Genomic DNA, 144179 nt, shown 5'->3' on the forward strand with positions numbered 1-144179 from the left:
AGTTGAAGCCTTTTATTTACCTATGCCCACAGTATACGATTTTTTTCAGTCTTTTTTGCACCTTCACTTCCATTAAACTGTGGTCTCAATTAATCCTCCTTAATTTTAGGCTGTCAATCAAGTGAATTAAGAACTAATGTCTTGAGATGCTCTGAGGCCACTGCAACTGCCCTCTAGACATGTCTTTTTCCCCGTGAGGCCATGGAGGGGAACTCAGATGCCTCAGACACAAGCCCAAGCAAAGCTGGATGACCGGTTTAGTGTTGAAGTTACAAGGGAGGAAGGGCTGGGGGTTGGGGTTTATTTCCATTTTCTACAACAAAACTTTTCCTTTGACACTGTTGATTAACTCTGTAGTTGACAGCAGACAGCATTTTCCTTCTTTAGACAATCAAAGTAATGAATTTCATGTGATCACTGATACCTAACTATTTGTTTTCCTTCATTACCTCTCTGAAATTCGGACTCCTGATTTCTGCTGGAAAGGAAAAGGAAATGGTGAAGAAGGGGGAAAATTTAAATGGACAGATGACTCTAAAGACTTTTTATATTCATTTTAACTTGACTCTTCCCAGATTAAATAAAAGGCTACAAGGTAGTGTTGACTGTGTCTGCATACCAGCCTGCAAACTTGCAACTTTCATTCAAGCTATGAATCAGATTGTGAAAGCTTATGTTCACATAACTAAACGTTCTCCAAGCCAAATGCCATCTGTGTCTGTTGCCTGCCTCAGCTTGCTGTGCTGGAGGGGATATTCATAGCACTGACCCCAGGAGGGGCTTGGGGGAAGACACTCCCCAGCAGCTGAGGAATAGCAATAAGAGAATTTCATGGCATGAACAGCAATGTTGATGCCTTAGACCTCTGAAAGGAGGGAATGACGGTGAATTTCTGTAATATTGGGTCCATTATCTTCTTTCTTTGTGACCTGCATTTCCTCCCACTTACAAAAATGATCTGAGAATGGAATAGCAGTAAAGCATTGCCATAGCTTGCCTTCTGGGATGGGTAGATTTGGGTCTCATTGCCCAGAACCTCACATTCTGGATGCGGTGTTAGCAGTGCCTACAGTGCCCTCTGTGCTCAGGAGCTGTTGGCAAAGCATCACCAAAAATACATAGGATTCAAGCATGTGATACAAGTTCTCAGAAGTGGTCGTGATGCTTTGGTGTTCCTCTGTGCCTGTGGTTCCTGAATACTCTCAAATGTCAGGATTCTCTTTGTTAACATTCCTTGTTCTTGTTGAGGGGACAGGAGGCAGGAATTCGGGGTGCAGCCAAATGCCTGAACTATGCTTTAAACTAAGGTCATCTGAGTTAGAGCTAGGTAAATAAACTGTCTGAGGCTGCTAATACATCCTTTGAATTTTGTTTATTTACCGCATTCCGGTGGTATGGCTTACACACTATCAAATCTACTTTTGTCAAATGCAGGAAGAAAAGAAAACCATTCTCCTCTGCACCAAGAGTCTGGAAGCCAAGTTTCTGTCTGGAACAATCTTAAAGGGCTGATTTATATAGACATCCAGAAATACAGGTTTATAAAGAAGAGGCAGAATGTCCCAGTGCTGTGCGTGAAAGTGGGGATTGCTACATTGCCTTAAAAAGCAGAAACATACACAAACCAAAATCCTCTAGAAGATGATAATAATAATTTTTTAATCTGTTCTCTTTGAAGTAGTTCTTTTCCTTAAGTGAAAACATGTGTGGGAGATCCAATATCTTACTAGGTATCAAGCTTACCTGTCTGAAGAGTATTTTAATAAAATTTGTGTTAGGGTTTACATATCCTTACAAGTGTAACTACTTTTCTCCCCAAAGTGCAGTCTTTGGTAGCAGTCTCACACAATTCCATGAGATGGTGTACGTGAACATAAATTCAGAATTTAATTTTCCCATGTTGAGAAATTTCTACTCCTAAAATGAAGTGGCTCATCACTTTTCAAGGGGAAGATTTGGTAGAAAATGGGGAGAGCTGACTTATGGTTGTGAACATTACTGTATAGAAGATGGCAGACAGTCTTAAATAGTTCACCACAGTTCAGCCAGAGGAATCAGATGATCCCAGAACACTGAGAGAACTGGCACACAGAGCTGGAAGTCTGGTAGAAACTGTTATAAATATACCCATCACACTGACTGTGGTAGCTTTTGACTAGAGAATAATAAACTCACTAGCTATATTTAATGAAAGAAAAACATAAACCAGGCATCTACAGATCCATTTGTCAGTATTCGTAATTTCAGAACAATTTTGAAGAAAAAAAGTAAAGATGTGGAAGAACTGCAACAATACTTACCAAATAAGGGTTATGCAAGGCTTATCTGGCAGCTTTTGCGATAAGCTATTCCTGGGTAAGGGTGATGAACCAGAGCCAAACTATCCAGACCTGTCTAAAACACTTGCTATAGCCTTTGATCATATCCTACGTGAGAACTGAACTGAAATGAAGAAGATGAGGAAAACGGAAAGTGATCCTCAGGATGGAGATACTTAACAGGGAACAAGGGAGGGGTTTCTTCAAGCACATATATCCGGAGCTGAAAAGGGCGCTTTTTTGACAGAGATCGGTCATGAGATGGGGCTCATTTAATATTTTATTGATGGCCTTCCCACACAAGGTCTTACAGACTTTGCTAAAAAGCAGAGCACTAAGAAGCATTACAAGCTCACAGGGGGGTCAAGATCTGGACAGTCTTGAGACCTGAATTTATAGAAATAGGGTGAGAGTTAACAGCACAGAGTAGAAGTTAGAGCACCGGGGGATTATGAATTAGCTTCAGAAGTAATGTCTTCTACAAATTAAGCAGTGGAAGGCCCCCAGTGTTCTGATGACAAAGTGTAAACTGACTTTAAAAAGTCCAAAGGCGTGTTTTCTTTCTTGCCCAAACTCTTCTCAAAAATGTGGTTTTGCTGAATGAGACTGCATTTCACGATGCATTTACCTGCTATCCTACTTTCTTTCTTCAGCAGTGGGTTGTTCTGTTTCTCAGCTTCTGAGTGTTTGCAAGCTATTCTCATGGCAATCACTGGGAAGGAAAATGAAACCCACAAAGAAATAAGAGGAAGAGCTTTTGTGTTTCAAGACAGCAGCAAAAATTAGTAACCTGCTCACTGAATTTTCCTTTGCCTTTTGGCAGGATTATGCAAAAGGAAGAAGAGAGGGATATTTTTAAGAGGTAAGGCAGATGTTTGCTAGAAAAGTTATCTCCTACACGGGGTTTCAGACAGCTCAACAGGGTTGTGCATTTTGTCTGATGCACCAAAAGAAAACCTCCGCAGGTATCAGTAACAGAGTTACTGAAGGATGAGGGCGCCAGCGATCACTGCTGCATGCATTTGGCTTGCAGCTGGGCTTCAGCAGCAGCCTGTGCAGGGTGAGAGTGAGGAGGGGGGATGCTCTGGCCGCATTGTCCAGCTCTTGTGTAACACAGTTCCTGGACCTCACTTGTGGGAAAACTAATTTTTGGGGGTACCCACAGGCAGTCAGGAGGATTACACTAATCAGTGCAGGTGCAGGGGACAAGGTCTGAGTAGTTTATTGAAGAACAGGCTGGGGAAGAACCAAGGGGGTGTGTTTTCTTCTGGTGGAGATTTTTTAAGGGCAGCCTGCCAAGCATTTCAGCAGCTAATTATATCAGGAGTTTATTTTTTGAAGTGTTTATAAGTGATCCAAAAAGAGGGAGGTTTGATTCTTCCACTTGACATGTGCCAAATATAATTGGAATGATCACACACTGGTCAATCTGTGAACAAATTGGATTTGCAATTTTGGCAATCACCCGGCTTTTGAAAGGCCCTCTGGAAATCAGGATGGTTTGTTTCATACAACGCTGACAGTTTGTGCACAAAAAAAGAACAGAAAAATAAGCACTTTCCTGATAGGCAAATAAGACCTAGGATGAAATCTTATTCTTTTGAAGTTGATGGCAAAATTCCCATTGGCCATGATTTCACCTCAAACTTTTCAGCAGTGAACCTACTAGTTCCTAGTAGATCTGCAGAAAAAACACTATGAAAAGCGATCAGATAAAGTTATCTTTTCTTCTTGCAAACATTCCCAACTGTAAACACTGTGTATGATCAAGCTGACATTATCCTACCTGTAAAAAACCCATCATTTATAGAAATTAGGAAGTGAGGGAAGTCATTATTTTCTTTAGGTCAATAATATGATGGCAGGGGAATTTCTAAAGATGCTTAAAACAAAGGCTGAGGACTTTTCCACTCCTATCTTCAATATCCTTTTCTTGTCCATCTGGTCCCTTGACTTTATCAGCCTGTTATTCTGAAAGACTGGCTCAAGGTCAGTTGCTTCTACTAATTTGTTTGTACTTCTTATGTATTCTTCTAAATTGTTTTCATCTTTCCTGTTTTCAAAGTCTGTGGGGCTTACTTTTTAAAAGCCTAGAAGGAGAAATGGAAAATAAGTAAGAATTTCTTGCTTTGAATTTTGCCATTTCATCTTTTCTCCCAATTTATCTCTTTTTTTAATTATTAAATTTTAGAACTTTCCCAATATTTTAATTAGAGATGAAAAAACTAAAAGAGAACCTTTTTAAATTTAAATTTAAAACTGCTTCATTTAGGCCCTAATTCAGTAAAGAAACTTAATTCCCTGTTAAATTTAAGCATTTCCTGAAGTTCAGTGTGACTTCAGCATGTTAAATGTATTTCTCAAGAGAAACAGAATATATCTATATATATCTTTCACCTACACAGCATGAGACCGTGTATTTGAGATTGCCACTATCACTGTCCAGTAACCTTCACTTCAGGTTCTCCTACTACCAGCTCAGCTATTTTGACTCCTGTGGGAGCAAGATACATTTCTTTCGTTGTTTCTCTCCGTGTTGGGTGTTAGTTGTTAGAACTTGTAAACCTTTCTCATTGATACATATTCGTGTTTGAGACAAAGAGCAAAACCTCAACAATTACTTATCCTTCCTAAAAAATGTCATTTATACATGGTATGTTCAAAACCAAAGAAAAATTACAAGAGTTTGTTCACAGAAATAAAAGGATTCCAAACCAAAATGCACTGTTGTAGATGCTGTGTATGCGGATGCAAAATTCCTTTCTAAATCAGACTTTCAGTTTCAGTGATCGTAAGCTTTGGGCAATGTAACAATGGATAAAATAATGCTTTCCAAACTGTTTATTAACTCAACTGACTACCAAGAATCTCTATCTATCAAAATCCAAGTTAGCTATTGCTCTGCTGGCTGCCACTGATGACAAAGTTTAGACTGCCTGAGAGCAAGACTCCCACTGAAACGAACTAAGCCATCAGAATTCTGCATTTTTGAAAGGCAGCCAAAATATACTTAAAATTTGCTTCTGTCATGAAGACTTTATCCATTCTATATACTATTTCCTTGGTAAATTTTATCCCATAATGTGAAGTACAGATACTCAATTAATGACCAGGTAAATGTAAAATTTTAAAAGCATATTAAAGTCTATGGAGCTCATACTAATGTTAGCATTTTAACATGACATAGATTTGCAAAAAGGACTATCAGGTCATGTAAATTAAAGTACTGTGTCAATTTTTTGTAGTTACAGAATCACCTGAAATGTCAAGCTATTCCTTGTGTTTCTGGGTAGCTAGGTGTGGCCCATGTAATCACATTAGTGTATCTATGAAGAAAAGTAACAGTAACTGTGGTTTTCCCCCTCTCCCGTGCTAAATTTTGTATTGAGCTTAAAAGCATATTTTTCTTTGATTCTGCAAGGAACTGAGTTGATGTACCAAAAAGGGGGGTGGGGGTGGGAGTGGCAAATTCCAGGACAGTGAATGTGAAGGAATAATTTTTGTACTTAGTTTTGATGGGTTTTGGAAATCACACGCATTAGGGACAGATGCGCTAAGGCCAAAAGGAGAACTGCTTCATTGAGATTTGCACAGTCCATTGCTTACAGATCTGCTCACAGCTGAACGCTTTCTACTTACTGCTCACGCCATTGCCGCGGCAGGCTCAGCCTGACCAGCGCTTGGGGCGGCTATTAATAATCCGCAGGAGGGAAAGTTTTGCTAATAAAAATTACAAACAGCTTAGCTTGCAACATGATGTTTCTTGAGAGGGCTTCCAAGTTTTAGCTGTATTTCTGGCTTCGCAGAACACAGATTTTTGTGTAATCCTTGGGTGGAGGCCTTGCTAATATTTGTGTTGTGCCAATTTTATGCTTTTGGCTTCATGGGAAGAGGACAAGTAGAAATAAAAAGATATTTAATATCATTGGGAACTCGATAGAACAACAGGCATCTCTTCCATTTATCGTTAGTTTACAGGAGCAAATGGACTGTTCAGTTCTGCCTTCCTCCTCAGGCCTTAAAGAGGACTCTCAAAATAAAAGGGGGCTGACACACCAAACACAAAACATTTGGATGAATTAATTGGTGGTGGAAGTCTTCTGATACAATTCTTTTTCACTCTTTCTATTCTACAGCTTCTTCCCAAGTTCATGCCTTCCCTTCTTATCTTGCCCAGCCTCTCATTTTCTCGCCAATTCCAGTGTTGTTAGCTGGTTAGATAGTTATTTATCCTCTCTGTTTATCCCCTCTATTTATCTGGAATTACAAGATCTTCTTCCAGGAGTGACATATCCCTTGCTCCTTTCCCTTTGCTCCACATGACTTGGGCTTTGACTCTTCCTGCTCATTGTACATGAAGAAACTGATACCTGGGCAGTAGTGTCTTGTATGTCGCACAAACGCTTAGCAAGAAGCCTTGATCCGCTTCTCATGTTTTCCCAATTATAGTAATTTGATTTAGAACATTTAAAGGATTAGGAAAAATACCCCAGAAGATAAGAAAATGGTAAACATGGGTACTCTTGAGCTAATATAGAGCCCACCATTGTTCTTGCTGACATTGATCGCAGAATCATAGAATCACACAATGGACAGGGTTGGAAAGCACCTCTGAAGATCACCTAGTCCAACTCACCCTGCAGGTTCAACTACAGCAGGTTGCACAGGGTCACATCCAGGCACATTGTGAATGCCTGCAGAGAAGGAGACTCCACAGCCCCTCTGGGCAGCCTGTGCCAGGGCTCTGGCACCCTCAAAGGAAAGTTCTTCCTCATATTCAGATGGAACTCCCTGTGTTGCAGTTTGTGCCCATTGCCCCTTGTCCTGTCGCTGGGCACCACTGAAAAGAGCCCGGCCCCATCCTCTTGGCACCGACTCTTAAGATATTTGTAGACATTTGTTATCTCCCCTCTTAGTCTTCTCTCCAGGCTAAACAGGCCCAGCTCTCTCAGCCTCCCCTCACAAGGGAGATGCTCCAGTACCATAATCATGTTCATAGCCCTCTGCTGTGTCCTCTCCAGTAGTTCCCAGTCTCTCTTGAACTGGGGAGCCCAGAACTGGACACAGCACCCCAGATGCAGCCTCACCAGGGCAGAGCAGAGGGGCAGGATCACCTCCCTCCATCTCCTGGCCACACTCCTCCTGATGCACCCCAGGGTCCTACTGATAGCATCTTTTAATCTGTGATCTGCCTGGGGCTATGTCCACTGTAATTCTATGGATGTTGACACACTAGCTAACAGCTCTATAAATTAAATGCCCTTTACCTCAGACTCTTCAAATATGTTCAGTGAGGCAGCTCATTTCTTAAAAGAATATCCTTAGGCATTCAATATAAAACTCTCTGAAGTTAATTCCTAATGATTTCAAAAGCAATTGGATCAAACCTTTTTAGCATATAAGCTATTTTGATCTAGTTTCCTGTGGGTTTGGTTTGATTGTTTGGGGTTTGTTTTGGGTTGGGTTTTGGTTTTGTTTTTTGGGTTTTTTTGGTTGGTTGCTTGGGGTTTTTTTTGCATTTCAGCATTTACTAAAGGACTTGGACCACAATGGGAAAGCAGTAAAAATGACCCTTTTCTTTCTTACATTCTTTTTAATTGCAGTGAGAGCCTCCTATTGTGTATTCATCATTCATGCAATACTTCTACTTTTCACAGCTGTTTCAAGTCAGATAAGATATATAGCATCTGTATACTCCCACCAGCAAACAGCCAGCACCCAAACTTGCCAAACTAGAAGGTGCATTTTCTTGGCCTGGTCTCCTGTTGGCTTTGGACCTAGTGAGCACAAACTATGGCCACTTTTAGTGTCTCTGAGACAGACCCACTTGCTGTCTGTTTGCTTTAGGGTAAGCCAGGCAGGTGTTCAGGTGACAGTGCCTTTCTAAACAAAAAGGACATGTATGCAACAGAACCTTGCACAGACTTCCACCCTGCTGCGAAAGAGAGCTGCTGTCTTCACCACTCTTCCCCCACCGTGTTCCCACAGTACAGATGCTTATTTTAAACTTTTTTTTTCCTTTTCCCACATTCTCAGTTCTTTTTGATAACATACATATAATTGTGAAAATATAAAGGGGCCAAAGGTTTGCTTTTGGAGCAATAGATGCCCAGGACAACCAGGGTTTACCCAAGATTGCAAGTCTTCTCTGGGATACAGCTTCAATTATTTTCTGGGTGCATAGCAACATTACAACTAATTTGCTTTCACTTTCTTTAACACCATGGAGACCACAGGGAGTTCAGCATATTACTGTGCTGTCCGCTATAAGTGACTAGTCCAAAACGACTGCACACAGGCAGTAAGTTGAACAGAGCTGCAAAGGTTTCAAGATGGAGAATCTAACAGAAGTGGCTTAGAAATATACTTCCATCTTTCAAATGTAGCTGTGCTCCATTCCTGCTGTATAATAGTCCTGGAATTGTTTTAAACACAGGATATTCTTCACATTGCACATGGAAAAGAGAAGTGGGAAAGGCTGGCTCAACCAAGAGATTGCATCAAGCAAGTGGCAGATGAGTGAGCTGGATGGACACACACAACCAGCTTTGTCTCTGCCTGCTGCTTTGCCATTTTCCTGGCCTGGCAGTCGGGTCCTTGATCACCTCTGTTTCCAAAAAAAGTGTGACCAAAACTTTATCTTCTAGTTTAAAGAGATGATACTTTATCTTATGCCACTGTCTCTGATGTGAAAGCTGTCTGTAACACTTAAATTCAGGAGTATAAAAGACAAAGTTGTCAGACTTTGAGAACAAACTTACATACATTTGCCCAGAGAAGACATCATTTTAACAGGGGTTACTTACGTGTCTACGCTGACCTTAGGAAATCACTTTATTCTTACTCAAAGGGAAAATTTTTCTGTGCCAGTTCACTCCTTGGCCTCCTTGCTGAGTGTGCTAACCTGGAAGTTTGTTTCATCTATGAGTACAAAATATACTTTTTTAATGATAGGAAGCAATATTATTTGGTTTGGTCCTGTTTTGGATTCATGGGGTAACATCGGTGAAGGAATCATACCCAGGCACTCAAATTAAAATCAGGCCTATATCGTATCTGCACCCCCCGAGTTATATTTGGCAGTGTACAAGTATTTTGAAAGTCATGGGAAGTGAGCAGACCTTGAAAAAATACGGATACTCCAAATGTTGATATCATTGCTGTAAACTGTTTCATGGCTTTGGTATTTGGAGTACTCTACACTGTTTAATTTGGGCTATTAACATTCCAAATGAAAGTAGCAAGAACTCTACCAGAAGTTTATCTTTCTTTGGCTAATCTTAACATGCACCCAAGTCTCTGTCTAGCTTTCCAAGAACCACATGGTATGGTTATATTTCAGAAGCACATTATCTATGCTGCCTGCCTTAGCTGTTTCGCTGATACTGCCGCAGTGCCCCCCCCGGAAGCACTCACCTCTCTCCAGTGACTATGTAGGGAGTCTGCTCTTCTAGTTTTTCTTTCCTGAAACTAAACAAAATTAGATCTTACAGTAGACTAAATCAAAGAATGCCTATAAGTCCACCAGTGTCAAGTTAAGAGTTTTGATCCTTTAAATCTTATTCAGGCAAGTAAATCAGCAGTGCTGCTTGTGGAGTGGAAGAGAAGCAAAGCTATGTTATTAATGGTCACAGACCAGGGCTTCAGAACATCTACGGCTTTTGCTCCACTCAGCCTTAAAATTCCCATGCTCAGATCCCTCCCTCCATTGCTGTATTTCAGCCAATTTCTAAGTAATATTCCCAGCACAATATAATCCTGAACTTCAAAGCAGACTCTTAGTTTTTTACAGATATAGTAAAAGCATAGTTATGAAAATAAACATTAGCTAATAATATAAGGATGGAAGGAGCAAGACACAATATAATCCAATCAAAGAGGTTCAGTCCAGCATTATTCCATCAAATACTACATATAGATATGCACACATGAAGAGGCACTCATAAAATCTGCTGCACAGGATCTACCTTTAGCTTACCCAGACCCTCCACTTTATTACCTACTGATGCAGTAAAGCCTATTGGAATTAACTTAATAAGCGCAATGAACAGATACCAAAGAACAGGATTTGTAAGAATCTTCTTTCTCTGCAACCACAGTTTCAGCTGGCTTCAAGTGTATTTTCCTTTAACATTCAAATCTGACACATCAATAGGGGAAAGTTTGCATTTGCTTTACTACAGACAATTACTAGACTGTTGTACTGTTAGTGCAAGAAAAATAAGGCCAGGTGAAGAAAAAAGGAAGGAAAGGATTATAATTATACACTGCATATTTAAGGTTTTCTCTCTCTGATGAACACATTCTACTGCAGAGATTCCAATCTCCTTTTCTTTCAGTAGTTTCTTTGCTCTGAAAGGCCATGAAATGCATAAACACAAATGTAAGGCAATATGTAGGAAAACTACTGAAACACTGTAGGATGACATAACTACTGGGAAAGTAGAAGAAAAGTCTCAGGGGGCTGGAACACCTGAAACACACTTGAAGAAAATTTTATTTTTCCTGATTTTTATTGAAATTATCCTTCAACACTCCCACCCCCCACCCCCCGGTTTGGGATGAAAAAAATAAATCTAAACATTTTCTATTTCAAACAGTTTAAAAATTGGACAGTTCTTGTGAAAGGGAGTATTTCATAGATAATTCCATTCTACTGAAAGAATTAATTTTGTCAAACCCCGCCCCCCCCCCAGCTGTGATTCAAAGAATTAGAGAAGACCACATACTAGGAGGAACACATTGCCCTTTCAGCACCAGAAACTGGGACAATGGCCTCCATACACTTCTCGATCCTGATGCAAGGATAATCCCTTGCTGCCATCATTTCAGTTATGCAGGTCTGTACGTGGCACGTGGATAGCTGTACGTGCTTAGGTGCTTAGGTAAAATGTAATGTAGGGAAAGAAAATTCTTAGGAAAGCTGTGGTGCTTAGGTAAAATGTAATGTAGGGAAAGAAAATTCTGTGGATAGTTAGTGTAAGCGCTTATAGGATGATGGATTTGTAATTGTATAGTCTTTATTCTGAAGGAACTAAAATTTGTGAGCTGGAAAAAATAGATCTGAATAAACATTAATTAATGTACCCACCTTTCCCACATAAATAGAGGAAACTCATACTAACATACTTGTTTCACGAAGCATAGATACCATTGCCATCCTTATGTGTGCAATGCTTCACTTATGGTTATCTTGTTCCACTACCAAGTCCTGTAAGAGATTCTGCATAATCTTTTTATTTAAGTTTGGCATTGTTTGAGTGGTACTTGGGCAAGTTTCATCCTGTTTCAATAAAGGCTAGCTGTTTTGTACCTCCTGAAGCACGTATAGGAAGAAGATACTTCCAGCTTCCTTGCATTCAAGAGTATCTGCTGACCTCCTCTGCTGCACTAAAGACCTATTTAAAATATATTGTCACTTGGATTAAAGCTAATTCTGACACAAAAGAAAATTATGCAATATCCCCATACTATTTTAGGTTTATCGAATTCATTGATCTTACTAGGAGCTGGCCATCAAATACCTTTCAGCAGTAGAAAGCAGTGGGATGCCCACAGCGTTACTCTACACAGTAGGCAAATGCAAAGGTTTTGTAGTGAGGAAAAGATAAAGACAAGTATAGACAGTTTAAGAGAGTTAAGTGCATTTGGTAGATTTAAAAGGGCAGATGCTGTTTCAGAATGCCAGACATGTTATCCAGCTGTTTTTACAAGACAGGAACGCAACAGTCGAAAGGATGATACAAAATCCCCTGGGGAAAGCAAGGTGAAGTGAATGCTTGGGAGCAAGCGGGAAGCACACTGAAAGAGCAGGGGGAAGGAAAAACCGCGGCCAGGCAGCCTGCCAAGCACAGAGGCAACACTACACAGACTCTGCAGAACATACAAGCACAGAATAGAGATATAGTTGAGAGATGAATAATGATTTCTTGACTTTTTAACCCTTTCCTGCATGTATTTCTGAATAATAAGAGACTGAAGAAAGCCAATTCCGCATCACTGTTGACAGTTTTCTTAGATGAAGGGATTATTCTTGTGGTGTCAAATACAGTTGAGTTTATCTTGTGCTGTCTGGAAGCAAAGAAGTGCAACCATGAAATTCAGTTTAAGATTAAAAGAACTGGGATGATATTGCTGGCTACAAAAGGATGACAGTGCAGACCCATTGTGGAGCCCTGACAATTTTCAAAAGCTTCCCACCATTTTCATTTATCACATTAAAAGGTTCATTGTTTCCTTAGACTTTCAGGTTTCAGGTCATGCTCCAGAAGAAGAATTCCCTTTTCCTTCCTTATTCCAAAAATTACTAAGGGACGTTATATATATTCAGAAGCCAAGGCACCAGGAGAGACTAACCACATTGTTAATGCTTTCGGTTGATTCTACTCACCTTTCACTGCACCATGTAAGCAAATATAAATACAGGTTGCAAAGGATGGACTCTATGATGGAAGGCAGACCCTATAGGCAGTTCCTCAGCCTCAAAGAAAACAGCTGCATAGGAAGAAGATATCTTTGTGGTTCAGTAAAGCATTAAGTTCTCAAATTTTTGAGCAGTGCACAGAACAACTACAGAAAGGACATATAGACCTCTGACAACCCATTTCCAGGAGGAAAGGTCTTGAGAAGAACCTGAAAATTTTATTTTCTTCCAGGAAATCAGTTGGAAATGTCTTCAACAATTTTTGAAATAAACTTTGATGTGTTCCACTGCCCCAAATCACATTTCCACTGAAGCCAATGGCAATATTCCTGCAGATTTCAGTGGCTATAAAATCAAGACGATGCTGTTGATACAGAAAATAGTGCCTCATAATTCATTTCATGCTTAGATGTCAGAACAGATTTGTTAAGATGTTTTAATTCCTCAGCTGTCATTGAACTAAGTAGAGGCAGGCACTATAGTAATACTCTTCTATAATATTTGAATCAGAGGACTTAAAGCTATTGCATAAATCCATACAATCAACTAATACTTCAGATCACTTAAACTGATCATGTTCATATTTTTAATTCAAGCAGTAGCCTCAAATGTACAAAGATTTTTTTTCATCTTAAGTTATTATGTTTGCTATCAATTGGTATCTGGTTTCTTGGTTTAGCTTTTGCTACCTGCAGAAAACTCTGAAAAGGAAACACAGCAAATCTGTGGAAATTATGCATTTTAGACATGTCAGAATTTTAAGGCTTATTACTCTGCTAACTCCATTACCCTTTACTTATCTCCTAGTCTACATTGTTCAGACACCTATTCTGGTTTTCACAGCAGCTTGTAAGACACTTTCACTAGAACTGAGAAAGGAACTCTCCATCTATCATGGAGGTGTACAACTTTCTTTAAAAACAACAGCCCAGGCTTTTCTAGGGCAGAATGACTTTTTATCTGTGTGACAGAAATCCCAGCTGACAGCCCTGTTTATGCTACAGAAAATAATGACTGCTGACAGTCTCAAGGACCACCCGGTGCGTTATTTACATTTGAAACATTTGAAATCAGCTCTGTTTAGATAATGCTTCAGTTTTGCATCTGGCTTGCCTGCACATGTTGCTTGTATGCTGTTTTAAAGTTAGTACATCTCATTTGAACGGTAATCAATAATGTCCAAGTTTCATACTGTCAGCCAGGATCTTTTAACGTGAAACTGCTGAGTTTCATGTTAAACACTTTATTCATTTGGATTTTGGAGCCCAGCTGTTAACAGAAGACTGTCCATGTTTAAGAAAACTGGCATTTTAAAAATGTGGTGATTAATGTTTAGGCTTTTTATTCTGACATCACCAGCAGGAGAAGTACATTAATATAATTATTTAATATTATAACATGTAAAAGATAGATATTCCAGGCTACCTGAGGTTCTTAGGCTTGGTATGTACACTGTTTTTAGATATAATCAACAATCAGTGTTGTTATATTAAGAGCCCTAGATTAAGATGTATGATTTGAACAGTTTTAAAAAATAACAGCCTTTCATAAGATCTGTGTTTTCTTCAGTTCAGGAAGTTCTCTTTTCAGCTCACTATTTTTCATCTCTGTTTTGCCGAGAATATTTCTAAACTGATCAAAAGAAGAATAACTCGAAGGGTGTTCTGTTAATCTAAAACAATTCTCTGAATATGAAGTTGAATAGATATATATTTTTGTCCAGCATTTGTCTTAGTACCAAAAAAGGCAATGATGAAATAAGCAGATAGCTTGAGTGTGTCAAAAATAGCAGCTAAGATTAATAACCCTTATTAATTCCTACTACCGAAGTAAATATGAACTTATATTGCTGCTAACTGTATCTTTCCCTTGCTTAGATTTTCCATTCTTCATTCACAGTGTCAGTGATCCATAGTTTCAGTTCATGTTCCAGTTTGGAAACTTTTGTTAATAGGATCTGAAATTGTGTCTTCTTGCTTAATTTAGTAGGTCATAGAGAAATAATCATACTTATTTCTGAAATGCAAGAATAAAGAATTTATATACAAAGAGCATCCTGAAGGATTGCCAACAAAATGACATCAGGATGACAGTTTCAAGGAACAAGCTTATCTTCTCTACTACAGACTCTAGCAAGTACCCTGGAAGGCATCTCATGCAAGCTACCTTTCTTGACTGCTTTGGAAAATGCAGACATCTAGCTTGGGAGGATTCCTAAACTTACCTGAACAGGTACATGAAAGTAGATGGCACAAATCTAGGTATATTTTAAAAACTAAAAAAGCTCTTTGGATGATGTGTCGTTGATGCTGAATATCCTTCCCCTCCACTTTTGGTTGTTTTTTTGCATTTATCAGCAGCGTGGTAATGGGTGCTACTCTACAGAAGGGGACTTCTGTGTATCACAAGAAAAAGCCTTGCTACAAAAGGAAAGTTCTTGACATCATGAAATACCCTAACTTAAGCTAAGGTGATGTTCCAAACCTTGATAAAGCAAAACAAGGAAATAGCTAGAGGATTTTACCTTTTCTATAGCAAATTGTTCTTTATGCTATCCAAAGAGCAATTGTGATCTGGGATCTTCAGAAAGACAGGCTCTTTCCTTTGGCTGCCATGTGCATGACCAGACTCCAAGGCATCTACAGGAAAAGATGCTGGCAACCCACACAGGAATCTGCAAAGAAGGTCAGGGCTGCTTCAGAGCTTCACTTGTAATTGGCTTAAAAAACATGAGATGTATGCGGTGGCTGTTTAAATACAGAAGTAACTGACCAGAAGAACACACAGATGGTAATATAGGAAAAAAAATACTTAGCATGGACTGATGCAAAGTCAGTATCCTTTCTGCTAGGAATGTGAGCTACTGGAAAACTACACTAAGAGTATGTATTGCTTGAGTGTGATGCCCATGAAGAAAATACTGACTGAATTGTTTTCAGAGGCATATAAATACATCCATAATCTCTGTCTTAACACTGTAATGTAAGCTCAGCCTGGCTCCTAGTCAAGTCAGCAGAGTAACGCAGTTTTTAAGTAAATGTAGCACCATTTAACATTTAAAGTCTACCTCAAGCTACCAAAAGAATCCCACTGATGTAAAATCAGCTGGAACAGGCCCAAGCATTTTCAGCATTGCCAGAAGGGAACAAGGGGTTAGTCTGAAAAGCATGAAATCAGATATGCAAAAGAAGTGATCCAAAACACATCAAATACAATCTTCGGCTGTGAAATCTTAAAGCAGCTTGTCCTGGCTCATGTTTGTAAGAATCTGATGGCTGACAAGAAACCAATTACAATAAAAGACTGCTGTTTTGAGTTTCTGGCTTAACTGTGGCCTTAACTTTGACATCAAATATGACAGAAGAAAACCGGGAACATTAAAATACAAGACACGTTAAAGAGAATAGCAGGTTGAGAGCAAGTAATAGCCTGAGGCAGGTTTTAAAAGGTAATGGGCGGATCTAGTTTCCAGAAAAAAAGACCACCACAGAATGTATAATTGAAATTAAACCCATTATTTTAACAGACATCACCTCTGCTTAAAAAATGTTCATTTTGTCCCAATTTTCTGCAGTTGATAAAATATTACAGAACAGCACCTATTTAAGTGGCTTGATGCTGTAGTAATCAAAACGGTCTCACAAGCAGCTGGGACTGCTGATCAGCAACAACACTTTTGCATCCAGTTGCTTTATTCATTTCCCTCAACAGCATTCTCTAAATTTACTGCTAGGCATAACTCACATTTAATTGTGTGAGTATAAAATGATTTAAAACCCTTGGAGAAAAAGGATTTGACTAGCATTTGCATTTGGAAAATAAAATTGATATGTCTGAAAGCATAAAAGGCACTGCAAATACGGTGAAAACAGAGGTTCAGAAACCCAGAATTTTAATGAAGTTTGTTGTGACACCATGTATCTGATCTGACAGAATAACAACTTTCATTTACAGGAGTGACGTGAGAATTTAGGCTGCCAAAGCCAGTTACCTAGTCTCTTCTCTTTTTTTGCACATAAATCCCCCTGCCTCCCCCCCGGCCCCAACTCACTCTTTGGAACAGTAGTTAGCATTACTCAGATGTTTGAAGGCAGGCCACAGGAAGGTTAGGTTTAATTGCTCTGGATGTTGTCAAATACAGTCCTCGAGCATTGCGTTTACCAAGTCAGATACTTAAAGGCTGTGCATAGCACAGGAATAGTGCAAGACTTGAGAGGGATACACAGGTGGAAGAGAAGAAGAGCAGAGGGGAAATTATTTGCTTCAAAAATTCTTGAGCAATAAAATCACTTTGACTATGATTATTGCTTTTGTGAATGGAATCAGTTGTATTCAGGTAGCTTATAGAAACACTTCACATACTTAAAATGACCTTCAGGCTCATTATTACCACTACAGACAGTGTTCCCAGGTTCAACAAGCAAGCAGCTCCTAGACAGCTACGTTTAGCTCCTCTAGGCACTGCCCAGCCTGTTTCTCTGCCTCTCATATAGACTTTTATATAAAACAAATTCTCAAGCTGAAGGCTAGGAATACACATGCTAGGAGTATTTGCCTTTTCCATGTTAAATGGATTTGAAGTTTGCCAGGTAAAAGGTTTGAAAAATGTTGAAGAGAACTCCAAAGCTGGTACTACCTATAAGCTTTATAAAGGCAGGTGCAAAGACTCATCTGAACGATGTAGATGGTAGAATTCCTCTGTAGTCTACAGTTACCGGAATTTTTATTTCTACTGTTAAAAAAACAGATGTAGGTAAAGAATTACAGGATGGACTGCAGATATAGAAGAACACATGGATATCAACCGAGTGTTAAGAGTTAGCATGCATTACTTCATACGCTCCTGACATTTAAGGAACTATTTGCACTTAATTTTAGATGAAGTTAACTAAAAACTTTTCCAAAGAATGAAGCTTGCTATTTCTTTTTATTTATTTTTCTTACATTAGTTATGGCATGGGAAAGACCCAAAAGGTTTTCTTTGCAGTATTTCTAATTCAATTAAGAGCAAGAACCAATTAAAAACTCACAAATGGTTTCCCATGAACTTTTAGACTGAAGTGTTGGATATATTTAGATTCTCAATACAACATAATACAACCATCTGATTTCAAAATATTCTGGCCAAATTTTTAGAAATAGATGCCTATAGGTAGGACGCTGTGTTTATATTTAGGTAACACAGAAGAAAGGTCTGCATTTCAAAAGGTCTATGCATCTAAATACCCACAATAAATCAACATAAATAGTTGCAGGTCAGCTTGCTTTAGATCAAACGATTCTTTTAAAGATCTACTGCAAAGGCTATGTAAACGACTTTTTGTCTTCCTTATGATCCTATAGGCATAAACTACGCACAGAATTAGTAGAAATACATGCAATGTGGATTTGAGAATGTAAAGTTTGACACAATTTGTAAAAATCTGGTTTCAAAATTTGTGCAAGCATGATTAAAGCTACTCTAGAAATGTATTGAGCTTTTCAAGGGGAAACTCAGTCATTTTTCAAGGAGATGCCAGTACTCAATCCTAAGGAATTTCTGCCTGCCATCCTACTCCCACTTTATTACAGCAAATAGAACAAAACATCACTGAGGAAGACATTCAGTCAGACTGTGCTCGTCTTTATCCAAACATGGATCCAAAATAACCACTACCGCGTGCGTGCGTGCACACACCATAAGAGCGAAACATAACAGTTAATCAGGAAAGATCAGCCTGAAACATTTTGGTGGAAGGTTCAATAAATGGGAATGTTTGGCCTGATAGAAGGGAGAGTGGGATTACATGTTTACTTGTTGCTGAAGAGCTGGAGATACTAGCCACTATGGAAATTTACATCTACACCTACCAGAAATATTCTTTTGGTCAGCAATGGCCTGCAAGGGAAAAAAAAGAATGAAGGAAAATGTCAGATCAAAAGTTTTGCAGTTATATTTATTACAACAGTTATTCCTAAAATTATGAGATTAGGTTAAACTACTAGTAAATTAAAAGATTTTTGCAAACCAGATATTACAAAGAACAGAATCCGAACACACTCTAATTGTGGTTTTGGTCATGTACTTAAAAATATTGCAAACATACATAAACGGAAAAAATTATGTAAGCTGTCAAAGAGATGCTAGGAATAAACTGAATAAGGTTTACAAAACTTTTAAATTTCTGAAAGCATAGATACCATTTTAAATAGTTAATTAAAGTGGAGACTAATTAAAATGGATGTGGAAGAAAGATTTGCTAATTACAGTTGCACACTGTCTCTGTCTTAACAACTAGCTGATAAAACAGCTGTAAGAAAGCAAAAAACCTTTCCCCCCCCCCCCCCCTGCATTTGGTAACTTTGGCTGGAATCAGGATAAAATGAGTACTTTGGTTTTAAGCTTATCTTAATGGTTTAAAGATAAACTTTAAAATGTACCATTATCAAAAGCTGAACACTTTTCTTATTTACATAACTTGTTGACAGATGATTGCCTAAATATTCTGAATATTCAAAATTGTGGAGCGTGGAACTGTCATATAGTATCGTTCCACCATTAAAAACATTGTGTAAAACTTAGTGTATTGAATAATTATGGGGTTTTTTTTTCCCTGAGTTTTTTTAAATGGATCCTCCTTGCAAAACTAAAAGATCCTGTAGTCAACTAATGTAAATTTTGATAAATACCACTATAAAACAGGTAGCAAGCCTTTTGAAGAAACTAAACTGTCACGTGACTTTTAACCACATAAAACACAGGAGGAAAGAGAGTCTCGATCCAAAAGCTGATGAGAAGATTCCTGTGGAATTCCACCAGGATCTTCCTGTGAGCTGAACTCCTGCTGGATAGACTTGGTAGATCGTCTTGTTACCACCAATATATATTCTCCAGTAAGCTTTTATTGTGGAAAAACAGAATTAACTAGATGACAGTGGATTGGGCAGTGACCAGCTTCACGAGGAAAAGCTTGCATGCACTGAACAAACTTGAGGCCACTGGAGAAGCTACATCACCTTAACATGTCTAAGGCTCCCGAATTACCTTCCTATGGGTGATGGACAGAGCTTAGGAACTAATTCAAAATCAGGTTTGAAAATAAGGGTAGAGGAAAATACAGCTTAGAGAGACTATGGAAACTGTTAAACGAGGAACAAGACTAACTTCTTCCCTTTATCTTTCTCCAGTTTTAAGCAATGAAAGCTATCATAAATGGATATAGATAGTAAGGCTTTAACCATCTTGGATTTACCTTGAAAAAACTTTAGTCCTCTAAACTGTTATGAGGAGTATCTTTGAGTCAACTAGAAACTAAGCAAGACCCAAACTCACACTGAGGGTGAGAAAAAAGTAAGATTTAGTTCTTTTTGTCTTTCAACTCTGACATTTATGCAAGCATCTCAGTTTCTGAAAGGGTGAATAGACACTGACAGCATGGAAGATGCATTCAAATGCTTGCAACGAATAAATCTTTTGATATTTTATAAAAGGCCAGAGACGTGGGGTTTTCTTGAAAGAAAACTCTCTTGCAAACCTGCCATCAGTATGTGTACATGTTAGTGAATGCACACCAGCTCGACAGGTCAGAAGAAGATTCTTTATAGGGCACCTTGCAATATTGATCTGCCACTCCAGTGACCCATCACGAATCATATCCTGAGAAAAATGCTTAGGCATACAACAGAAAAAACTATTTCTGGGCACCATGAAATTCAAAATTTGAAGCCTATAATACAGTAAGACATATTTCCTCCAAAACATAATTCTACCTTGACTATTCAGGATGGTGAAACATTTAATGTGAAGATGAATTATGATTACGTTACCTGATGATGTTGAAAACAGAGCACACAGTCCTAACTATTACCCTTCGGGAATTACTTCGCTCAAAACAGAGCTTATGAAGACTTCCAGGAAATTGGGCTGCCATATATAAAATATAGTCATGAAATAAATACATAAAGTACCTGTGTTATATATATCAAAATCACCGTTGTCTGATTAACTATGCTTCAGCAATAAAAAATAGTTCTTTTATATGCTGAAGATAACTGCTTGTAAGAGCAAGATGATGAGCAGAACCTTCTGAACACCACAGCAGAAGTCCTTTGCCCATAATCTGTACCTTTTACTAAGTACCCCCTTGAGGGCACCCTATGGCTCTATACCTCATTTTTTTCTCTTGCAGTATAGATACCCAGTGATTTGGCCCTACAGACATCTATTCTGGCAACCCCCCACTAACACCTGGATGCCAGGCACATCATAACTGGTCTACAAACACATTTAATACTTTCTGCTAAAGGCACCATCTTCAATATCTTTGCTTTCTTCTGGATCTGGGCCAGGCACCCTGTAGCAAAGGAACATGTACATGGACTTTCACGAAAACCTCCCTTACCAGTACATAAGCGTCTCTTGGGTGGGCTCTGTGTATCTCTAGGTTTTTTTGCTTGTAGACACACTGCAGAGAACTTGCTGTATAACTGCCTGTTGCTTACAGACCTCTTCGTTTACAGATTTGTGCAGACTGCCTTACACTGTAAGGCAGTAATAAGTTTGGAATTAGCCTAAGCCCACTGACATGAGTTGATTCAGCCTGCATCAAAGGGATGTAGAATCAGGCAGCAGAGTTCTGCAGGGCTTCAGGAAGGTTTGTTTTTGACAGCCAATGGCTTTTCTTGCACTAGGCTAATCCACTGAATATTTTCATGAAGAAAGAAATGTTCCAGGTACGAGATATACTTCCCATTTAATATTTCTCCCTCAAAATGCAGCTTGGATTTAGTAATTAATCAGCGCTATCCTGCAGAGTCTAAAGACTATCATGAACACTTCGATTAGACAACTCTCATTTTCCCCCAAACTCAACTAAGACAATCCAAGAAATTTACATAAACACTAAAAAGATTTTACTGTACAAGTTCATAAATTCTGACGTTTTCATGGAAGAAGACACTTGAGATGAGTTAAGAAGCTTTAACAACCGTACATAAAGCCAAGTACACTAGCAGAAAAAGCAGCCAGCATTCTGAGAATGACTAATGAAGTACTACAGCACAATTCTGCCAGTGGACGCTTCAGCTTGCACTGCGTAACTGCTGTGGTTTAACCCCAGCTGGCAACTAAGTACCACGCAGCTGCTCACTTACTCCTCCCCCCACCAGTGGGATGGGGAGGAGAATCAGGGGAAAAAGGTAAAACTCTTGAGTTAAGAAAAATATAATAATTGAAATAAAATAATGATAATAGCAATAACAACAACAACAACAGTAATGAAAAGGAGGGAGAGGGAGAGAAGAATAAAATCCAAAAGGGAAAAAAACCCCAATAAGTGATGCACAATACAAATGCTCACCACCTGCTGACTAATGCCCAGCCAGCCCCTGAGCAGCGACTGACAGGTCTCGGTCAACACCCCCCACCTTCCCCCAGTTTATATATGGAACATGATGTTCTATGGTATGGAATATCCCTTTGGCTAGTTCAGATCAGCTGTCCTGGCTGTGTCCCCTCTCAATTTCCCGTGCCCCTCAGGCCCTCCCACTGGCAAGGTCTCAGAAACTGCTAAGTCCTTGGCTTAGTATAAACATTACCCAGTAACAACCAGCCATGTGCTACCAACGTTATTCTCGTACCAAATCCGAAACACAGCACTGTACCAGCTTCTAAGAAGAAAATTAACTCTATCCCAGCTGAAACCAGGACAATAACTAAAGTGCAGCAACAGGGTGTAATAAATGCAGGAGTGACTCTTTGTGAATATGCGGCATATCTAGCTTCTGGGTGTATTATTATTAATCCTGTTCACTGAGTCTTGATATTGGATGATTAAGTGTTTTCTTGCTTAATAAGTTATAGCTGCAGTTTATGAAAGATAGGTAAATGCAGGTTTTGCTTTCTCATTTCAAACTGGCAGATGCTACAACAGTCCATCTTAAGGCATATATTAACACTTCCACTGCAGCTACATAAGGTTATACAAGTCTTTCCAACTTGCGGGAAAATACCTTCTAAAAAAAGGTAACTCCTCTATACTAGGCTTAACCTTGCCATTCAGATGGGATAACTTAAACAGCATCTGGCAGACTAGTAGATCATAACAGCAGATGAACTGCAACTTTGTTGCTGGAAAGATCATCCATACTGATTTTCCATCTGATACTCAAGGCACTGTTGTAAGAAACAAGGACTTAACAACATACATTTTCAAGTGTGGGAAAGCTGAAACTGAAGAAGCATAATTATCACCTTGGCATTAACTCCATGTTAAGAGGCAAATTCAGCACACCCAGCAACGAGAAGGAAGCTAAACTGGTTCTCAAGAATGCCAAGTGTCATTCTCACCTCTGCTCTGATTTTTCACATCAACTTTCATAGCATAAGCATATGTATCATAAGCATCTGTAAAATTAAGTTGATTTACAAAACACTCAAAAATTAAGTTGAAATCTGAGAATGCTAGTACTATACATTATTACTACATATATCCCACAAGTATCTTCCCTATCTTACCATTAATAATTTACTCTAATTACTCTGTAATTCACTCTACATTGCTCTTTTCTTAAAGAGTAAACATTAAAAAAATCTTACATGGGAAGAAGCATGAAGATTTGTGCAAGCTCACTTGTGAACCAGGCAGAGATTTCTCTATATTGCTTTCCATCTATGGAACAAGTTCCTACAGGAGCATCATAAGCCTACATATTTTCTGGGAGGGACTATTCATGCATTTTATTAAATATTAAATATTAAACTTCCACAAATGCCCTCAAAGATGAGGGCAATATAAGACAAGCTATCAGAGAAGCTGAACTGCTTAACTATTAAACAGTTGTTTATGAAAAGGTCTTTGTACACCTAAACAAGGACAAACATCGGGGACCAGACCTGAAGTAGTTACTAAGAAAAACTGCAATGCCTGAAGTGATTTTTAAAACCAAGTATAAAAGTAATTTCTTCTGCCATACCTGCAAAAAAATTCTGTATTTAGTAAAAGTAAAGAACTCCAACTCAGAGATGGTTTGAAGCAAGTCTGAGAGCATTTATTATAGAAAGAGACCATAATTTATAATTTAATAGAAAACAGTATTTTTTCAGTATGTCTAGTTTTAAATTGTTTGTAATCTGTCCCTCATGTAAAAAATAAACCCATATAAGCAAGACAGAAGTGAAACTAGATACAAACTGGAGTACTTTTTATATGGGAACTTGCTCAGAAATAAAACCTCACCATAAACTATCACCTACTGTTTATTTAAGAAATAAGTTTAAGGGAAACTTAAACTCATTTAATGCATTTTAATTTTGTGTTACAATAGTCTTGATCAAGAATCTCATCTTAAAATCTGAAAAGTTAAAATATATTTTTCAATGTAAATATATTACTGCTTCAACATCTTCTATACAAATTTAGTTGTTACTTATGGCAACGTAATTGGCTGGAAAGATGCCAGTTTGTCCTCCTATTCTTCCTTCCCACCAATCAAACTGGCAATCTGTTTTGCTTGTGACTGTGATTTTGTCTCCAGCTTTGAAAGTCAAGTCACCTGGCTGTTGTCCTTCAAATGAATAAAGTGCTGTGACTTCTACTGGATTACTCCAAGAGTTACCTGAAGTGAAAGAAATTAAAGAAAAGGGAAGTTATTAAACTGCATATACAGTAAATCCTTAAATACAATATTCTTAAATGACAGCAGAAAACAGTAACAGAGACACGAAAATAATTTATCTGAGCATATAAAATGCTGATGAAAAACAACCTTCCATTTCCACTACATTCTTAAGAAAGTGAAATATGAATTCTACCCTATCAGCAGAGCCTATGTAATAAAGTAGTAGTGTATACACAACCAAAGATCAGCATTTTTTTCTGGATGCATAACATGGTCACAGACAGTGGGAACAAAAGCAGTGTGTTGAGGAAAGCGCAAGTGCTCCCTAAAAGACTGCTTAACAGAACCACTTTTGGGTTTTAGTTTTGATATGTGTTCTCTGTGACAGTTTCTTTATAGAAACTGGAAAACTTAAAGCAGGGATTGAATTTTTTTATCAATACTCAGGATATAGGGTGGTAAAATACATAATATCCACAGCACTTCAGTTTCCATAGGGTTTGCAGCACGTAGGATTTTGCTGTATCTTGCGTTTTAAACAAAGCACACAAAACATGCTAGTGCAAAGAATTGATTATGCTTTGATGTAGTGGAAGTGACTTGGCTTGTGCAGTTGTATTTCAGACCACATAGACAAATGGCTTTTATTCTTTTTCTGCCAGTCTCTTACATAACTCTTTCAGTCCTTAGCTGAGGTTGGAATCATGCCGTGAATCTTCTGATCTAGTTTCAAAAACATCTGAAGTCTGAGGCACCATTATCCAGTCTCCATTCCTGTTGACACTTTCTTAGCCAATGTTTATTACTACTGAACTTTTAATCCAAGTGAGTATTTTCAATTTGCTAACAACTATGTTTGCTCTCAGTTTCTTTAACTGTCTGAACTATGCGAGGTAGTTGCATTTGTTTAATGTTGATTTACAAAACAAATCTATTGCATGAATGAATCTAAAAGCGAGAAATGGAAGGTGCAATGGAAGACTGCTTAAAAGGAAATAATGAAGATGCTTACACAGTCAGGTGGAGAAGTTTCAGCATGTATGGCTCATACGGACATGATGGCTGCACAAATGTTCAAGCATGTAAGATTAAAGGCTTTTAGCATTAGCTGTGCCTGCTTGCTGCCAAAACTGTGTTGCAAAAGGGGAAACCCAAGCTCTCGTTAGTCTACATGTTGCAAGTACGGAGCTAGAAAGGATGGTGAGACAAGCATTGATAGAACCCGCAGACTTTTCTTCTAGTTGCTTTTATCACTTTAAAAGAAAGAGGAAAAGATCGTCGTCCCTCAAGCCTCTCAAATACAAATTGTAGCCAAAACAGGACAGACAGAGAATAATGGACTACAAAAGTACGCATAAACAGCACAGATTTTTTCCCCAGTATCTGTCAATATATATGTTCATTCCATAGGCCTCTTCGTTCCCTTCATGATCTGCATTTGTAGCAATCATCAAAGATTAATACAAAATTATTTGGCCACGTGCTGGGAGAGTGCTGGTTGCAAAGAAGTCAAATGCTGTCTTCCTTGATCACACAGTTTCTATCTACTGATATCTATATACATGATCTAAAGTCACACACCACTATTTCTTTGATGTGAAAAAAAAAAAAAACCCAGACAAGAATACCCACGTTTATCAGGTCTTACCTCCACCAGTTACTCCTACCAAAAAAAGGTAGCAATACAGCTTTTCAAAATATCTTTTGTACTTTGACACCTGACAGAGTATTCAGCAATTACATGATCTTCCCCCAAGAATTCAAGCATTTGATGCAGTTTGGGTGATACAATGAGTGCCTATGGAAAGTGTGGTTTGAAGCTAGGTATTTTGATTGAGGAAATCATAGCAAAAACCACAAAAGTAAAAGATGCTTTGACTTTTTACTCCTAGTATTAATTGAAGAACAGTAAGAAAACACTGTGGCTCAGGACTCTTTCCGTGCTGAGGCATGAAAACACGACTCAGCTGCATATAAAAAGGACGAGGAAGTGTGGTTTATTCCTGTACCACATTCAGGCAGCATGTATGGTTAAAAGTGCATTTTTTAAGTTACGATGATTGCTACAAATTCGTATACCTTGAGTTCTTAACTATATGTGTTTCCATCACCTAAATGTTCAAATGGGTAATCAACCAAGGAGAATTAGTTACCATATATATATATTACTGCCCAAACTATGTTAATATACTTGAAAAATTAGATAATTGACAGCACAAAAGAAGAGACTGGAAGTGCTAAAAGTGACGGTGAGAGCTTCTTTTCATTACATTCATGTCACCGTCACTTTAATATGCTGGACTCATAGTAATGGCAGCAAGTAATAGTTACCTCCTCCATGGCTGAACATGGATTAAGCGTAAGACTTAATTCCTCTTACACACACTCACTGGGTCAGTAAAAGTAGGAAAAAAACCAAAGGGAAACTAGATACAAATTAAAGCAGGAAAAGATGGAACAAAAGAAGTGCACAAGAGATAATAAAGTGTAGGAGTGCATTTGATGCATGTCAATCAAGCCTCCAATTTTTTGCTGTCATATGAACAAGACTGTTTTATGCATTTCCCTTCCTACTTTTTGCCCCTGTGCATATGTATCTTTCCAAACATACAGAAACCTCAAAGTAAAACTGATTGTGAACATTGAGTTCTGTGTCCTTGTCCCATTTGCTACCTGCTATCATTTAAAAGTGTTTTCCAGTTTTATTCCTGCCAGCTATTTCATAACAATTCCTACTTAATTTTCCCTAGCAGCACTTTCCCATACTATAGTTTCATTTTATTTCTTACAAAGATTCTAATCTCTGTACTTTAATTCTGTATTTTTGTAGCATAAACCAGATAAAATGTATATTTATTGCCTCCAGATTGCAGCATCCCACGTCTCATATTTATACAGATCATCCTCACAAATACATAAATTAATGCAGTTATGAAATCTACCACATATATTATAAGGGGGAGCTATTTCATCTTCTTGTTTCCTGATTTCAGTTTTAAATAAAAGGGTTTTAAATAAAATTGTTATAGTCAAGGTGAAGATTGCTGAATGCATATACTGAAACTACATTTGCAGCTCACACAAGATGGTGCTACAGTGCTACATACAGCATAGGATACTGAAATCATCGAGATTTATGAGTATGCACACTGGAATAAAAACAAATTACATTGTGGAAAATCCTTAATTATTGGTATCTGAATACACACAGCACACTTCTACAAACACAGTGGTCAAAGCAGAAATACAGAAATTTTGGCTGAAGATCAATTAGTGCATCAGCCAGCATACATATTCAACGTTTTAGAATACCTGGGTATGGCGTATGCTTGATAACAAACTGCTCTGACCACAATATTCTTTCATTTTTATTCATCTTTACGTACCATAATGATACGAACAACTTTTTGCTAAGGACTACTGCTATGGATTAAGGACTTGATGAGGTGTAAACTAGAATGAATTTATGGCCTCTTGGGCGTGCTGAAGTACCAGCCAGAGAGTGAATGGAAGAGTGATAAAACCATCTTTAATTACAGCACATTTACCATAGAATGAAAGCACGCTGTAGAAAGTTGCTACAGAACAGATACACAAGCTACATTTCTATTAATCAATTGAAGAGTGTCAAGGCCTTTCCTTGCCTTTGAGGCCAACTGGCATAGACTGGCCACATACATACTAGTAAACACCATCCAGAGAGGAGAGCACATCCGAACTACCTACTGGTTTCTATACTGGAGTAACTCCTAAACCACATCTATGAAATATCTGGGAAAGTGCTAGGCAAGAATGACACCAAGGAGCTTTCTAACAACACAACCACATAGGTGACTGAGTTCTAGTGCTTGGGCCCATACCTTCACACTGTTTGATTTACTAGTAGATATAACTACTAGTTTCACAGTTTTATGTGAACCTATACAATAAAAGTAAACCCATAGGCTGATTCTAAGACTGGTTTTTAGAGAACAGGCATTTTACATCATTTTGTGTTCAGCTTTTTATGCTTTCAAAAACTATAACTGAGCCAGAAGACGGAATAGTAGAGTCCAGCTGTGGGTCCCAAATTTAATTTTACTGGCATAGATAACTCTCTCCCTCCCTAGCCACTGAGCGTCTGATGCCGAGAAGCTTGCAGAAGAATTCTATAAAAATGGTAAAGTGCTGCTTTTGGCCTTTGACACAGCAGTAAACCTGAAATAAGTTTCATGTGCTTGAGGTTAGTGGTGAGACTGCTAAACATCCACTTTGCAGAATTTGCTGACTGTGATTAGAGAGCTAGCATGATTTTGTGGGACACGTGCACCTATGTCATAGTTTAAGCCCAGACGACAACAGAGAATCACACTATAGAAATAAAAAACAGTCTCTTGCCACCAGTTGACTGACGCCCAGCCTGTACCTGAGGAATGGACTCCCAGTCAGCTTTTCCCCTAAGTTTATACGCTGAACATGGCATCATATGGTATGGAATATCCCTTTGGCTGGTTTGGGTCAGCTGTCCTGGATGTGTCCCCTCCCAGCTTCTTGTGCATCCCCAGCCCACTAGCTGGCAGGGCAGCATGAGAAGCTGAAAAGTCATTGCTCAGCAACAACTAAAACATCAGTGTGTTCTCAACACTGCTCTCATCCTAAATCCAAAACACAGGACTATACTAGCTACTAGGAAGAAAAACCCTATCCCAGCCAAAATCAGGATGATGCACGATAGAAACTATAAGTGAACTAACACAAACTATACTGCTGGTTTGGGGTTCATCTAAACCATGTTAAAGTTTGCAAAAAATGAGCCCTGTGACTCAACTGTCACCGCCAATGAGCCATCTGATCAAGGGTACTGATGACTGACAGGGTAATCCTGTTTTTCACTGTCCATACATTATGCACTTTCTGCTAAATCTTTCCTTTGGTAAACGGGCTGTGGGTCTGGTTTCTTTCGAAGTTGAAAGGTTATAACATTGCTTCTACTGGGACACAGCACACCATATGAAAATGTGATTGTCTAGGTAGATATATTTTTCCTTGAAACCAAACAGTCTATCTTACTCAAATTTTTGTGCAACCTTTAGAATGCATGCTACAGTTTTTTTTTATTTAAAAATCAATCTGAATGAGCAGCACATTCAACGTAACATTACGAAAGTAACTTCTACTTTCTCTGTATTCTGTAAAGAAACAGAGAGAAGTGACTGGAACTGCCACACAAAGTGTTAAAAGTCATATGAGTTTCCAGCATTAGAGATGACAGAAGTTGTATAATGCTGGCATAAAAGCTCCACAAAAAGTGTAAGCTTACATGAAAGCTGTAATAGAATTCTCACTGGTTAAATAAAACCTAGAAAACTAAGCAACAACAGGAACCCTGTTTGTGCAGCAGAAGTAAGAGAAAACCGATAAACAGACCAAATGATGGAAAACTACTAATGAATCTAGGCAGATGCAAACATCTATGCTTTTAAAAACAAATATATCAAGTATCAAAAAGGTTTACTAGTACATTGTGCAGAGGCATTGAAAGCCTCAGGTATTGCTCATAGGTTTAGGATGAGAGCTGTAATTAACAGTGAACAGACAGAAATCTTAGTTATTTAGCCATTACGGGACACTAGACTTTTGTTTGGAAAGGATTAGTATTGAGTTTATAATTAAAGTTCACAAAACAATCTAAAGTAGGTTAAAGAACTAGGTTAATTGCTGGGTCCTGCAAATCTCTGAGTGAAAAATTATAGTTGGTGTCAGCAACAATAAAGAGTTTATAGGAGATTTTAAAGGCCACCCTTAGCAAATGGTCTGGACAACACCACCTGCTAAGATATGATTGTGAGTGTAAATACCATATGTGGATACATATATTTATATATTATTTATATTTATGTACATAAACTGCCTGAAGGATGTTTGCCCCAAATTATCATATTAAAAAGGAAGACTATTGAGGAAGACAACCATTAGCTTGATTCAACAGCTTTACGTGAGCCAGCAACATGCCATGCAGCAAGAGCAGGCAAACAGTATCCTGGGATGTGTTAGGAAAAGTACTGCCAAGCTCAAGGGGGGTGATCCTTCCCCTTTAGTCAGCACTGGTGAGGCCACACCTGGAGTGCTGGGTCCAGTTCTGAGCTCTTCAGTACGAGAGAGACACAGACATGCTGGAGAGAGTCCATGAAAGGGCCATGGGGATGATGAAGAGATTAGTGCATCTCTCCTATGAGCTGTCCTAAGAGCTGGGACTGTTCGAGTCTAGGGAAAAAAGGCTCATCAGCGTCTACAAATACTTGAAGGGAGGGAGGAAAGAGGACAGAGCCAGGTGCTTTTCAGTGGCACCCAGTGGCAGCAGCATAGGCAATTGGCACAAACACAGGCAGTTACCTCTGAACATCAGGAAACTTCTTTACCATGAAAGTGACTGAGCACTGGAACAGCTTGCCCGGAAAGGCAGTGGAGTCCCCATCCTTAGAGGTATTCAAAAGTCATCTGGACATGGACCTGGGCAACTGGCTTTCTGTAGCCCTGCCTGAGCCTGAGGATTGAACCGGGTGATGTCTACAGGCCCTTTCTAACCTCAATCACTTTGTGATTCGGTGGAAAACTTCAAAGAGACTTTTGAAACAAAGTTACCTTGAATCATAAAAGCACCACCGAAATTCATAACCGGGAGCTGCAGGGTGGACTGGAAGAGCAGTCATCAAAACCCAATTTGATACAAATGGAAGTCACCTTGCCAGCCTCACCTCCTGTCTAGGCTAGGCAGAGCAGCCTCCCCGTCAGACACTGGGGACTGCCAGCACTGGGTGCACCTAACAGGGTGTCATGGTTTAACCCTGGCCGGTAACTAAGCGCCACGCAGCTGCCTGCCTGCTCCCCCCTCACCCAGAGGGATGGGGAGGAGACTCGGAAAGGAATGTAAAACTCAAGGTTTGAGATAAGAACAATTTAATAACTGAAATAAAATAAAATGAACAACAATAAGTTATAGTGAAAAAGAGGGAGAAGGGGAGAGGAGCAAAATCCAAAGGGAAGGGAGAAAAGAAAACAAGTGATACATAATACAACTGCTCACCGCCTGCTAACCAATGCCCAGCCAGTCCCCAAGTAATGATAGGCAGGCCCTGGCCAACACCCCCTCCCCCAGTTTACATATGGAACATGATGCCCCATGGTATAGGATACCTCTTTGGCCCGTTCGGGTCAGCTGTCCTGGCTGTGTCCCCTTCCCCTTCCCTGTGCCCCTCCAGCCCTCTTGCTGGCAGGGCCTGAGAAACTATAAACATCACCCAGCAACAACCAAAACCATCTGTGTGCTGTCAACACTGTTCTCACACCAAACCCAAAACACAGCACTGCACCAGCTACTACGAAGAAAATTAATTCTGTCCAGCTGAAACCGGGACAAGGGACCCACATCTCTGCGCATATGCGACTTTGTGGTGGGGCTTTAAACATATGGACTAGTGTGTTGTATGTGTGCTTGTGCAGCTCCCTAGCGCTGCAGTACCCACACCTCCTAACAAAAGGTTTGTGCAAGCAGGAGAACCTGCACTGCCAGAATAGACAGCATGTGCTCATAACCCATACTACCCACGAGAGGGGACCGGCATGAATGTTAAGCTTTGTCCACACAACACTTTATGTGCATGCATGCCTGGAAGTGCAATTGAAACTTTGGAGGTTGCATTTAGAAACTTCAGGTGTTTATTAACTTTTTGCAATTGTCATATAGTGAATTATTTGCTGTAATGCTGATACTGAAACTGAACGTATACTTCATAGATTCCTAGCTAACTATCTGTCACTAATGATTTAATAAAGCACTTAGATCTGATTTTGTTCTAAGCTACATGAACTGAGCAGTCCTTCCCTGTGACAGTTCTTGCAAAAGTGTCTTCTCCCCACAGGAAAGATCTGGGTTCAGGCTGAATGGCTCATGGCCATTGATGAGCTTTAACCAATAATTATAATGAAAGAACTTCTTTAACTTCTGGTCTAATAAGGAGGACAACTATGTGTTGTGATGACAAAGCTAGGCTGAGAGCAGGATTTCAAATATGTAATAAAAAGTTATGCTCACTAGCAGTCCCATAAGAAGCTAGGATAACTTCATTTTTTTTGCAAAAATGAATCAGTTTAGTCTATGACTGGCAGAGCAACTAGGTTACTGTTAGGGTTCAGACTAGGATCAGAGTTTAATAAGGGGCTGAAGAGAAAGATTCATTGGTGCAAAAGCAGTATTACTAATGAGATGAGGCATTAAATGGGAAGAGTAAATATCTTGCTGTGCTCATCAACTGATAGAGCTAGATCTGGAAACTAAAAGATAACACTAGATTCTTGCAGGACATGTGAAGGATAGAATAAGAGCAACAAATGACTTATGGTTCATTCTGAGGTAGACACCAGTTACCGCATCACAGTCAAAGTCAGCTTTAAGGGTAGAACCAGAATTTGAGCACAGATCCAGTCAGCAACAGTTGACTTCTACATACACTGTTAATAGGAGTTTGAACTGGTCCAGTTCCTACAGTGATAACTGCTGCCCCTCCTCCTTCATATTTTCAGACTCGAGGCTTATTGAGCTATATTTTGGGTAGGAACTGCAAACAGCAGAGACACCTTTTCTGCTGGATCCACCACACTGCATCAGAATGTGGAAGGCAAGGAGTGGGCAAAGGAAATAGCACATAGTAAATTCTGAGGGCATCAGGGTAACTATATCTATATATATGATGCCCATATATATGTATGAGAGCATCAGGGTAACTATATATGACAGGGATATCTTCTGAATTAGTGCTAGGGCTCACAATAGTAGGAACTAAAGATGTAAAATTTTGACTTGAGGAATGCGGCAGCACCTGGCCATGATGATGCCTAAAGGCAGGCAGAGAAATGGCTTAAGCTTAACTTTGAAGTAGGTACGTGAACCACTGAATCCAGTCTGTAGTACTCATGAGAACAGGATGAAAGCTGGATCTGGCAGGGAGGCTTTTGGTTCTGTTTGAGCTCAAAAGATGTATTTAACCTGAGAGTCAGTGGAGGAATGTAAAAGATGGGCAAAGTGATAGGTCAGGAAATTAAATCTGAAGCAAGAACTAAATCTAGATGAGAAGAAAGGAATATTGAATTTGCAAAGGTCAGAGAAGGATGCTGCAACAATTGAATCAAAACAAGAAAAAAGCCTGGACAGAAGTAGAGACAGAAAGAAAAGGCTGCATCTGTGAAATGGTATTCAGAGAACAAGCTATAGGACTTACTTCTCAGAAAGTGAGAACTTTCAGATCTTGAGAATCACAGGTGTTCAACACTCATCATCAGCAAACAGTTCCATATTCCATTTGATCATTTTTAGCTTGAATTCATGATTAGTTAACGAAGGACTACAAGAGTAAGGGAGGAAGAGATGGATCTGGAACAAACGTAGCTGTGAGTTGCCTGTAGAAAACATTACATAGCAAATGAAAAGGGACAAACAATAGCTAGCTGGGAAATCTGAACAGAAAAATAAGAGGGCTGATAAGAATGCCTTCTCAGTGACACACTGCAAATACAGAACTAAAGGCAACTACAGACAGCCCAGCAAAGGAATTCAGGGAGCACAAACATTATCAAAGAAAACAGATGACAATTAATCTGTCGTGTTAAGGGATGATGGAATACAATTCCTAATATGTGCTTATAAAAAGGTCACTAGAAACTTGGAAGTAACATTTACACCAGTGAATGAAGCAGTACCAAGACCAGCTGCCAGTCTGGCCCTGTCCAGTTAGCACACGCTAACCTCCAAACTGCTGAGGACATCCCACTAACTTTCCCAGATCAAAATCATACCAGGAATCCAGTAACAATTTAATGGAATAAATGACAAAGTTTCAGTGCTCAAGCACATTCCCTGGCAATGTTTAATTTATCAGCATAGACAGAGCCAATGGCTTGAACTGGGTGCAAGAGAAACTGCTTTGAAGAGGGTCCAGCATAGTACTGAAGAACTCCAAAACAAGATAAAAGAAGACTGGGTAACAGCAATATGATCAGCTATGGTCTTTATAAGATGAAAGAGGACGAGATGCTAACAGTGGGAAGAGACGTTGCTGGATGAGACTGAGGGTCAAAAAGAAGCGACAAGATAGAATTAATACCTGGGAGAAACAGAGACAGACGATAAAACAATGAGAAACTTCTGCAACTGTGAAAGCTATAAATTTTACAGAAGATATGAGCTGAGGGCAAGCAGAACCATGATATCTGTATTAGGATCCTCCTGAAAGGTACCCGGTACGGACTGATAAAAGGGGACCGACACTGGCTAGGATCTGAAGAATGATCTAGTAATGCAAGACCTCCATACAGGTGAGACTGGGAGCATGTAACTAAATAAAGCACATTCTCTGAGACTTGGGTGGGTATTTGGTGTGTTGCCAGACATTAAACCATCTTCTTGGCCACTCCTCTTTTTTCCCCCCATTAGTCATCTGGGAAGACTATTTCAGAGCTGCACTACCCCAGCTGGTAAGATGGTTTTCTTAATGTCCACCTTCAAGTAATTCACTACTAGTTTACATTTATTTTTTTGTTTGTCGATATTGGGCTTTGGCTGAAACCTTTCTTGCTTGGCATTTACCTTCCCTTATGCTTTTTATAGTCAAAAAAACATTTTTTTTAAACTTTCAGACTTACACTAAAAATAACTTAGCTACCTCATATCAGTGGCTCCTTGCTCAGCTTATTGTACTTATTCTTCTCCACAGCTATTCAATTTAACCTAATTTCTCTTGAAAAAGAGTAAACAGAATATTACCATTAGGTAAGAGGTCTGTAGATAACTGACTTCTCACACTCTACCATTAAGCATAGAGCTGTTTAAATAGAAGGATGACAGAACTGAAGGAACAGAGAATTAATTTTGTGGAAATCATGGATTTATTTCTGAATGTGAAAATAAAAAAGAAAAATATTTGGGATGAATCACCACAGGAAACTATCAGAACAGATTTTTTTGATGAGGAGATAGCCATGAATGAAGAAATTAGCAAAGAAAAAATGGAAGGGGAAGGAGAACTGAGAACACTGGAGGAACTGGAAGCCACAGAAAGTTGAGGTACAGGAACAGGAGAGGTATTAGTGACATAACAGAGTCACTCTTTTAGCTGAAGTCTGAGCTGAACCAAAGCTGCAGAACTGGTGATAAAGTTAGAAAACACAGAGCTAAGGGGTCAAATGCATTTAGAAGGATGATAATGAAATTACAAAAACTAGAAAAGAAGATTAAGAGAAATAAAAATAAAGGGGATGTATACATAAAAAAACTTGAATATAGAAAGATACAGATTTTGATTATGAATGGGTGTATTCCAAATCACAGAAATTTAAACTCACAGCCATATTAGAATTCAACATAACACAATATTGAACACACGTTAATTATTAGTCTAACATCAATCTAACAAAAAGTCATTACATCTATAAACTGTTTAAATATTACTAGCTTTTGAAAGGCTAGAAATCTCTGTGTTACAACACCACCACCACAACCTTTAGAATAGGTTCCCAAAGACAAAAAAAAGGAAGCTAGCAAACAGAAGACGAGAGGATGCAAAGTTAGGAAGGAAAATAAAGATTTGTGATTAGTGTCTTTATCTGTTTCATGACCATAAGAAGAAATACCAGCATGTGAATTAAATGGTGCAGCTATTTCAAACAGACTGAAGAAACATGCCTAAAATTGACCTGTTGATATTAATTTAGAAAACAGTTAAGAACAGCATTAATCAGGTTCAAGGCAAAGCACTGTGTGTTGGACTACCAATATGGAGAAAGAAACTGCATGGTGTGTTCAATATAATACTAATTCTTCAGTTCTTTTTTTCTCCAAAGAATTATGAAGCTGAAACTAATAGTCTCAGTGACACAGCACCTTTTTCAAGAAAGAGGCAAACCCTATGTCTTGGTTAGGTATGATCAGTTGTACTGGGGAACATCTACCTTTTACTACATCTAAACTTACGCTCTTGGTTTCAATTACATTTTACATCTACTTGTGAACTAATATGTAAAACAGCAGCTATGAAGATAACTGATGAACATGAAGTTATGCCCCACAGAGATTTGATTTTTAGGTGAATTGTGTCAGGGATAGTCAAAACAGCATTGGAAGGGAACTGAGAGGGAGTGTGTGGAAAACGTAAGGCTTAGTTCTGGATTTTTGAGGAAATCACAAATTATTCCTACATACCCTTTCCTACAAGCTGTTCAGTCCTTTAAAATTAAGCATCTTATGTCTTATGTCATTACTAAATTTTAAACTTTTAAACAAGAGTTTTAAACCAAGAATGGCTAGCTTTAAATTCAAGATATGTGAATTAACAGTGGGTTTGATCATAATAATTCTAAGGGGTTAGAAAAAAGAAACAACTGAAGACACACTTTGTTGATATTCTAAAACACAATCTTAGAAATAGTTCAGTTGTCTGAAAGCACGTGTGCATGTGACTAAACTTGTCTCCTTAGAAACAAAACAATGGAAACTATTACATCTATGTTATGATAACAGTAAAAAATGCACAGAATACCTCTGAAAACACAGAAAAACACATACTCTAAGATGTAAAAAAATAAAGCTACAAAAGTACGTAATTTTATGATTATTAACTACATGCACACATACAACAAAAAAAATATCTTTTGTTACCATTAATTTTTCCACTTGGAGTTTAGAAAGCAATCAAAAATATTGAAAACTGCAACAGAAATCAGCATTCTGTTATTGAAATAGAAAATCTGTGGCTTGCAACGGATATGACTACCAGTTTGAATATTTCTTCAAGTTTAAAAACCTCTTGCATGTATTACATAATTCCTTTATTAAAAAATGACTGGCTCATTTACTTGCTAGAATGCAAACAACGAAAAAAAATTTCCACAGTGATGTTACAAAATATTGCCTCAAAATACCCACTTTATGGCCACATGCAATAATAAAAACATGACAGATACAGTGTCTTATTCCATGTGACTTTTGGAAAACTGGTATAAAAATTGGAGGTTAAGACTTCATTAGGTATAGTTCACTGGATACTGAATACTTATCTTTGTAATGCTTCATGGATATAAAAGTTTAATGCAATTAACAGTCCATGCTTTGATGACATTTGAAGTCTGAGGCTTTACTATTTGTAAGTACTTTTTAACGAATATTGTTTGGCTCAAAGTTGGGACTCAGACCCACAAAGGTGATGTTGAGTTCACGTTCATGGCTAGGTTGCAAAAAAATTAAGTCAGATCACTGAATTTCCTAGGTTACATCATCATGATAAGGAGAAACAAAAAACTTCATAATGTTAAGATTCACTTACTGGGCACTTATTGGGCAATGTCCATTCTCAGGTTTTATCATTCCCTATGCCTGTCAAAAGGCCTAAAGCAGCAGCATTTTTAGAAAGTGGCAACTGGTCTGTGTTTAAAGACTTAAGATGGAAGTGAAGTAAGGAGAGTCAGGATGAAAGGAAGTGCCATATGAGTTATTAAACAAAGAAGGCGGCAGTATACTAAAGATGTCATGTCTGTCTTCTCTCAGAGAACACGAAACATCAGCCAGTGGGGGTGAGGAAAAGGGGAATAAAGCAGCAGTGTATCGTACTATGTTACACACTAAGAATCTCTGAAGATACTAACTTTTCAGGTCCTGTATGGCAACAAGATACTACATGTGTTAATGCCCACTTCGGAAAAATGTCTCCATGCAACTCTCATTCAGAAAGAAAAATAGTAGACCAAGTGTATCCTAAATACTACTACAAGCCATGAAAATAATTTCAGTTCTTGAGTCACACCACTATACATATCAGTTCTTTTTTCAAACTAACGTGCTTCATCTTCCATATTCTTAGATCACACCTCTCAGCCTTTAACCTAAGAAGAAAGGATTTTATCTCAGCTTCTAGAGGGGAACAGCTACTTACAAATTTTATTTTAGTTGTTTCTGGACAAATTACAAACCAAGTGTTTCTTCAGTCTTACAAGTGAAATCTCAAATGTCCCATCCACGTTAAACTACTAATTTCCTTAATGACCTTTTAGATTCTGTTTTTCAAAAGTAGACTCACCTCAGAAAACCCTCAGTATACACAAAACAACAATCTCAGATCTCACTAACAGATGTCTGGGGAGGCCTACATATGCACACTAGATTTGACATTTTATATCTACAGGTATTAATCTGCTATAACCAGATATAAGCAAAAATCTTTCTGTACAGATACTTGAAGTATGTCATATGCCACCGCTGATCCAATTAATCTCCAATAATGTTAATCTGATCAAAGGCCAGGAGACACGATATTGAGCAAACCATGCTCAGAACAAATAATCTCTTGCTTTAGCTGTTGTTTTGCCTCTAACTATGGCTTGTTTTCGGTAGGTAAACAAAACCACTTGTCTTTCTCTACTTTATGAAAAAAGTTTCTTAAAATTTTCAAAGTATTTAAATTCAACATTGAAATCTGAAAACAATTCCTTCTTCATAATTAAGAAAATGAGGATGGACTTTTTGGGGTAACTGAGCTCCACTGACACTGCAGTAAAGCAGTGCTCATTAAATGCCCCCACAAATGCTGCTTTGTGCAATCAGTTACACAAACCTGCTCTGAACAGGGAGGGCAGGCACCAGTTGCTTTGCTCTATTCTACAATCACTTACAGGCAAAGTAGTGTCCCGCATTGAGAAGATCCGATGTCTATTTTGTTAGAGCAGCTGTAGATTTAAGGCAATTTCAAAATGTTCAAGGTACCTTGGATAACATCAAGGAACACCTGTATCATTCCAGGAACTACACTCTTCAATACCTCTCGGTATTACACATACACCCCAGTCCTAGAAAGGAGTGCAAACCCAAATGTTAAGCCCTCTTCCACTTCCATGGGAACCATCTCAGCAAAGCCCATTTTCTGAATTAGTTGCAGAGCTAGACATTATGTATTAGTTTAACTAGGTACATTGTCCAGGTTTCCAGAGTCACAAAGCCCTCTGGCTGATTTCCGCAATAACTTAATAACTAAGTTCTCCATTAACAAAAAATGGTGGCTGGAAAAAAACTATTTCATGTTTAATACTTGTTGTTAAACGACAGTACAAAGCAGAGTCAGCTACAGACATTCTGTACAACATATGCTACCCTTAATTTTGCTCCAGAGCTCCAACAGACAGTAATAATCTGCTACAAATGTGTGTGCATGGAATGAAGGTGGTATACACATATCTAGAATAGACTCACAAAACCCAGAAAAAGGCTCAAGTATTTTTGACCTCTTCCACACAGACTGGAAATGGACCATTTCAGAGCAGCTTCCATGTCACCAACTTGTGTCACTACTGAACAGTGTCATGTCTAGCAAACAAAACTGGTGGGTTTATTGGTGGTTGAAACAGAGCAGACTATATTTAAAGTTTAAGTTACTATGCAAATTAAGCTCATTCAGTATGAAATGTATTTCACTGGGTTTGAGTTTCTGGCCTACCAGGGAACATGCTGGCTCATCATCTTCATCTGCTGATGGAATGCTTTCTATCTTTGTTTCAGCACACTCAGCTTTTGCATTAAAGAAGTGCCTTTTTAGTCAAGCATCTGTGGATGTATTTGATATTTAGGATATAAAAAACCCACCTCCTGCTTGCAAGACTCAATTCCATAACAGTACTTTTGCTGATTACTTTTTGCATTTTTCTGCCTTTAAAAAAAATATTTAAATTTTCATTCAAACTGAAATGGTCCAATAAACTATATCAATGTCAAGGGCTTTATTATGTTCAAGACTACATCAATGCAAATAATGCCAGTGCTGAAATCATACTGCAAAAGCTGAGATGCAATGCCAAGCATAACTTTCATACTCTGAAAAATACAGTACAGTAATGAGAACCAAGCACTGCTTTATTTAGGTAAAACTGATGATTTGCGGACTTTTTATTATGTTGATAAGCTTCTCTGTGTTTCTTCTACACATACTGCGTTAACACCTCAACCTGAAAATGCCGTCTCTGCCTTTCGCTTCTCAAATCTCTGTACTGTGACATTCAAAAGTTCTACTAATGTGTTACTGGCACATGAGCTAGTTCACGTGATAGAAGTCTTAGCTTTTAGCCCAGTCTGGAAAACAATCTACAGCCTCAAAAAAAAAAAAAAAAAAGAAAAAAAAAGAAAAAAAAAAGCAGTAAACCCAACTTAATTCTATAAAGTTTCTGCCAGGTTCTTAGCATAATGTTTTGTGAAATACTAATTGAAAATTTATTTCAGCCTTGCAAGGAGAAAAACTTCTCTGCACTGTTTAGAAAAAACAGTTTAAAAGAAAAAAACCTATAGGAGACGAAGAGGTATCTCATATGGAAACAGACAAAATAACATTAGGCACAAGGCCTCATTTGAAGTGTTGTTGGCAAGTCTCGTCACTGATGTTTAAAACTGGATGACCAGGAATAGAAAGCCTTTTTTCAAAGGGAAATGAAAATGAGTTTCACAGAATAAAACTCAGGTGAAAGAGGTTACTACTACCAGACAAAGGAGTAAGACAGAAAAGTATTTTAGCTAAAGAATAGGAAAGCATGAGACAAAACCAATTTAATCTTGCTAAGAATAAATTCAGATGAAAATAAGAAAGAAGTTTCAAGTCACTAAGAAAGATTCAGAAACTGCTTTGTGTTAAAAAAAACTGGTATCTCCTAAATATTTTAATACAAAGTCTAGCACTTTCATGATAACATATTTATGCTATGTGAACATCTGCAACATATAGAAAATTCTTGTTAACTTTAGATGGATTAAAGGGCTCAGGGGCTGTTGGAATCTATGCTAGGATTTATTCTTGCCACAATTACTTATTCTCATTGCCGTTATGTTGCTCTGCTACCCATACAGCCACTATTAGCTCGACCTATACCACAGGCTCCATCAGCTTGTAACTTCAAAAGGTATTCAGCAGATGTTCCTTTCCTCTGCCAAATGGTGACCCAAGCAATTGCACTTTCACTTACAGTATCACAGGGCACACGCCTGTGTCATCTGATCACAGTGTAAACTGGTAGGAGAAAGGTAGATACCCCTAATTCATCACTGAACAGCTTCAGTAAGAGCTAGAAACAGCACAGATCCATGAACTAGAGCCTAAACTGGTCAGTGAAAATCTGCAACTTGCAACAACCGCCCTCATAAGGATGAAGTAACTTAGACTGCCACCATCACCACACCATATTCATGTTATGCTTCCCAGGCTAGCACAGCCAGCCTTCACTGAATACTCATTACAGCACCCCGGCCAAAAAGTAGACAGTTATGATAAAGTCCATGAAATGAAACAGTAAACATTCTGTAACTCTCAGTTACAATTTAAGAACAGTATTGACAGTAATCTTCATAATTTTATGAACATGATGCAAATGCTATGTATGCTTTTAGGTCAAGTGAAATACTGGATGTGTAGATGCTCCTTCACAATAAAAAGCTGATAGTAACTACATTTATGACAAAAAATATGCCTTAGTTCCAGTATGAGGAAATTCTGGCTTGCAGATGGGATTTGGCCACTAACTCTATTTTGTCCAATGTGCAACAAACATGAAGGCGGATATTTTCCCCCCACAACAGTACCTCCAGACTCTCTCTGCTGCCCCAAACTCAGCTGTACCACTGATCTCAAATCCTTCCTCATCCTTCAGTAGTAGTTGACAAATGGCAGAACTGGTGGAAGAAGTAGCAAAGAGACAGTCTGAATCTCATGACAGGGACCAAACCATGAAATTGTGTAATAGAACAACTTCTTCCCTTCTATTTTTTCCTTACAGAAGAGTTTTCTTTTTTCTTATTTTTTTTAATCTTTTTTTGACACCTTCCTTGCCAAATACTGAAGAATTTGCTAAGAACACAGACATGTACCACTGAGAGGAAAGGGAGAAGAGGGGTGCAACTCTCACAGTGTATGAACAATTAATAATACCTCACTTCCAGAAGAGTAGAGTTGAGATTCTTAGAGAAACAAACAACTGGAAAAAAAGAGGGTGTGAAGGTTGCCTAATATATAATAAAATTGTTAATGAGAAAGAGAGACCCAATGGAATATAACCAGAGATGCCTCAACAAAATCCTTGCCAGACCTTTCCATGAACAGGTAAGAAGTTTCTTGAAACCATATATTTTCATAAAAGTAAGCATCATTACACCATTTCTAGAACAGCTATTTGTCATGCTAATTCAGTTTATATTGGCATTTGCTTTGTTGATTTATTTTTGCAAGGCCTCGTCTTTCTTACTCAGGAACTAACAGTTTTTCCACAAAATGCGAATGACCTTGGTTCAAATCAACAATATCCAGCTGGCTGATCTGCACGATGTAAAACTGAACTAGCAGAGCCAAGATACATGCAGGTCCCCAGGTCCCTCCATGACAGAGAAGACATTGCTTTTTGGGGAAACCATAGCACTTAATTTTACTGCTCGTGGAAAATGCGGTTGTTCCATCAGGGTAAATAAATAAATAAATATATATCCCAAGAAAGGAAAGTATTATCGGTCTTCTTTTAGCACATAGTATAAAGTAGATGTTCAGTATCTTTCCAGGAACAGACATGCAGCATTTCTTCCCATCTCTTTCCTGTCCCTCACCAGAGATAAGGGGAATGCTGGGGACAGGATGTAGTGAAGTTTCTAGTCCCTAACTATCAAGACAGATATGTAAAGCACCAGCCTATTGTTACTGCAAAACAATCTCAATTTCTTAGACCAGTGTTAACTTTCATCTCAAGTCAATCAAGCACAGGGTATTTTGCCGCAGTCTGGATAGAAATCCTGTATATCTATCACTTCCTTGAGGTACTTCAATGTTCTGTTTGGCTTCTATTAGTATTAATGAAGCAGAATCTCCCATACTCCCAAAGGCTTTTCTAGATAAAAGATAGGAAAGCAATTTAAACTTGCCTTTGTCCTACTATTTAAACAATACAGAAAGAAAATACTATCTCAAGCAGTTCACAGCTTTGAAACAACTTTTGAAGCATATATTTCATAAATATGCTAAAACATTGAGCTGCATGCTTTACAAGGGCCTCAGAGAAAAGACTTTTAACCTATACTATTTAACAATTTTATATTTACATGAACAATTTCACATTTTTACTGATGCCAATCAGAATTATCATCTTAATAGTGCTTTACACTTAAAAAAATAACTAGAGATTGCATGGAGATTTTTCCTATGATTTAGCTCTAATTTCCTAATTTTTATTCTAAGCCATTAAAAAATGCCAAGAAAAAAATATTGTTCCCTGCATCAGTATATTTGGTTCATACTTAGAATAACAGCTCTCTGCCACTGCACGCAACACATCAGAAAGACCCCAATTTCATTCTAGCACGTCTGACCTCAATCTCTCTGTGCGGCGTTGTATTTTGAGTTAGCTGATTATATGCAGTAAGTTATTTGTTTCAGTGTGACCAGTGAAGTCCTGCATGCTACATATTTTCCTCTCAGCTTGCCACAACATAAGCCATAAGCAGCTTGATTATCTGACTTATTACATTCACAATAGTAACAGTACGATCCTAGTAAAAGTGAATCATGGATAAAAACAGTCTCAAAAATAATTTCCTGGGATTTCCTGGGTTTGGTTAGTATTAAGAAAGAGCTCATAATAGCAAGAAAATTAATACTGTGGGGGACCACCAGATGGATGTTTTATTTTTCTGGTAACTAAATATAAACATGTCACAAGCCTTGCCACGAAAAACACAAAAATAGACCAAGCTTAGATAAAACTCTTAAAAAAAAATACACACAAAAAGGCACTTTACTTTCCAGGGGGTTAACTTCTTCACGTTTACTGAAGTAGTAGACAATGTAATGAAGGATTATGACAGATACATCATATATCTCACTTTGTAAAAATTTTCTAAAACAAATATCTATTAGTCACACTGGGCTGTCTTACTGATTCTACAGTTCATAATCTGCTGGAGTTCCTCCTCAAATTATAGTATAGAAGGAACAGATTACTGCACAGCTTGACAAGGCTTCTTGCTTACAATGTGAAATAGTTCTACTTGATCCTATAGCAAATCTTTGCCTTTCTTGGAAAGGATTCATGAACTTAAGAATGAAAGGTGGCTTTTTTTCAGTTCCAAATACATGGCACAGCACATCCACAGCACCTAAAGGAATATGCACACATGTGATTTTATTGGAGCTTGTTATTTTAACTATTTTATCCAGTTTTCAGTTATTTATTGAAATCAGTATTTTTTATTCACGATAAAAAATGTCTACTCCACTTCCCCATGAAGGCACACAATGGGAAAACAATTTCATTAACCAGGTAACTTTCTTACCTACAAGGAGTAACACCTCAGAAATATCCCAGGAAAATACAGGAAATTCAATTGAAAGAAGGGCTTCCTTTATCAGCACTCCATCAGGTGGAGCAGACTATTCCATTTATCTCCAAGTTCTCATATTCCCATTAACGAACACACTTTTAAAAGTGTACACTCTACTGCCTATGAAAATGACTCACGGCCAATGTTTCTGAAATATCAGCTAGTCTCAGTGACAGAAATAAATCATGTTTCCATGGATGCTTTCATTTGCAGTTCAAAAGCAAAACACATTTTCCCCCTCATTGTTAAACATGGAGTCTTCCTCCGCTCTTAAAAACAACAGGTTTTGGATCCCTTCTCCCTTCCAGGGTCTATGCAGATAGTGTGGTACAAAAAACATTTTATAATCTTATGGAACTAAAAGTTAAAAGCTTTTGATTAATTTTTGCTACAATTCAAGCTGCCAAATAAATCTTCAGAATGATGACACCATTTAAAATCATCTTGATCCAGAACAGACAGAAGCAACAACTGCAATATTGACAATATTCTAGGAAGACAGACATTACACATGTTTTCTGACAACAAAGAAAAAGCAAAAATTCAGGTATTACACTGGGGAAAAAGTTAGCCTGAGACCACAGAGATACCTGAATTTTATTGGCTCCAAAACTGATGAAGTACTTTTACTCTACTATTGTGGCTTTTAGTCTTAATTACAATAAAAATGCCCAATTCAAAAGACACTTATCAAAAGGAGATCTGGGCACACTTACATTTCTCTTACTGTGCAGTTCTTAGTATTTATTTTTGTCAAGGGTATTTCTCAATGTGGAACTGCATAGCTGATATAAATACCTGTATGTTAGATTTCTAGTTAATTTTGAATTGTTCCAAGTAATACTAGTTTGTTAAAATTAAGTCGAGAAGCATATCAGAAAAATAAAGTGATTGTTGCAATACACATTTAGCCAAGCAAGCCTATTTAAATTTGCATGCACATAGGGTAATGCTCTCTTTCAGCAGCTCTATCTAAAATTTCTATTGTTTCACTACATTGTGTTTAAACAAGTTCAGCTGTACACTTAGAAGTACAGAGGTATTAATTAATGCACAGACAGCTAGAATCACGTTCACGTTCCAGGTTATATTTTGTCTTTTCCCTGAAATTGATCAATATCTTACAGGGTAGCAGCTCTATAAATAACAAGATCATAAGTCAGATGGGAACTGAGCTGCAGAACAGGCATGCAAGTAAAATAAGTGAAACAGGAGGTGGAGTCACAAGTAAGATTATGCTATTGCCCTCAGAGAGCTGCAAGATACATTTTTATTTTTTTTAAAGCTTTTTACTTCAGAAGCATTCTATGAATTCTTAGTTCATGTAATTGTTTTGGCTTAGTTAACATGTTTGTAACTGGCCACAAAAAAACCCAAACCCAGCCACGCACACCATACTGTACTAACAAAAAGAAATTCACACACAGACCCTCAAGTTTCCTTGACAAAAATACACTTAGGGAGGCATGAAAACCTGTCTTGAAATTCTCACTGCAAACATATTTTCATCGATTACTGAACCATCTGGCATTCATAGGTTACCGAAAGAAACATTGAAATCATCTCTGAAATTATAGAGAATTGGGCAAGACCTGACCCCTGGAGAACTGTAACCATGAAAGGCAGCAGCTCTGAGAGGGATTTAGTCAACACAATTAAGTCTACCACAACCTCATGGTACCACCTAATCAAAAAGGGTTGACAGTATCTCAACTGTTTTAACATAGAGTAGCAATATGTAAGGTTAATAAATGAATAAATAAATAATATAAATGGTAAGGACTGGAGTTTAGTCCAAATTCATTATAGCTTTTAGGAGCCCAAACCTTATTGATCTCAGTGAGCTCACATCTAAGTATTCACTATTTGTAGCGCTACTTAAAATCTGAGAGGAAAGAGAAAATGACATATGACAAAGAGCTCATCAATCTGTTTAGCAATCAAAAGAAAGATCAAGGAAGATCAAAAGGTGATTTGATTACAGCACAAGTGTCTCAAAGGGAACAAGAGGTGAACAAAAAAAACCCCTCTGGGTAGGAAAGGGCTCTTTAATACAGTGAAGAAAGCCACAAACATCACTGTCTGAAAGCTGCAGACAAATTCATATGGGAAGGCATGAATTTTTAATAACGAGTTGACAAATCATTCAAACCATCATTGAAGGAAGGAGGGGTTTTTTGGCTTCTTAAAAACAGTGACAAATTTCTCATCTGCCTCCGTCTTCATCAGTAGGCTTGACATAGCACTTCTTTCAGTATGTAAGAATACAAATATATGCCTAATGGGGCAGTAACAATCTGTTAATATTTTAATATAATTTTCAAAGTGAAAAGTTTCTGCTGAAAAAAATAGTTACAATTCATATTTCATTTGGTTTTTTGATAAACATTTACTGCAATCAAGTTTGGGTGTGATGATTTTATGCACAATAGTCCTAAGAGTTCAATGTCTGCAGACAGATAATTTATTCAGTTCAAAAAGTCAAAAGAAAAGGGCTCACATTTTCCCCCAAGATAAAATTTAAAAACATTTGCTTTGAGTACTTGTGGAAGGTAAGAAAACCAGTGTTTCTGAGAGAAATATAAAAATCTCCATTCCTGCCTCAATCTGTTTCCTGATTGTTTCAGCATCTTAGCAGTTTTAAGTGATTCTTTTCCAAACACGTGAACCAGTCCTTTTCTGATTAGCTGAGCTGAAGAAAAAGTGAAAACAATATCTGACTTCTGATTCTGAACAAATTGCCTGTTAATGATTCAGTTCCTGCCACTCTACCTCAGCTCCTACATTTACCAGCAGATCGCTACTCCTGCTACCAGTTCAACTGGCAAATTGCATCACTGCAACGTTTCCAGAATTGTACAGTATTCAGCAGTTAGGAGGACAGACAGGTAAGTCAAGTAACAATTTATCGACATTTTTGATTACTTGCTGCTCCATGGCAGAATCCCAAGCAGAAATAACTAGAAATCATGACACTAATGAAAACCTAAGTATTTAGGATTAGATATTCTAGTGTGACAAACTATCAACCTCATGTATCTAAAAAAATTGTCCTAATAAACTTCTTTTGACTCTACAGTGCCCAAGTAGTCCACTAAAGAACCACAAGTCATTGATGTTACCAAAGTAGTACAGAACTCCACAGAAACCTTCTATCCTGATAAAGCTAGATTGTGGTAATAAAGTTTGGAAGGACATTTTACTAGCTTGTACAACATGGAGGGGACAAGTAGAAAAATGAAGCCAAAAGTCCCTAATTCTAGTAAGGGAGGAGGCATGAACTTTCATACTCATAAGCAAATTTAATTTGTCTGAACGGTCTCCAGAAAAATCTCAACTACTGTAGAAACTTCATACTTCACTGAATCACAATAACTGTATCAGCTATTAGTTATTGTTGTTGGTTTTTTTTTAATTGTAAAAAGTGTCTACATATTATTTTTTTTCATTTTTTTTACAAATATTTGTGGTATTTCCAAGGTTCTGGAAACATTTTAAAGCATTACTGAACCTGATTTTACAACTAAGTGAATTACCTTAAGTATTATTCAGTTATATGAAAAACATCTACTTGCATTTGAGTTCAAGTATCATACTATCAATTTAGAAAAACATGTTTTTCATTTAACATCCTTCTTGCATTTGACATAGGTTATATTACATTACCTATCTAGATAATTCAGGTCCACATAAAATAATTAAAAATGTTTCATCCACAAGTCTAGCTCTTCTTCCAACTAATGAGAAGAATTAATTATTTCAGCCTTTCTACTACTTTTGTTACTGTTGCAAAACCAAAGCCTCATAACACAATGCCAAACAGCCCCCTCTCTGCTCAAAAGCAAGTCTAAGCTAAGACAGTAAGCTACTGGCAACCCAGACAGGCTTGTTACTCAACATCAAGATCTATCCCTGCAGCAGCCACTACACACCAAATGTAGCTTCCTAAAGATTAGTTCCAAGCAGTCTTTTATTAGTTATCTAAAAACTTTTTTTAAAAACTAGAAAGACACAAAAAAATGTTGAACTTTTTTTTTTTTTTTTTTCAAATTACTGCAGAACATCCGTTGCAGCAACTAATCCTGCAATAAAGATTGGCTAGTACGAGTAACAGCTTCTGTTGAAATCATCTGGACTATAAGCAGGCAGGAAGAGATTATTGACAGGAGGTATGGCCTTAAGGCTCCTTGTAGTCTATCACCCAGCATTAATACACCCTTTGTTACTGATGTGAGAGGGACTGCAACCCTCTTCCAGCCCCCCACCAACATGCATGTAGGCTACAGTATTGAGACACTCAGGGGAACTGACTTCAACTTTGATTTTTTCCCTCTGATAGACCAATTCCTCAGCCTTCAGAAACATATACCACTTCTGTGGATTCAGACAGCATTTGAACTGTTACCTATGGAAATAGAGTCTGCCACAGAAAGCAAAATATACCATGCCAAGCTTGTAAGGTCAACAGAAATTTACAAAACAAGATTTCTTGCAGAAAGTGTCATTTACACAAGATCCTACTGCCTCTTACACTGCTGAAAGATAAACTTGTGTATTTCTAGAAATCATTAGGAATCCTCAGTAGCAGACTGACTGAGTCTACGTTTTGACTTCAATGAATCTTGAAAGCCATCAACAAATGACACTAGAAGATTTTTACCTTTTTACTTGCACCTGAATGGAAGAACACTCTTTTTAGTATAGCAAATGTGTGTGCAAGTTTTTCCTGCTGCTTTAGAAACAACTTCTCAGTTGGTCAGGTTTTTTTTAAGACTGGGAAAATTTAGTTTTAATGACCAGAAGACCAATTTTTCTTTGTTTTTGGATGACAGCTACTGAGTACAGATCACTAGAATCATCACACTTTTCATGGTAAAAGTGCTACAGCACAACAGCAAATTTTGATTCTCAGGAAGTCTCTGATCTGCAGAAGTCACATCAACAGCTCAGCTTAAGATCCTCCTATGCTGGTGCCCTCAACAGACACACACATCAATGCCACACATAGAGAGAAGATATGAAGGAGAATATAAAGACAATGACACATATAACGTCTTAATTTTTAGTGAAAATCTCTATTTACATGAACCAAGAAATAAAAACTGCGTTCATGATTTTGGCCTTCAGACAACAGTGTTTAAATACTGTGTTAAATCACAGTACTCTGCCTGAAATACTCTTCACTGTGATCTATTATCAAGCTTGATTTTAGCTACATTTTCAACAGTAAAAGAAGAGAGGTTTTATTTAATTTTATTTCCAAGTAGTGCATGCAATGTATGAAAATGTGTGTACATATTCACATACATATAAACATATATATAAGTGTAAAATATGGAAGGCCTTGGTCATAGTAGAGACCACTTAGAAGAGACCACTAAAGCATTTATTTATCAAATTGAGAATATATTTCATGGGTGAATAATTTATTTCACCAAATTTGAAACAGCTAACAGTCTTTTACCTGTGAAAGATGAGACTCCTGGTAGGAGAGAACACTACAGCAGCCAAATGAACATAACCACTTTTATTATAAAATTTTCCCTAACAGGTCACAAGTTTGCAGATGATGGGTCTCACAGTTCAAGAGTTACATTACAAATACTACAGAGTAAGATTCTCCTATTAGAGCTGAAACTGCTTTAAGCTTAAGAGAATCAGAACTGAACAATGAACAAGTAGTATCTTTGTAGTATAATGCAGTTACCTCAACTCAATACAAAAACTTCAAGGAGTGTAACTGCAATGGAAATCTATGTTTATGCCAGCATAATCAGATATGACCTGTGGAAGCACTTTTAATTAGAAGAGGAGTCATAGTACCTTGCATAAGGACTTGGACACAAGCTTGTTACATCAGCTTTCTTTTTCACTTCAATTAGGTGGTAACATAAACCAGCATTTTTCAAGCTCACCGAATCAAGCAAAAGAACTTTGCTGTTCAGAAAAAGAACATGGTTGTTGGAATATAAAGCCTGGGAGTAAGATTCACAGTTACGAATATTTTCAGGAAAGCATACAAGGCATGCATCTTATTTTAACACATGGACAATAAAGAAAAACACACATGGCCAGCTACTGTTAGATGTCTTCTACAGTACTTCTACGTCTTCTCAGATTCCACACTGCATTAATAAAGTATGTGTACGCTTAGTACTCACTCAGAGAGGCATAATCATTTGGAAGTTCAGGATACAGTTTGTTTGTATTCTTTTTAGCTGAAAAAGAAAATAAAGTAGCAAGTTATATGATATACTAACATATTGCTTATTTCATATACTACTTTTCTAATACATGTTCAATAGTTACAAAATTATTGCAGTTATCTAAGGAGCAGTACAGAAGAAACAAATAAGGGCCTTGCCTTATATCCTTGTCCACAGAAATAAATCAAGTTAACAACAAAAGCTGCACAGTAAAGCCTCACTTTCAATGAGAGCACTTAGGTAGACAAGTAACAAACCGTTACAGAGCCAAAACTCTGCCGCCTCTGCTCTACTGGAAGACCTCTACCTATTGAAAGGTAACGACAACCTAAAAGAGAAACTAAGTTTCCTAGAAGCCAGATGTTTCTAGAAATAAGACTAGCAGTTTCTAGTAGGACTACTGTTTTTACTAAGAAGTTTCATTGAACCATGGGGCTTTTACATATTCAATAAACATGAATGCTTCCTTTGAACTATTACATGCTTCTGTAACTATACATACACTGTATCTATAGCAAATCTGTCAGTGAGAAAGTTTGTTAATATGAAACAAACAAAACCTTTACCCTTTATCATTCATGGCACTATTCCAACATGCTTCCCAAGGAAGAGTATTAGCAAAATATTTTTAGAGTTAGATACTACTATAATAATTGTGTAACATTCCTTATCTTTAATGCTTTATTTTTATATAGGGAATAAATTAATTATTATCAAAATGTTTTTAACCTGGTGGTGTTGGTCTAACAGCAGGTTTAGGTGGCTCTGGTCTTGATGATGGCCTAGCAGGTGGGTCATTTACCTAAAATATACAAATTTTTTTACAAAAAGTCGTATCAGACCTGGAAGTAGATTGCAACTTCAGAGACTAGAGGTATGTCAAGTTACACTGAAAAAACCAAAATAAAATCACTTTCTCTACTGAAACTGTACGAACTTGAGAAACATACTAAAGAACTAGTGACATATGCATGACTGTGAAGTAACTCACTACAGGTTTAACAAAGATAAAGGTAAATGACTGCCTGTAAGTAACATCAGCATCTACAAGAAAACATGTTCTACAGTCTTAGTATTGTATTGTAAATGTGATTGAGTGAAAGACAGAAAAAGTAGGAAAATTAAAATATCCACGTCAAACCTAGTATGCTTATTATTTGCGGATTATCTTGATTAGGAATAGTCAAACAAACTTTTCTAATCATCACCTCAGATTTTATTATGCACTATTATAAAAACAAGGGTATACTTTGTTATTCTGGAGGATGCAAAGCAAAATCAATATCATTCATGTCCAGAAGAGCCTACAAGGGCAATACTTGAACGAATGTATTACTCCCATGCAGCATTTGCAATGTGTTCTGCCTTTAAGCATCCAATAGAGATGTTAAGAATGCCACATGAACATCAACATTACTCCTAGCAAGGAACAGTTCAGTAATAGAAAAAGCCTATGTGAAAAAGAGGTGCACAAACCCGTCTTTGTTCCCTTACAGCTTTTCCTGGATTATTTTTTTGCTCTTCATTTTCATATACTTCAGTGAAGGATGCTAGAGTTTCATAAAGATCTTCTGCTTGAGCAGGAAAAGGCACATCACCAAGTAAGATTGCACTAGCACGAATATCCTGTCCATAAAACCTGAAACAAAAGAAAAGTATTTGATTATCATTACATTTCAATGTCTAGGTAAATTCATCTCGTGCCAATGTTTCCCCCAGGTCCCTGGCCCTGCATTTTCCTACTGATCTTCTATTGAGAAAAGACAGAACAAGTTCAATGCTGTACATTTGTAACAATAAATAATTGTAGCAAACTTGAATGCCTACCTACCACCTTATTTCAAAATGTTCTTTACGAGTAGTATTTTGCTCCTGGTCATGCAAGTATGCATCAACTAGACCATTTGAAAGCCAATCACAAAGCAAACTGAAGAAACACAGACCACTTTTCAAAACACTGTAATATATTCCTTAATGACATAGCAAAATGCCTTAATGGAAACACTGGAGCCTTAATTTTATGAATGGAGATAGCTAAAAGTTATTAACATGCTGTCATGAAGATCAGTGTTAGTCTTTGCTGCTATTAGCAAAATCAAAGTTTTCATAAACACAGAACACCGAGTGCCAGATGCTCAGAGACTCCTTATATTTTAAACTTACCAGGCTGCACCAAGGAAGCAGCATTCCATAAGCTGGCTATTTTCTCCAGTTCAGTGGCACTCTACACCAATTCTTTTTTTGTTGTTTGTTTGAAAACAGTATTTCTTATTATGCAGTGCATACCTCAATACCTGTCTTCTACAGTACTGTGTTGGGTTTAGATGGCACAGTGTTAGTAAGGGGTAGGAACTGGTAGGGATGAGTAAGAATATGTGAGTGAGACAACTCTGTCAGTGCAAAAGGAAGGGGAGGAGGCACTCCAGGTGCTGGAGCAGAGATTCCCCTGCAGCCCATGGTGAAGACCATGGTGAGGCAGGCTGTCCCCTGCAGCCCATTGAGGTTAACGGTGGAGCAGTTATCCACCTGCAGCCCATGGAGCACCCCATGTCAGAGCAGGTGGATGACCAAAGGAGGCTGTGACCCCATGGGAAGCCTATGCTGGAGCAGGCTCCTGGCAGGACCTGTGGAGAGGAGCCCACACAACAGCAGGTTTTCTGTGAGGACCTGTAACGCTGTGGGAGACCCATGCTGGAGCAGTCTGTTCCTGGAGGACTGTACCCTGTGGAAAGGACCCACACTGGAATAATTCATGAAGAACTGCAGGCTATGGAAAGGACCCATGCTGGAGAATTTCACAAAGGACTTTCTCCCGTGAAAGGGACGCCATGCTGGAGCAGGGAAAGAGCATGAGGAGGAAGGAGCAGCAGAGACGTGTGATGAACTGATCGCAACCCCTATTCCCAGTCCCCCTGTGCTGCTCAGTGGGAGGAAACAGAAGCTGGGAGTGAAGTTGAGCCCAGGAAGATGAGAAGGGTGAGGAGAAGGTGGTGGGTTTTTTTTTTTTTGTTTGTTCTTATTTCTCATTATCCTACTCTCATATTAACTGGCAATAAATTAAATCAATTTCCCCAAGTTGAAGGTTTTTTTGCTCAAGACAGTAATCGGTAAGTGATCTCCCTGCCTTTACTTCAACCCATTGTCATCCTATTTTGTTTCCTCCCATCCTGTTTGGAGGAGTGACAGAGCAGTTTGTTTGGTATCTGCTGAGTAGCCAAGGTCAACCCACCAACATACCATGTCTAAACATTCAGTGTCATCTCAATACCCACTGCAAGATGTCTAAATTGAAGAAAACTTTGTCCCTCAAGAAACTCTAAACTCAGCACAGTATGTTCTGACATCAAACTTTTTCCAAAGTGAATGTGTTCTAGTTAATTTTGCCATTATGCCTTCAATGAATGTTGTAGATTTGAAGAGAACTTACTTGCGATTTGTTTCTTTCCTTTCAATTAAACATGTTCCTTCCAGAGATACACCTGCAAACAGTCCTCGAGATTTGCAGTATGTATAGACAGCAGCAGAGCTTCTCAGGGCAACATCCCCTTCTAAGTTTCTAGAAGGAAAAACATTTTGATTGACATTCTTCAATATGGCTTTGCAACATGAACAGCAATTATCTTTTTATGTTAATCCTACCAAAAGTCAGCAAGAGCTTTACTTCCCTCTGTTCTTACAAACTCTACAGAATATATTCAAGTGGGCCAGACCTGAAATCTATTTTCAGTTCTTGTTTCAGACAGGACCCAGTTCAAGGTAATTTAAATTGTTTGGTAAGGTTTCCTCTGAAGCACAAAACAATGTTGCCTCATGTGAACACTTCACGTTAGAATTTCTCTTGCATTCAGTAGTCTAAAAATGGTTAACCTATGTTTTAATAATTTTTTAAAATGTTCTGATTATGTTTGTGGTGACTTGGAACTCTACTCAATATATCCAAATCCTCCTTGAGTTTATGGTGCCCAAAACAGCAAGTAAGGCCTTATCAGACCTCAACAGAATTGGAAGGTTACAAGTTTTGTCCTACATATGATCAGAAAATGTTTTCGGTCTGAAAATACCTCAGGCAGGCAGCCAGTCCAACCTCCTGCTCAAAATGGATACATCAAACTGATATCAGGTTGCTCTGGCCAGTTTTTGAAGACTTCCAAGGACATAGATTTCAGACATTCTGAGCAACCTGTGTCAGTGCTCAATTATACTAATGTTGAAATTTTTTTTCTCTCATATACAGTCAGAACCTTCCTTGTTTCAATTTATGACTACCATCTCTCACTGTCTTGCCCTGAACGTCAGTAAAGAATCGGTGTCTATCTTCTTGGTGATCCCCTGTTGGGAATGCAGTTCTCTTAGAAGACCTAAAGGTCTTCTCTCCTCCCAGGTTAAATAAGTCTCATTGTTCACGTGCTCTGTGTCGCTGGCCACCTTGATAGCCATTCACTGCATGCAATCAAGTTTATAAACACCTTTCTTGTACTGCAGGGACAGGACTGAGCACAATATTCTAGGCACAGTCTATGAAGTGCCAAGCAGAGGAAAAATCACTTGCCTTATCTCCTGGTTACAGCTCTGTTGATGCAGTTCCTTACACTGTTCACTGCCTTTCCTGTTAGGATGCACTGCTGGCTCAGCTTACTGTCACCAGGACCCCAGCAACTTCCCAACAGGGCAGCCACCCAGCCTGGCAGGCTCTGCCTATGTAACTGCAGAGGGTTCATCCAACCAAGGGTGCAGAACTCTGCATTTGTCCTTGTTTAATTTCATGAGGTTTCCTGTTAGATCTCTCCTCTACACTCTCTAGATCCATAGCTCTGAAGGATGGCCATACCCTGCAGTGTATTAGCTGCAACCCCCTGATTCAGTGTCATCCACAAACTTAGAATATTTTGCATCTGCTCCTCCAGATCACCGATAAAAATATCAAGCAGAGAGGTACAACATGAATCATTTACCACTACTCTTCAGGCCTGATGGTCTGGTTTTTCACGTGTTCGCTAGTCTGCCCCACCCTGACACTGCGGCCACAACGTCCCAGCTTGGACACAGAGATGTTGCAGAACAGCATACTGAACACCTTTGAAAGGCAGATGACATTCACTGCTCTCCCTGATCCACAGCTCTCTCTCTCATCTGTGGAATAGGTATCATCTTATCCTTTTATTTTGTCAGGAAAGGTGAAAAACTGCCAGTAAAAACTTAATCATTAAAAAAATAAAAGGCATAAGGAAGCACATGTCCCATGAGCACAGCCTGAGGCAACTGGGCTTGGTCAGCCTGGAGAAGAAAACACTTAGGGGGAATCTAACAGCAGCCTTCAAGTAGCTATGAAGAGGCAACCAAGAATATAAAGCCAGGCTCTGTACAGCAGTGTACAGTAGAAAGATAAAAAGCTGGACATGAATTGAAATGAGAAATGTTTTGACTGGATTTAAGGCAAAACTTTTCACCATGAGGACAGATGAACAGTAGAGCAGGTTGCCCAGAGAGCCTAAGCAGTCTCCATCTCTGGAGGTTTTTAAGACTCACTGAAATAAAGGCCTGAGCAACTTGATCTTCAAGTCGCAACAGACCTTACTTTGAGCAGGAGGCTGGAGTAGAAATCTGATAAGGTCCCTTCCAACTTAAATTATCCTATGATTATATCATCTCATCCTACAAAGCAAGCTAACTTTACTGCTTAAGGTTTAAAAGTAATTATTTGGTGTATTTTATTTACTATCAGGCAGACCTGCACAGACCCATAGGTTAATGGGAATAATAGGTTAGTCAGGCACAGTAGCACCCGTGCTCTTTATTGAGCCTGGCCAAGCAGTCTCCTGTCTCCCGAAAAAAAAAAAGACAACCTCAGAACACTTTCCTTCTTCTAATAAATGCCTTTATCAGGAAAGTGGAAAAAAAAACAAAAAAAAAGGCCACAAGTGACTGAAAAGGTGTAAACTACAGAAACAGTATGGTCCAGTCAACATACAGGTTGCCCAGGTTGTTTTGTAACATATCCAAAAAAGCCACATCAATACCTATGTATAGCTTTAAAAGCTATCTTCCATATTTAATTCTACCACATATATATATCTACCCTATATTAGGAAGCATTTTACTCACCTCCCCAGAGGTCCAATTGCCACAGTAAGATTTCCTCCAAGTGTAAGATTCCCTCCTTTGGCAAAAGCTTCTACTGCTCTTTCATGATTCAATATTATCACTAAGTCTGAAACCTATAAAATATCAAATAAAAATACTACGCTTTTTAAAGACGACCGTGAGAATGGCACAGGATTTTGCAGGAAAACAGGTGGGAGTATCGAAGATATTCCTTTCAGCAGATGAAAACTAGCTCCAGATTTATCAAGGGTTTAGTTCAAAGAGAATCTCTCATTCTCTCAGACAATTACTTCATTTCTTGTAAAAGTTTCTTTTGAAACAGTTTGATTCTTTTTCTGCAAGGTATTTTGAAACATTTTAAATCAAATTTGACTGAATTTTTTTTCAAGTGCTGATATGGTCAGTATGTGATAAACAACAGCTGCAACAGAAACCCTATTTTAATTCAAAATTTCCTAATTAATTGATTTTTATATTCTACACCTTTTTCAAACAGTTACAAAGGCATTTTCAGATGTGAAGAGGGATCACAGAAAATAATTTTGATCCTTCCATAATTGAATTAATAACAGCAAGACAAAACTTAGTAAACAGAAATTAGAAACAGTAATAAAACTCTCCTAATACTCTTTTCCCAAACTAGGAAGCATTTCAAAGACTGGAAAAGTCTTTCAAAAACAGGCATGATCCTCTAAAGATCACTCTGTCTTACCTGAAAGCTCAGTAAACACACTACACATATTAAACAAAATAAAAATACTGCATCAGTACCAGCCTGTTCGACAGAGTAGATTACACTTCTGTAGCTTACTGTGATAGATTATCTTTTCAACAATATCTTGACTACCCAAGGACTATTGTGCTTATCTTTCATCTGAAGGACTTGAACGGAAAGCCAGGTTCAGAAAAAACTTTCAACTTACCCCAAATTCCAAACAGTGATAGCAGGGAATAGAAGAAGAAATACCAGATTATTTGCAAATCAAGGCTGGCCCAAAAGTATTACACATAGTGTAAGAGAGGCCGTTGTTATCATCCCCCTAGTAACCTCCACCCCATCCCAAACAAAACATGGTTGACGAGCACTTTCTAAATCATCCAGGGATGGAGAGAAAATTTCATTCAGGATGCTGCTACCTCCCCTTACCCACAGCTAAAGCTAAATAAATCCATAGTAGGAAAACCTTCAAGGAAAGCATTTAGATAAAATTAGAGACCAATTTTAAAATTCAATTACCAAGTTGTTTACTATGACTTCTGAAATCTGTGATTTCCTTCTTGTTGTGTAAAACCACCCATAAGTACTGCTACAACTATGCCAACTATAACCTCTCCTACAGGAATAAAATTCAGCCTGTTTCTAGAAGGTTTAAGTTTATATATGACTAAAAGAATGCTGATATTGGACTCTTGGCTCCCAAGCCACTTAGTTATTTCTGAACAGCATCTCTTGTCTAGAACTAAGTAAGATTGTATTATAATAGTGCCAGCAAGGAAACAGTATTTTGTAAGCTGACTAAAATTTCCAGTGAAGGGCACAACATTGCTCAGAAAAAACCACCCTCTCAGCAATAGCTTCTGTATTGAAATTATTGAAGTATCAATAGTAAGTGCTTACATTATCTAAAATATCAGATAGAGATGACTAAAGTTTAATAATCAGAGCATGTGAAGAGTCTGTTTCATTGTCATAAAAGCAAAAGAAACCCAAACAAACCCTGGGCCTCAAACCCAATGTTTTGTAATGCATTCAGATTCTGTAGTCAGGAAAACCAAAGAAAAACCCTTACAAAAATTAATATTTTTGCATTCACAGCATCCTCCAAAAAGCGCATAGCAATAATGCCTGAGCTCACACAGTGAGCAATAAGAAGACAATAAAATACTGATCCGTTGCTCATTATGTGAGTGCCGCCTGACTGGCTGTCAGGACAGGGATAGCTGGTTAGTGGTAGGAGACACACTGGGAACTGGTGTGGACCACCCCGATCAGCTATGCATGGATTCTGCTGAAGAGCTGAACACCCACAGCAAGAGAACTTGATGGCAGCATACTGTTACTTTGATTTTCTCTGGGAATCAGAACAGAAGCTGAACAGAAAGAAAAAAGGACAGGACTGAAGGCTAGGTGGGAAACAGGAGAAGCAAACAAGGGTGAAGGAGCTGTGAGGAAGAAGAGACGAGAAACAGAGGAAAAACACTGTCAGGGCTCAGATCAATAGTATTTCTCCGAACAGGCTGAGAATCCCATACTTAAACCATTTCGGCTGGCTGAAGAATGGCTTATTTTCTGTAGCATTCCTTCAGAGGAGGCACCATCAGTTTTGGTGCTTCCAGACAGAAGGGTGAAGTCACAAGTTTGAGTGGGAAATGCAAGGGGTACAATAACATTAGCTAGGCTTCATTCTACTCCACCTTCAATTCTTTCACTGTTTTTTTGCAAGATGGAGTCCTCTTTAACAAAGCATTTGATACAGTATGAAGCACAGGATATTTTTAATTAGCTCCAGTTGGATTTTATGTGAACAACTACAGGAAGCTTTCCATCAGGGAAAAACTCAGTCTGCTAGAAGTGAGAAATTGAGGAAATAGCTGTTATGTCACTTCATTTAAATCTTTCCAAGCAATTAGACTGATAGTATCAAACCCCTTATTTTGTTTGTCTTGTATAAATGATTTCTACAACAGCTTTTTTTACACAAATATTCTGCTACTTCCCCAACTTTTAGATCTTTGTCAATGCATTTTAAATTCTTGCAAAAAAGTTACCAACAAGTATTTCAAACGCAAAATTGTACCTCAATTCCAATTTCAAATCCACCACCAAGGCCAGCAATTCCTATCGCAGAAGGAGCAGACCAGGCTGTCACACAAAACAAGACAAATACACATACTTTTTACCATGTTACAAGAAATACTAATTTTATTATTACAGTAGAAAAGTGCTAACAAATTCTCTATTTAAAACTATGTTCAAACCCACTACAATGGAATCACGTAACTATACTGGTTTATCCCACAAGAAGGAATTAAGGAGTACAAGCTTTCATGATCGAAACAAGTCTTTGTTACAAATAATTTATCATAGTTGTCCACATTGGATATAATTCATTCTTCTAATGAGTTTTAAACTATATGCTTTTAGATTTTGTCTTTTTCTGCAAAGATACTGAAAGCATTTATATCTGGTCAAAAGTAGGTATAAAATTTTGAAAATAGCTTTCAAGCCAAACATTGTCATCTACTGACTTGATTCCTGACACAACTCATTTTATGCTATGAAAATAAACTATAAAGAAATTTTCTTTTCATTCTCCCATGAAGTACGAAAGGAAAACATCCACTTACTTCCATTAGGAAGACGAGCTAATACAATTCCACTTCCACCTCGAGCTGTCACCAAAAATCCAGCTTTGATAACGGACAAAACTGCAAGGCCTTTGGCTTTTGCTATCACATGAGCTGAAACAGCAAAAGCATTTATTCAAGATCTTGCAAGAGAAGTTCTAAGAGAAGGGAAAATAAAACTCTACATTTAACAATCTTGAACATATGAGTCAAATAACTGAAGCAAAAGCTTAAAGAAAACTGCAAAAAACCTGAACTGATTATGATGACTACTCCACAGTCAATCACAAAGCTAATCACAAGTCACATCAGCCTGCACTGATCTCCACATCATCACAACTGCTTCACCTATTCCGGTTAGCTCATACTGAATTAGTTTGCTTATTGCCACGAACACTGTATGTGAGTACCTTTAACAAGATAAACAGGCAGTGAATAGTTGACATCCACGTCTCTACAGTTTTTTGCAGGAGGGGATTCTGAATTTAAATCACAGTGACACATAGCAGCCTAATCAGCTTATACCATTAGACAATGTTTGTGGCAAATAGTGTCATCATCCTGCAAGTCTCATTACAAACCTTCTGGTACATAATAGTTATAAATGCAAAGCCACAAACGGCAACACCAGATGAAGGAAGTTACTAGGAGAAACACAGTACAACAATTGCAAAAATAAAGATGACAGCAGCAAATGAGAGTACTTAATTACTATCATAGGAGAAATATACCCTCATCTCTTTCTTTCAACTTATTTTCATCTAGCCAATTCTAATAAACACAGATATTCAAGAATTAGAGCTACAATTCCAGGTTTTCTCTTAAGAACAGATATTCACAGGGTGAGCATGTCCATCCACCGCTCAGGGAAGCCTTTCTGTGCAGATACCCTGTGGCTGTTAACATGCAAAAGATCTCTCCCAGTAAGTAATGTCTGCCTAGAGCATGGCAAACTGAACCCCTTCCAAAATGTTTTCACAAGTTATGGCACCCCAGATCTTCATTCCTCTCTATGTTATGGTCAGTGAAAACAGAGGGAATTGGTAGAGAGACCATGAGTGCAACACAGGGGAGTGCCGGAGGTTTTAGCTGAATAAAAACATTTTCTTTACTCACGAGGTATGATTTTATCAGGTCCATTTCTGGAAGTTATTTCTGTAAATTCTCGTAATATTTTGGCTGCCTTTTTAGCTTCTGACTTCAGGTTGGAAGGTATAGGGTTATTCACTGTAAAACACAAAAGAAATAAGAAATTGTATCTATGGTCAGTTCAGGATAGCTTACATAAAAATAAAACAGTGTAATTTAGATGGGAAAAGTGATTTTTTACAAATAGAGAGTAACCCAAACGAACGGCAAAACAGCAAATGTAAGTAATGATCTTCTGCATCAGATCCACATTTTGTCTCTGATTGCTGTAACAGAAGACACCACTAAGGAAGAGCACACAAGCCCGGTTCTGTTCTGCAATCTGTTCCTGTTGTACTTCCTAAGAACCCACACTGGTTAACAGCAAGGATATTGGAGATACATCCTCAGTTGTTCCTGTCACTATTTATTTATTGGCTTATTGCATATGAATTTGTCTAATAACTTCTCAAACCTGCTGATACTCTTTGCCTCCAGAATTCCTGCAGCAGTGGTTCACTTCCTGCTACTTAAAGAATACTTGATCTATTCAAAATTAATCTAGTAGTTACAGCGAATGCCTGCTTGTTCAAATCTCATGAATTCTGGTGAACAGCTACTGCATTCAACTTATCCACTACCTTCATGCTCTTACAAATATCCACAGCCCTGCACAGCCTTATCTACTTCTTCAGGAGTCCCAGCTTTCTTATCTCAAGGTAGGCTCCATCACTCTGATCACTCTAATTGCTCTTCTCTGTACCACCACAAACTCTGCTGTCCTTCAAAATGGTAACTGTTGACCAATGAACACCAAAAGGCTACCATCTCTTCAGACTTCTCTTACAGAGCTAAACTTGCAGCATGTTCTGAAAGTGAATAAAATTCTGTTTCAGACCAAGAAGTTTCCTTTAGAAATCTGCTTCCTGCTGAAGGGCTTATAATTTTTTTTCTCTCCAGTGTGATGCAGCGTAATCACCTCTGTAGATTTTGACTGAAGAAAAAGCAGGTATTAGGGACAGATTATATTTGCTTTATAAAGTTGTAAACTACAGTAGAAAACACAAAAAAAAATCTTGAAATTTACCCTCCAAATCCACAAGATCATAAATTCTACAGAAGACTGCTGTCACTAATCAACTACTGAACAGAATATAAGATATTCATGTTCTGCAACAGTAGAAGTATCACTTTATGTATGTATAGTAATGTTTCACCTCTAGATTTGCAAAAAGAGGCCTTAGTGTAGATAAAAAGATATGAGTTAGCCTTAATTTCTACATCTACTAAACCCCCTCAAAGCTATCACTTAAATTATTCTTGTTTTCCTGTCTGGACATATCAACACCCACCATTTCCAAGTTTATCAGCAACAAATCGTCCCAGTAACACATGAATATATTGTCAGACCAAAGAGGCATCTAGCCTCATGCCGTGTCCCTGAAAAGAATTAGCAACAGCATATTCATAAAATTCCACTGTTCTTAAAATCACAAAAAACATAGAAAAGACCATGCAATGAGAAAAAACTCAGTTAAAAGTGGCCTCATTTTTAAAATTGGTGTTCCCTGAATATTCATTCACCTCTTCACTCTGGGCAACATTCCCACCCATAACCAAGAAGGTGCGATTAAATAAATGAAGCTTGGACAGTAATTCAGCTCAGAGTAAGTGAAATGTTCAGCGGCAAGTCAGCCAAGTTTCTGTCCAGGCTCCACTGACTAGAATAAGAATTACACCTCTACTTTTCACAGTGAAGTATATTCTTTTAGTATGTTCTCCAAGCAAGAAGGAAGATTCCCAGAATATGAGATTTTGACAGCTGAGTCTCTGAACTAATTTCCCTGTGAAAGCTTCCAGCAACATTCAGCTTTAGTGAAAATGCGGCAGGTTTAACATTGGAGAGTTTGAAGTGACAGCAGGCATCACAAGGTTGTGCAGAAATACCAGTCTCTCTGGGAACAGGAGAAAACAGACGCAAAATGCAAAAAGAAAAAAATGCAAAAGTGTCTAAACTCTATTGCAGGAACAGAGAGACGACACACTAATTCTATCTCTTAATTATCCCTTCTGTTTTCAGAAAGCTAAGATGATGGCCAAGTCCCTGTGTGTGAAAGCGCAGGGGAAGGTGAAGCTCTAAGACCTCAGGACCTTCTGAAAAAGCTATTGGCATGTGCATTGTCTCTGACTGTTATGGCACTAAAACTGTAAGCGCGGCCGCTCCCGCCGCCCCGGCCATGGCCAGGGACTACGATCACCTCTTCAAGCTGCTCATCATCGGCGACAGCGGTGAGGGCGGGCGGCGCCGCCCGGGGGCGGGGGTAGGCCTCTGGCAGGGTGGCCGCCCCTCGCCAGCTTGCAGGAGTTTTGAACGTGTGTTTCTTCCTTGGTTGGTCGGGCGGGAACCTGGCTACGCAGTCACAGCAAGATGAAGAGACCAGTGTAACTCAAACAAAACATGAACAGACAATTGCTTTTGGTAGATCAACAAACCAGGCTGGAGTAAATGTCTCCATTACTTCTGTGGTTTGTACTTGACATTTCATTTTCAAGGTCAGGGGGGAAACATTACGAGCATGTTGTAAGAGAAAAACAGGAAGATTTTTGCTTTTGTGTGGAGATATATTGTGGTAGTCACAAAAAGCATGTTGCAACACCATTCTTCTCAAAAAGGCATGAATAGTATGCTTTTAGCATGTTATAACTTACAATTAACATTGTAACACACAGTGCATGTCCATTTGCATATCAAGTGAACACTTTTGTATGAAGGTTTTCACTTAAACTATTTTCTATGTCTAGAGGTCTTGATTTTGTGGAGGGTCACCTACCCAGTCTACCCAAGACACACATTTCTTGGTACTTAATTATTCTTATGGTTCAACATGATTTAAAGTGGAAGATAAGCTTCATTTTAACGGTGGTAATATAGACAGTTACATGCCTGACCTTGCAGGACTCCTGGCAAAGTGATCAAGACAATGAAAATAAGACATGTGTACAGCAGAGATAAAAAACATTGAGAAGATAAAAACTTTACGTAGCAAAAGCAAGCATTATCCAGGTTCTAGATTAGAGAGAAATAAAAATCTTCTCCTCTCATTATCCTCTTCCTCATCTTTGTATGCATTCCTTCCTCCCCTTTGCTTCTCTTTGGCCAATCTCAGAATTTGGAGGAAAACCTCCAATTCATACTTCTTATTACTAAAAAGGGGGAAAAAACCACAAGTTCTATTTCAAGCAGATAAGAAGATAAATCCCTTAGCAAAGTCCATTGAAAAAACATGGGATGCTTTCAGACCTAAAAGTCTGCAAACAAAAAGAGATTAGTAAAAACACTGGGAAAAAAATAATTGCTTTACAGTTTTCATATGCATTTTCAGATTCAGAATTGCTTCAGAAAGATTTGATGGTTACCAGAAGACAGTGTGTGCATGTTTATGTGCGTGCAGGAGTTCCCGTTTCATTGAAGACAATTCAAAGCTGAACTTCATGAGCCAGTAAAAGTAATAGTTACCACCTCACTGTTCCTTCAACTCTCAATACATAACTGGTTTCAAAATCAGGTTTTGGTTGCAGCTTAGGGCAGGAGGAAGAAAGTAACCCTTTTTGGTGTTTACTTCGAAAGTTTCACAAGATACCTAGGAAGACTCAATGACTTCCCTACCTCACTTATTTTTATCCTGTTGTTGCTATTTAGGATGAAATTAAGAAATTTTTTTGGCTGGGTTGGTTTTTTTGGGTTTTTTTTTTGTTTTGTTTTTTGTTTGTTCGGTTGGGTTTTTTTGGTTACAATGAGGATGGTGTTATTATGAACAGGTTGCCCAGGTAAACGGCACATGACCCATCCCTGGAAACATTCAAGGTCATGTTGGACAGGGCTCTGAACAACCTGATCTAGCTGAAGATGTTCCTGTTCATTGCAGGGGGGTTGGATTAGATGACCTTTAAAGGTCCCTTCCAACCCAAACTATTCTATGATTTATCTGCACTAGAACTCGAAACATGGTATTCCCAAATGCAAATTTTGCACAGAAAAATGGTGTTACTCAAGCAAACTGAAAATTATGTATTTCCCCTCCAATCCCTCTAAAAGGGTATATTTTTTTGTGCCAAAGGGGGGTTCCTTTATCAGTATTGATTAGGAGAGATGGAGAGAGATCCCTCATCCAACTGTACACTGCAACAGTATGCACAAGAATAACCTAACTTCCCATCCTCAAAATCACGGCAGAAACTTCACTTTCTCTCTGTATTATTTGTTTCCTACATCAATATTGTTTCTGCATTCCCTGGGTATCTACATACATTCACACTTCCATTGTCCCTTGCTTCTTCCCTTCCTGCCACAGACTGAAGCAATGCAGGATTATTTTGCCGGACTAAAAGAGCAGGAGGGATTTGACAACAACATTCTGCCAGTTACTTTGCCTGGAGCCAGATTTGTGTGCTTTCAGAAGTGGGCTAAGAAATGGGTGGTATTTCTAAAGCACAGTAGAAATACATAGGGGAAAAGAGAGAAGGAAAAAGGGAAGAGGTTGAACACACTGCCACCTGAAGAGCTCAAAGCTACACCTCATAAAGAAGGGTTACAAAGTAAGATGACTTGCATCCAGACTTTAATTTAGACAGCAACAGGTATGGAAATTAAAGTGACCTTAATTGGCAAGCAAGCATGGCACAGAAGAGGTTTAGTAACAATGGACAGTATCAACAAGCCAACTGATTAACACTTCAGTTGCTGAAAACCACCACAGTTACTCAAAGTGGCTACCATATGATTCTTTCCAGAGTGGCTCATTTTGAGTTCCTTTACTTACTTCTATAATGTTACACAGTTACTAAGGAACTGGCAGGATGCCTACAGGGGTCTGGAGGAACTGATGACAAAACAAGTCCACACCCTAATCTTAATTATGTATAATATGATGCTTGGTGAAGCTCAGCTAGACTCCCATTTTGCTAATATTACTAGAGCCATAGCAAAAGAAATGTAGTATTTTTGTCACTGAGGAACGGGAGAGATTTGGCTCTCCCTCTTTGGCTATGCCACATGAGAATTTGTTGACAGAATCCAAGTTCAAATAAGGACACAGACAACAATCAACACTAAAAATGCCAAGTTTAATGGTTAGCTATGTAGCATGGGTGAGGCCTCACTCTTACTATTAAATTTTAGATCAATCTGCTCCGTAAAACTTTGTCCAAAGGCAAAGCACATAATGCTTTTTCAGTAAAAACCTAGTAAGTAGAAAATTGCACAAAAATGCCAAAGAATTAATAGCTAGCTATTTACATTTTTAAGGAGAAAAAAAAGGGAAGTACAGGGAGGTGTGCACTATAAAATGGTGGTATCTGTCTCAAAATACGATAGAAATAAAATTGCTAAAGATTATAGTTAAGGTTAGGGACAAAGTTGTGTTTGTATGTACTTTAATCAGACCAATTTTAAAACAGACAACCAGAAGTAGAATTTCTGTGACATCAAAAATGGTTTAAACTTCTGTTCACCTATCAAATTGTCCTCCCTCTCCCTCAAGCTTACTTTAGGATTTGAACTGTAAAATTATTTTCCTAAAAACCGATTTAATATTGCAAGTCTATTGAACAGATGTTGTAGAAATATCTGATTTTAATAAAAATACTGTTTGAAATCTTTAGAAATAAGCAGAAGTGCCATGTTCCATTTACCCCTTCAAGAACACAAGGAACAATCCTGTAGCACTGTCTTCACTATTAGCTTTTAAGTATGCATCTATAATTGTCTGTTTTGTATTCAAGTAATGCTCAGGAAAGAGGTAACCAGGAGCAATACGACAGTAGTATCTATCAGGAGGATACACTGACTGATGTATTTGGAATGCCATGACCAGCAAATGCTCAGCTGGGAGCAAGCTTCATTTGGACTCCTGCTTGTTGTTGAAAGAAGAAGATGTTGAGCATATGTGAGTCAGCAAACACAAACCCCATGGGGGAATATCACACCAAAATTGATTAACTGCTTAATTTGTAAGCTGATGAGGCAAGTGCGTCAGCCTCTAATTTACATTCTGACTAACAGTAATAATGTGTTGGCTGAACATTTGGTGAAATTATCTGAGCAAGGTGTAATAAAGAATAAATAAAGCCTTTTTACTTAAAAGCTCTAATTCTGATATAATCAAAATGCTGCTGAATATGAACAGATGAAATAAAGCGTGGTGGCGTTATGAGAACCTGAACATCAAGAGTACAGTTTCAAAGAAGGTCGATGGTACAGTGGAGAAAAAGCCTCATATGCAGATTTCAGATATATATGTTGCACATGTATGTATGAGCTTTGAAGTATTTGGTGGAAGGCAGTTTGGGGCTTTTTTGGTTACAAAAGGAAGAAAAAACAATGGCAAATACCTTTTACAAGGCTCAGTAATTCAGCCTTCGCTTTCACTTCACTGAAAAGCACAGAAACAGCACAAGAATACATTAAAGCATCGCTGATTTGCAAATACCCATGGTTAAAGCAGCAACATCAATACTGAAAAGCTTGTATGAACAGAGAACATTCAAAATTATGATTAAGAACATTCACAAACATGAGAACTAGCCCAGTCAAAGAAGAACGTCTAATGAGACAGAAAAACCTGAAAAGCAAGACATTGCAGTGTTGGAAAAGAGCCTAAACAAGATATTTCAATTGAGAATTACAGCTGAATGCAATTTTGGTTTCAGAAATGTGTAACATTGTGGTACTGTGGTAGCCAGCGTTAGCCTTGGGATCCATCTGGTACTTGGAATTCCTAGAACGACGTGTGAGACGTGTTTCAAAAGTATTTTACCTAACTTAAAGAAAAAAGTAGCGTTGAGTTATGCCAGGGTACAAGTAGGACAGCAGGAACTACACGGCCTTGCAGAGTTGGCAGCTGAGCTGTACTGGAAGACTAATGTGTGCTTTCACAACCTTAAAGATTTTTGTAAATTAGCGTAACTACTCTTTCCTCCTTCCCTACCCTGGATAACAAGAAGTTTACTGGATGGCACTGCATTAAGCTGCTGCTGGTAGGGAAGGGAGAAGAGAGCAGAAAAGTCCACAGAACCTGCAGCCTTCAGCATACAGAAAACAAGGAGGTGGAAGTATTTTAAGGTTGACCCAAGACTAATGGAAATATAAGAACAAGGAGATTTTTCTTTGCAAACACTGCATTGAAACCAAAATGGTGCTTACAAATAAAGGTGAAAATTTAAAAAAAACAAAAACCAAACACTCTTACCCATGTTAAAACCAGCTTGTTTTTCCTTGTTTCACCTGCAATAACCTGCTAAAGTTAGCTGTTAATGACAGCCTGTGCACAGGGTAAACCGCATCAGCATACTAAAGTTACAACTACATTCAGCCGTCAAGAACTCAAGTATGAAAAAGGAATGCCACATAAAATAGCACCTTCTCTAAAAGGAAAATAGCCAGTTATATTTCTCAAAGACAAGAATCTCACAGACATTTCTATCACTACATGAAGCTATTTAGTGTTTTGAAGATTTATTTTTTTTTATTGAATTGGGGAGAGGGTTATAATAACAAACCATTCTTAAATTTATGAGGTTTGCATTTCCAAAATTACATATATATATTTACATATTTAAATCACAGCAATTTGAGGAGGGAGAGAATTACAAATGCCATTTTAAAGATTAGTACTTCTGAAAACCTGTACGGAATCTTGCATTGCATCTGTATGTTTATTCCAAGACAGAAAAGAAGTCAGACAACGATGATGGGAAACCCAGTCATCAACATTTGGATTTTGGTATGCAAATACGCAGTATGAAGTCAACCCAAACCCTACAGAATCACACGTCTTTATTCAAAAAAGACCAACTTAAACACAGAAGCCTTTCCATTTATGGAAATGAAATAATGGAGACAGACAGTAGATTTCTTCCTTTGTTGTCATCTGTGGGTTTTGGATTTTGGTGGGTTTTGTTGTATGTTTTGGTTTTGTTTTTTTTTTAAACCCGGTATTATTGTGAGTTATGGAAATCAAAATACCTCTGAAGATAACCTGAAGGAAGACAGTATTATTACAAGCATGTAACTGTGGTAACTCTGAACCTGGAGAGGGAAACTGCTTCACCCCCAACTTCCTGCACTTGTGCACTTGTACTGCTTTTATGATTAGCTGGTATTTCAAGGCCAATTGCTCTCTGCAGCCTTCACAAGCACCTCACTTTGACTTTGGGCTTTCTGCTATGACTGTTTTAAAGGAGAAAACTTCCTTTCTGGTCAAGTTTTTAGACTGTTTTCCTCAAAGCACAGGATGTTGTAAAGTCAAGCTTAGAGATATAAACTAAGATGTTAGCTGATGACCTTTCTGAAGGCAAAGCAAAATTTCTTTGAAATGCAGTAACTACACAAAATAACACATCCAAAAACAGCCTCTGCAGAGACTAAGCTTATCTAAATAAATCAAATTGTATGGAATATGATAAAAGTATTTATGTCTGTTACCTTTGTCAGTGTGAATATTGTCAGGCATAGTGTCCAAAAGCATACAGGATTTTTGGTCAGCTGCTAGTGTTGGCAAGCTGCCTTTTCAGATTTTGCTACCTGTTATGTATGGCAGCTCAATATTTTTCATACGGAATACCCATGTCATTAAAGCTTAAAAACCCCCACAACGTGCAACCCCCCCAAAAAAACCCAAAACCCACAAACCAACAAACCAACCAAAAACCTCACAGTTTCATTGTGTGCGTATTTTTTATTTTAGTTTTCTGAACAAAGAGGAAAGGAATTAACTAATCCAAACACCAAGTGTATCACTTGGTAACTCAATGAATATCAGTCCTCAATCCCACAACTATTTCCTTGAGAAAAGTCAAGGAATTTGAAAATAAAAAAACCCCAACCAAACCTGTAACACACAGAAACATCCACATTATCAAAAGCGTTTGATGAGTTGGGTTCCCAGCAGTTTTTGTACTGAGGTCAGTTTGGAGGAAATTCTAATTTGAGATGCTGAATTTCCTCTTATCTCCTAGAAGGATGAACTTTCTGATGAGAGCTGGAATACATGAGGTTAAAATCATACTGACATAGCTGAACAACGCACTTCAAAGAAAAAGGTATTCCCTTTGTATATGCAAGGTGTTTCAACTAGGTAATGCCTCTTTATTTCTAAAGGACCTGTTGCATGTGAAGACAGTCACTACCTGCCTGAGGTAACAGCTGAATCAGAGGATTTGTTCCAAAGAGCACATCAGACATCTGTTCAACTGCACGGGAGGCAGAGCAGGAGAAAACCTGTAGCTACAAGTCTTCAAAATCCTTGTAACTTTTAGCAGTTACATGACTGCTAAAATCCCAAGTCCACAGTTCTACAACTTGAGTTGTAGCCTTTGTACTATGACAGAGGATAAACCCAAGGGGCATGGGGAAGAAATCACTCAGTTTGTAGAAAGTCAGAAAACTACATGTTCAAGAATACAGAGACAGTTGTGTGCTCTACAACATACACCGAAGGCCGAGTTACCCTGGGGGCTGTCTGAGACTAACAAGCGAACTCTTACAAGAATTTGTACTATGAGAATTGCAGGCTTTTGCTCAAAACATGCCACCGCATCTATCCACCCTGCCACCCAAGCCCTGGAAAACTGTTGACCTAAAACACTTCTAGCAAGTCTTTCATATGCACTTGTAGTATGTTTGATGTGCAAACATTGGTACCAAAGGGTCTGGGTGCTGCCCACCAAGCAAGGCAAGTAGCATGACCGAAGCTAAGTCAGAGTTAGGAATTCAGTTCTGCCTATTTCTCCTCATGTTACTACAAGAGCTGGTATGGTATGTGAAATTTAGACAGGGGGGTAAGGGGAAAATCCCAAAGGGAATCCCAGCTTTCGCTCTCTAACTCTATTTTAATCACAAAGAATACACTTCAAGACAATCCAAACAGGTAAACAAGTACATTAACTTTTGTACAAGAAAGCTTTAACTAAAACAAAGCTGTGTTTTTTATAAAACCCTAAAAGCCATCTTGTTCATGTTCTCACCAGGGACAGAAGCACAGAGAGAACAAAAATGTTAGACTACAACTCCAACGTGCACTACAATAATAACTATGTGAAAAATATGTGGGTACCTTAAAACATTCCAGCTACTTCCTGCAGAATAAATATTTAAAACTTTATCAGTAAGACTGTCACTATCATTCAGACCCTCTTATTTCATCATTTCATAGATGTCCCACTTCCCTATGTGCATTCAAAGTAGTTACTAATTCCCAAAATGAATTAATTTCTACAATTATTCACACAGGAAACATTTGTTCAAACTAAAAGGAATAAGCATTAAAAAAAGAGAAGTCTAAGTGCTTGGCATTTATTAGTCAAGAGTTTGAAGAGCCCTAGTTCTATCTAAACTCTTTGACTGTCTTGTTCACAATAAAATTTCTCTCCCACAGGGTCACCCAGTGTATCTTAGCAGCCTCACATTACAGGCTCTTTTACAACAATGTAATGGATATTTTTAAAAAAACCACCATAATATAGACAGCTTAGCACATGAGAAATAGTAATTTTTAGTAGTGAGAAACTATGATACAACACAAACAGTGAATTCTGTTAAAGTTCATTTCAAAGGTATGAAATTGATGTTAACTGAAGAAGGTACACTGACTCTTCCATTACTGAGGGCTGAGAATGCAGAACAATGCTTAAGATAATCCTGCACACGACACAGAAAAATGAAATACTTTGAGTCAAAGTTAAAGCTTGGCACATACCTACACGTAACATACATACATACAAATACCATTTTTCATATGAACTCTAGAACAGTCTTTCAAAGCACTCACTTCTATGCACAGCCATGCTTTCCCCTGACACACAAATACACGGAAAGGTGGTGGTAAATTTGCTTCCTATATTGACACCTCAAGGTGCTCCACTTGATAGAAAGCAGGAATAAAGGCACTCAGCACTGCTCAGGTTATACAATGTGGCAGAGCTACATGCGAGAATTTTACAAGCAACCCATCTTGCCATTCTCTCCTCCACCGAGGCAACATCTGATGCCATGGCACCCTTCTGACACCCCCCTTGACGCTCCTGGCACCCACAAGCTGACCTGCGCCATAGCAGGGTGCTGCAGTGCGTATGGGGTACTCTGCATAACGAATCAAGGTTTCTGTTTACAGATTATTTCCACTGCAAAGTAAAATAAATATTTAAAAAATGCAGTTGCACAACTGCGCTTACAAAAAAAAATAATGGCGAAGTATGCAAAAAGCGATGTATGCATGCCAGCATATATAGTCACATGAAATGTGCTATTTGTTCAATTCCACAGAAAATATGTTATATACTGTTTTGGGGTTTTAACAGTTAGTTAGCCATCACTTTCATTTGAAAGTTAACAGATTTGACACAAAATTTAGTATGTGATGTTTTTATTTAACGTCCAAAGCGCTGCATCTTAACTGAAAAACCAGGCAAACCAGTCTTGGGAGCAGCAAAGGAATCCTGCCAGGCCCAGCCCCGCCAGCCCCAGGAACCCAGCCAGGCGCAGAATGGCCCAACAGCTGAAGCCAGATACAACAAATAAGCAAACAAACCAACCAACCCCACACCCACCCCCCCCCAAAAAAAAAATTCAAAAAAAACCCCAACCCCCCCAAAAATCAACAGCCTGGAAACGCAAGCGACGAGTGCGTGTGCTCAGCTTCGCCAGCAGCCTGCTGAGGCCAACAACGTACTCGACGCTTCTTAGGTTTCTGCACGCAGGACGCGGCACATGCCCAGCACCGGACAAGAGGCGGCATTAGCTGGGACACCAAGCGCTGCTCGCAGTAGGGGACCGCGTCTGCTTAACTGCGGGGAGAACCCGCCCGGCTCGGGGCGCCGGAGCCCCGGAGGCGGCAACGCCAGCGGCGCGGAAGGGGCCGGCCGGCCTCGCTCCGCCCTGCGCCCGTCCGCAGGCTGCCGCGGCGGGGTCCCCCCCGCCATGCCCGCCCGGGGGCTGCCGCGGCGGGGTCCCCCCCGCCATGCCCGCCCCGGGGGCTGCCGCGGCGGGGTCCCCCCGCCATGCCCGCCCCGGGGGCTGCCGCGGCGGGGTCCCCCCCGCCATGCCCGCCCGGGGGCTCGCGGGACAGGCGGCCGGCCGCCCGGGTGGCCAACGATGAGACGGCGGCGGCGGGCGGGACGGAGCGGGCAACCGCCTCAGCGGGTAAAGCCCCGGCGGCAGCCGAGGAGGGCGGGAGCCCTTCGCCGCGGTTCCCCCGTTGAGGAGCCCACCTGCCCCCCGCGAGGATACTCACTCCTGCCCGGGCCGGGGCACCCCCGCTGCGCTGCGCTTCCACCACCCGCCGCCGCCGCACTGGGCCGTGCCGCGGCGCGCACCTGCCGCAGGTGAGGCGGGCGGGGCCGCGGCGGCTGCCAACCGCGCCTGCCTGCGGGCCGCCCCCGCCCCCACGAGTGGCCCCGGCCCGGCCCGGCCCGGCCCCGGAGCGCACACGCTTGTGCTTGGCAGAGTGCCACAGTTCGCCCCTTTTTTTTCCTCAAATCAGGCAAAAAACGTAGCCGGCTGTAACGGCCGGTGCCGTAAAGCGAGGCGCAGGCGGTGCGACAGCCGGGAAGGCCCCTTCCCTGGGTGGCTGCCCGGCCGTGAGCGAAGATGGCGGCGGGGGAGGCGAAGTCGGTGCTCTTCGTGTGCCTGGGTGAGCGGGGCGAGGGGAGAGGCGGGCCTGCTCCTGCCCTCCTCCCGCCGCGCTTCGGTCAGGGGCGCCGGGCGGGGGTGCAGGGAGCGTGGCGAGGCCAGGGCCTCCGCGGGGCAGCGGTGGGGCCCGGCGGGGCTGCGGGTAGGCCCAGCCCGGTGCGGCGGGCGGGCCGGAGCAGTGTGTGAGGAGGGAGGTAGAGAGCTGCATCCTTCTTCTTCCCGTTTGTCTTTGTGATCGGTCGGAGTAACCAGTGCGAATTAAGACGCGAAATCCAGTATTGGTAAACGCGAAAGTTACGGGTGGGGAAGAGCGGCACCTAAATGCGCATCAGCCGACGTGAGCTGTGAATGAAACCCAGCTGCTGAAGAGCGGCACTGCCTGGTGGTTGGGAACTGCTGTTGGGAACGGGCTGCTCGGTGCTTAGCTTGTGAGGCGGCAGGGAGGGAGCGGAGATCCCGCCCGCAACCGCCCCGACCCTGCGTGCCTGCAGCGGTACCGCCTGGACGCGGTTCGCAGCTGTGAGCACCCGACCCTCAGAAGGGAGAGAAACGGTGACAGGGATGGCTTACGGTAATGGAGCAGTTACTGTAGGTAGAGGGAAAACACGTTAGGACTTTAAGTAAGAAAAAGATCTTGTTGGAGGGTGGAGGTGATTTTGATCTATGTAATTATGGTCTTCATGAAAGGAGTAAAAAGAATTAAGACTTATTTTTGGAGGGTCACCCAAATGAAAAAGTAGGAAAAACTTAATTTTGTTTTCGAAAGATACTCGCTGTATTGTGTATCTCGTGTCATGAGAAGTCAGACAACAGAAGTGTAAATGGGATCAGAAAGGGTTTGGATGTTTTCCTGAAGTTTAAGACAATTGATTACGGATAAGCAAGATGATCTTCTCCACCTTCACAATGAACAAATTGCTAACCTGACTAGATGGATTACAGTGCCATGCCCCATTTTGTATATGGTTTCTCTACACATCTGCTTTTGCTCCTTTTTGGAGATAAGTTAGATGGCTTTTTGCTCTGATCTGGGCTTTAAACATCATCTGCTTCCTAGCCCTTGTAATCTTACCTATGTGCTGAGAGTTGATCCCTGTGAATCCTTGGCATTTTTCCAGGTTTGTTACAAAACCATTAGTAAATACAGGGGGTTTTTGCTGTTTGCTTTCCTGTTGTAATAGGAGAAATGCAGATTAATTGAATAGCAAAACAAGAGTATAGTTTTTTGAAATATGTTCAGATGTTTACCCTGGAGTAAAATTAGCCCCTAATAATAATTAATGGAAAACATTCGTTATTAAGGGATTATCAGTTGCTGTATGTTTGGGAGCCAGGGGCCTAGACAAACATTTTTGTATAAAAATACTAATTCATATGCATCCTTCTTTCCAAACACGGTGCTCTAAAGGCCGTAGTAATCGCCATCTCCATGTGCCAAAAGATGAGTCGGAAGGGAAGATGACCGGCTTGGCTGAATAGAGAGCTTTGGCTGGAACTCATTGGGAAAAGAGAGAATTTATGACCTTCAGAAGAAGTGGCAGGCAACTCTGGAGGACTGCAAGGATGTGAGGTTTTACAGGGAGAAAATTAGAAGGGCCAACTTAATCTGACTATTGCTGTAAAAGATGATAAATATGTTTCTATAAATATGTTAGCAACAGAAGGAGGACTAAGGAGAATCTCCATCCTTTAGTGGATGTGGGGGGAAACAGTGACAAAGGATGAGAAAAAGCCTGAGGTACTTAATGTTTTCTTTACCTCAGTCTCTTAATAGTAAGACCAGTTGTTCTCCGGTTACTTAGCCCCCTAAGCTGTAAGCTGGGGTCAGGGAGCAGAATGAAGCCCCCATAATCCAAGTGGAAATGGTCAGCGACCTGCTACACTACTTAGACACACACAATTCTATGGGTCTGGATGGGATCCACCCAGGACTACTGAGGGAGCTGCCAGAACTGCTCACCAAGCCACTTCCAGTCATTTATCAGCAGTCTTGGCTATACTGGGGAGGTCCCAGAAGACTGGAGGTTAGCAAATGTGATGCTCATTTTGAAGAATTGCTGGAAGGAGGATCCAGGGCACTATGGGCCTGTTAGCCTGACCTCCATGACAGGGAGGGTTATGGAGCAGATCATCTTGAGTGCCATCATGTGGCATGTACAGGACAGTCGGGTGAAGAGGCCCAGCCAGCATGGGTTTATGAAAGGCAGGTCCTGCTTGACTGACCTGATCTTGTGTGGCAAGGTGACCCGCTTAGTGGATGAGGGAAGGGCTGTCGATGTTGTGTGCCTAGGCTTTGGTAAAGCCTTTGACACCATTTCCCACATCATTTTCCTGGAGAAACTGAATGCTTGTGGCTTGCATGGGTGTACCGATTGCTGGGTAGAAAACTGGCTGGATGGCTGAGCTGAAAGAGTGGTGGTGAATGGTGTAACATCCAGCTGGCGGCTCATCACAAGTGGTGTTCCCCAGGGCTCTCAGTATTGGGGTCAGTTCTGTCTTCATCATTGATTTGGACAAGGGAATTCAGTGCACCCTCAGTAAGTTTGCAGATGACGCCGAGTTGTGGGAGGAGTGCTTGAGGGTAGGAAGGCTCTGCTGAGGGATCTGGGCAGGCTGAATCATGGGCCAAGGCCAACTGTACAAGGGTCAACAAGGAGGAGTGCCAGGTCCTGCACATGGGTCACAACAACCCCGTGTAATGCTACTGGCTTGGGGAAGAATGGCTGGAAAGCTGTGCAGCAGGAAAGGACTTGGGGGTGCTGGTCATCAGCTGGGTGAACATGAGCCAGCAGTGTGCCCAGGTGGCCAAGAAGGCTAATAGCATCCTGGCTAGTGTCTGAAATAGTGTGGCCAGCAGGACTAGGGAAGTGATTGTCCCCCTGTACTTGGCACTGGTAATACTGGGTCTCGAGTACTGTGTTTGGGTTTGGGCCGCTCACTACAGGACATTGATGTGCTGGAATGTGCCCAGAGAAGGGCAGCAAAGCTGCTGAAGGGTCTGGAGCACAAGTCTGATGAGGAGTGGCTGAGGGAACTGGGGTTGTTTAGTCTGGAGAAAAGGAGGCTCAGGGGAGACCTTATCACTACAACTACCTGAAAGGAGGTGGTAGTGAGATGAGTGTCAGTCTCTTCTCCTAAGAAACAAGCGACAGGACATGAGTAAACAGCCTCAAGCTGTGCCAGGGGAGGTTTAGATTGGGTATTAGGAGAAATTTCTTGCTGAAAGGGTTATCGAGCGTTGGAATAGGCTACCCAGGGAAGTGGTTGCGTTAATGTTGTTAATTACCTTTTAAATTTCCTCTTCTGTCTTACTGGGTTATAAAAAAGATAACCATAATGGTATGTGGCATGTGACATAGAACCTAATTAACATGACAAGCACTTCTTTTTCCATACAAATATGTACTCTTTTCTGTTAGGCTTTGAAAGCAACTTGTTTCTTCTCCCTGCTTTAAGTTTGCCTAATTTTTATTTTTTTTTTGCTAGTCATGAAGAGTGATACTTTTGCTTTAATAGAATTTTTTTCCTTCCTGAATTTTATTAGAAATACCTATGGTTATTGCTAAAAAGAGTAGTAAACAGATTTCTTGAACTGCATTTATCTGTAGTACTCTGTGCTGGTTGTCGAAACACATTAATTCTGAAGTTTGGCACATTCAGTGAGAGCTGATCCCCAAAAGTACCAGCCTTCATGAAAAAGTACATCTTCTTTCTGCATTATTTTGAAAGAAATTTATTACTGAAGTATCTAGTGACTGTTTTCTTTGTAATAGGATAAGCAGGTATTCATTACACAGCAAAATACAATCTAGTTAATGTGCATAACTGTGTTAATGATAAGGGTTCCTCATCACTGAGAAATAAATAAACCCAGCAACATATGTAATTACAGTATATGAAAAGGCACTGGGAAAGGGTTTTTTTTTTCTTTTAAGGCAAAGAAATAATTAAAACTGGAGGTGAACCAAAATGCAGTTTGCTCTTTTTACACTTAATGTAGCTCATCTAATTAATGGTTGAGCTCCAGAATGAGCTTAATATGATGCTGAGTTACATAAGTCAGCCTTTTCCTCTCTGATGACTTGTTCCCTATAACATAACAAGCTGATAGGCATCTTAGACCAGGCACTGGCTTACAGATCTCCTTTGGAGGAACAGTTGTGAGATGGGTGAACAGTGAGCAAAATGGTTTTGGCTGGGTCCTCAGAAAACTGATGCTCATTGTGAACCACTGAGTAGGAGTATTGCCTTCAGAGATCTAGACTGCATTCTAAAATGGCAATTCATTTTGTGTGAGGATATTAGGTTGCAGTTACAGAGAGATTTGAGTTTCCTAGTTCACTTGTCACATTCCATTATATGTGTTTATATATTGTCAAATAAAAGATTTTGTGGGATAAAATGCTGTTTATAGCTGCAGAATGGGAAAGCAGTAGGTTGGATAAGACATTGAAGAAGTCATGGAAAACAGCTGCTATAATGAGGGTTCTTAGCAAGCTGACAGAAAGAAGTAATGCCATTTTTTGGATAAAGAAGACAGTGTTAGATAAATGTAAGGAAAATTCCTTTCTTCTGCACAGAATTGGGAAGATATTGGTAAGAATATAATACCTTACTTAATCTGTGTTTCAGAATGATGCAGAAGTACTAGAGGATTGAAAGCATGGTTGTAAAAGCAATCTTGGAATTGGAAAATACTTTTAAGATGTATAAAAAATGTTAACAATCTGATTATTGTGAGTAGGTGCTTATGTGTTGAAAACTTTTATTTTTGTTGGGGAACCTTTCGGTTGCTCTCAGAAAAGCGTAACGTTCCAGTAGTTGGTAACTCGATATAATTAACCTTGCTGCAAGGCAAGATTTTTAAAATGTGAACATTCAGCTAATTAGCTGATGATTTGACTACCATGAATCTTGGCAAGTCATATAGTTATTGACATTGATCACATCGACTAAGCCTTGATTGGCTAGGAACTTTGAAACCTAGTGCTCCTGTAGACATCCGTATTTAGATACCTTGAGCTAAAATTGAGTTCTGCTTAGATTTATGTATATATATATATGCACACACAAACACACCCTAATACTCAAGAGAGAAATCCCACTGTATATTGATAGTGGGGAGGATGTATGGAAGTTGGATGATTTCTTTTAGGTAGCTATATGCTTAAGTGTTTCAGATAAAGAGTGTAAGTATTCAGTGAAATTGATTGTGAATGGAAGAGCCAGGGAATCTGGAGTAAATTTAGAGCCTTGAATAGTTTCTTACAAAGCTAATTGAATGCTGAGTGTGACAAGATAGAATTAACTAAGAACTAGGACTTACAATGAAGTTCAGACAGAAATTTGCATACAGTATGGAATAGAATAGTAAGTTTTAAACACTTAAGATGACCTGATGATGGTGTAAATGATACTGGGAGGTTTTATTACAGTTACTCAGATGAACTGACCACGCATAGAAAGATAAGTAGAGTTAAAAGCAGATTTTTAAATGTGATAGGATGAAAGCTAGTGCAACATCTGTTACAAACAGCAGACAGAAAAACAAGGGAAGAAGAGGAAAACATGTTTGCATTTGGGGAAGTGCTGAATAAGGAACAATGAAGATACAAACCCGACTGAGAGAATAGAGGATTAGATCAATAGTACCTAAAGATGAGCTATAGACCTGAGCATGAAATGGATTCAAGTTGTCTTTCCTGTCAGTAGAAGCAACGCTTCCATTTCTGTATGGAGATGGGTCAAAATTAATGCAGAGACTGGAGTAAGAACTCAAAAAATTAAGCATTGGCTTGGAAGGCTGTCAGTGAAGTCCTTGTTCCTAGAAAAATGAGTGAGAAAGCATGACTGTAAAAGTGATCAACAAATGGTTGCAGTACTGATTCTGAGATTGAAATTTAAGTTTCTTATCCTTGAATCATCATGTTTGGAAATGTTTGTAGGATTTCTTTCAATGGACAGGCTCTGTCTGGGTACCAGTTTTCTGTGATTGAAAATGTCAGTACAACTTAGGGAGTTTGAAATTAGAAAAATGAAGGGAGAAGATGGAGATTCAGAGAACTTAAATACTGTTATCTTCTGTACAAAAAGAGTGTGATCAGATCAGTCACAGAAATACAACAAAGGAGAAAGGAACATCAGAGGATGATAGGCAGCAAAGATAAGGTATAGATAACATTTAAGGTAAATATGATTCAAGTCAAAGGAGGAAGGTAGTATCTCCATGACTCTCTTTCTGAGATTTCCCCCCTTCGTTCCACAAGTATGGCTGTCAATCCATAGCTTAGGAAATACTGTGCATCTGTGAGGAACTTCAGCAAAGCCTGGAAAGACAAATGTGGGATGTAAAACTGGATATGAAATAGATTGAAATTATAGTGGGAAAGGGATGTTGACTGGAAATAAGGGTTGAAGTTTGCATGTGTCGGTGAGAGAAGATGGGGCTTTGCATTAATGATGAGGTGAATGATAACAGTCACAAGGAGTGGCGTGGGTAAACGGATTTGGTTAGGATGCAGATAATACTGCAGAGAAAAGAGCTTCTGTTAAGTCATTTCTGGGATTCTGTCCATAGTCCCCAAGAATAGATTTGAATGGTGATTGCAGTTCCATAATAGTGTTAATACCTCCGGTAATATCTGGAATGTGTCATCATGGAAGACGTTAAATTTTAAGTCACAAACTAGGTTATGTGTGTGTTCCAAAAATAATATAACTTCACTTTCTAGTTATTGCTAGAAGTGGTAGTTAATATATTTTATCAGTCAGTGGTCATGGTGTCATGCATGATGATATTTGATATGATACTATCGAAGATGATATTCATGGCATTTAAGTCGTGAGCAGGTTACAGAAGAGTGAAAATTTGGAACAAGTCATTCAGCCTAGGTAAAGCAGAAGGTTAAATAGAAAAAGCCATGAAGGGTTTATTTTAAAAGTACCATTTGGAAATTGGGGGAGTGAGTTAGTAGGACCGCAGTATTAATTATTGTTTATTACTGAAATTTTGACTGTATTAATGAAACTTAGTGTTCATGCACAGTTGTGTGGGATCATTCATACAGAGGAAAAATACTGTACAGGAAGTGGATGGCCTCAATAGCTGGTGTAATGGAAACAGAAGACTTAAAGGTCACCTGTTTGAAGCAAAAGAGAAAGAGAGGGAATGGACAACTAGGAATAGGGGATTATGGTCACACATTTGATACTTATGAAGGATTTTAAATGTGATTATAGAAGGTACCTCAGGTTATTTTCAAAAGAGCTAAGTAAATGTTTCAGACCTTTTTTCTTTTGTAAAACAAATAGGTAAATTTTTTTTCCTGCAATGTGGTCTGTGGTTTTATTTGTTGGTATTAAAGAAACATAAATTCAGATCAGAACAAGTGCAGAGTTGGCCTAACTGTAGTGATTAGATAAGGGTCAGTGAACTTCATGAGGAGATGAGAGCTTGGTTTGGTTTAGTTTAGCACAGCTATGGTTGACAAGGATCTGTATCTGTTGAAGGAAAGGTTTTAAGATAGAGTGATGTTAACCATGATCAGATGAGCATAGACTTCCAAGAATAAATATTAAGTGGGAATTGGAAGGATTCAGACTACCACAGGAAATGAATATCTGGAATAACGTTTTTAAATAGATGATGCTTTTTAAAGAGAGCTTGATGTGTTTGTAAGAAGTGATGCTGTATATGCCTGCAGTATCGAAGGATCAGGCTTATTGATCATGAAGATTCTTTTCTGTCTTATGCTGTATGTTACCATGCTCCCTCTGTTTCCTAATAAAATTATATTGTTTAATTCTTAACTTACTCAATTGAAGAAGTAAAGTTTTTAATTTATTACCATATTCTTTTATAATTAGTAAGTACTAACCTGTTTTCTCTCTTTCTTTATAAATAAACGCAGCTTTTTCCTGCTTTGTTTTTCTTCCAAGACTGATTTAGTTTCTTTGCTTGAAATAAGCTAGTTCAAACGAAGGAAATAGTATGCTTTTTCCTTGAAGACGATCCGCTGCCATCAGAATTCACTTAATGTTTCAGCAAAATCAGTTTCTCAGCCATTTCCTTTTGACCATGAAGTGATTCGATACTCTCTAAAACTTTCACAGCAAATTTGTATTACTTCAGTGGTTCGCTTCCCGCTTGGTTTTTTTGTATAGTTGGCATGCCTGACAACAAGTTACTAAATGCCTGGGTAATAGTAGCTTCTTTCTCTTCAGCAGTGAAGTATCTACCTTGATATTTTGTTTGAAAATATAGGCATGAAAATGAGGCCAGGTGCCTGATGGGAAAATTTCTTTTGGCTGCTGGAAATTAAGCTTTGTTCATGGGCGTTTCATTTTTTTACTGTTTGAGATTTGGAAAGAATTTAATCAGTAGTAGAAGAATGATTTATTTAAAAGTATAGAAATTAGTGTTGCCACTTGTGATATTTTATACTTACCTGCTCAGAAGTCAGAGATGAGCAAAGTCATATATTCTCTTTGGTGGGAAGCGAAGATTTGTTTGCATGATGTATTGTGCATCTGGGTGACATATCATATATTATGAATACCTATCTAGTTACTCAGAATTTCTGAAGGATGAAAAGGTAGAGTTAAAGTAATAGCGGAATAGACTTTTTATTGTTATTGAGACATTTCATCCTTTTTCAAAAAATACGTATTTTTTTCATAAATGTTTGAGAGGTCTGTCTTAGATGGTTAACTTAGTTACAGCTTCACAGTGGAGCAAAAATGCTGTAGATCCATAATTTGTACTTTTTATTGGAGCACTGTTTAATTGTTGAAATAGGTTCTTATTGAAATTAAGGTCAGATCAAGTGGCTAGTGCAAGTGGAGGCCATTGGAAGTGAAGGTTGATTACATATTTATATAATTAAGTACCTTAGCTGTTTGTTGGCTGATGGACAGCACTTCAGTTTTGCTGTCAGTTACGTTTTATTGCTAACTCTACATATTTTGGACAAAAAAAAAATCCTGGAAGATTTATTTTCCTGAGGTGTTTTTAGAGCTTGTGTAATTGATTTATTTTTTAGGGGTTTGGAATTTGTATGTGGAAGCTGCTCTTGATGAGGGTTCAGTTTGACCTGTAGTAACTTCATTTCAGCGATCAGGAGCATTTCTGCTACAGGTTGTTCAGCCATTTCACTACGTTGGTTCCACAGTGGTGGTGGCTGTGTTTTGGAATTGTCCAAAAGTTTTTGTTAACAGGTAGGTAGTAATGTAAGTACTTCGGGCAAATACTCGTGGTTCTTTGGTAAAGCATTAGTTGAAATTTGTCAGTGTATAGGAAGATTTGAAGATAATTTGCTGCTGTTTAAATTCAGTAATTTTGTCTGGTCCTCTGTGCCCGTGAATTCTTTGTGGAAGGAGAAAAGAGCAATGTGCTTACACAATATTCCTTCTGTTTATTTTAATAAGTTATATCTTTCCATATAATGATAGGCATTTCAAGAGACTGATGGATAATATAATAGAATGGTTTGGATGGGAAGAGACCTTCCAAGATCATCTAGTCCAGCCCCGCTGCTATGAGCAGGGATACTTTCCACTAGGTCAGGTTGCTCAAAGCCCTATCCAGCTTGACCTCAAACAGTTCCAATGGTGGGGCATCCACAGCTTCTCAGGGCAACCTGTTCCAGTGTTTCACCACCCTGATGGTAAAAAAAATTCCTTTCTTATGTCCGATATAAATCTACCTTCTTTCAGTTTAAAATTGTTGCCCCTTGTCCTGTCATTACAGCCCCCTTTATATATAGAAAGGCTGCAATAAGATCTCTCCAGTCCTTATCTTCTCCAGGCTGTACAGCCCCATTTCTCACTCAGAGGTGCTCCAGCCCTCTCACCATTTTTGTGGCTTTCCTCTGGACTTGCTCCAAGAGGTCCCTGTGTTCTTGTGCTGGGGACTCCAGAGCTGGATGCAGTACTCCAGGTGGGTCTCACCAGAGGGGAGTAGAGGGGTAGAATCACCTCCCTTGACCCGCTGGCCATGCATCTTTTGATGCAGCCCAGGATACAGTTGGCTTTCTGGACTTCAAGTGCACATTGCTGGCTCATATCCAATTTTTCACCCGCCAGTATCACCTAGTTCTCTGCAGGGCTTCTCTCAGTCCCTCTGTCCTGCAGTCTGTATTGATACTGGAGATTGCTCCAACCCAGGTGCAGAACTGGGTTTCCACCCTTGCAGAATGTTTTGGGTTATAATAACATAAACAATTGGCATTCAACCTAAGTAAATAAAAATCTTTGATCTGTGCTGACAAATCCACAAAATTAATTTTTTTGTTGTTGTTTTTCATTGTCTGAAATTGCTCTCAAATCTCTTGTTTCTGTAGGAAATATTTGTCGCTCTCCAATAGCTGAAGCAGTTTTTAGAAAACTTGTAACTGATGAAAAAGTTGAAAATAAGGTAAGTTATTTATATCTGTTCCTGCCTAAGAAATAACTGTCTCCTAGCCAGTTAGTAGAAATGTAAGCAATGAGAAAGAAAATATAAAAATACAAATTTGTTTTTCTGTAGTGGAGGATAGACAGTGCAGCGACATCTGCCTATGAAATAGGAAGCCCTCCAGACTATCGAGGACAGACTTGCATGAAGAAGCATGGCATTACCATGAATCATATTGCCAGGCAGGTACTGTACTTTAATTTTCTTTAAATATGTGTGTGTATTTGTTTTGTTGTTACAGTGGATGACAGACAGTGCTGCTGTTTCAGACTGGAACGTGGGGCGCTCCCCAGATGCAAGGGCTTTAAGCTGTCTAAGAAATCATGGCATTGAGACAGCACATAAAGCACGGCAGGTAGAAGAGAGTATATTTTCTTTCTTATTCATACCCATGCTTTGTCTAGTCCTAACCATTACAGTCACAGAAGTTATTTGACTAATGCATGGTTAAGCATCAAATAATAATACAGTTTTTCAGAATACTCCAAAGTGGTCTAACTTTTCTAGTTGAGGTTAGAGTTTCTTAAGCTTCACTGGAATTATAACCAGGAAGCGTTGGAGCAGTTTCTGCATTATAGGAAAATCCTGCATTCAAATGTTTAGTATTTTGGGTATTTTTCTGAAACATTTTTGTAATACTTCTTAAAAATGGATGTACTCTAGTAATCTGTGATGCTTCTTTCAGGAAGGGATTATATTTTTATTTAGCAGGACCAAAAAAGTAGAATACTTGTTCACCCATCACAAAAAGCTTCTGCTATCGCATGAAGATATTTTAAAAACATTTAGTGTGTTGAATTAGTATGAAGGCACTCAAACCCAAGATTAGTAGCATGCTTGGTGGTAACTTCAGAGGAAAATGAACTCTTGAAGCATTTTTAATTCAAAGCCAGGTTTGTCACTTAGTGAAATCCTCTAAATTCTACCAAAACTCCTCTCAGTTTTTTCATTAACAAAAGAACCTGTATTTCCATGCTGCATTTTAGAGAGACTGGAAATAAATGCATCTGCATCTAAATCATTCAGACACTCGACTAAATGCACATAACTTCCTTCAGTTAACTATTCTCTGGATATAAGATAGTCCTTTAGGGCTTGACCTTTACTTAGCTTGCATTTATGCCACTAGTTCTTATACTGACAAAGAGATCAGGTAGTCTTGTTATTGTCTTACATTTCTGTTCCCTTCAGAATTTTGCTAGAACTTACTGAGGTCATGTTTACTTTCTTCACTTTCAAAGACTACATGTTTAGGTTTTTAAGTTTTTAAAATAAATTCCCTCAGTTAGTCAGTTGCCCTCTGCTGAATTCTCCTGATGCTAATCTCCATTATATAAGACAAACAGGATTGAGCACAACATTGTTTCAGATTTTCAATGTTTTAGTATTAGAATCATTATTAGAAGCCTGTTGTGTTCTTTTCCTGTTGCAAGTTCTGGATTTAGTATATACCAATGCTTACAAACAGCATTATTTATCATTATACAAGCTAAATGGCATTGAAACTATTTAGTCAGTGTTTCAGTCACAGAAGTGTAACATATTTGTGTTCGTAAAAGATGAGCCTTGGAAACTTGAGAACTGTTCTTGGGTATTACTAGAGTGGTTTATGAGCAGTTAAACTAGAGCGAAACATCCCAAACAAACTGATTTTCTGCCTTGAAACAAATCCATATATCCTGCTTTGGCAGAGGGGGAATGAAAACACTGTAATGAAGACATTTGCTTATACGTTCTGACAAATGAAGGGAATTTTAAAGCACGAGAGCCTAAAATGTTACATATACAGGGAGAGGAAATTAACAAGAATGAGACAATAAAAGGAAAGATTAACAGGATGAAAATTTGTCTAAAGCATCCCAGTACAAGCAGTTTCTTCTATATATTTTATACATATATATTTTATATAAAGAAAAATTTCAAATCCCTGAACTGCAGGAAGCTGTTCATTTTGCACTGATGTTATCTATGTAACTCAAATATTTTCTTTCAGCTTTTGTCAAATGGTCTCTGCTGATTAAACTGTGGACCTGATATGGTCTTGTAGTACTTCTGGAAAGAGAGGGACTCAGCAGTGTTGGACAGGACTTTTTACAGTGGTCAGGTTATTACAAGTGGAAGTGCATTTGTTTCATTATTGGAAACAAACTCAACAGTAGAATTTTGTGGGTGACTTGTTTTAGAACAGATTAAGAAAGATTTAATACAGAAGCTCTAGAAATAGGAGGGATTTATCTTCTGTTGCCTTCGAAATACTGTCATAAGATGAGTAACTCATGCAATTACCCTCTTCACTCCTGTGGAAAACAGTTACCTACCCAGTGAAAGGCACTTTCTTTCATGTAATTTTGTGTGTAATTAACAATAATAATGCATTGAGTAATTTTTATTCAAAACTGACATAAATGCTACAAGAATAATTTATGTAACGGAGAATGTTAAATTGGTTACATCCTACCATTGTATACAGTGATCATTTAGGTGAATTTTAAGTGAACAGTGAAGTATAAAAATAAATGCATATATTTATATATAAAATAAAAATTTGTTAACATTTTAGTTGATGGTAGGTTTTTGTATATTTATGCACCCATTGAAAATCTCTAAGCTCTTAAGTCTTTGTGCACAAACCAGATAGATACTAACCAGTTTCACTTTTGTTCACGCTGAGCCCGAAATTGATTTTTGTATGACTCATACCGTGCACTTGCCTTAAATATGAAATTGAGATTAGAGGAAGTTTGTATTAAATGTGTCCTGTTGTAAAACAGTGTTTGAGGACTACTGCTTCTCTTTGGTTTTTAGACAAAGAAAAGCAGATTTCCCTTCTGTAAACAGAGGGAAATGTTTAACAAATAAATTGGAATGATGATGTGTTTCTACATTGATAGTCTTTAGTAATGGTTATATGCATTTTTTTAGTGTTAAGTTATTGTTGTTTGTGTAGTGCCATCCAAAGTGAACTACTTGAGCTCCTTCACTACCATTCTCAAAATGTACATAAATTTTTATGTCTGCAATTTATTCCCCCAAAATACTAATTTTCGTAGTTTTGAGGAGTATCTTTGGTTCAGTGGGGTTTGTTCAATTAAGCTTTTTGTGGCTGATATGACTGTAGGGCTTAAGAGCAAAAGCTAACCAGTAATATTTTTTTTAGGGATGCATTTGCCACTGTGTTACTGCTGCTTCGTAAGATACTAACTTCAAAGTATACTGAGAGTGTGGGAAGGATGGGAGGTGTGTTTTCTCTTTTCACTGTTTTTTATTTTATTCTTACATATCTGTACTGCGGAGAAATCTATGCCCAGGTATTTTCATAGGGGCCAGTGTTCAGCTGTGTAGAGCAATCAGAAGTTTGTAGAGGTATTGCTTAGAGTTGCCAGGAAAACAGAACTATTTCCACTGCAAAAATATTTTCATAGGTCAAAGGCACTGCACGAATACAGCAAATATTTTTATAGTGCAAATAAACAAGTCTGCATTAGTTTCCACCATTAACCATTTCTTTTCCAATGCTCCCCTCCCACACCTCACCCCTTCGATCCTCCTTGTATGGAATATTTCATTTACGGCTTTAATCTAGTGATAATTTCTGTATGCCTTTTCTAACTTCCTGTTATGGGAGCTTAATCAGTATCTATTTGCTGTTTGCACATAAAATAAGTGGGTGTTTTGCCATCTAAACCTTTTTTTTAATATATAGATTATTTTTACATGTTGAAACTGACTTATGGGATAATGTGTTTTGCCTTTTTGTTTGTTCACTTGCTTACTCGCTTCTCTAGCCCATCCTTCTCAGACGCCTGCCAGAGAAACCTGTACTGAGCAGACTCCAAGTTTCTTGGTTATGGTGCTACACATAGGACTATATGTGAAATGCAGTCTTAATGTGAACTCATTATAGATTTTATTATCCTCATTATGGACACTTTTTCAGATATACTAGTATATTGTGGCCGTGGTCTGGGAAGATTTTACCCTAAGCTAAGGCTTAAATGTAAACTAGGATAGAATTATACTTGTAAAAATCTGCAGCCATCCTTATTCCAATGCAGATAACATTAGTACATAAGTTAGTGGTTTATCTGCAATGTATGCCTACCTGACTCTGAATTCAGATCTCTGAATTTAGTTAATATTCATGTTTAGGAGTCAGTAAGCTACAGGAAAGAAAAAGAACAGATGGTATGGTGATAGGAAGATGTACAATAGATGACAGATTTTTTCACATCATACAATAAATTCTGTGAACTTATATGGCCTAAAATACTGTGAATGCATTATTTTTTTTTTTAAGAGATTGTAACTCATACATCATACTTCAGCTTTGAATTTCACTTGGTATCTTTTTCTGTGTAGTGACAAATTTCCAGATTGGAAGAATTGCAACTGATTGCAGGTTACCTATATTTTTGTTTTCCTATGAAGAAAATAATTTGTCTGTATTTTTATTGCATGATTTCCACATCTGGCAATGAGCTTTAGTTTTAGTAATTATAAAGCATTAGAAATACCACTTGTAACAATGTTCTAAGTTGACGCATAAGGTGTTTTTTAATAAAAAAGTATAGCTGACTTTTTTTTTTCTGGAAAGCTTGCAGAAATGGATAAATAATCATGGCAGAGTATATTTAAAGTGCCTTAAGTTATTGTAAAAGTTGATGAAGGTACACAGTTTTATTCTTTCCACCTGTGTCTCAGTAAGTAAAAAATGCAAAATCTGAAAATACTTCTTTTCCTGTTTTTATAAATCAAACACAGTTTGTAGGCTAAAGCACGTATTTTTATTTCTAGATTACTAAAGACGATTTCCAGACCTTTGATTATATACTTTGTATGGATGAGAGCAATCTAAGGTAATGTATGAAGAAACTGAACAAATTCCTATGGATTACTTGTAGTGATGTGTCATGAGTCACCTTGAAGACAAATGTCTTAGCTTGTCTTGGAGTGGGTTTTGTTGTTTTGGGTTTTTTTAATATGTCTGTATATATGAGATTCTAATAGATGTATTCTTTACTTCTGACAAGTTTAATGAGCTAGAACTCAATGGTTTATTTACATGATACATGCCACTCGGGGATTAAGGACGTGGAAATTTAGTATACTTTGCGCAGCAGATGCCTGTATAGTTAAGAATGAGGACATACTGTTTTCATCAGAGATCTGTTTTCCTAATTGCATAGGATCTAAAAGACACTGTGGAAACTTGGAAGGGATTAAATATGGTGTGGGTTTTTTTTCCTTTTTTAATAGAAATAGTGAGCTCTGAAATAAGTAAAGTTGCTGGCTGGAGGAAATACTGTTCGTTGCTGTTAGCCATGATCTAATTAAGTGCTTCTTTTGATGCTTTAGAAGGATTTGGTGAAGTAGCTGCCTAGTGTGAGAATTTAGATATCATTAGAAAAATTCTACCTAATTACATACATATTTACAATTGGGATTAAGCAGCTGAGCTTTAATAAACTACAGGTGTCATAATTCTTGTAAGGACTATTACTTGTAGAGTTATTTTTAAAAAACAGACAAAAAACCACCACTACCAACAACAAAACACAACCCAAATAAAACCCTATGAGTAACATAATTTTTATTATAGAATTTAAAAATTTTAGAAGCATCACCACTTAACTGAAGTAAGTATCATTTTGTTGAACTTTCTAGAATGTGTTGAATGACCTCTCTTACACAGCATGTATGAATGAAGGCTATATAACACTTGGCTTGATTGCAGTGTGTGAGGCAAAGACATGGCTAGTTTTACTTCTATTTTCACTTGATTTCTTAAACAGAAATTTCTGTATTAACAGTTTATATGATATAAACTGGAGAGCAGAAGAAATGCCACAACTGTAATAGGGATAGTACTACCGCTACACTTAAGTTCCACCTTAAACTTGCACCCAGTTCAACTATTTTCCCTGGCTAGTTCCCTCATAGCCCTAGGAGGACAAGCTGATTCCAGGTGTTGATGGGGTGCCTGTCGTATCAGAAAAGGAGGATTTGGGGCATTGCTTTACCCTAGTACCAGAGCCACCTGGCCCTCTCCTGTACATTCAGTGGTATGCCAAAAGCCTTGAAGGAAATAGTTACGCATTTCTTTAACAATGAAAGGGTGGAGAATTTATTGAAAATCTGTAAATTCAAGCAATAACTTCGTAGCTGATAGAGGAGTCCTGGTTTTTCTTAAAGGAAAAATGGTATTGTGGTCTCACTGCTGAAGTTAATTTTTTAATCAGACAATAATTGGAATTTAATTTCTTAAAACTGATTATGCTTGTGACTAAGTATTTACAGAGTTTTCTTTGCCTTTTTTAATGCTGGGTAAGTAAAATGATGATTTGGTATACAGATGTGTAATACTGAAAAAGAATTTAATAAGTTCTGTCTGTTCAGCATTGTGAAAATCACAGTACTGAGCTGCTTTTAATCTGAAGATGATGAGAGGTACATTTTAACTGCGTTTGGGATAATGGATGGCCATTTGTAAGTAGATGGAGAAAATACCATCTCACAACTAGTATGTTTTATCAACGGGAGGCAATGTACAAGAAAGAGGATATGACAACTGGTGGAATGTTACAGTATGTCAAAGAAGGTCTTGCTCACCGATTTACCGTTTTCTGTTAACTGAATGCAGTATGACTTCACGTGAGTTAGAGGTATTACTGAGAGAAATTTCAACATAACAAATTAAAACACTGGTTTTGAACAGATGGCAGAAGCTTTCTTGTGCTTCTAGATAATTTCTGTTATTTTTGTTCAATACAAGCTACACGTGGATATTGAAAGTACTAATGATTGATTTGAGGAAGAAGTTGATGAACTTACTGTTACAGAATTCTGTTAAGTCATAGGTCAAGTACCTGACTGCTTGTTATGTATGCTCTGAATTAAGTTTATGTACATGTCCTACATACTTAATTAAAAATAAAAAACAACACACAAGAAACAAATGAAAACAAGGAGCAGCATAGACCATTCACAGAACGGATTGAGTCCAGAGGCACATTATTTTCCTGTCTTCTCTAGAAAGAATCATGAGCATCTCATGCTGATGCCACAAAAGATCTGAAGAAAAATTAATGGGAAAACGTTATTTTCTCTTTTTCAGAGATCTGAAAAGGAAAAGCAACCAAGTTAAAGACTGCAAGGCCAAAATTGAATTACTTGGAACTTATGATCCACAGAAACAACTTATCATTGAAGATCCGTACTATGTATGTATAAGAAATTCTTTGGGTGGCTTGATTAAAAATTGTGTATGTATAGTATATAATCTTTCCAGATCCCATAGTTGACATGTGACATATAATCTGATGTTATACAAAGCCAAGTGTAAACATGTTTTTTAAAACAACTTAATATAAATTATTGGGATAGGAAAGGAAAACATGTCTTTATGCTTATAACAATTATTTGACTTTAAATTATGCATTCCACCTATATGTTCAATATTGGGTGAAGCCCTAGTTGGTCAGCCTCCTTGTGAAGAGGAGAGATGTAATCAGGAAAGATGGAGACAAAGGCATGGACAGAAATGGTTAAAGTTGAACAATACCAGCCAAGAGCAATCAGTTAGATTAAGATTATTCAGTTTAAGAAAGGTAAGTGGATGAAGATGCAGTAGGATTCTATAAAATCTTGGTATCATGGGGAAAATGTGAATAAGGAATTGCTGTTCATTATCCAAGAAGTAGAGAATATCAAATGGCATTAGTAGGAACCATGTTCAAAACAAGAGTTCTAGTTGGTTTTTTTGTCCACACCGTGCTTCATTAAACCATGAGATGCAACATGACAGGTTACTGTGAATGTAAAAGAAAAAAAGAAAAGGCTTATAAGGGCTCAAAGAGTGAATGGAAGAAAAGTGTGAAGGAAAGTTCACCCGGGACTGTTGAGTACAAAGTCACAGTGTTTGTCTGTGGAAATTCCTAGCTGCAGGTAGTTCAAATTAGGGAGAAATACGCAAAAGCTATCCCCAAGTATTTATGCTTTTCTTACTGTTCCCTAACGTGTTACTGCCCATTACTGACAGTGGGAAACTAGTTTGTAAAATTTTTTTGTTTGAGCCAGTATTGCTATTCTTACTTTCTCTTTCCTCTGTTCTTTTCTAGGGGAATGAAAAGGACTTTGAAACTGTTTACGAGCAGTGTGTTAGATGCTGTAAAGCATTTTTGGAGAAGTCTCATTAATGTTTCATCATCTTATTTCTAAAAGAAAATACTAGCTTCTCCTGAAATATGTAAGGTTTATTTCATTGATGTATTTAAATTGTAAAATTATGCCTCAGTGTTCAAAAAATTTTCAGTTTAATTTTATATTTTAGGTGTCATCTAATTAAAAATATAGAAGAGTTTTAATTGAATTAGGTGATCAACCATTTTGTCACACATCAACATAGTAATAAAAGTATATAATTCAGAATAAATTTATCTGTAAACACTTCCAGTGTTTTCTCACAAGCACTGCAAAAGTAATGTCTTGTTTCTTTAAACTGAGGTCTTTTCATTGTGCCCTTAATGAGTTAATTTAAATGAACTTTCAGTGGGAGTCTCTGAGTTAATAGTTCATGTATGATAACTTAGGTGTGTCATGCTAGTATCATGAGACAGCCTTTGGATTGAAGCTGTTTCATATTAAGCCTGCTAGACTGAAAGAACTGCCTGCCCCCAGACGGACATTGCTGTTAGCACTATTTCAATGCTTAAGCAAGCAAAACCTCTCTGTGTGTCATCGGGATTGTGTGGAAATGTTTTTTTTTTTAATTAGTTTAAATGCTCATTTATTCAAAGAAGAAATATTTTTTGTTCTAGTACATTTTTACACTAATTGAGATGAACTTAGTTCAGAAATAGTGATTGCTCTTAATAGGCCTTTTCTGGCTAGTCTTCCTTTGGTCCTGTAGTCAATCTAACATAGCATTTATTTGAGGACAAAACAGGTCACTGTCAAAGCCTGAACATGAAACATACATTTTGTATCTCATAGTAGTAAAATACTCAAATCCATGCAGTATAATCAATGAGAAATTTGCTATAATCCCAGTCCCTATGTGGGTGTCAGACAATATTTTCAAATCTACTCAGGAGAATGGATAGCCTGTCAAAAGTGTTTTCTGACACTGTAGTTCAACCTGAAGACAGTCCACTGGTAGTGTAATACAAAGTTAACAGGCAGCCGGGAAGTAGAAAGCTCTGCTCTTGGACAAATATTGAATACTTTGTAAAAGTCCACACCTGTTTGTCTGAACACCACCTTTCATTTCTGCCTTAGAAACATAAATGTACCAAGGTCAGTAACGTAACTGATACCATAATAATCTTCCTATTTTGAATAATACCAGCATTGGTATGAACTAGCATTACCATATGATCTGTAAAACTTGCTTTCCTATTTACTTAGCCTTGGTTTTGCTCCTGTCTGCCTTCCAAACTAGTAGAGTAGCCTCTGTATTTGTCACGGGCTCTCCTTTCTGGGAGAGGGATGCATTTCAATAGAGGGCCTTGTTACTCCTGGGGAGGGAGGAATCCTGGTGTCACTTTGTGTGTGCTGCAGCCTGCACAATGGGGATGAAGTTCCCTGTGGGACTCTTGCTGTAGAACAGCTGTGTTTGTGTTAGTGAGGTTTGTTTTGTGCTAAAATTTCAATCAGACATAAAACTTAAGAACCTGCTTATAAAAAGGCAATTGATAGATGAAACAAATATCTTTGTGCATTATTGCATTACCAGTAGTTTTGACTTTTAAAGAACAAGCTAGAAACTTGCAAGTTAACAGCTGATTCACTTCAGGGACAAAGAGTAATAATATTTTAGGTCAGATCAAGCACTGACTCAGGAGTCTTTATGAATGATTTGACAAAATAAGTAAGGGAAAATGATGGGCAGTTAGGTTCAAACCACCTTAAATGTGGTTTTATGCACTAACCTCAGAAAGGAACTATTTAGGTGTAATTTAATGTTATTCTCTGCCAGAATGACCATTTAAAATATTCCAGTGAAAGCAGAGTAACTCAGAAAATTAAGAACATGGTGGTTTGTGCTTTCCCATTCGTGGCTGACTAAGAACTGAACCTATAGTTTCTTACATGTTAAAGTTAAGATTTAAAGGTCTTTCATCTTTGAGCTGTTGGGTTAACAGGAAGGACATGAAAGGGTATGGTTGTTTACCTTCACTAGGCTTAGGAATCTTCCTGTAAAGTGATACTAAGTCAAAACTATTTGTGTTAAATTCAGTGCAGATTTTAAGTTTCAGCCTTGAGGTGTTTTTCAGCAAGTAATCTATTGGCTAAATAATTCACTAGCTCCACTAGGAAGAAAAAGCCAATTGATTGATTTTTATCCTTAGTGGGTTTCTTTTGGAGGAGGGGAAGGAGAGCACCATGGTATTTTAGAAGCATTTGTAGAATACAAGAATACAGAACAAGAATTGTCTTCGGGAAGGACAGTTGCATAGTACCATTATTTGGGTTCTAAGAGAAACAGTGAACGTAGGATTAATGTACAAATCATGTATCGTATCGATGACTACGCTCTTGCAGATTTAAAATGCCACTCGTGAAAAATGTAACGTTGAATGAAATAATACAGAACTGAGGAGTCCTTCTCTCTGTCCCCCACCATGGCTTATTTTAGTTTAGGTAGTATGGTTATACTTAAAACTAAATAAAACCAATCTGCTACAGTATAGCTGTATCTTCTGTCAAAGCATGCTGACTTCTGCTAAACCTAGAGAAAACTTCCATGGGATTAACTTATTTATATTCATTTATTAAATCATTAGATAAATTGCTGTTTTCTTTTTACTAGGAAATTTTCTGTGAAGTTTTTATTTAACAAGATTTCAGGTGTCCTACTATAGAAAGAAGGATTTTATACTAATTCAAACTCTCATGTTAAATAACATGCTGTGATCTGATTTCAGTCAGTGCAAGCACAGAGCATAGAGTTCCACCCACATGTTCACTGCAGAGAAGCAGCTAAGTGAATCCTGTAGCAGTAGATTCCTTTAACTACCAGGTTTTTGGTCTGCATGTATTGCTTCCATTGAGAAATGAAACTTTAGCATTTAGTGGTCACTGAAAGCAAATAAAAACATTTACTTTGCCCTTACTAAATACAGCCATATTCTAGGATGGAGTTTTGTACTTCTGCCATTTTTTTTTCTTTTTTTCTTCTGAAGAGCTAGATGCTGAAGGTTCTTAAGTGTGAATATCAAGAATCCCAGCTCCTAGCTATTTCTCAGGGTGGGGAGGGGTGTGTTTTGGTTTTATATTGTGGTCTGAATTGATTATAGAATGGAAGCTAATGGCAGTATTAAGATAAAAGTACCTGAGGTTCATCTACAGATCACACGTAAAAATTTTCTTCTGGTTTGAGCCGTTTTATTACAAGTAGTTTCAACATCTGATTTAAGGAAGAAAGGGAAATGCATATCAAGGCTTCTTGAGTAAGTGTTCACTGACTCCTTAAAAATTTTATGATACTAGAATGATTTGTTGGACATTTACTGATTATATTCCCTTGCAGTATCATGAATAGATTACAGATAACTTTTTTTTTTTTTTTTTGGTAAAAAACAAAACCCAAACAAACAAAAGACCTAAACCAACCATTTGTCATAAAGAAGATTCAAATTTATAATGCTCTAGAGAACTGCAGTAGCCTTGTGGTCTGGGCGTTTTGTGGGACTGGAACACACAGATCTGCCATCCTCACAAATACATAGTCCGAATTACTGGTCTCTGAGGGTGGTACCTTTCTTTCTTACTCAAGTGAACTCTTACTGGAAAGAGGTTTAAGTGTATATAGGTGATAGTAGCTACTGGAAGATAGCTTGTTTATCTGGAGTCAGGGAACAGAAAGCAAATATAGAACAACTTAATACCAAACACTTTATTACTTATGCTTGTTATTTACAGTATTTACATATTGCACGTTCGCTGGAATGTTTTATACATTTGTTATATAAAGTAAATTAATGGCAGCTTGTGTTTGTGTACAAAATCCATGCTCCACTGTCCCAAAAATACGTCTACTTGAATTACGTTCCTGTTTGTCATGCAATTTGTACTCCTAGGGTACAATGTGACCCCAATGCAAGTCTGTTTTAACCAAACTTTTAGAAAATTGCATAAGCATGAAGGGTATCAAGTGACCACAACTACTGTGGAGCAGATCTTTAGTAGTTCTAGATATACAAACAAACATTCCTTAAAATTGTAGAATTAAGCAATAGAACATCAATTTTCTTGGTGAAATACTTGTGTTTACATAATTTTTGGCAGCATTACACATCAGTTGTAAAGTGTGTTTTTAAGTATGGAGCATTGAGTACTACTGGCAGTTATGCTACTGTAAAGAATGTCAATCTGCAAACTGTTGATGACATACAAAATGCATGTTAAAAGAATTATGGGAAGTAGTCTGTCAATCTGCAAAAATAAATCTCTTGTTCACAATGGAATATGTTATAAAGGTAGTAAGTTCTATTTCCCTGTTGGTTTCCAAGGCACTTCTCTTGGTTCTTGGTGTTTCTTTTCATGGCAATAACATCTGGTGGATTAAAAGAAAGAAGAAAATAGCCTTTCATCATTTTTATACTCAGATGCATGTGTTTAAGAATGTCTTCATCATACTGAAAATAGTAAATAAAACTGGAGAATTCATTATTAACTTTGGAAAGATCCAGTAGCGCATTTCTGATCTAGCTCAGTTAGTTCATAGAAGCCTGACTGCTATATTACCATTTCGCTTGTTTAATCAAGGCTGAAATTTTGGAAAGCATCCCTAAATTTGGAAAATACAGTTCTACCTATTCATAATGTGCTCATAGTTACATGTAGCCTGTTCCTAGGAGCGCTGTGAAGTCAAAAAGTGAATAAACCTCAAGGACAGTACTAACAGATTGCAAATTTTGGTCTTAATGTCTTGGAGTCAGGAAGCTATTGATATGATGTCCAGTAATATAAATCTGTCAAGGTAAGGTTTGAAGGATCCAGGAAGGGTCTGATGTTTCATTGGGCCCATTACTGAAGAAATTTGGACTTGTATAAACAAGAAACAAAAGTAACTTTCTGAGAATAGTCATAAAAATAGCCCCTGCAACATGCAAACACTGAGGCAACACAAATGTGAGTCGGAGCTGCAGTGGTTCAGTTTGCTGCCTGTTTTCTTCCCAGAGTAGCTTCTTGGAATGAAATCAAAACTATTTCTGTGACACTGGTATCAAAATCACTGATAAGAAGTTATAGGTTTCCACATTGTTTATGTTACATATATTGTCTATACTCTAGAAATGTTAATTCAAAGGCTGAGCAGTGAAGGTTTCCATGACCCTCTTCCCCCACACCTTTAAGCCTTCTGAGAAAATGTAGCGTCACCGTCTCTGCGTATACGTATCTAGAAATGTAACTTCTCCAGTAACTATGGAGTTGGTTTTCTGCTACCAGATTTTCTAGACAGGTGACCATTGGATGCTACAAGTTTGTCTACCCACTTACATGTGTTTTGAAGACAACCTGTTAATGCCTTTATTTTGAAGTAAAAAATGCACTGTCTTATTAGTTAATACGAACTGCAGGGGGTGAAAGACATGCAAACATTCAGCTGAAGCTTGTGTGTCTCATAGATGCCCAAAGTCCACGTGAGAGAGAAAAACCTGGTCCTTTGACACTAGAGTTCTGCGGATCGAAAGTGTTAACTTTCATAGTCTGTCTGAACATATGTAACTCTCTTTCCCGTGATCACTGTGAATTCTCTGATATTTTGAGTTTCTCTGCAAATTATACTTAAGCAGTAGAAAAAGTAATAAATCATCTGAATGCAAAGTCAGTCAGACTTGACATAATCCATTGGAAATCAAGCTATTGGTGCATACAGAAATACTTGTTAGTAGTATTTAAACATATTTAGTTTTGCAATTTTTTTAAAGCTATTAGGAAATGTAATAATGTTACAGAGAAGCTTAATGTAATTTAGTTTTTTTCTGGCTTTGCAGATAGGACAAATACCTTTTTTTCTTTTTTTTTTTTTTTATTAATATTCTTCCTTAAAGGGAAACTCACGTAAATTTTCCTTGGCTTGTATTTTCATCTAGGCTATTTTCTGTATGTGTGCCCATACTGTACTCTATTTAAGCTGTGGTGTTTAAAAGTTACGTTTAAAACCAAATTAACATGATTTTGGTTTGATCGGTCTGTGGTACAACTGATACAAAAAACTGAGAATTTAATAAACAGTTTTTTCATTGCTAATACTAATGGGAATATGCAACTCACTGAGGGTGAAAAACTGGATATGGATAGGATGCTCATTTGTCATCTCAACTGTATGTGCTTTTGTATGGATATCTGATCAAAAGCTGTGGGTCTTAGATTTCCAGCGCTTAGCTAAACTGCATTTCTAAATGTCTGGTATTTTCAGAAAACCTTGAAAGGGCTCCAGATTTTTAGTACTGATTGGTCTGTTGTTCTTTTTTATGTCACATAGTCTATGTTATATGCATCAGTCTAGGAAAATTATACTGGAATTTAACTGAAGGATGGCAGGTGGTCTTAGTGGAGATCTTCAGTGCTATTTGTCTGCAGTCTGTTGAAAACATAGGTAGCTATGTAACTCCTTTCTCCTCTTTTATTCAATTCTTAGTTCTCCTTTGCTAATGCAATTTTTTTTAAAAAAAAGCAAACCCCAAAAACCACAGACCCAACCAGCAATATTAGCTGAAACCAACCAAACAATACAATTGTTCCAATTTTAAAAAGCACAAATGAAAGCTATTTTAAAGGCATATTGCAGCTTTCCAAACATGGTTCTAGTCATTATCTGTGCATGATGATAGATATAAACTCTCTAAGAGAAGGCTAATCTGTATAAGAGTTTAGTGTTTTAAATATAAATACAAACTTTAAAATATGGTGCCAGTAGGATCTAGTAGCAGAACTTCCTTGTGCTAACATCAAAAACTTCCTTCCCCAAGTGTGAACACCCGGGTGGAGTCTGCTCTAGTGTCAGCATCAGATCACGGAGATCCATGCATTGAAGAAGCTCTTAATGTTACATCTGGTGCTAGCCAGAGATCCCATAATAAGAAAACTCAGAATTGCCTCTTAACAGAGTTGGACTATGCCACACTAGTAACCATGTACACTGGCTGCCTATTTAACTCAAAGCAGTAGTTCTGATAAGTCTTAAATTAGTTACCTTGGAACTACTTCCTCTCTCCAAGTAGAAGTGATTGAACGTGTCGTGGGAAGTTGTATATAATGGATCAAGCTATATTTTCTAGAAAAAAAGGGTCTGCTTTCACAAATGTGCAAACCCCACATCTTAATTCCACCTTCTTTTGTGAAATTAAAGCGTCTGACGTTTCTTGAGTGCGCTCAATGTTAGTCTGAATAAGAAGCTGTGTGAGACAGAAAGCGACCAAGGGCAGTTTCCATTATTACAGACCACTTGAAACAAAACTTAAGAGCCCAAATATTATTTTGGTTTAAGAATAGTTTGAAATAATGGATATATAATACGGTGTACAGGAATGGGATATTTCATGTGGTATTTTAATTTTCTCTTTATATATTTAAAGTTTCCAAGTTTATCTTGTACTTTAAGCTTTTGTAACGTATATTACTGGTATGGTCAATATATCTTGGGGAGTTTACACAGGTTTTTCTGAGTTCCAGAGGAAATCTCAGTTATTGGTGTGTTTAGGCTTATTAGGAAATTTATAAAGAAACTTTCACCTTTGTATGTATACATATTTATTCTTGCCCTATCATGTACTTTAAGCAAGAAATACTCTATTGCCTTTAAATATTGTTAATTATATCTGCTTCTCTAGGAGACAAGCAACTGGTAATTTGTTCATACGCTCTTTATAGTATATAAAGCTCGTTTTTTCTGCTTAGCCTGAGATTCCTACTACTTGCGCTAGTCTTGTATTTATTAGTGCAAGACTGTTTGTTGCCTCTAGTTTTATTTTGTTCATTTGAAATATCTGTGGAAACTTAATAAAAAAGTTTAAAATATGTAAATGCTTGTAAGTACAGTAATTAGAAGAAATCTTCAAAATGGAAGTACATAATCACGCGTGATAATGCAGTCCTTAGTCCTTGAACTACTTATGGTACAAGGAGGTTTTAAGCATACATTATGAGATCAGTGTTGGTCTCTAGCAAATACTTAGAGGATGGGTAACGGCAAGGGAAGGCACCAACAGTAGCACCTGCAGTTTTCAAACAAAAGCAGGAAAATCCGTATGACTGTAGCCAAAATTATCATGACAAATGCTGTCCAAGAGGCCAGATACTCTTTCTTAGATTCATCACCACCTGTTACAAGAAACCCACAAGATCTGAATTGGGAACCTTAGATGAAGACTGCAGGAATTTGTTCCTGACTTTTCTTATCTACTGCAGATACAGACAATGTAATGATTGTTGGATGTATCTGCATGGGGTGGAGCAGAGCAAGCACGGAGTATGGGAACCATTATGAAACTTGGAGAAAAATGAGGCTGAAGAACAGAACAAAAAAGAGCATCAAGGATAGGACTCCAAGTACCTGTGCTGAACATGAGAAGGTATTACAGAATAAAACTAGTCAGAGATGGTGCTGGTGGCAACCAGGGAACATGGCTTAGGTTGCTGATTTGGAAAGAAGAAAGAAAAGGGGGAGCTACTGAGTTATGTGGTAATACAAACATGCTGCTCCGGCTTCACGCATGCAATCTCAATAAGTAAAAGGGTTGTTGCTGGGTCCCTGCATTGCTTCTGTCTGTGGGACAGGCAAAATATGAACATATGCTCGAAAAGAGACAATGGAGCCCAGTTACAGAGGTGTAGGATAAATGAGAAAAAGTGAAGGCTCGATAAGATGCATTGTGTCATACACCCCCCCCAACCTCGTCAGGTATGTATTGTGACAGTAATAGATGCCCAGCTCCTGTTTTCTCATCTTACTTTCTTGTTTGATCTTAGCACTGAGTTTCAATGTCATGTGCTTTAAAGCCATGATAGTCCAAAATGCATTTTAAGTACAAATAAAAAACAAATCTGTTCCCTTTTTCTTCCCCACCAAATTGATTTCTAAACATGGACAGATGCCCATGGATCTGAAAAATGCACCAAAACTACCAGTTTGCCAAAGTATCAAAAAAAAAAGTAATAATTCATCTATAGCCCAGCCCACTCATAAGCCTCCAATGAAATGAAAATCAGATACTGAGCAAAACAGGAAATCTAATTTGTTGGGGAAAAAAATGTAGGTGTGGCTAATTAAAAATGTTATTTTAGCAGTTTATAATACAGGAGTTACAAAAGAACTTTCTAAAATGTATTTGTCATAACAATATAAATTTTCAAATTCTGTTGGTGAATTTAGACCTTTTTGGAGTAGTATCACTTAAGAAATTTTTGTTACCCGATATTCAGGAGTTAGCCTGAGCTTTAGAACTGATACTAACTGGTAGCTTTATGGCAGAAACCAAAAGTCTTTACCTATTGCCAGACTGTAAATAAACTTTTTGTACACTAGAGAGCTATCTTAAGTAAGAAATGGCTTTGAAATCTTGTTTTGCTATGTATAAGCGTTACTATATTCACAGCTTTGCAACTTCTTGAAAACACCTTGGACTAATGATAACTATACACTTTGTAGAGGAAAAAGGATGGCTTGATAAGTGGAAAAATACAAAACTCCCTTTTTTCTACAGCTTAGTCCATGAAATGGTGAAAACAAATAAAGCCTGTATTATACTCTTCTGTGAGAGGGGATATCTTACCCACACAAATTGAACTGATGAAGTGGAAAAGCTTTGAGGAGGAAGGAATTTTATGGAGACACCTGTGATCTCATGGCGTATGTGGCAGAGAATAGCCTTCCTTTCTGCTAATAGAGGTTGCTTAAGAGTGCTGATACTATTAATGATTTGTCTGTGGAGAGCAGCACTGGAGGCTTGTTACCCGCCTTGAAACACGCTGCTAGCTGAGCAAAGGAGTTGTTTGGCAAAGTGAGATGGACTTTTTTAAAATAGTCTTCCATCTTGAGATGTTAACTGCTGTAGTTATTGTTCCTTCATATTATGAGTTTGTGTTTACGTGACAGGATGTAAAGATAACAGATCAATGTTTGGAAGGAGATTCCAATGTAATGAAAGGGAGAAAAGAATTCTGTACTCTGATATATCTGCTTGGTATCGGTAGTAACATTATTCACCTGCCTTTTGCAGGTAAGTATCATTATATACTCACATATATCTCATCACGTGTTACATATATAATAGCTAATTTCTTAGGTGCTTTCTAGATTTTACAATTGAAAGGTTGAATCCCTTACATTTCTCCGAGTCAGATCAAAGGATTTACCTATTTGCTGACTTACATTTGCCCTAATACTATACGCAAATGTTTCCATAATTCCTCAACATGCGATGTATGAATAGAGATTCCTCTCCATGGCTGCATGTTCCAAATTAAGACAAGAATCATAGAATCGTTTAAGTTAGAAAAAAAATCTTTAAGATCATCAAGTCCAGCCATTAACCTAGCACTGCCAAGTCCACCACTAAACCATGTCCCTAAGTGCCACATCTACAGGTCTTTTAAATGCCTCCAAGGACGGTGACTCGACCACTTCCCTGGGCAGTTATTGGACGTTAAAAACATTCTGCATTGAAGCTGGGCTAGTTTAGGTTTATTTTAGGAAGCCAAGACAGAAAATACTTAAAAGACATTTTGAGGAGTTTAGCGTAAAGTTAGGATGCTGAATTACATCTAATGATGTAATATATTACCTCTGTCTTTGCCTCTAGAGAAGTCTTCTCTTAACATGTAGCTGGAATCCTCTCTTGTTGCAAAGTTAAACTATGTCTTTATTTATCCAACCTGGATAGAGGGAATGGCTTCTGGTTGCTTTTTATGAAATTGAATAGCTCCATCATGGTTTCCTGCAGTCGTCTTTTCTTTAAATTAAATAATCCAAATTCCTTTTAGCTGTTCTTGTAAACCAAGTTTTCTAGGTCTTTGGTTGTCCGTGTTGCTCTTCTTTGGACTTTTACAAGAAGCACCTGTATGTTTTCCAGTATTGTGTCCTTAATTAAGTACAGTGTTCCAGCAACAGTGAGTATTTCAGGTGCTTTATAAATAATCATTCTATTTATAAATTCCAGTGTGTTTGGTTTTTGTCAAGTGTGACATTGTTGACATGCTTAGTTTGTGATCCACTACACCCCTACGTTTTCTACAGAACTGTCTGTCTAGCTGTTCACAGCATGCTCTGTATTTCTGCAGCCGATTACTCCTGCGTGACTTCATAATTCTGCTCTTTCCTTTAGATTTTATCCTGGTTTTAGACTATTCAGCTAATTTTCCAATATTATTTTCAAGATTGTACTCTGTCATGGATGTTTCTCTTACACTACTTTCATCCATAAATATACTGTCTTCTATCACCCAAGTTGTTAATGAAAATACTGCAAAACGCTATACCCATAGTGATGCTGTGTGACTCTGCTCAATACGTATTTCAGTTTGACAGTGAAGCACTAGTAACTATATTTTCCTAGCCATTTTTACGTTTATCTTGATCACATTTCCCTAGCTTGCTTTTGAGAATGCTGTGCAAAACAGTGTCAATACTCTAAAAAAAAACCACAAAACAACTAAGGTGCTTAACATTTATTGCTTTTTCTCACTGAGTCTCTCTGCAAGATGTGTATTGTCCCAGAGCTAAAATATCTTGGCTTGACAGCATCTGTTATTGACAAATCCATTTGGGTTATTATTTATCCCTTTGTCAGAGATGACATTTTTGTCTCGGGTAAAGGTTGAAGACAGGGTGTAAATCAGCCCTTTTGTATTCCTATGTATCAGTTTTCTAGAAATACAGATAGTTTGTAAGTAGTTGGTTGGTTGGTTGGCTTTTGTTTTTATTTTGGTGCATGGAAATTCCCCAAGTAATTGTGGGAATTAGAGGTACATCTAGGTAAAAAGGGAGGGATTCAACCCGAAGACATGAGAGGTGAGCACAGTGAAAATCCCAAGAAACCTGAGTAGCTTGAAGTTAGTTTAAAAAGTTAAAAGCACCTGCAACCTATCTGCATTTATAAAGCTTTCATGTGTATGGCTATGTATATATTAACTCTTACTAAAACGTACACCACAGATCTACAGCTGCACACATAAAAGGGCTGCTGCTGCCAATACAGGCAATTGTGTACTGAGTCAACCCTTGAAAAAGCAGCTACAGCTGTTGCGTTTTGTTCTGTGTATTTGCTAACTGTATGCGGCTATGAATAATGCACAGCTGATGCATGTGGACTTTTATATAATGACTTCCAGTAGGGGGTACCCTTCATTTATTGCCAGTAGTTGCCAGATTAAGCCAGTTACTTGAGGTACTTTGAAAGGGGAATACCTTAGCCAAAGGACGATTGTTACTACACTCCTATGAATTTTCATGTATAAAACACAATATCCACTGCTTTGCTATGTGTTAGAATGTCATTACTGCTACGAAAAAGCTTACCTTTATCCTTCCATGCACATTGGGCTTACTGCCAACCGAGTAAGAAGCCTGGCACATCTTTTATAGTCTGTCATGAAAAAAAGAGCATAAACGGATTACTAAAGTAACCAATTTTGACTTTAAAAATAAAAATTGGTAATGGTGTGCAAATTATTGTTGTAATAAAGTTTAGTGAACACTTTGCAGCAGTACAGAAATTGGCTCCTTAGACTTCAAAATGAGAGTGTGTAAAAATTGCATAACTGAAAGCCATGTCTAATGGCACATGCAACTATGCAGCTGACTTCTGTATATGTAGTATCTATAAACCAACAGCATGAATGTACTTGGAGGCTCTCCAAGTGTGTGTAGATATTTATGAAAATCTATACATTTGTGCCCATGCTTAAATGTGGGATCTAAACATGTGACTAGTATTTCCATACTAGAGGAATAGTAAGTAGTACGTATCCATCTTTGAAATCCAGCCCCCAGTGAGCAAGTCTGTCAACATTAAGTAATGCAACTCTCCAATAAATTTTTCTTCCTGGAAAAACTGTTACATTAGACAAATAACATCTAGTCATAGGAGTAAGTCCAGCCCAAGTAGGTGACCTCATCATACAAATTCATTTATAACTGTATCGAGTTTAATCTTGGAACTAGTGAAATTGTTTTTTCCACGGTAGTCCTATTAGTAGTTCTTACTTTAGGTACCTTCTGCTTTTTGATGCATTCACTATAAGGGGTAGAACCAATGCAAAACTAAAAAAATAATCAAGATCTTTTCTTTAACATGGCAAACTGAAAGCAAATATTGTGAAAGTTTAATACGGACAGACAGCAGAGTAAGTTACTTTTTAGGTGCCAATGCTACCATGCTGTACAAAATACTAGAAGGTCTGGCAACAAAATGCATTTGTACTGGCTACTACAGTGTTGCAGCATCATAGATTCTTTTAATGTCTTTGTTGTTTGGCCTTTGAAAATCAGAGTATTATCTAAAAGTAATGTCACATTGTGCATAAGGAATTAAAGCAGGTGGTTAAGCTCGTTTTCCTAGAAGAAAGTGACTTTAAGGAGATGCTAGTCAGTCCAGTCCCGTGACTGATGCTGATTTTTGTTAGGCATTATTAATGAGTAACTACATACAATGTTTCCTAGAGATGCAATGTTAACAGTCTCTAGCTCACAGCACAGGTACGCTGTAATTGCCATTCATACAAATTATCCTCCATTACCCAGACATTATGTTGGTGGGTATGTCACCTCTCAGGAGGAACAGGCTAATTCAGAGTTTAAGACCAACTAGTTTTTAGTTTAACAGCTTGGAGCACTCATCAGTGCTGAGTCAAATTATATTTGTGTTGTGTTCCTTATGAAAAAGGTAACATGACTACTTGCTTTTCAAAACAGACTAGTTATGAACACCTGCCATCACCATCAATGTCAACAGACTGCGATCTGGTTAGCTCTTTTCCAGAAATCCTTATCTTTCCAGGATATTCCTAATCTGAAGCCTACAAATGGAGAAAAAAGTCTGCAATTCCTACCAAATAAGCCTTTAAAATACATTGGGCTGAAATATTTAATACTCGAAACTTGGAATCTGTAACTCTTGTTTCTATTCCCAGCTCTGCTACTGACCCAACTGGTTGACCTCAGACAAGTAAAATAAAGTGTGCTTCTATTCTGAAAAGGCTGTACTAAAATAGCATCTACTTACTCAACAGATCCACCTCAGTATGAATCTGGAGTCACATCTACTGACTGATAAATGTCTATGTTTGATATTTTTTAATTTGCTGTGCTGCCAACAGTGATGAGATATCGTGAGCTGCATTTCCTTATTTGTGTCCATCTGCACCTTTTTTTTTTTTTAATCTAGGCCTTAGGAGGTTATACTTTTATAATTCACTGAGGACAGTTGCAAAGATTCACTGTTGACATCATTGGTAGACTGGCAGCTGAACAGTCAAAATATAAAATTTCTGTAAAATATGTTCTACATCAATAATCAATGAAAAGGAAATAGCTCCACCTGGGTTTCTGATCCTATCTTGAATTTTAAGCACTGTAAATTTCATGATTACAAGCAGGTTTGTGAGAGGAGTCACGTGTTCCTATGAAAAGCAAATGCCTTTGATTTGGAACTAAAAAGGCATATACATCAGTACCTATGGAAGCGGTGTTTACAGCCATTCTATACAGTCTATTTGCGGTGAAAAAGTTATTTTTCAGTTTTTCTCACTGTAATACTGACACTGTTCTATCAACACTGTAAAGTGTACTTAGTATGTTTTGGAGCACTCCAAATTCTTCATTGCGAGGCAAGTATTCTAATGTCGTTTCACTACTGGTACCTCACAGGGCTATTAAATTTTAGAGTTGTTTGTTGTTTTATGAAAGTCGCTGGTTTTTGGCACTTACATGCTGGGATGGTGCAGTCCCTTGTATTGTGATAAAGCCGATGAAAGTGTTTACTACATTTTGGGCTGAAGTAGAGTGGACCTGAAATATAAAGAAAAGAAAAGTTATGAATTATGACAGCTCACAGGAAGAGTAATGCAGCTTATGCTATATATGTGAAATGATGGATACCAATGCAGGATTAAAATATACCTGTTAAATGCTTTAAGAACTTGTCTTTCATCCGCAGATCTCTGGGAACTATTTCTGTTGGACAGAAAAAAGAATAGTCACTGTGCTGCACTGGAATTGCGCTTGCCAAATATTGTATGAGATGCACACAGGTCAAAAGTCCTTTGCATACAGCAGGCCAAGCTGCAAGTATTTGTTTTACATTAGAAGCTACTGTAAAATGCACTATGAAACACACTGCAATGATTAACTATTAGGTGTGTGGTCATTAATGATGATGACAATTAACTAAGAGATTGTAGCTCTCTATGAATTACATTACCATGTTTACCTAGAATTAAATTCATCCAGAAATTTTAGTTTCATGGTTGCTCAAAAATAGCATATTCCACTAGTGGTAAAGACCCAGAGATACAGCCAGGTTTGGATTTGTGTCTTCCAATTCTCTTATGCAAATGTATCCACTCTTTTGTCACAGGTATATTTGTACAAACACTGTCCTGCTGTAATCATGAAACTGGATTGATCTACTTACAGGAATCTTCCCCTCTGCCTTTAGCAGCAAGTAAAAATTCACAGGAAATGATCCCAAGCAAATTGCTCTCTTCTGGCTCCCTACGTTTGTGGTTTACCGCCTGGCGTTTTGTGTTCAGCAGATGGCAAAATGAAACTGGTTTACTGAAATCCATTTTAGCCCTAACCCTTGCTTGTGTCTTCCTGATTTACAGCTATCCTTGATTGCTTTCTGTTACGAAGTCTATGCTGATAGCTTAGTGCTGATTGTGTACGATACACTACATGGTGCTTTATTTATTTGATGATAAATGCCTGAGCAGCCTTTTTCATTCCCCTGGCACCTCTTACCAGATATAAAGCAGAGAGCATTTCCATCCAGATCTGATTCACTTGTGAGGATAGACACTTCTCGAAAGTCATTCTTCATTTACTTCTAACTTTAGTCAGTGTAAGTAAAATTGACCTTATCATATTTGACCTAATTATGTCATGTAGAGCATTAAAAACACACATGCTTCACTCAGAAATTTCCCATGGGACAGGCTCACTGGGAAAGTGTTGCCAAAACTGAAATGGAAGATTCTAAGCAGTAGTTCCTTTTTCAAGAGTTGCTAGGAATAACTCCATTGTAATAACAGAATGAAAAATCCTGCTCAGGAGCCAGGAACACTACTACTAACCAATCTGCTCTGAAGTAAGTTTATTATTTACATAGATAACTGCTGAGCACCAGTCAGATGTTTTGCACCAATATGCTGATGTAGGGTGGCCAAAACCTATGCCCATGTTCCAAGCTGAGATTTAGAGTTGTGCAGATGAGAGTTCCCTGCTTAGTCTGGCCTCTTTAACTTTTCAACATAATTGTTTTATAAAACAATGTTCTCACTGTGCTGATCTTAAGTGGAACAGAATTGTCTTCCTTTGTATATTCATTAATCATGCAAATAGAGAAGTAATATTTTCATGACAGCCACCAAAAAATGCAAATTGTGAAGGTATTTGAATATGAACGAGAACGAAGAAAAGGTACGATGAAGCTTTATGAGATCAATAAAGGCAAAATAAATAGCATACTAGCAAAATGAAAGCCAGTTTTGAAAAAGTAGTGATGAGTAGACATCAGCTGGAAAATATTCAGAAAGTCACTTTCAGTGGGAGGGGTAAGATGAGCAGCAGTAGTGCTGTAGGGGTTTGGGAGTGACAGTTAACAGTAAATTAGATATGGCAGCAGGAGAAGCCAAATCAACTTTCAACTGGATGCACATCACGAAACAGCAGTAACTGTCCATCACTATGTGGCTTGGTACGACCACTTCCAGACTGCTGTACACAACGCCAAACATCTTATGAACAAGCCTGGGCTTTCACTGCAGGTTAGAGAAGAGCCATTCAAACAAGTAGAGGGATGACAGCAAGAGCATCCCAGAGGGATCATAGCTTGTACAGTGACAGAAGAGTACTCTGTTTCAGTTCCTTAGTATTTCAAAGGTGCTACCTCCAGAGTACAAAAGGGACTAGTAAGCAGGGCGAAAAGTTTAGTGAAGCTGAGCTGCAGGAAAGGCTTCTAGACGGGAGATCTATAAGAACATACTATAGTCTTGCAGGGGAAAATCTTGCTAGGGTCATTTCCACGCAACACTTAAACCAAGCACGTTTTAAAATGTGGTACACTTCCAGGAAAAAGAGTGTTTTCATCCCTTATTTCTTTGAACTCATCCCATTTCAGTCATTTCCCTTATTAACGGGTTTCATTCAAAGCCAATACACAGGAAGCCGGACTTTCAGTTGAGTACATTATCCAGAGAGTAAGAGACTCTGAGATGTGAATGGAGTTTTTCTATTCCAGATTTGCTGTCTGTGTCTGTTTCTGATATCAATGGGAATCTGCAGGTATTTTGAGCGGTGAATTCTTGATACAGTAACCTGATATGATGTCTCATTCACCAAGGCACCCCAGAGGAAAACAAAAAAAAAGGATCTCCTAAGTCATGGACTGTGACTTACCAACTCTCTGCTCATCCTGGTATCCTCCATAGTCGGCCACTTCCCTTCGATCCAAGTTATAGTCGTGCTTGGAGAAGTACTGCACCCCACTGTCCTTCTCCAGGTGGTACCTTTTCAGTTCCTGAATGATCTCCATGATCAGATTTAAGAGACTTTGCCTCTCCTTCAAATCTGTGGAGTCAGTTTTCTCTTTGCAATACCCTGCTGAGAGCATTAAGAGCACCAGCCCCAGCAGCCCTGGCGACCTCAGTCCACTCATTGCAGTCTGACCTGAGGGGTGCAAGAGCAGATGAAGGATCCGCTGCAGTGGGAGGCCGCCTATTCACTGGAAGAGAAAAACGGGCTCATGGGGGTGAAATCGAAACGCTACAGTAGGACAGCGCGGAGACCGCTCCGCAGGTCGCACACGGCGGGAGCGCGGCCGGCCCCGGCAGCCCCACCGCCCCCCGCAGCGCCCCGCCGGGGGAGCGGCCCCAGCGCCGGCAGCGCCCGCCCGGCAGCCTGCGCCCACGGGGGCCCCGCGGAGGGCGGGCTAAGCAGCCGCGCAGCGGGGTGCGGCGCGGCGCGGCGAGGCGAGGGATGCCGCGACGGGACCTGCCTCTCCCCGCGGCCCGGCGGAGCAGATCCGCGATGGCCACGGGCTAGCGGCGCGCCCCGCCCCGCCTCGCCTCGCCTCGCCCGCGGCCGCGGAGCGGAGGGGCGCGGACGAGGGGCGCCAACTTTTTCCCCGAAGTTTCTTGCCGGGGAGCCGCGGCAGCCGCGCACCGAGCGAGGCCCCCACCCTGGCTGCGGGGCTCCGCGCCGGGGCCGCGGGCAGGAGCGGCGGGACGGGCGGTGCGCGGCTGGGGGGCGGCCGTCCCGGGGCAGGGAGCGGCAGCGCCAGCCTCCCCTTCCTCAGTCCTTCCCTCCCAGCTCGGGGACGGGGCGCGGGCGGCCGCGGCCACCTCCACGGGGAGCAGCAGTGGGCGGCATCCCGCCACGGCGGGGGACGCCGCTTCCTCGCCGGAGCCGCTCACCTCCGGACGGCTGGCTGCCCGCTCCGCCGGCGCGAGGGGCGGCCGGTCCCCGCCCGCCGCGGCTCCCCCCGCCGGGGCTCCCCCCGCCGGCTCCGTGCGGGCTGTCAGCGGCGCGGCCCCGCCGCACGCCGCGCTCCGGCTCGGCGGGGCGGGAGGGGTGGGGTCGTGGGGAGGGAGACGGGGGGGAAGGAGGGCTGCTGGCCCTTCACGGCTGCTTTACCTGTCTCTCCGTCTCAGGAGCCGAGGCGTCTTCCCCCCGGGAGCCGCTCCCCGGCTCTCCCCGGACGGCAGCAGCCCGCGAGCGGCGGGGAGTCCAAGTTTTCCGCGGCTGGCCCGCCCGCCCCCCTCCCGTCCCTGCGCTCCCGCCGTGCCCGCGAACTACTCCATCGCCGGCAGCCCCAGCGCAGCCGCTTATATAGGCTATAGGATGGACATGAGACGGCAGATAGTATCGACTTGGAAGTGGGTGGAAAACAATAAAAGTCCACTTGGCAACCTCGGGAGCGTCGCTGCTCGCACAAGCCCCCCCCTTCCCGCCCTCCCTTCCCTCCCGCCCCGGCCCCCCCCGTCCCTCCCCCTCGCTCGGCTCTCCCGGGCAGGGCTCAGTCACCCCTTCCCCTCTCTCCGACGTAAGGAGACGGTCCCAAGCGTGCGTGTGTGTGCGTGTGTGTGTGTGGAGCGGGAGGGGGCGGCGGTGGGAAGATGGGGACGGGGGGTGGCGCGCCTCGCCCGAGCCTTTAATTAGAAACGCGCTGAGGAGCCTCTGAAATATTCATGGCTTCGGCGCGGCTCCCCGCCAGGCGGGTCCCCGGCCCCGCGGCCGCAGCGCTCCCCGCAGTCCCCCGCGGGGGGCCGTGTGGCGGGGGCGGGCGGGGAAGCCGCCTGTTTACCGGGAACTCCGGGCCGGGCTGCGGCGGGGAAAGGGAGGTGTTGGGGCGGGGGCGAGCTGCCGGGGAAGGGGCCGGCGATTTCCTGCGCCCGGCGGCCGGGAAGGCCGCGGAGGGGTGGCAGGAGCGGGGTGCGGGTGGGAGACGCGGGCGCGCCGCCCTTCTCGCCGCTGCTTGGCACGGGCGGTCCCGAGGGGCCAGGCGGCTTCCTGGGCTCGCGGCGCGGCGCTGCCTGGAACCGCTCCCGGCGGGGCCCGGCGGGGTGAGGGCGGAGGGCTCGGGCAGTGCTGCCGGCGGGAGAGCCCGGCCGGCTCCCTCAGCCGCCGGCTCCCTCGGAAGACTGACGGCCCGAGGAAGGGGAGCCAGCGGCGGAGGGTGAGGGGGCCGACGGCCTCCCGGAGGCGGTGCGCTCCCCTGCGGACGCGGTGGCCGCCTCCCCGACATACGCCCGCCCGGCCCCGTACCCTGCGCTGCCCTCCCCGCGGAGCCCCTCGGAACGTGTGGAGCGGGGCGGGTGAAACACGATCCGGCTGAACTTTTCTGTTTACTTTGATTGTGTGGATAAACCTCTCCCTTGGCAGCCGGAACGGGCAAACAGGGAGCTGCATCGCGTGGCGGCCGTACTTCCCAGACACCGAGCGACGACGCGGTGGCAGCGGGAGGCGCTGGGGACCCGCCTCCCGCGGCGGCGCCCGGACCCGCGGGGGCGGTGGCGGCCGGGAGCGGCGGGCAGTGCCGCCGGGAGCGGCGGGCAGTGCCGCCCGCCCCGCCGTGCCCCGCCGCCCGCCGCGGCGGACAGGTAGCGCGCGCCGCCGGCCCCCCCTCAGGCAGCGGCAACAGCGACCCCCGGCGGCCGCCGCCGCGCCTCAGTCCTGCGCCGCCGCCGCCTGCCGCCAGGCGGCGCTGAGGGGCGCGGCCTCCGCGTGGGCCCGCCACCCGCGCGTGAGGGGCCGGCGGGCGGGCGTTAGCGGGCAGGGCGAGCCGCGGCGGCAGGGGCCGGCTGAGGCGGGCTGAGGGGAGAAAATGACCGTTTCCCTCTCACAGCGCTTCCTGCACCTCTCGTCCCCGGTGGTATTCCCTAACTACTACTGTGTTATTTTCATCTGTATTAGCGGATTTATCTTGCCTTTCACACCGACATACAAACGGCATGTATGTCTGTTGCTACAAAAATCTTAGTCCATGCTGTCACAATGAAGTTACTAAAAAAAAAACCACCAAAAAGGTAAAAAATGCACCACATGATGAAGACAGGCACCCAAAGACAAAACTGAGCAAGAACACCTTGTCAGGAGTCCAGAATCCTTCCTCCCTGGTGGCTTCATGGCCTCTTTCCAGTCACCTTAAGACTCTAGGAAAAAGGTAAATTGAACGAGCAGTTCAACAGTGAGAGAGAGTGACCCTCTGCATGATATAACTTGATATGGCTATGTTTACAAGTTAGTCATACCAAATATTGACACATTAGGGTCACCTGGTGAAGATAAGGAAGATGGAAAACGAGCCAGGTAATATACAGCCTGCTGTTCTGTTTCTACAATTACATTTCAAGTAGTCTTTCACCCGAAGTAATTTCTTTGGAATAAAGTAGATACAGCTGCAGAACTGATAGATGTGTTCAGGAAGTCAATTAAACACCTGGCTGGATTCTCCTCTGGCTTACAACTACTGTTTCCCTGTCATTTTTGGTCACTGCCCCGTAAGGAAAGAGCAGCCTGTGTTTCGAGTACACACAAGTTCACCTCAGGGAATGTCAGGCTGCCTCTTTCCTCGTAAGTTAGATGTAGCCTGGCACAGAGACCAGCTGGCATGGAAGGACATGCGACTTGTTGAATAACATGGTTTATGTAGCTTTCTTCCTTTTGAAGAGACAGTGGACATTATCAGAAATTGAGTTAATCCCTCTTACGAGCTAACTCCACCATGAAACTGGGAATGGGATGACTGGCATGGGCCAAAAACACAGCAAGGACAAATTAACATCATAGACAATTTCATCCCAATGCTCAAGAGTATTCCCTTTAAATTTACTAATGTAGACTTAAACTCAAAGTACAGTGGAGATACTGACTGAGATACAAGGTAGATAAATAAACAGCCTGTTGCTTTTTTATGCATGCAGAAACTGAGGCAAGGATCTATTCTGATTTCTTTACGCTGAGTTATACGAAGATATGTAATAGCTCCCATGACTTCAGTGGAGTTAAATTCACACTAATAGATTCAGGATGATAATTTAAAGTGCCATCGGGTTGCATTTGCTTCAGTATATTTTCTCAGGGCTTCATCTAGATGATAACCACCTGAATGCTACCAAGCTCCTCCTCTGCACATATATTGCCAAAACCATGATTACTGAGACTTCCACCCACCCTCAGCCTGACTCCTGAGGCTTCCAAAGCGAGTAGGTGCACTGCTTGCCACGACCACTCACAGGTTCTTGGACTTCTTCCTGGATATGGGGAAGTGCCTGATTCTTGTCAACAGTAAGGAGCCAGGATGATGAAGAAATCATTCTTCCTGGATTTACAACATGTAAGTTTTAATCCCTTCAGGTAGAGATGAAAAAAGATGAACAAACCTTGCCAGCCAGGACAAAAACCTGCTTGCTTTCCTTGAAAGAGGGCAGAGAGGGAGGTATGAGACCCAGTCTCAAAAAGCAACATCAACCTGGGAGAGCAGGTCATTAAAGGTAATGCTACACGGTGAGTGTTTTGGCTTGTCCCAGAGGGGTAGATTTCATTTAAAAACACCTGGTGTGATTTTTTTGTCTTATTTTTAGAGGACATAGAGTTAGTGAACTCTTCTGCAATCAAAATCTATGAATAGCTCAATGTACAATGTTATTAATAATGCCCTATATTTAAATATGGTGATCCTCAGGATATTGGCCTTGCGAAGTAAGCATACATGAAGGAGATCAAATGCAGTATTTGGTGGGCAGTTTTAACCAGTGTACTGTTCCGTGTTCCATTGGTGGTTATGAAACAGAGGCACTACATTCAGAACTCAGAATAAATGCCAGGCAGAATTTCTCGCTTTGTTAAATAACTCACATTAGTCACTGTTTTCACCAATTCCATTCTATTATGCCATGCTAAGACAGTAAAGGAAAGAGATCTTGACTTCTTTTACTTACGTGTACATGAAAACAAGAAAATGTGTTCTCTTTGGTTCTGTCTTCTAAGACTGGTGAAATTTTCATGCTAAGAGCCCTACAGTTTCAAGCATGCTCTTGTTTCAGCTGATTATAACAGACATAAGGGTTCCTATCTATATTTAATAAAAGCAAGTGCAACATTTTCTGAAGTGATTGCAGAGCAGAGCTTATTGTCTAAATCAGGCTCATAACCAATACATGAACTGAGTGTATGCTTAGGAGAAAATTCCAATGGACACTCATATGACTAGGCTACAAAAATGCCTCTTGCACGGCTCTTTATTGACCTCAGAACTTCAAAACAATATTTTGAAATACGTTTTCTCCTTAGACATCACAAAAACTTGCAAAAATCTTAAGAAGTCAAGTTGCACTGTTGGTTTAGAAAACGGACTTTTCGCTCTTCACAAGAAAAGCAGTATTTAATCTTCAGGTTACACGTCAATCCCACTAGAGATAAATATGATAGAATGAGATGGGGCTAGTAATTCTGTTGGGTTAATTGAGTGGGTATCAGTTTGTTGACATGGCAACCGGACTTCCAAATTATTGACTACACACATAGAATCTACATGCATGGTAGTTACTTTTAAAATCTGTACAGAAAAATACATACATTGCATCCAACAGATGATGCTTTCCAAAATATCTAGTCTAAGTGAGGAAAATGCAGAATATGTTTTCAATATAATGTATTGTACATAAGTATAAAATAATATTTATACACCTGGCTCAGTCATCTCTGTGAGCCTCCAACTCTCAGAGGCAATGCCCAATGACAGCTGCTGGGGAGTAAAGATGAGGCATTAAGGATTCCTGTAGCACTGAAATCAGCCAGAGAACATATATAACTAGAACAAAAACTTCAACAGATGTTAGGGGTATTAAAGCCAGTTGAGCATTTTAAGGGCTTTCCCCACTTCCTACCTGATGTGAATGTCAACAGGATTAAAATTCTATCAATCATTGCTGCAACCAAAACTAAGGAAATTTGATACAGTTCCCAAATGTTTCATCAGTATTATGGCCATGGCCAGCTTGATGTTTGGTAGAAAGTTTAAAAAAAAAAACAACAAAAACAACCCACAAAAAACCAAACCACAACAAAAAACTCAAACCATATTTCTGGCGAGAACTTTTATTTGCATGTAAATTCCAGACGGCTCTGAGTTGGCCAATGCAACCGTTATTGAGCTAGTTTCAAAATCATCTTCAATCAGCTTTGTAGTGCTGCACCAATGCAACAGTACTGCACCAGTGCAGAGCCACTGCAGGAATCCTACTGAACCAGCAGGAGGAAATTTAAGTCTTGTGAGATGACTGTCAATTTTTTTAGTTGCCTTTCATGGTCTGCAAAGTATCCCCTGAAGTCTCCAGAGACCATTTCTCTGAATTATTCCATATTTAGGTTTTCAGAGATTATTTATTTTGCACAGTAAATGTAAATGCCCCAGTGAAGCAATTCAAACCTCTCTTGACTGTAGAATGTTGCCTCAGGAGGACACTAACATCTCACTTCTGGGCAGCTAAGGAGGCTGGGGGATTAATTCCATTCTAAGAAACTATCTTTCAGGGGCATTGGCAGTTCTGTAGCTGGTGTGCAGCAGTGAGCCTACTGTATGTGTGTTCACTGTTCACTCCTATCTGTTCAGACTTACATAGCTGCAGCTGCAGAAACTGCCTTTCCACATCAAATTAAGATTATGAGCAAAAGCCCTAGCTGATGTCTCATTAGCTGAGAAAGTGCAGTACATTTTCTGGCCTGCTCTGATCCCCCTGTGCCAAAGGAAAGAGGATGGCTTCAGCGTACTTAAGAACTCGGTAGTTTTAGAGGCAGAGTAGCTTCCTCTTTCATTCTCAACTATGATTCTTAGCTCGAGGAGAGAGGAAGTGGATCACATGTGTTTTTTAGAGCCATTGCTGATAAATGATAACGTGTTTTGGTAGTGTAGCCTAGATTTGAGAATGTTATCTCACAGCTTGTTTGCACCACTTTAAAAAAAAATGTGTTGAAAAACAAATGCCATATCAGGCAACATAAGGATATCCCGTATGACTCACTATCAGCATCTGATTGCTAAGAACAAACATCAAGAACTTTAAAAAGTAAAGGTACTCTTTTTCCTTCTGCAGGTCATCAATAGGCAGGTGTGCTGTTCGTTTAGTGCGCAGGCCCCATGACTATCTGGTGGACATCTGGATGACTTTTTACAGGTCAGATTCAAAGCAGGCCTATCAGCAAGGTCATGGTCTAGAGACTGCTTGTAGGCAAGCAGACTCTTTGGAAGATCATGTGCCTACAAAAGCAGCTAAGGGAGGGTGGGAGGTTAATTCCAATCTAAGAAACTGTCTTTCAGGTCAAAAGCAGTTCTATAGCTAGTGTGGCCATGAGCCTACTATATGTGTTCTCACTGTTGACCAATGGTTCTCTCCCAGAAACCAGCACTGCAGTCCAAACTACCCAGGCCAACTTCGTAATGAAATAAGCTGCCTTCCAGGGTAAAGGCAGAAGGTTTATTCAATAGCAGCAGAAGACTATAAAGAACAGTCTATAGATCTAAGATTTCAACTCCTAGCCTTTCTTGATTCTGCACTTGATGTGGTATAAACGTATGAAAATGCAGAATATGTTTTCAGTATAATGTATCATACATCCATGAGCTCAGGGTTGTGAATGTTGTCTCTTATATTGGAAGTCTGCTGTCCTTTACAGAAAATTTAACATCCTGAGTCAGCCAAACTGTGGGAAGTCCAGGACCTGGCATACACAGGCTACATCTGCAGGAGTAAATATAATGTGCTTAAGAGCGTTGATAAAGTCTGTGGCACTTAAGCCAGCTGGCACAGGATAGGCCACATCCATTCTGTCCATTCTTCTTACTGCCTGTGAGAGGACAGCCTTACGCAAACTACTCATTAGGAACACTTCCTGGGCTGCCTAGCTTCCCAACAGTACCGAGGAATCGATCAGGAGAATTGTCACAGACTAACCACATGCCAGGGACTGCTCTAACAATTTAACAATATCGATGGGTGGGTGCCAGTGTCAGGAACCCTCTCTGGCAGTGTTCAGTTTTGTCTTTTCGTATAGGCACAACCTGGAGGTTCCAGCCATGTTGCAAGGCATAGAGACAGCTGCAAACCGGCAATCCCTCTGAAGACTCTCTCCAGTTGATAGAACTGACAAGAGCTTTTTTGCATCATGGCCTACATTGGAATGAAATAATCATCAGAGTCTGGGAACTGGAGCGGCTTCAAAATGCACCTTCACAACTTGAAATCAGCTTAAAACAAAATAGTTCCATGTCTTTATAGTTACGTAGCTGTACACAGCTTCCACTGGAGGCAGCCATGAATCAATATAAATTGTGCAGAATCGCAGTGAAATCAACTTAGTTACAGAACAGAAAAAAAAGATTTTTTTTTCCTTCCCCCCCCCCCCCCCCTCATGTGCATTGTCTGTATAAATGCAAGATCTTTTAGATCTTGTAAGGCCATGGACAAAAACTGTCAATATCTTTATTTTTAGCCCAAAAGAAAAGAAAAGGTTAAAAAATAAATTTATTTGACCTTTGCCTCACATTACATTATTTTAAATAAGCTGTATCATACTTACTGAATATTTTACTACTGTGATTGTTCTCTTCCGCCTCTTTCCTAACCTGATTTTCACCCCAAAATCGCTAGTCTGTTTTTTAATGGAGCAATTTTCGCATGTAACAGAATAATACAATTTTGAGTCCAATGAAAATGTTCTATTCATTTAAGAGATTGATTATTTTTATTACTGTTATTATTCACTTCTTTTGTCTTATCCTAAGCTGTCAGGTTTGTCCAAATTTGTCTCACAGAACATTAATGCCAAAGGGTTCTGAGACTGAAAACTGACTTGGATTTGACATTCATGACAAAGTAGGATCAATCTTCAATTTTTATGGGTTGTTTTATTATTGGTGTTGAAGTGTCATATTAAAAAAATCACATTGTAGAAGTATTTTCTACAATTTTCCCTCTAAATTGTTTCTATTTAGCAAACACAGCTAAATGGAAAAAAACCCCAACCCTGCAAAAAAACAACAAACAGGTATAGCTATGGGAGGACCCTAAATTGCTGAATTAGTACCTGTTTGTTATCATAAAAGATAAAAATCTAATTGACGATCCACTGGTCATGTTAATCATTTAGATTTTACATTGAACTGAACCTGAATAACAGAGGTAGTGCAATTGTTTTCACCTTTTCCAGCTGGCATAGTCATTGAGGAAGTCTTCATGCATTTTTGTAGTGAGTTAGTGACAAATGCCACAAGGGAAAGGTGTCTGTCTTAAAATGTTAATTTCTAGTTAAAATATTCAACCGAGAGGTTATTTCTCATGTATGCAAATTTTTAAAATGTTTTTCTGATATACCAGAGAATTTGTCTCTGTAATTAAAGGCATGCAGGTGGACTTCTATCGCTGCCATCAGGTACTGCAGATAGATATGGCTATATATGCCCATCTTCTCACTTATTTTGTAGTGCTAGTTTAGTGGAAATATCACTTTGGTAATTTCAGTTAAGTCATTTATTGCAGTCAGATGTTTCTGTTAGAGGCTGTCATAGAGAGAGAATGTTTCCTGGTCAGTGTTGCCCAATGCAGCTGTGAGCTCTGCAATTATTCTATTTGAAAACACAGAATTCAGAGTAAAAAAACAAAAGCCCTTGTTTCAGACAGAGCTATTTTTCTCCTTTTCTTTGTCCATTCCTCATTTGTTAGAGGATCAAAAGGCCAATAGTCAAAGGAAAAGGGCCATAGTAACACTAGTTAGGAGCTAGATGAAATCTGGAACTTCCATTCTCTGAAAAAGTCCAACATTTCAAAACATTTTGTGTTTGTTTTGAGACAATCTCACAAATAAATAAAAACCCTTCAAAAATATTGGCAGTGGAAAATAAATATGAAAAGAGGTTCAGCAAATCAGAATATCCTATGATTTTTCCAAAATTAAATGGTGCACCCAGCTAAATCAAAAGTGGGAGCACACTTGGGAGTTCCCCAAATTTAGGACTAGCACAGGGAACATGTGGAACAGGATGTCTAACAAATCAAGTCTTGAAGGGCCTTCCAGGGTCTGTAAAGCTTGAATCTAACTAGATTTCCCAAGGCTGCTATGTTCTTGGCTCCATGATGTCCTGCAACTCCTGACTGTGCCAAGAAACTTGATCTTGAGATAGGCCGTTCAGTCTGTTAAGTTCCCAGTTGCCTGACTCTTAAGCAATCTGTTTGGTGCAACCTACTAGGGAACTGCATTTGTGATTTGTCAGAGGTTGATAGAAAGTCGTATTTCTGCAGAACTTTAAAAAGCTTTTAACAAAGGAGTGCTCCTCTTATGAAATATTGCCATGTTTGAAAAAGTCTTACTAGCTCTTTTCCTTTAGTAGGAAGTTCTCAGTCTGAGAAACTGGGTGAAGGGATAGAAATTAAAGGAGCATGATCCATTTGGAGTATTTATCAGTAGTAAACCACTAAATATTGCTGCCTTCCCACCGCCCCACCCCCAGACAATGTAAAACTTGCTGTGTTCAGTAAGCAAGTCCTTGTGTAGGCAAGCAGTTGCCTACTGAACAATGAGGCACAAACATCAGAAAAAGTTCTGGTTTTTATGTTTATGGCAAAAATAAGTATTTTCATCTTATTCATCTTAATCTATATTCAAGGTGAGATGGCCCTAATAGCAGTACAGTTATCTGTCAGCAGTGTATCCCAGAAGGATGGCAAATGGATCTGGCAGTTTTCTATAGCATACTTTAGAAAAGAAATGTTATTCTAATATTGATCACATATGTGTCCAGAGTTAGTGGATGCTGTGATCAGTTGCTCCAGATAATGTGGAAAACAGGTACATTTTTGTTGCCATGAAAGGGAAATTGTATGGTTTTTTCTTATCTTACCCAAAGGAATATGTACAGAAGATCAAACTGAAGTGATACTTAATTCAGTAGAACCACATTAACCTCGGTCCTAGTTCTCTCAGTTGATGAAATATCCATATACTTTATGTCACTAGAAAAGTGCTTAATGAAGGCAGCCCCAATTAACTATTCAGACATCAGTGGATTAATCATAGGTTAATGGAAGATAACAGTGATTAGTTACTTCACTTACTTGCTCATTGTAACAGATTTTCATGTTATTCAAGGCAAGAACAACTGACTCTCCTTCCAATTTATACTGGAATGTTTCTTTTGACATGTTCTACAGTCCTTAAATTATTTTTATGCCCTTTTTTTTGTGATCCTTCCTCTTTTTTCCCCCACATCCTTTTGTAAAAGGAAACATCAGAAGAATTCGTAGCATGCCAGTAACAATCTCACCACCGCTATATCTGGTTTTACAGTTGTGTATATCTTGTTATCAAACTCAAGTGCCAATTCATTATGTTATTTTGCTACAGAATAGTATGGAGTTATTATATTAGTAGCACGTATTTAACTGCTTAACAATATATCTGTGTGGTTACATTTGTCAACAAAAATCTATTTTCTAAAAAAATAATTCATCTCTTCTTGTTTGACAAAATCCATTTTTTGTGAAATCTGTGTTGACTGAGATTGACTAGAATCCCATCTTTTAATTTTTTATTTATTTATTTTTAAATATTTTTCTCTTAATTTACCCCTGACTGGAATCAGACTAATCAATTATCATCCATATCACTCCATTTCCTCATCTTGAATGGTGACAAAAAAAAAAAAAATCAGTGTTTTCAGTCTTCTACAGTTTCATTATCACTGTAATAAATAAATAAAATTAAAATCAGGAGGCCAGATATTTCCTCAGCAAACAATGAAGTGTTACTGGAAATATCTTACACCCCTGTAAGATGGTTATCTGTTTTTGATGTTGTCTAATAACTTGGTTACTAGTGAATTAAGAATCTTTCCTTTATTCCTATGTGATCCATGTATCTTATCTGGCTTTCTTCTAAAGACAGAACAAAAGTATTAATTGAATAAATGTTCCTTTTCAGCCCTATTAATAATTTAACAATTCATGTCTAGTTAAAAGGCCCGTTTCATTGCTATGATTCATTTCTTTTTCAGTGCATTAGAAATCCCTCACTCTTAGTTGTGCTGCAAATGGATCATTTTTTCTGTTGTTAGCTTTCCTATAGTTCAGGTGGTTTTAGCTACTTATCATTATATTTCAATATTATTAACACAAGTTTTGTAAAGGAGAGTCATGACTTACATATGTATTGTGCTTTTTTGGAGGAATTAGCATGCATTAGGGAAATCTGGCTGATACTGTCAACAAATTCTCTCAAAAGGCTTCTACATAAATAAAGCATCCACAGAATAAGAACCAAAGTCATTACATAGGTAAATAATTACCTAGAATACAGAAAAAGGAGATTGGAATAAGGAGTAAATTTTCACACTGCAAGAAGGTTATCAACAGAACCCTTTAGGGATCTGTGCTAAGATTTTTAATTTCCAGCGTGTTCATGTATAAGGCATTCCTTGAAAAATGTGATAGTGTTTACTGATATGAAGTTATTCAGGAAAGCCTGACTATGAAAAATTGGAGAAGAGCCTTGTAAGACTGAATGGCCACTGTAATGGCAGATGAAACTCAATATTGATACACCCAATGTTAAGCAAAATGTATGGGGAAAATAATCTAAGTTTTAGACAGAAAGTAGATCGAGCTGGTTACTGTTCTTCTGGAAAGATGTCTTGGAATTAGAAAAGATAGTTCTGTCAAAAATATCATCCTAGAGCTCAGAATCAAGACCTTTTTATAAAAGAACAGAGAACACGGTAGAAACCACTCCTTTCCTTTCTATGGAGCACGGTGATCTGTCTTTTATCTGTGTTTATCCTCCCTCCTGACTGCAGAAATATGTACTAGTACTGTAGGAGGTTCTGAAAAGTTTAACAAAGGTGATCAGGTGTGTGAAATAGCATCTGTACAGCGAACAGCTAAGTGAATTAGGACTTTCAACATGGAAATTGTATGAGTGAAGAGGTATGTGTAGAGGTCTATGAAATCAGGAGTGCCACAGGTAGAGTAGTATAGGGAATGATTGTGCCTTCCAGTGCAAGATTTGGGGTGTGTAGATTCAAAACAGATGATAGAAAGTGACCACAACGTGGTTTATCTGCAAAACACCCTTACACAGAATGCTCCACATGGTAAGCATTTAAATGTATTCAGAGGTGACTGGAAAAATCTGTGGAAGCAAAAACTAAAATAAAAGGCTACTAAATTATAAAAACTGACATCTTTGTTCTCTGAAGTTTGTGAATGAGCTCCTGGGGATTCCAAGAGTAATCTTTTCTGATGAATGTATCATTAAATGCATGCACTTCTATGCTATTTCCTATGTGCTCCCTTGTCAGACTCTGGATGCTCATCTACATGGAATCTTGATTTCAACAGGTATGGCCACCCTTCAGAAATGTTATGGGAGACAGCAAATAATTTAGCATGAAGCATTAAGAAATTTTAAACACATTGCAGTCCAGATCTGTCAGAATCAACATTTGCAGTTGTGATTGTAGTTTGGTGCTACATTTTAAGCCTAGCCAGAGCCTGTTTGCCTTTAATTACCTCAAAATGATGGTCAATGGAATTACATCCAGTTGGCGACCGGTCACAAACGGTGTTCCCCAGGGCTTAGGATTGGGGCCAGGCCTCTTTAATATCTTTATCAATGATCTGGACAAGGGAATTCAGTGCACCCTCAGTAAGTTTGGAAATGACACTAAGTTGCAGGGGGAGTGTTGATCTGCTTGAGGGCAGGAAAGCTCTGCAGAGGGATATGGAAAAACTGGACCGATGGGCCAAGGTCAGTTGTATGAGGTTCAACAAGGAGAAGTGCCGGGTCCTGCACTTGGGTCACAGCAACCCCATGACACGCTACAGGCTTGGGGAAGAGGGGCTGGAAAGCTGCTCTGTGGAAAAGGACCTAGAGGTGCTGGTCATCAGCCAGCTGAATATGAGCTGGCAGTGTGCCCAGGTGGCCAAGAAGGCCAACAGCATCATGACTTGTGCCAGAAACAGTGTGGCTGGCAGAACTAGGGAATTGGTTGTCCTCCTGTACTCCACACTGGTGAGGCTGCACCTTAATTCTTGTGTTCAGTTTCTGGCCTGTCACTACAAGAAAAAGACTGATACACTGGAGCGTGTCCAAAGAAGGGCAATGAAGCTGGTGAAGGGTCTGGAGCACAAGTCTCATGAGGAGGCAGCTGAGGGAACTGGGGTTGTTTATCCTGGAGAGGCGACAGCTCAGGAGTGACTTTATGGCTCTCTACAACTACCTGAAAGGAGGTCATAGCCAGGTGGGGTAGGTCTCTTCTCCCAGATAACAAGAGCTAGGACAAGAGGAAATGGCCTCAGGTTGCATTAGGGGAGGTTTAGATTGGGTATTAGGAAAAAATTCTTCACAAAAAGGCTTATCAAACATTGGAACATCTGCCCAGGGAAGTGGTTGAGTCACCACCCCTGGAGGTATTTAAAAGATGTGGGGACGTGGGGCTTAGGGACATGGTTTAGTGATGGACTTGGCAGTGCTGGGTTAACAGTTTGACTTGATGATCTTAAAGGCCTTTTCCAACCTAAATGATTCTAGGATTCTATGGAAATCCACTAGAAACTGTGTCACTGGCTTTACTTTTTTCTCCTGGCTCTGAGGACACTATAAAACATAGCAATTATGTTTCAGTCCCTATTTTTGTAACTATAATTTTATTTAAAACCCAACTATAATTTTTAACCAGTTTGGTTTATATCAACTGCAGAACTTAGTCAATTCACCCTTGCTGGTATACAACATCCTTTCTCTGCAAATTTCGTAGAATCTCGTAATAGATCTGCTTTCTCTCATCATTTGTAAGATGACCTTAATCATAATATCATGCCCAGTGTTTCATTTAATAGAAGTCAGTGAACCAGCTTTTCTCTATGATTTTCAATAAATCAGTTGCCCATGTTGGGTACAGTCCTCATTTTAATCCTGCAGGTTTTGAGGGGTCCTGGCATAACCTGAGATACCCGTTAGCAACCAGCATGGAAACCTGCAGTCATAAACGTTTTGGTTCTACCAGCACCAGCCCACTTCCTGTGTTGGGGTTTGGCTTCTCGCTAGTGCTGCTCTAACCTGTATTCCTAATCCCTCTTCTCACCTAAATTTTAGTTACAAGCCTACAAAGCAATATGTCTGCCAAAGTGAAAGGACTTGAACAGAGGACAGTTGAGCAGTCAGCAATGCAAGCTAGATAGTTTGTCTGCCAACACATGAACCTTAATGCTTCCATAAGGTTAACCATGCCAACACATGAACATTTGCTGCAAAATTCTAGGCAGTACTATGTAGCCTCCATTAACAAGTTCTGTACATGATCTATGGGACCGATTTTTTTTCAGAAACCCTGTGATACCTGAAGGAGAGATACTTCAGAGGTCTGTGCACATTCAGTTCCTTGAAGTTCAAAGTGTTCACCGGTTAAAGAACATATATTTTTTGTTCTTGTCACCTTTTTGAAATTTTTTCGATTTCTTTGACTGAGGCTGGTCTCCACTCTCACTGGTTGCTGTTTCTGCACTGATTGTAATATTCGTTTATTTCTCTTTCCAAGGACACTTCCTCAGACTTACCATATTTTATTCTGTTGTTGTGTCAAGAGTATTAAACTACATAATGGCAGCTACCCTACTCATTTATGAGGGGAGAGGGGAATAATGCAGTCACAGTTTACTTATGCTGTTACTCATGACAGGAACAAGTTATTTTATATTTAGAAGTCAATTCAGAAAATGTTAACCATAAACTATGCCTGTTAACTCCAGCCTTCACCTTAATCAACCAAAGATTTGAATTGTACAGACTTTAGCACTTTTCCCAGTTCTTTTCAGTCCTAGCCCATCTCCAGACCAAAGCATTTGCTGAAGAGTAGTCCAGGATCCCATTACATCCACTATAACTTATTCTGAGTTGTTGAAAACCAGCTGTATTTCTTATATGATATGATGAACATACTTGCTTCAGAAATAAATATCAGTTTGATGGCTCCAGACCTCCAGCTATTTTGATCTTGTAAAATCTATCTTTTTAAAAAATAAATAATATTTTCAGCAGTTTCTGTTGAGAAACCTCAATTGGAAGCAGAATTATCTCTACTGTAGGCCAAGACCCATGGCAGTTACAATCTCTGACGCTCATTATAATCCTCTAAGTGACTACGTTACCCATGTTACCCTTATAAACCACCTTACTGTACTTGGTAGAAAATAAAATAAACCCCATTATATGCATACTTGTTCTGGTTTTACCCTAGCTGTGTGAGCTTTGCAGGGTTCAATTTTAAAGCTAGTTAATCTATTCTTCCTGTTTGAATACTTTCACTTTACCAGCAATGCAGTGATGACTCACAAGAACTAATTTTGTTAGCTCTCTCAAATAGAGTTCATGTGTCTTTTTTTGAATCTAGAAAATTGACTGTTTGTGTTCCATAATGAAACAATACACACATGCATGCAATAAGCCCAGGAGGTTTAATTCCTGCCTCAGTGAATTAAGATACCTCAGGCTAGAAGGAGTAGGAGAGCTTGCATACCAATTTTTCAAGTATTTGTGGATTTTAAAAGAGTGGGGCTGCCATTGTGTGTGTCCTGATTCTTCTATAATAACTGAAAAATCTAATCTTCTTGTTTATTCAAGGAAGATGGACTTTGTTGTTGTTGTTCCCTGGGTAAAATTGCTACATTCGCTTTGTGTTGAAGCCGTGGAGTGATACCAGCAGTCCTGCAATGACCATAGGCAAAGCCAGTCCAGAGCTGCAACCGTTGCAGCAAATGTACCTATAGCCACAGTTGCAAACGCAGAAGCAGCAGTCCTAATGGAAGCTTCAAGAAGAACCTGTGAGCAATTGCAAGAACTTAATGGCACAATAAGAGCTGCAGCTACCGGAGCAACATTGAAAACAAGACACTCCAGAACTAAGGAGAAGGATTAAAAGCTGTTGCTCTGATCATTAGACCATGATAGAAAGAAAACCAACACATACAGCAAGCATAATGATGAAACTCAGAGAGAATGGTTGACTTCCAATAAAATCAGCCTGAGGATAACCTAGAAGCATTGCTAGAGCTTTCAAGTGGCTTACTGAGATCCAGACACCCTTAGGTTGTCAAAGCATCCAGTTTGTGGAAGGCAGCTTAGGAAATCCCAGACTGCTGCAGGAATTCTTGCAGGAATGGAAGACCACAAGTCAAAATGTGGTAGATCTACTTACTTATATAAACATGATAAGAAAAACATTCTTAGGAGCTATTAGAGTATCCATGAACCAATACTGGGTTTTACCTCATTAAGAGAGAGGAAGTTGTTGAACTTTGTGGGCTTCTGTGGCAAGTTGTGAAGGATGACTGTAATATACAGGGCCTGGATATATATTCTATTTAGCAAGACCTTGATGCTTTCAACCGGCTCCTCATTTTCAGGACTGAGGCATAGTAATAGACATCCTATGCATAATAGGAGAAGAAGTCTGGAAAGTTTTCAGAGATGTTTGTTTTGACATCAAGGACATGCATTTATTTGGACATTTCTGTCCAGGTGATTGCACAACTTCCGAATATAGAAAGCCTGGAGCATACAGTAAAAGGATAGCAGAAAATGGGTGTTAACAACATTGAAAAGCTACTGGATGGGATAGCTCAACCATATTAGTTACAAAGTCTGACAGAGATCTGACTGTGTTGACTATGATACATCTGGTGCTACAATTATCTTTTATGGATGCTGGAACCTTTTGATGTCTTTATGTCAGGTGAGGTATCAGGGGCCTGCTGTTTCTCTCTTGCATGGGCTGAAACAATGTTAATTAGGAAATAGTACTGGAAGCATAACTGAGAAATGAGCTGAGAAGCTGATTTGCTTTCTTAGGTACCTCTTTCCTGTTGGCATACATTCATTCAGCTCTCATGGTAGGAGTTTATTTCTAAAACATTGGATGGGTGTTTCCCACCCACTCTTGCTACCAAGGACCTGAATGCACCAACAAGAGCCCCTGCATTCTTTTCCTCTCTCCGAGGCGTTTGACCACCTGTGGTCAAGGCCAGATCTGATACAAAGCAGCCATGTAACCTGGGACCAGACTGCTGTGAAAGGAGTGTGAAAGAGCTCCGAGAAGCTGTGTTGGAGGTCTCAACTATCTCAAGAGCTGAATTTCAGTTCAGGCCCTTGTCCCTGGTCGTTATTGAACCCTTACATTCACTCCAAACCCATCTTTACCATATCAAAGGATATGCGTAGTAGCTAGAGAAACTGCTATAAACATTTACCTGTACCACATTCAGCACTCATCTCATTTTGAATTTATGTCTGTTATGCTCCTAAGTGGAACTTTTACTAAACATCTAAACTTATAATTTTCAATAAATCAGTGATTCTGGTAATTCAATAGATGGCAATTATAGACTGGAAATAACTACACTGAACCCATCCACTTCCGTCAGTTCAAGTTTTGTTTTTGCTGGCCTTTGAGAACTCAGGAAAAGTTAAGTTTTTACTGTGTCTTATGTAAGAACCTGACACCTTTTCCAAAAGCCTAGGCACTTTAACTGTGGCCAAGAGATTTCATTCCTCCTTAAGTCCTTAGGTAAGATAATAGTGCCCACCAGTTTCATAACATTACAAATTGTTACGAAGTGAGACCAAATAGCTGATAATACAGTATTGGAGTAAAGGCTCATACTACTGGAATAAAAGCTGGTGCCAACAGGAGTGGGGGCGTCATGGATCATTCTGTGGCAGTTATGACTAACAGATGCAAATTGATAGCAAAGATCAGGAACAGTGATGCAGTTAATGCTGGCAGGATAGTTGCTGAAGAACCTGATCTTGCAGGCATCTTGCAAGCCATGCAGAGCTAAGATGAGTGTTGAAACTACCAGGGCAAACACTTTATTTTTGTTTCTGGCTAAAGGTAGAGGTATGCTTTGATATCAGGTTCAGGTTAAGGCAAAAAAGGATACAGGCATTCCAGACCCAGCCTTCATCCAATTTCTGCATGTTTAGCAAGATCCAGAAATAACCTTAAGAAATCAATCACTCGTATGCTTAAATTTAATCTCAAAATTGGGGAAGGGTGGGGGACAGGCACACGAGAAGTGAAAGGAGGGGAGATAAAAGCACCATGCATAATATGGTTGTATTCTCAAATTTCTATACTCTCCTCTTTCCAATAGTACTACCAACACAAACCCAAATCTTATTTTCAAGCTTGTTATCAGCCTACAGTAACCTAGAAATTAAGAGTAAGATACTAGACCTTGCCAGGCCCAGCCCAAGTCCCAGTTTGCCAAGTAGCATGCCTCAACAATATAATGCAGTATACTTTTCATTTTGCCATAACCCCAACCTTTTCCTCTGTCTTAACTGCACACTAGCATGCTGGAATAGCCACAGAGTTATCTTCTAGACGATACTCAGTAGCGACTTCTTCCTATGGATCAGACTGCTGCTGACAATTTTAAAAATAAGAAGCAAGGTTATGATAATGGGGACTACAGAGTTGGGATAATGGCTTTATCTTTTCTGCAAGGTCTGTAGAACCAGAATTATAGCTAATTTTGGTTTGAATGAGAAGATAGTTCTGTGAGGGAAGGCATCATAGTTCTATGGAAAAGGTAAAGTCTGGGGTTAATTTTATGGTACAGAGTAGTACTAACAACAGCAGGGACTGAAGTCTTTTAAGATGTATTTTACAGAGGCAGAATGAGAATGAATGTCGTTAGATAAAATTACTTCTTTTGTGTCTTTAGGTATGATGGTTGTGTTGGAGGATTTATTGTTTTAATGAGGTTTAGGAATAGAATTAAGTGTAAGATGAGAGAATCAGATGAAGAAATTGTTTATTGCTAGACCGAGCAGAGCATACAGGGCCAAGAAATTCTGTCAAGGAGTTTACAGACCCTTAAAGCACAGCTGAGGGAAGGGCTAGAATTGAGGCTAGGAAAGGGTCAAATGTGGGTTCTGTACAAGAGATGGTGAAAAGTTTTGACAATTTCGTGTTTTCTGATTCCTGCAGAATTAGGATGATCCCACATCTGGCCTGGGTAAATGGTTTTATTTCTGGTTCAGATATGCTTCACATAAATCTAGGATAGGTGCTGTAATGATTGTAAAGGAATGTAACAGTTCATCAGCGACTGAAAAAAGTTGGTTGTTGTAGCCCCTGTAGACTAAAACAAAGACTTGTGTTTAAAGGAAAGCTGTGTTTAAGACTAAAGTATGGGCTGATTTCTCAGTTAGGGCCTGCTACAGAAGATACTGAGAATCTATGTTTATACTGGAGCTGAAACTACAAGTCTCACAGAGCTTGGATAAGACTTTAGTATTACAGGCAAGTGGGTTTTCCATAGGTTTGAGGCATATTTAGCTTGTGTATTTTATTTAAAGCTAAATTTATGCTTGTTTTAAAGATTAGGTGCTGTAAAGCGAGGCCTCTAGAGGTAAGCTGGTTACAATCAATATAGTTCAGGATCTTCTGAGTCAAGGTGAGGGATGGTCTTGGAAAGCCTAATGTCTAATATTAATGTGTACATCGATTGTTCGTAAAAGGAGGTTATTTATTACAGTTAGGGTTATTTTAAAGATAGGAGATCAGCTATAAGAGATTTGTTTCTACAATTTCCAGATCTCGTTTTCTGCATTTTTGCAGCTTCCAAAAATAGTCTTATCATTTAACACTTTCTGTCCCTGACTCTGTGAGTCTTATGGGTTAGATCTAGCCCATATCTTCAGTACTTCTTAATCTTCAAACTGAAATGAAATATAAATCAAACTTTAACAGTAGGCTTGCTGGCCAGGTCCATCTCATTCTGAGCTATTTGACCCAGCTAATCATACCATCTTAAGCTTGCAAATCACAAATAACAAACTAAAAAAATCAGTTCCTGCTTTGCAAAGTTAAACTGCCAACCAAAATAGAAATTTTATTTGTACTCTACAGTTGTGCCCTATACCATGCCATGTATGTGAACCACTTCAGGCCTCTGGTACTGGGTATTCTAGAGTGCAGGGCTACAGGAACCTGAAAAGAAATCTTGTTAATTGCTCCCTCATATTCTTAAAGTTAAATCAAAGCTTTCTTCAGGTATGCTCCAATCCATACTTGCTGTAGGTGACATTGCTAGTAAACCCTGCAGGTGCTAGAGGATTCTCTATATTCTCACAACCAAACTTTACCCCTATTGATAACTATACCCAAAACCCCGTAGCATCTAGAAAACTAACCAGAACCACTTCACTCCTCCAGCCCCAGGTCTTTCACAACCTTTTCTGCTTTTCAGATGCTACGGATAACGCTATGCCCCTTCATACCTCCAGGTCCTGATCTTACACCTTTTCTTAAACAAACAGTTCACATCTGTGTTCAAACTAAGTAGAAGCCATTGTCCCTGCCACTTATATGCCCCTGTATTAGCTCTCTAGGCACTAAAGGATCCAGAAATTAATTTAGATCTTCAGTCTTCTCTTTTCAGACACTAAATCCATTTCTAATCCAGCCTTAGCCTTACCAATAGGCTAAATTCCCTTCCCTAACTCATTTAATACCATTTTGTCATGTTCTCATGTACCTAAGTGTGTTCAGAATCCAAAAATAAAACTAGATATTCAGTCCAACTATAACTGTAACCCTAAATTTAGACAAATATTTCAAAAAGATAAGGAACTGGCTAGAATTATTGTTGGCTTCTGCTGTTGTACCAACTCTACATGCCTTGCAAATGCACATAAATTAACTTTTCAGATTCTTCTCCCTGCGACTTCTAAATGTGTGACAGTAAAGCTTTTCCATTTTTAAATGTTTTGGGTTATCATTATTGGTGGTAGCATAAATCTCTGATGGTGCCAAACCTGGCAGCAGTGTCAGGAATTTGCCAGTACTACTATAGGGAGTGCAGTGCTGGGCTAAGCCTCATTTCTTTTGTCAGCCACAATACTTGCGTGAAGTGCATCAGAAGTTCCCTTGCTCTCGGGGTCTGTTTAAGAAGAAGCTGTATGAAGCAGGGTTTATCTTATCTGTATATATATCCCTTGTTATTTTATATATCTATGTATATACATAGATATATATCTATCTTCATTACAAAATACAGAAATATCTTTTTCCTAATAATATGATTAAGTTTTAAAATATTCCATGGTCTGAAAGAAACTTGGTCAAAACTTCTCACATGCACTGAACAATAGACTTTGCATGCTCAATTCACCATATAAACAAGGCTGCTGCCTACCTTGAGAGTAAAATTTAGTACCATTTGCCAAACTTAATTAAAATCTTATTATGTTTTCTGTATCAGAGTTAAGTTTTCATCTTTTCACAGATGATTCCTTGTGTTTTCTATTAATGAGTTCTTAAATTACATAACATGCCCAGAAGACTTTGTAATCCAGAACTTATGCTTACTAAAAATACTCACATTCCTTTGCTTGCTTGTAAAAAAAATCTGTTACACAAATCTCATAATCCATGGACAAAATCAAGGCGTGGGGGTGTGTTATTTTTTTTATTCTTATTTTTTTTTCTACAGGAATTCCATCAAAATTGTTACTGGATAAAATGTCAACATAAAGATTTAGCTTTCACTTCACTACGGTAAAGTATATACAAATATATATTATGTGCTGTGATAAAATACCAAGTTTAAAAAGGCTTCCTTCATTTCCCTATATTGTGTAATTAAACCAATTTTGGATTTATTATCTGACTGTTCAAAAAACCCATTGATTTTAATAATTGAAAGCTAGAGCTTTAGATTCTGAGATGTTAATTTGTTACCAATATATGTTAGATTTAAAATGATGACTTACTGGTGGTTTGTCCTGGTTTCAACTGGGATAGAGGTTTTTTTCTTCTCAGTAGCTGGTGCAATGCTGTGTTTGGGATTTGGTATGAGAATAATTCTGATAACATATTGATGTTTTTAGTTGTTGTTAAGTAATGTTTATCCTAAGTCAAGGACTTCTCAGTTTCTCAGGGCCTGCCGGTGAGAGGGCTGGAAAGGCACAAGAAATTGGGAGGGGACACAGCCAGGACAGCTGACCTGAACTGGCCAAAGAGGTATCCCATACCACTGAATGTCATGTTCAGCATATGAACTGGGGGGAATTGGCTGGGGCCTGCCACTTGCTGCTCAGGAACTGGGTGGACATCAGTCAGTGGGTAGTGAGCAACTGTACTGTGCATCACTTGGGTTTTTTCCCTTACCTTTGGATTTTATTCCTCTCCAATAGTAATATTAATGATAATAATAATGATAATTATAATAGCAACAAAAATAATAGTAATAATTTATTTCAATTATTAAATTGTGCTTCTTTCAACCCTCAAGTTTTACCTTTTTTCCAATTCTCCCCATCCCACTGGGGCAGCAGCAGGGTGAGAATGCTTTATTAGCATTTTTTTTTTTTTCTCCTGTTTTGGTTTACAATTACTTCAGTTACAGCGTTTCTCTACCTCTCTTCCCTAAAAATCCCAAACAGCAGAACATAGTTGTAGGAATGATTTATTTAATATATGAACTCAGTCCTAGACATGGATGAAGCATACTAACAGGTGCTGAAAAACAAAGTCATCCCAAGACTGTTATTCTACCCACAATTTCAGTGTCAAGAAACAAATAAAACACAGTTACTACAAATATCCATTGATTCTATACTTAATAATAATTGAATATATCATTTCATGCTTTGTTCACAACTGAATAAATTTACAAAACCCACAAATGATAATGTAATAAACATAAAGATGTTAAACTGAGATAACACCAAAAACCTTCATGTAGATATTTCCAAATTTTTGATTATATTACTTTGAAACTAAAATAAGGTTATTTTTCTGTAGTTCTTTTTAGGTACCTGAAAGTAAATTATTAATTTATATTAGATCGCCCTGAATCTTTAAGTAGAGCCAGATTTTTATACAACAGGGGGATTAATCTTAGGGAGATCTAAGCACAGTTTTTACTTTTACCTTAGACCCCATAAGACACAGTGTGTGCATCTTCATGTCTTTTTACCTCTGAGCATGAGAAAGTTCAGTTATAGTTGGGATCTCTTTAACTGTCACTTACCTACAAACAGTCTCTGGTCTTGAGAGCATTTAGTAAAACACAGAGCCCTCTTAAGCTAAATAAAAATGCTCTTTTCCTATCAACACCTATTAAAAAATTCTTCCAACCTTCAAAAACCCTTTAGATTTGAAGGTTCTTCTTTAAAAATAAAAAAAATAATAAAAAAAAAATATTTACCCACATTTACTTCAGTAAATACTTGTGCTTTTGCAGTTGTATTCAAATAAGATGAAGTTATTAACACTATTAAAGTATAAATGTGCAAAGCCCTCTACTAAGAACAGTAACAACTACCATAGTTAGTATTCACTTGTAAAATAACTCTATTAGCTTTACTAACTGCCATACCTCTATATGGCCAATTTCACTCCCCACATTGACCCTATCAACTTTTTTGTATTTAAATTCAGTTGCCCCCAGTTTTGCAGTCAGTAGCATTGTGCCAAAACTGCTTTTTTTGTGTGAACTTTTTTCCCATATTATTGTATTTCTTCATTTAGGAAAGACAGAATTTAATGGCCTAAATGCTAAATTAACATGCATCCTCTCTTTTCCTGTACTTTGGCCATTTTGTACATCCTTAAAGTATTTATTCAAAGCATGGAGAAGAGCACAAATCTTTTACTTCTGTTCCACCATATGGCTGGGGTTGGTGCTGAGCTGCCACAAGGTGTCTTGTATAAAGAGAAACCTGTGCAAACACAGCACACTTTTGTGCCAAGCTCAACCAATCCTTCTTCCCCTCTGTGTAGTAGCACATAGTTACAGCCTCCATCAAGAAAGCAGAGAACCTGCATTGTATGCCATATGGAGCCTAAGAACAAACACGCACTCCACAAGAGTACATCTCCAAAGGAATATTATTTTAAGGCTGCTTTGGGTGGTGTTGACCAGGTATTTTACATCTCTTCAGAAGCTGTGCTGCCATTCAGTATAGAGTTCAAGATTTAAGAGGAGACAGAAAGAGACCAAGCCCAGAGGATGGACTGACTTTGTAGCTTAGTGACCGAGTATCACTGCTGAGACAATGGATCCATTTTAATCCTGCTCCTCGTTCACTTTCTACATTTTATACTAAACAGTCACTATTTTGATAAACAACCCTCCTCTTTTCCAGAAGATCGTCCTAGGCACCTGGGAGCAATGCTATGTCTTTACTTCTTTGAAGAAATCTGTATTTTTTCATAGATTTGAAATCATGGATGATTCTTAAATCCTTCAATGTAGAAAAGGTCTACATTGATACTGAGTGGCTTTTCTTCTTGCAAAGCAATAACTCTTAAAGGACTACTTGAGTCACTCTAAGATGTGCGTGTCTGTGTGTGCATGTGAGGCCCCTTCAGACTGAAGAAGAAAGTGAAGTCTTCCCACACTTCACAAGGGGTGTTTGAGTGTGCATGTTTGTACTAATGAGAAAAAAATGGAAGGATCTCATTCTTAGTATTTGTCTGGAATAAGACATGAAATCCACCTTAGCTCTTAGCACAAAAATAAGCATCATGGACAATTTAGGCAATAGGGATGTTCAAAGACACATTTCCCTCCTCATAGTTTTTCTAATAGCTGCTTTGATCTTGCTTCTTTTGTGTTATTTGTTTCGGGTCCTGTTCTGAGGTGCCCAGCATACACAAATATAATTGAGAGGCTAGATCTGAGTTTAAGTTTCAGGGATCTAAAAATTGGCTGCAACATGTAACTTTACTGGACCTAACCTAAGCTTGACTGTAAAAAATAGGCTTTTGTTTATCTAAATGTAAATAATCAACTTAAAGTTATGTTTTCAGATCAATGTATTTTTTCAAGTTACTTCATCAGTATTACAAAGGTAACCTTAGTAACTGATACATTTACTTCCCTCAATATTTTACATCTTCTGAAATTATTTTTTTCAGCTTTGTTTCCCTCATTCCTGTGTAAATTCTCACTAAAGTTCCATCATAAAAAAGAGACAGATAATCCTGGCAAAGTATCTGCATCCCTTATATGTCCATGTTTAAAGAAGTCTGACTAGACAGGACTTACACCCTACAGGCATTCTCTTCCTAATAGAAGACATCTGTTGAATGTGTTATAGGAGTGGGACTTCATAAGGCTAACAGGAGTTTTTCTTTATTTAGTATGAAAAAGAATGACAGAAGCCCCTTGGCAATTCAAAATGCTAGAATATATTTGGACTGTTTTCTCCAAATCCCTCACAGCATGGGATCTCATTTTCTTTGGAAAGTAAGGGTCTTTACTGCCTTTTATTTAAACAAACTCTTTTATTTGGCTTTACACTTTTTAATGGTAGGAAAGATACAAAATGAAGATGTGAGAATGATACTTTAACTCCTCAGGATTTCTGTATCTCCATTTAGGTTATCTGTGCTCCCAAAATATTCCAGTCACCTCTACTCTTCTGGGTTAGAATTAGTAGAGTAACCCTGTATCAATAGATGACTAGTTTCTTGCAAAACTCTCACATAATTGGCTGTATTTTGGGTCATGCAGGGTGTTGATCCTCAGGGATGAGTATTGGGACCAATACAGTTTAACATCTTTGTCAGTGACATGGACACTGGGACTGAGTGCACCCTCAGGACATTTGCCAATGACACCAAGCTGTGTGGTGCAGTTGACACTCTGGAGGGACGGGATACCATCCAGAGGGACCTTGACAAGCTTGAGAGGTGGGTCCATGCAAACCTTATGAAGTTCCACAAGGCCAAGTGCAAGGTTCTGCACCTGGTTGGAGGCAATCCCAAGCACAAGCACAGGCTGAGCACAGAATGTATTGAGAGCAGCCCTGAGGAGAAAGACTTGAAGGTGTTGGTTGACAAAAAGCTCAACATGGCCCAAGAATGTGTGCTTGCAGCCCAGAATGCCAACTGTATCCTGGGCTGCATCAAAAGAAGTGTGACCAGCAGGATGAGGGAGGTGTTTCTCCCCCTCTACTTTACTCTCGTGAGACCCCACATACAGTACTGCATTCAGCTCTGGGGCTTCCATCACGAGAAGGACGTGGACCTGTTGAGGTGAGTCCAGAGTAGGGCCATGAAGGTGATCAGAGGGCTGGAGCACCTCTCATGTGAAGACAGGCTGAGAGGGTTGAGGTTGTTCAGCCTGGAGAAGAGAAGGCGGCTCCGGGGACGCCTTGTGGCAGCCTTTTGATACTTAAAGGGGGCGCATAAGAAAGATAGGGACAGATTTTTTAGTATCCCTGTAGTGATAGGACAAGGGGGAACGGTTTTAAAATGACAGTAGATTTAGATTGCATATTAGGAAGAAATTCTTTACTGTGAAAGTGTTGAGACACTGGAACAGATTGCCCAGAGAAGCTGTGGCTGCCCCATCCCTGGAAGTGTTCAAGGCCAGGCTGGATGGGGCTTTGAGCAACCTGGTCTAGTGGAAGGCGTCCCTGCACATGGCAGGGGAGTGGAACTAGGTGATCTTTAAGGTCCCTTCAAACCCAAACTATTCTGTGATTCTATGATTCCAAAAATCATCTCTGCAGTTTTATTTAACTACATTCAGAATGAAACAGATATTCATTAAACCAGAGCCATCAAAGAAGGTACCAGGGAAATCCTTCATTGTAAACTCAACTCCAGGACAAAGGGGAAGTGATGAGAACTCTTTAATATGGCTTTTGCTGTCTGTCTTTTGCACTCTAGTTGCACACCACAGGGGTGGTGTCTACTGCATTCTTTGTGAGCTGATGAAGGTACAGAATTCTGGAAAAATCACTCTTTTGAAAGCAATTTTCATCATAAAAAGATCATCAGTCTGTTATTAAGGGGTTAGATGTATAGCTAAGCTATACTGACTGTAGATAACCTATTCTTTTATATTTAATGAGAACTAATTTGATCAAGTGCAGCCTTTGTGGAAGAAGTTTCTCAAATTATCTTACTAACAATAACTATTTACCTGACTTAGAAAAAACTGTTCAACCAGACAACTTAAACATGTTCTGAAATACTCAGACTCAAGTCAATCTCTTATAAAAAGAGATTTTGACATTGGGTTTAGAGATGCTACTGCTTTCAGAAAACTCAGGGTGGGTGGAGAAGCCATACATATACCGTGAGTATCTGATTACAGCCATATACAGGGAGTATTTGATGTTGTGGTTTCATTAGGACTGTTACAATTAATGTCACTCTCTTGCAGTTAATGGAATGTGACTGGTATAAATTATGTGGTGACTAGGCAGACCTACTCTGGTTTGGAATACGGCAAGCTGCAAATATAGATGAAAGCAATGTTTAATCTTTTACCTTGCTGGAAGCGGTTTCACAGTACTGGTTTGAAACTGCCTACTCATAAAAATATTTGAATTTATTTTCACAATTTTATGTCATAATATAATGCTTTGAGCCTTTATTGAATATTAAGTTAATTTTAGCTCATTTTATATGGCACATGAAAATACATAACTATTATTGCCATATCTCCTTTTAGAACATACTAGTTCTTGCTCAATTTTTTCATTGGTTTTTATTGTTAAATGAGATGTTCAAAGTAATCAATGAAAAACCTCAGTTGTCAAATGTAAAAATAGCCTTGGTTATGAAATACATGGTAGTATTTATAGAGAACTTGAAACACAGCATTTAAAAAGGCAAAGGACAGCTTTTAAAACTTCTGCTTTGTTTTAACATTCCAGAGTTTTCCTTCAGGCTGTGTTTTGGAAACAGAATGTAACACTGAGGCACTGGGATTCATACTTTTGTGTGCAATATTGGATTAAAGTCTGGAAGCCAAGGTCCTAAGTGTGCAAAAACACGGAATGGAAGTCTAGGAGCTATCTGATTGTGGTGAATTGACCTTAGCTGGATGCCAGGTGCCTACCAAGCTGATCTGCCATTCCCCTCCTCATCAGGGATGGAGGAGAAAATAAGATGGAAAAACCTCATTGGTCAAGATAAAGCCAGTTTAATAAAAACAAAAACAAAGGCTGTGCACAGAAGCAAAGGAAAACAAAAGATTTATTTACTTCCTATCATCAGGTGATGTCCAGCCACTTCCTGGGAAGTAGGGTTTCAATACAGGTAACAGTTGCTTTGGAGGGCGAACATCATAATAGCAAATGCCCCCTTCCTCATCATCTTTTCTCTTAGCATTTGTAGCTGAGCAGACATCATATGGTATGGAATATCCTTTTGGTCAGTTTGGGTAAGTTTTCCTGACTATGTCCCCTCCCAAGATCTTGCCCACACCCAGCTGAGTGGTGAGGGGGAAATGTTGGATATGCAGCCTTGATGCTGTATGAGCACTGCTCAGCAGTAGCCAAAACACCGGAGTGTTAGCAACACCTTTCCAGCTACTAATACAATGCACAGCACTATGAGGGCTGCTACGGGGAAAATCAACTCCATCTCAGCCATACCCAACACACTGATAGAGAATTAACCTCATTATAAAAGTGTTGTCTCAGAACTTAGAACTAATCTGTGAAAATCCAGGTTTTTTATGAATGTGATCTGTCTTTAAAACTGAACTTTGTGTATCTTTAGACATATTTGACACTGTAAATGGGATGAGGTTGTTTTGTTTAAGGATTCTGGTTTAAATCTGAAGAAAGGTTCTTGTGACTTAAAATTTTTTTTCAATTATATCAGGATTAGTCCTCTTAATTTTGAAAAGATTCTGTCTCTAAGGACATCTGTTCTTTTCCATTATCTCTTTTTTCTACTCGACTTAACAATACTCATACAGCTCATCCTTAGCAGTAGCTAAGTTACAAAAGAATGTATAAGAAACAAAGTAATTCAGAAAATCAGGGAACAAAAGAAGCTAGATCACAGTGCAAGAAGATGCAACTGTTCAGTTTAGCACCACTTCATCACTGATGTATCTTCAAAGAAACATCATCATGGATGAGTTATAAAGAACATCTGAATCATCAGAAGGAGTGTTTTCTTTTAACGGGTGGTGTAGAGGCCAAGATATAATGGTCTTGAAAAGAAGACGTGCTGGTCTTATGTAAGTAGAGAAAATAATGAGATTTAATCAGAATTAAGATTCATTAGTTTGTCTTTCTCAAGACTGCTTCTTGAATGCTGTCTTCTGAATAAAAGATCTCAACACTTGCTCGGGGTTAAGGCTTTGTTAAGATCATACACATTTGCCATTTATAAATTTGTTACAGTTTCCTTGATATCCTAGGCAAGATTAATCGAGCCTTAATTGACAGGATTTTCCCATAGCAAATTGAAATTATATCAGTCTTTATTTTTCATTAGTGTGATACAGAAAACTTTGTGACAACTGGAGGTAGAAGCATAAATCCTTGCAGCAGATCAGTGGAAAGTACCTTGTTCTGCATGTGTCCTTTACTAATAATGTGTTGAAAACTCTCATGTATAGCTTCTATTGTAATTAGGAACATGCTAGTGTTACAGAATTGATAAAATTTATGAAACCTGAAGCTTTCTTAAGATGTGTGATTTTTGGAAGACTGTATTTCAATGTTAGGGATTTTCAGTTCTCAGATAAATGCACCAACAGTCAGCTTCTGTGATATACAAAGGACGTATGATGCAATTAAGGTTAGAAGGTACATGCTACTGGAAAAGCAGAACTGAGCTGTAAATTTATTAGTAAAATTTGTTAATCGTACTTACAAAAGAATGTATAAGAAACAAAAGGACTAGAGAAGCCTGAGAAAGGTTATCAAGCCGGATTATCACCAGTTAGGTAAGTAAAGGGTTACAGAGAGAAAGAGTTTTTTGATTGTTTTTAGAGAAAGCAACTTGTAATGGTAATCTTCCATGGAAATAAAGGCCCAGTATGTCCATGTCTCTCTTGCACTGGGGATGCCAGAACCGAACACAGCACTCCAGATGTTGTCTCATCAGTGCTGAGTAGATGGGAAGGATCATCTCTGTCCTGGTTTCAACTGTGATAGAGTTAATTTTTTTCTTAGTAGCTGGTGCAGTGCTGTGCTTTGGATTTGGTGTGAGAACAATGTTGACAGCACACTGATGGTTTTGGTTGTGCTAAGTAGTGTTTATATTAAGAACTGTGCAGTTTCATGGGCCCTGCCAGCAAGAGGGCTGGAGGGGCACAAGCAATTGGGAGAGGACACAGCCAGGTCAGCTGACCCAAACTAGCCAAAGGGATATTATATACCATATAACATGCTAAGTATAGAAGATGGGGGGAGAAGAAGGAAGGGGGTAATGTTTGGCATTATGGTGTTTGTCTTCCCAAGTAACCATTACACGTGATAGAGCCTTGTTTTCCTGGGAATGGCTGAACACCTGCCTGCTGGTAGAAAGTAGTAAATGAATTCCTTGTTTTGCTCTGCTTGAGTGTGCAGCTTTTGGTTTACCTATTGAACCGTCTTTATCTTCCGGTCCTCTCCCTCATCCCACTGTGGGGGAAGTGAGCACGTGGCTCTGCGGTGTTTAGTTGCCAGCGAAGGTTAAACCGCATCAGTCTCCCTCACTCCGCTGGCAACACTTTTTAATGCAACCTAGAATGCTGTTGGCCTTCTTTGCTGCAAGTGAGCATTGCTGCCTTGTGGACAACTTGCTGCAGCCAGAACCCCCAGGATGTTCTCTGCAAAGCTACTTTCTGGCCCCCAGTCTATACTGGTGCCTGGCATTATTCCTCCATAAGTGCAGGATTTTTCATTTCCCTTTATACAACTTCATTACATTCCCATAGGCTAATTTCTTCAGCCTGCTGAGGTCCCTCTGAAGGGCAGCACAGGCACCTGGTGATCCAACCACTCTTCTTGGTTTTGTATTGTCTGCAAACTTGCCAAGGGTGCAGCTGGTCTGCTACACCACTTACATCATTAACGAAGATGTTTAATGGTAGTGGACCCAGTGTCAGCCCATGGGATACACCACTAGTGACCAGCCTCCAGCCCAGCTTCATGCCACTGATCACAAGGCCTTCGAGCCCAGCAGTGCTGGCAGTTTCCCGTCCACCTCACTGTCCATTTATCTAGCACATGTCTCATTCGTTTGTCTATGAGGATGTGATGAAGACTGCCAGTAGCCTCACTCAAGTCAAGATAAGCAACACTCACTGCTCTCCCCTTACCTACTGAGCCACTCATCTCATTGTGGAAGGCAATGAGGTTGGACAGGTATCATTTCCCCTTTGCAAATCCACGCCGACTACTCCCAATGACTTTTCTGTCCTTCATGTGTCTGGAAATGGTTTCCAGGAGGGTTTTCTCCATCACCTTCTGATTGAAGTGAGACTGACTGTCCTGTAATTCTGTGGATCAACCCTCCTGCCCTTCTTGAAGACAGGAGTGACACTTTCTCTCCTTCGGTCCTCAGGAATGTACCCCAGTCATGATGGCCTTTTTAAAGATAATTGAAAGTGGCCTCAGAAAAAACATTGGCCAGATTTAACTCCAGGTGGGCTTCAGCTTTCCTATCCCTATCACTGCATGCTCCAGCAGTGTCTGTATTCCTACTGTGATCTGTCCCTGCTTCCACCTCCTGTATGCCTCTGATTTATGTTGAAATTTAGTGAGGAGCTCATGCATCCATGGAGGCCTTCTGCTGCATTTGCTTCTTTTCCCACCTGCCAGGATTAAGCATTCTGGAGTTTGAGGAGACGACTCTTAAAAGTCAGCCATCTCTCAGGGACCATATCTCATGGGATTCTCCCAGACTGGTGCCTGAGCAGGCCAAAGTCTTCCTGAAGTTCTGGGCTGTGATACTGCTTTTTGCCTTGTTCTTTCACCTCAAGATCCTATTCTCCACTATCTTAAGGTCACTGCAACCAAAAGTTGCCCCTGACTTCACACCCACAACTAATAATTCTTTGTATGAACCAAGTCCAGAAGAGCATGTTGTGGACTCCTGGATCACCTCTGATAGGAAGTTATCAATGTGCTCCAGAAATCTCCTGGATTGCTTCTGCCCTGCTGTGTTGCTTTTCCTGCAGACACCGGGGTGATTAAGGTCCCCCACAAGGGCCAGGGCCCGTGAATGTGAAACTTCTTCCAGTTGTCTAGGGAAGACTGTATATACTTCTTCCTGAGAAAGTGATTTGTAGCAGACACCCTCCACAATGTTGCCCAGATTGGTCTGTACTCTTAATCCCAATCAGTTAAGTCTTGGCTGGGTTATCATCTGTTTCCACGCAGAGCTCCCTGCATTCATTCTGCTCTCTAACATAAAGGGTGGCTCTCCGCTTACCACGTTCTTTGGCTATCCTTAGTAAAGCATCTGTATCCATCCACGGCAATGTGAGCTACTCCACCATGTCTCCTTAATCCCAGTGAGACTGCACACAGACCTGTAATTCCTCCTGTTTGTTCCCCGTGCTACAGCCATTGGTATACAGCTCAGTTGTGCCGATTTCTCAGAAGTGTGGGAGCTTCTTTCATAGTGCTGCTCTCTTATCACTCCTTTATTTATGTCATATACTTCAGTCCCTCTTTAGCCTTGTTTTGATGATTACCACATCTCCCTTGTCCACATCATCCTGCACCCTTTGCTTACCACACCAGTCTACCACTACCTCATTTGATTGTTCGTCATGTTCCTCCATCTTTCCTAGTTGAAAGCTCTCCTCATCAGGTTGACCAGCCAGTTGGCAAAGATGATTTTGCCCCACTTGCTCAGGTGGTCCTGTATCTTCCTAGCAGTCCTCAAATCCTCAAAAATAGTTGTAAAATCTTTATCTCTGTTGTTGATATCAGCTGTGCAACCAGTTGTTTACCCACAGGAT

The 144179-nt window shown here is 39.2% G+C and overlaps 3 protein-coding genes and 1 long non-coding RNA gene across 11 annotated transcripts; 2 read left to right on the forward strand and 2 right to left on the reverse strand.

Moving 5' to 3' along the window:
- Positions 1 to 23744: 23744 nt before the first annotated feature.
- On the reverse strand, positions 23745 to 73954 carry SH3YL1 (SH3 and SYLF domain containing 1). Of its 3 annotated transcripts, none has more exons than XM_055713108.1 (10): positions 73821 to 73954; positions 61522 to 61632; positions 60406 to 60519; positions 59856 to 59920; positions 57058 to 57170; positions 54383 to 54511; positions 52450 to 52594; positions 51685 to 51757; positions 50911 to 50967; positions 23745 to 24336 (listed from the first exon to the last, which is right to left on the reverse strand). In XM_055713108.1, coding segments are annotated over exons 1-10 (1008 nt in total). In that variant the 5' UTR covers positions 73822 to 73954; the 3' UTR covers positions 23745 to 24136. The 3 variants fall into 3 exon arrangements, with proteins under 3 accessions (XP_055569083.1, XP_055569081.1, XP_055569082.1); XM_055713106.1 differs by having other exon boundaries at positions 52432 to 52594; XM_055713107.1 differs by lacking the exon at positions 73821 to 73954 and adding an exon at positions 73260 to 73520 and having other exon boundaries at positions 52432 to 52594.
- On the forward strand, positions 73573 to 93147 carry ACP1 (acid phosphatase 1). Of its 4 annotated transcripts, none has more exons than XM_055713110.1 (6): positions 73573 to 73729; positions 84559 to 84632; positions 84744 to 84857; positions 89466 to 89527; positions 91786 to 91891; positions 92789 to 93147. In XM_055713110.1, the coding sequence occupies exons 1-6, from the start codon at positions 73588 to 73590 to the stop codon at positions 92864 to 92866; spliced, it is 576 nt and encodes a 191-aa protein (XP_055569085.1). In that variant the 5' UTR covers positions 73573 to 73587; the 3' UTR covers positions 92867 to 93147. The 4 variants fall into 4 exon arrangements, with proteins under 4 accessions (XP_055569085.1, XP_055569086.1, XP_055569087.1 ...); XM_055713111.1 differs by lacking the exon at positions 84744 to 84857 and adding an exon at positions 84913 to 85026; XM_055713112.1 differs by lacking the exon at positions 73573 to 73729 and adding an exon at positions 74084 to 74219.
- Positions 93148 to 96299: 3152 nt separating this feature from the next.
- Positions 96300 to 111817, reverse strand: ALKAL2 (ALK and LTK ligand 2). The gene is made up of 6 exons (XM_055713114.1): positions 111532 to 111817; positions 110296 to 110620; positions 107797 to 107850; positions 107605 to 107685; positions 105196 to 105262; positions 96300 to 97227 (listed from the first exon to the last, which is right to left on the reverse strand). The coding sequence occupies exons 2-5, from the start codon at positions 110552 to 110554 to the stop codon at positions 105198 to 105200; spliced, it is 459 nt and encodes a 152-aa protein (XP_055569089.1). The 5' UTR covers positions 110555 to 110620; positions 111532 to 111817; the 3' UTR covers positions 96300 to 97227; positions 105196 to 105197.
- Positions 111818 to 111892: 75 nt separating this feature from the next.
- Positions 111893 to 118940, forward strand: LOC114015620 (uncharacterized). 3 transcript variants are annotated; one of them, XR_008732995.1, is made up of 4 exons: positions 111893 to 111940; positions 114754 to 114890; positions 117492 to 117572; positions 118450 to 118940. It is a non-coding gene; the product is annotated as an uncharacterized LOC114015620 (long non-coding RNA). The 3 variants fall into 3 exon arrangements; XR_008732994.1 differs by lacking the exon at positions 111893 to 111940 and adding an exon at positions 113194 to 114602 and having other exon boundaries at positions 114758 to 114890; XR_003559642.2 differs by lacking the exon at positions 111893 to 111940 and having other exon boundaries at positions 113194 to 114903.
- The last annotated feature ends 25239 nt before the right edge of the window (positions 118941 to 144179 follow it).

Source organism: Falco cherrug, chromosome 6, assembly GCF_023634085.1.
Source record: "Falco cherrug isolate bFalChe1 chromosome 6, bFalChe1.pri, whole genome shotgun sequence".
Classification (NCBI taxonomy): domain Eukaryota; kingdom Metazoa; phylum Chordata; class Aves; order Falconiformes; family Falconidae; genus Falco; species Falco cherrug.

What these genes read in the sequence shown, in the direction of transcription:
- ACP1 (XM_055713110.1), top strand. Translation starts at nt 73,588, where the DNA reads ATGCCCGCCCCGGGGGCTGCCGCGGCGGGGTCCCCCCCGCCATGCCCG. An exon ending in GCGGGCAACCGCCTCAGCGG is followed by an intron (nt 73,730 to 84,558) that starts GTAAAGCCCCGG and finishes TTGTTTCTGTAG; the next exon opens with GAAATATTTGTCGCTCTCCA. An exon ending in ATGAAAAAGTTGAAAATAAG is followed by an intron (nt 84,633 to 84,743) that starts GTAAGTTATTTA and finishes GTTTTTCTGTAG; the next exon opens with TGGAGGATAGACAGTGCAGC.
- SH3YL1 (XM_055713106.1), bottom strand. An exon ending in TGTTAGACCAACACCACCAG is followed by an intron (nt 50,968 to 51,684) that starts GTTAAAAACATT and finishes TTTCTTTTTCAG; the next exon opens with CTAAAAAGAATACAAACAAA. An exon ending in AAATGATTATGCCTCTCTGA is followed by an intron (nt 24,337 to 50,910) that starts GTGAGTACTAAG and finishes CTTTCACTTCAG; the next exon opens with GTAACTCTTGGAGTAATCCA.
- ALKAL2 (XM_055713114.1), bottom strand. Translation starts at nt 110,554, where the DNA reads ATGAGTGGACTGAGGTCGCCAGGGCTGCTGGGGCTGGTGCTCTTAATG. An exon ending in CCAGGATGAGCAGAGAGTTG is followed by an intron (nt 107,851 to 110,295) that starts GTAAGTCACAGT and finishes TCTGTCCAACAG; the next exon opens with AAATAGTTCCCAGAGATCTG. An exon ending in GGACTGCACCATCCCAGCAT is followed by an intron (nt 105,263 to 107,604) that starts GTAAGTGCCAAA and finishes TTTTCATGACAG; the next exon opens with ACTATAAAAGATGTGCCAGG.